The 142,217-nt window shown below is 46.0% G+C and overlaps 5 protein-coding genes across 7 annotated transcripts; 3 read left to right on the top strand and 2 right to left on the bottom strand.

The window, feature by feature from the left end:
- Nucleotides 1-15,944: 15,944 nt before the first annotated feature.
- Nucleotides 15,945-60,992, top strand: si:dkey-233k19.3 (dynein axonemal heavy chain 11). Of its 2 annotated transcripts, XM_062466728.1 has the most exons (81): nt 15,945-16,312; nt 16,406-16,549; nt 16,674-16,867; nt 16,980-17,169; nt 17,287-17,386; nt 17,498-17,709; nt 18,011-18,232; nt 18,372-18,539; nt 19,225-19,341; nt 19,439-19,689; nt 19,817-20,012; nt 20,121-20,225; nt 20,316-20,711; nt 20,880-21,212; nt 21,304-21,558; nt 21,660-21,829; nt 22,032-22,254; nt 22,428-22,544; nt 22,669-22,755; nt 22,840-22,998; nt 23,220-23,303; nt 23,446-23,604; nt 23,711-23,833; nt 23,935-24,057; nt 25,199-25,423; nt 25,511-25,602; nt 25,724-25,850; nt 25,934-26,086; nt 26,397-26,630; nt 27,483-27,614; nt 27,746-27,906; nt 28,062-28,218; nt 28,352-28,497; nt 28,666-28,782; nt 28,988-29,126; nt 29,213-29,305; nt 29,385-29,579; nt 29,684-29,761; nt 29,852-29,984; nt 30,145-30,272; nt 30,605-30,753; nt 31,114-31,264; nt 31,390-31,521; nt 31,614-31,787; nt 32,430-32,634; nt 32,812-32,977; nt 33,082-33,184; nt 33,302-33,541; nt 33,730-33,891; nt 34,048-34,241; nt 38,683-38,845; nt 39,563-39,686; nt 40,095-40,237; nt 40,845-41,006; nt 42,633-42,866; nt 43,193-43,339; nt 43,494-43,607; nt 43,740-43,883; nt 44,239-44,421; nt 44,671-44,772; nt 44,876-45,010; nt 47,424-47,597; nt 48,022-48,257; nt 48,710-48,832; nt 50,612-50,816; nt 50,981-51,145; nt 51,439-51,579; nt 51,930-52,100; nt 52,508-52,630; nt 52,927-53,120; nt 53,371-53,519; nt 53,690-53,817; nt 54,477-54,704; nt 56,134-56,325; nt 57,184-57,303; nt 58,092-58,334; nt 58,484-58,666; nt 58,819-58,934; nt 59,043-59,155; nt 60,035-60,175; nt 60,414-60,992. In XM_062466728.1, exons 1-81 carry the CDS (start codon nt 16,079-16,081, stop codon nt 60,659-60,661), a joined length of 13,392 nt encoding a protein of 4,463 aa, XP_062322712.1. In that variant the 5' UTR covers nt 15,945-16,078; the 3' UTR covers nt 60,662-60,992. The 2 variants fall into 2 exon arrangements, with proteins under 2 accessions (XP_062322712.1, XP_062322711.1); XM_062466727.1 differs by lacking the exons at nt 15,945-16,312; nt 16,406-16,549; nt 16,674-16,867; ... (59 more) ...; nt 48,022-48,257; nt 48,710-48,832 and adding an exon at nt 50,116-50,311.
- A 2,271-nt stretch (nt 60,993-63,263) lies between these two features.
- Nucleotides 63,264-85,369, bottom strand: LOC134024205 (rap guanine nucleotide exchange factor 5-like). 2 transcript variants are annotated; one of them, XM_062466723.1, is made up of 18 exons: nt 84,921-85,369; nt 78,903-79,042; nt 77,921-78,051; nt 71,633-71,711; nt 71,151-71,295; nt 70,939-71,036; nt 68,861-68,891; nt 68,585-68,663; nt 68,087-68,236; nt 67,381-67,478; nt 67,017-67,139; nt 66,516-66,694; nt 66,163-66,253; nt 65,965-66,015; nt 65,620-65,707; nt 65,428-65,492; nt 65,269-65,323; nt 63,264-64,883 (listed from the first exon to the last, which is right to left on the bottom strand). In XM_062466723.1, exons 1-18 carry the CDS (start codon nt 85,101-85,103, stop codon nt 64,765-64,767), a joined length of 1,905 nt encoding a protein of 634 aa, XP_062322707.1. In that variant the 5' UTR covers nt 85,104-85,369; the 3' UTR covers nt 63,264-64,764. The 2 variants fall into 2 exon arrangements, with proteins under 2 accessions (XP_062322707.1, XP_062322710.1); XM_062466726.1 differs by lacking the exons at nt 78,903-79,042; nt 84,921-85,369 and having other exon boundaries at nt 77,921-78,387.
- A 5,392-nt stretch (nt 85,370-90,761) lies between these two features.
- On the bottom strand, nt 90,762-95,201 carry si:ch211-254p10.2 (solute carrier family 40 member 1). Its single transcript, XM_062466263.1, has 9 exons — nt 95,073-95,201; nt 93,926-94,031; nt 93,678-93,745; nt 93,179-93,338; nt 92,929-93,044; nt 92,573-92,699; nt 92,057-92,311; nt 91,191-91,874; nt 90,762-91,021 (listed from the first exon to the last, which is right to left on the bottom strand). Exons 2-9 carry the CDS (start codon nt 94,026-94,028, stop codon nt 90,762-90,764), a joined length of 1,773 nt encoding a protein of 590 aa, XP_062322247.1. The 5' UTR covers nt 94,029-94,031; nt 95,073-95,201.
- A 10,382-nt stretch (nt 95,202-105,583) lies between these two features.
- slc6a19b (solute carrier family 6 member 19b) lies at nt 105,584-111,308 on the top strand. Its single transcript, XM_062466244.1, has 12 exons — nt 105,584-105,881; nt 107,786-107,926; nt 108,004-108,141; nt 108,237-108,418; nt 108,539-108,649; nt 108,815-108,927; nt 109,243-109,371; nt 109,483-109,639; nt 109,799-110,003; nt 110,099-110,258; nt 110,355-110,517; nt 110,693-111,308. Exons 1-12 carry the CDS (start codon nt 105,683-105,685, stop codon nt 110,912-110,914), a joined length of 1,920 nt encoding a protein of 639 aa, XP_062322228.1. The 5' UTR covers nt 105,584-105,682; the 3' UTR covers nt 110,915-111,308.
- Nucleotides 111,309-111,841: 533 nt separating this feature from the next.
- LOC134023804 (FH1/FH2 domain-containing protein 3-like) lies at nt 111,842-126,911 on the top strand. The gene is made up of 4 exons (XM_062466166.1): nt 111,842-112,374; nt 118,889-118,995; nt 126,593-126,657; nt 126,907-126,911. The coding sequence occupies exons 1-4, from the start codon at nt 112,210-112,212 to the stop codon at nt 126,909-126,911; spliced, it is 342 nt and encodes a 113-aa protein (XP_062322150.1). The 5' UTR covers nt 111,842-112,209.
- Nucleotides 126,912-142,217: the final 15,306 nt, after the last annotated feature.

Here is a 142,217-nt window from a genome sequence, read left to right as displayed (position 1 = left end):
TGCTGGAATTCTAAAGTTATTTTGACACCTTGCATTTACCGAATCCCCAAAAAACGACAACATGTGAGTTGAAAAAAAGGACAGTGCAGAGAAGCCCTCCTGAAAACAATAGTTATCCATTTTATCGGCAAAAGAATTTTGTCAAGCAGCTAAACAGGGTATTCTTCTCAGTCCCCTTCTTCACGGGCAACTATAGAAATTAGCCCTACGTTTCTCGGCTCTCACACATGGATACACACGCTTGCATGGACACAAGAAAAATTTCTTTTCTTCTGTCAGCATTCCTGGCCAACAATGGCTAGATTAGTGGACGTGAGGGCCCCCTCGGGGGCACGTATTGTGGCACAGAATACCCTGGGCAGGAACAGCTGGTAGAGGTTAATGGCTACTGAACCTCTCAGCCGGAGCTCTTTCTCTATTGTGTGTTCTGCTCATGGGAAGGAAGGAGGCCGCTGACAGCTTCTGGGGTGTGGGGGACCCTCGGAACAGCACTCGGGTCACCCTCAAATGGGGCGCAGGGCAGAGGGGTGGGGGAAAGAGACGGGGGTTGGTGTTGAGGGTGGTAGGTTGGTGGCAATGGGGAATTCTCTGTGGACCGGCGAACCAAAATCTGTGCAGTGAGACAGCGGACAGCAGAATTAGCATCGGTGCATATTCAGCAGATAACAATGTAGGCCAGACAAAGGGAGGGGGCACACTGTACGCTCGTGGAAGGGGTAGCGTGAGGGAAGGGGGGATAGAGGGAGGTAGGGGGGATGGGGGGAGGTTTGGGGGCCAGGGGAGAGGGGTAGCAGAGGACAGAAAGGGAATCATGAGTTAGTGGGAGGAACGCTGTGACATCACTCCTGAAATGTGATCTCATGCAATGGAAATATTGATTCAAAGTGTCGAACAACAACAAATACTCTGCTTGTAAAATGTTTTACAGAAATATTTCCATAAAAACGCAAGTTCTTTTACATAAATCTGTTTTTTTTATTCCGTTTTAAAACCCAGAATCAAGTTTGTCATATATGTTTGACATGCCTCTGAATGAACTGTAAAAATAAGAATAATATTTGGACTTATTAAAGGTGTGAAAATGTGGAGTAAACAGAATGTAGAATAATCAGCTCTGCAGTCTCTGTATAAAGAGCCTATTGGCCATTACCGACATGGTGAATAATCCTTCACAAAGTATTGTCAGAGCCTCACTTTCACACAAATGATGTCTCTCGCCCAGAATATCCCAGCGTCTTAATGATCCTGTTGCCTCATTTTAGCGATGGGGCCTGTTGTGATCCAGGACTGGGGTCATTCTAATGGGCCTCCTCTCCTGTAATGGCCCCCTGCATTAGTATTCAAAGCTGGTGACACACAGGAATACTCAGTCTTCAGATGTTGCTTCTTGGCTCTCCTTGTTTCAGCCACAAGGCCGGTTCCCCTGCTCGGCTCCCTCTCCGCGTGTGTGTGGCCCAGCCGGCTTCAGCTCACTCAGGCGTCGTAGGACCCCAGCAATGCCACCCAGAGGAGTCCCTTAGTCAGCGCTGCACCTCAGTCTTAATCCCCCCCCTCCCCCCCGGCCCCTTTCCCCCCACGCTAGCCGGCCACCCCCCGCTGGGAAGCGTGGAAAAGCCCCTCACCCTGATCCAGCACGCCGCTGGCCGCGCTCATTAGGCTGCTGATTATGATAGCGCTCCGGTGTGATGTTTAATCGAGTCTGACACCTGATTCGCCCTGTTGCAAATCCTGTCATGCAAATTGAGCCGTTTGTGTTGTTTGATATGGAGAGATGGGCTATGAAATGAAAGATCAGCCCAGGGATGAGGCGCTGGGGACATGTGCCCTCTGCTCCCGTCGCTGTGATTACAAAGATGAGAACACGCGTCTTCTTACGCACCAGTCTATCGTGTAGGGCCGGTGAAGATTAAATTAACATAGCGCTTTTCTCTCCGGTCGAGCCCCAGGAATCAGGAGAGAAGCCCATCTCTGAGTAAAGGTCTCATTTCCCCCCACAAACAAGGGCCAGGATAATAACACTCACTCCTCTGAAATCATACCAGCCTGTCACAAACAATGTAAATAATTCAAAAGGATAGATTGCTTTTTATCTGCTACATCGTGTGTCCTTACCCTTGCAGCTTTGGAGTCAATTTAGACTCCATCTTAGTCTTATCTTAAGTAAATAAAAATGTTTCTATTGAAAAACAAAGCCAACTTCATCCTCACGTATTTTTTCGAAACTACGCGTTTGGAAGTATGTATTTGGATGACATGGTGAAAAAAATTCCATCCAACATAAATGCTGCAATGTATTAAAATAACTGTTATAAAAAAAAAGAAAGCCAACCGGGTAAATCAATTGGCCGAGGGCTCAGGGCTGCAATTGGCCGAGGGCTCAGGGCTGTCCATTTTTCACTGCCCGGGGATGACACCTGTGTTGAGAATGACCACTTCTCATTTGTAACTTGTAGTGACAGTCAAGAGGAAGTCTCTCCTTTCGTCTTGTGTCCCCTCAGTTATCAATACCCCCTACTGTAAACATTTAATTTCCTCTCCCTGTCACCCCTTTCTTTGTTTAACACTTGCTGGTTAGCCCTTAATCTGAAACACAAACTCAGCCAGCCAGGCAGTCAGTCAGCTGCCTTGTTTTCCACATGCTATTCTCTTTCCTCTCCTTCTCTTGTGACAACATTTGCCTTCAGTGCCACGACACCCAACATTCAGGTATTTCTTCCTCTTAAATGTGATTGCCTTTGAAGCACATTTCCTGTTAAGTGACTCCTTATTTGTTTTTGTCAATCTGAACATTGTCAGCGCTGATGTTTATCTACTATGCTACAATGGATTACCTCAAACATGGTCAGATACTGACAGCTACATGGGACTTTTTATACCCTGCTATGCAAGGACATTTCCACACATCAAATTAAACGTGTTATGATTTCAGTCACTCTCCGGGCATAAGGCCAGGGCTATGTTCTGAGTTGTTACACCAGCAGGAACCTTTATATGAGTCAATCCCTGTCTCAGTGGAAATCTACCTGTTTTTACAAGTCATCCCTTCTCTGAAACACCTGTACTGAGCAACAGGCTCGTTGTTTTCCTCTTACCGGCATCGTAAAGCTTGAGAGACCTCTGAGACATCGTCAGCCGGCTTTGCTGAATCACTCACCCATCCTGGCGCCACTCGTCTGACTGAAGAGTTCCTGTCAGAAACATTAATGTCATGAGATTTGTTGGACCTGAGATACCAGATGCTAGTCGTTGCTACTAACATAACTTCAAGCTATTTTGCTAAAGGGCACACAATAGTTTATCTGAATGTGAAGTACCGTTCATCATTATATCATTACATGAATATACCATTTGATAAAACTGTTGTGTAGCACCATGGTACATCATATAATTGGAATAGGGATCATTTATATTCATCAGTGGAATAGGGATGATTTTTAATCTATCAAGATGATTATTTGGTTTAGTACAAAAAGTAAAGAACTTTAATTTGGTATTTTACACCAGGTTGTGTGATGTGCAACATTCTTCCAAAATGGTATTCTTTTTCAAGGCATTTGGATGACAAATTGACGTTGTCTGGCGAAAAATAGCACTGCGTGAGGGCAACAATTTCTCTTTTACAGACAGTACAAACATAATGTGACTGATTTTCATTCCAAGTTTCAGTCAGAATTCTTCAACCCATAATCCCTGGGACATCAAAGAGTGACTCACACCTTTCAGTTAAATATAAACGTTACTGTTTTCCTAAACTGCCCAGAATATTGTGAAGTTATTGATTACTTGTCATGTTTGGCGGTTCTTATTGATGGTGTGAGAATGTGAAAGTAGCTCGCGACCTGGATGTAAAGATCAGGATTTATTGCCCAGAATCTCTTGAACAATTTTATCAAAAGCCCATTCCACTGTAACATTTTTTTCTCCCATAAATCACAGAGGGGAGATCTATCAGTGGACAGTAGTGAGAGATAGATGAGCAGGGGGATGAAAGGGTCAGCAGAGATTTTTCACTGGCCCTTCCCGTCACTGCTGTGGACCCTACTTTTTCACCTTTATGAATTGGTCTTTTACCAACTGCCATGTGATTTTAATTTGTTTCACGTCTTCGAAGCAGGCCCTGAACATTTAGACTTTGCACGTAAGATAATGTATTGATTGTTAAAGCACTTGTGCATCGCTTACTGGTTCATTTTCAGGCAAACTTTTGAGAAAAATAAATATTGGAAAATACATCCACCCCTCTACTAACTCAATATCGAAGACATTCTTCGATAGCAGCTAAAGGGGTCCTCGTGATTGACATGCACCGCGTTGTGTATTCAAGGGGCTTACTGCTAATAAAGACGAGTTGGTAAAATAAATGGTGTTATCTTGGGTCTATCCACATCCTTGTCCTCAGGCACATGCTACAAAGATAAATGGTCGTCCGGAAGAACACATCTTACACACAGGTTCATTACTCTGAAAATAACTGTCAAATCATGGCCTTTACAGAAGGTAAGTCAGCTACTTGCATAAACACGTAGGATGCTGTATTTCTCCCTTGCAGGTTTTTTCTTTCTTCCTAAGGGAAATGCCAGGACTTGTCATCCCACATAAAGCCAGACACTAACACTACACAGAATGAGACAATATACTGCCTTGGTCGCATGTTTCAGTAATGTATGCATGTTGAAATTAAAGATGGAGACTCCACTGCTGTTTTCATTACTTTGTCAAATGAACTATGTAAAATAATCCTGATTTTGGGCACATGCACTGATATGTAGCCTCTCTCTTGAAACTCTCTCCCGAAACTGTATTGTTCTGACCATGAGACCAGCTTTATTTTCCTTACCTCTGATTGATTTATTTCTTTGTCATTACTCTCAGTGGTGTGTTGGTGTTCATACAGTCCAGCCACCCAATCCGGCTTGATTGAGGGCCTTCATTTCCTATGCGGCCATGTAAAGCAGAGGCTTGAAATAGCACAATGACCTTGGCGTTCCTCTCTGATTCATCTTTCCCCCGACATTTTCTCACAGATAGGATTTGGCACAGTTATACATCTGCTAGTAATACTTGGGATTACGTCCTGGAAAATATCTATTTTGTTTCACAGATTTCCACACTTTGAAATGCACAGCTTTCACATCATTATCTTAAAACAAACTTTGATTTTGTTTGGTTACAAAGATGTTGTCACAGGCCATTTTCACTTGTTTTAAATAATCGTAATGGTACCAATTTTCCTTGAGTGTATACACAAACAGACGCACACAATCACACACACACCCTTCCAAACACACATCCTCACCCGTCCCGTAAAACGGTTAAGTGTTAAAAAGGCTCCACAGAGTTGTCAGGTGACATTTTTGGCATACCTGCTACCTGAGCCCAAGGGCCTAGAAGCGGTGCAGCTAAGGGATGAGACGCCTGGTGTCGTCTATCTGCCTGATTTACTGTCCCACCATGTTTGAAGTGGGACAGGCGGAATTCACTCCACTCCCGTCCCCTGTGATCAGTCCTCCCAGATTACAGCCCAGGTGAGGCCTGTTGCTGAGCGCCATCAACCACAGGATACACTACTAGGAAGTGACTGTCTGAGAAACCCTGACTCTCTCTCCATCTTTCTCTCTGTGCCCCCAGCTTGACCTGTGTACGGGTAAACAAAGCATTAGACCACAAAGGTCATGTCTTTTGAGATCGACAGTCAGAGAGCATACAGAATTGCACGATGGATATAGGACCTTTTTTTAATGTAAACGATTCTGATGAGAATGTTGCAGTGGTTCTTTCAGTTGAAACTGCAGTGGGAGAGAAGCCTGAGGCCGTAGTGGAGTTTTAACCTGTGTGGACCCAGACAGCATGGCGAGGACCTGGCGTCAGAGATATTTGTCTCTCAGACCTGCTCACCAATGTGAGACACATGCCAAAACTCGCAGCCAAAACTGTAGCTCTGTGCAACATTAGGATTTTTTAAGATTCTGTCACTAGATCACATGCACAAAGCATCACTCGACATTGCAAGAGCACGGATGGATTTTTTTTTTTAAGTAGGAAAATCTATTTATTTACTTAAAATCTAGTGTACATTTAAAACAACGATTAGTGTTGCAAAGTATTTATGTTTGAAACCTGCCTCTATTAAAGTCACATCAAGTGTTGCATTTGATCACTGAGCATATTTTGCAGTGCTCAACACATCCAATCAAATCAATCAACAACAGACATTGGTTTCAGGACTGCCTGATAATGTACATTGGCATGGCTTGGTTGATTTCAGTCAATCATCCGTGGTCAAAGACTGTAATCTCCTCAGACTCACCCCTAAACAACCACAACAATCTCCCAAGATGTCCCCACAAAGGACATCAGCTAATGGCAAAGCCAAAAATGTTGTGGGCCTAGGCGAGGCCTGATTGCAGGAAGAGTTCTCATTTTTATTCCCAGCAGAGTTGGCATGCTGATTCAGTGCCATTAGAGTAGATGCTGAGAGGGGAGGCAGAACCTAATCAACGGTGTAAAAACCTAGATAGAAAACAGATATCAAACAAACTGATTGGAGAGGATTTGTAACTGAGCCGAGCTATCTTAGAACTGTGATCAGCAGCATGCACTGTGTCCTTCTGGACTGCACAATCAAGAATGAATGTTAGGATCATTAGTATTTTTGCTTCTGAATGTCTAGAGTTTTTGCAGGTAGGACGCCACTTCTTTGATGTGATAGCAGTCAGAGTTATTGAATTAATTGTATTCAGAGGACATCATTAATATGTTTTTTAATCTTTTTTTTTTTTTACCTATGGGAATGTGTAATATTGTATTTTTTACTACACAAGATACCCCCTAAAGATGTACTAATACAAATAACAAGGAGAGATGTTATCTGAGAACACAACATCAGTTGTGTCAGATGGAGGGTGTAGTAAGACAGAGTCAGAGTTGTTAGGAGATGACATTGCGAAAGATAGAGGTAAAAAATGTGGGTTACAATGGTAGTTGGATTAATAAAGAAACCACTGACTCTTGTAAAGAATTACAAGGCAAGGTTGGTGGATTTTAGATAATACCTAGAGACCATGTTTTCAGAGATATGACTCTAGACAGTTGCCGGAAAGTATTTTCACCACAAGTGAAATACCTTGTTGCTAAGTAACCTATATCAAAAGGTTTTACATATTCTGTTCTACATACCTGCTATTACGATAATTAAAGTCAGACTCCTCTGAAAGGAATAGAGACTGTGATGTTATTGGTTGCTAGGCCCCAACACAGACTCCAACTCTACATCTTGTACAAGTCTGTCTGAAATGAGAAAATGAAGAGAAAAACCAGTTGTGTTCTATGTGTGTAACTTTGTTAAATTTGTGGAAGTTTTTTCTTCCACACTGAATACTGTCCAGATGCACCAGAATTGGGATCTAAAACACGAACACAGGCTGGCAGGAGGACAACACCAAAGGGCACCAAAGGCACATTTCCTTTCTTCTTCTCTACTTTTTTTCATAGGGCAGTAAAGCAGATAACCGCTGTGAAATCAACAACACTACAGTGACTTGGCATTAACATGTGTCAGATAAGAGACTTTCAAGTGTCTTGTGAGAACTAAATAATTAGCTATTGCTGTTTTAGCATGTCAATGGCCACTTTAACTCTGAAAGCTCTCATTGTTTTGACTTGCGGCTCTGGCCCTATACCCTCCGTACTAGTTAAGTCTCCCATTGAAGAGGAAATCACAAGGCCAACATTTAAATTTAGGATAAGAGGCCCAGGGGCCTTTGTATGTCAAGGGGTAGAGGGACCTGTTTTGTTTCCCATCACTTTATTGTTATTTCAAATGATTACTTAAAGGGCAAACAGAGTAAGGCTGATAAGCACTCTCTGGTCATGAATAAGATCAAATGTCTGTCTATCTGTGCATGGGAGATCTTTACCCACCCAACATTCAGCTACTTATAATACCTCTAATATGTATCTAGTTTCAACGACACTCAAGCTAATGCTTAGCATGCTAACTAAATGATTAATGGATCCTTGATAGATTCCCTTGAAGGTACATTAGGTAAAATGTTTTCTCCCCTTTAAAGGGAGTCAGGTGGCTGAGCGGTTAGGGAATCGGGCTAGTAATCAGAAGGTTGCCGGTTCGATTCCCTGCCATACATAATTACATTGTGTTCTTGGGCAAGGCATTTCACCCTACTTTCCTCGGGGGAATGTCCCTGTACTTACTGTAAGTCGCTCTGGATAAGAGCGTCTGCTAAATGTAAATGTTAAACCAAATATGTAAGCTATTGACGTCCTCTGACTGTTGTTTAAGAACATGAACAGCTCAGTGTCAGTGGAATTTCAATTTTTTGGAGCGGACCAGTACTTTCCAGCCAATTATGTTCCAGCAATCCTTTCCCAGGCGAGTCAGGCCTTCCACCTTGGCTTATTTTGTGAGACGACTGTCAATCAAACTTGAGCCGGAGGAACGCGTGGAAGTTCCGACACAAATTGAGTGCGTTTTTTCTCATCATTCGAATTCATTTTATAACGTTACCTGGCTTTAATTACACAATGCGTTCAGAGACAGCCGTCTAAAGGGTGCCCTGAGAACTCCAAATGCCCGTCATGATAGCCAATCAAATCACACCGGCAGGGCAGCTTCAATGAACAGGTGGCCTGTTGATAACAAAGGAGGGTGGCCAGTGTGGTCCTGTGGAGAAGTATTAGGCTACAGTAAGTTGAACATAAGGCCCTCACAGCTCCAGCCGCTGTGACAGAAAGCTGTCAAATCTAGCATTCACTCTCAAGTAAAACACCCACATGGCTGACTGATCATATAACCTATAGTAGTGGAAAAAATACATGGTTCCATTTCGAAAATGATACCAGAATAGTGATAGCTTTATACTAAGGTCACGTGTTTTCTCCTTCCATAAAGCATATCAAATGCAATTACCTTAAGTCTCATTCTTTAGGCCGTCTCAACCACTGTAAGTGTGCATGAACTTACATTGAATTGACAAATCTTCACTTGGGGTGTTTGGAACTCCAGGGAGCCCCAAATTGAATTACATGCACAAAGGGGAGCCATCACTAATTAAAACCATGTGATTGATGACACTGACGCGTCATGCCAGGAGAGAATAAATCACTCGATCCACGTTGTAGCCTTGGTTGCTATCTTCACAACCTGTGTGCTGCAAACCCCGTTTGGGAATGATTGAACTACACAATGATAGAACAGTGGATCTGTGTTGGAGAGAGATCATCTGTGTTAAGACGACCATTACGAAGCTCTGGTCACACCTCCTGACTGTGTGTGGAGGTGACTTGTTGATTTTTTTCCTCATCAGTACAATATCTCACATTTCATACATCGTGTTCAATTCCCGTGAATCGAATGAGGTGATTTGAGACGTCAACACAAGCACTGAGACCAAATAAGATCTCACTTGAATTACATCATTAGAATGTGAATCTGTGGTCAGTGAATATAATTGTGACCTGGCTTATACATCCTTGCTCTTAATTATGTTAACCCTACAGGAACTCTGACCCATAAAAAAGGCTAGCTGTCAAGCCACCCGTCAAGGGACAGCACTTAGTGGGTAATCACTGTCTAATGGCTTTTGAACTGTGCCAATGCAACACACAAATGCGCTTGTGTACGCGCATGCACACACATACACACACGCTCACAAACACACACACACACACACACACACACACAAAGGCTTCTGATTCTTTGTACCTGCAACTCTCTGATCAAAGCTTTGTTTTGGTTCAGTGTCCTTTATCTAACCTCACCAAAGCATGCTGGGAAATCTCTAATTGGGAAGTGGAGACCTTAGTTGACAGAGAACAGTTAAAAGTGATTCACTATACCTAGTACATCAATAGATCCAATCTGATAGATAGTATCATCCGTAATTACAGTGCTACAACCTCTAGAACTTTTAGTTTTTGTATTATAACAATATGCGGAACCTGTGTGGGAGGTGAACTCATACAGAATCACAACTTTGAATTGTTGTGTTCAATTATTGAATAATTGAACTTTTCAGTTAAATTATTCAAAACACTGTAAATTATACAAATTCAGACCGTCAATGATTTTTGACATGAATTGGGTCTTTATATTTTATATTTGGCTTTGCATAACAACAAAAGACCTCTATTAAGTCACCTTTCTACCATATTTCCATGTAGAGCGGAAGTTGTTTGGACCGATTTCTGAGGTGAAAAGACCAATGCTCCTGCCCCACGCAGTGACCAGCCAGTAGGAGGTCCACTCCAACTCCCTCGCTCTCTCACTCTCTGGGTGGACTATTACACTGGATGTCTCTGGCCCAGAACAATTTCACACTCTTTAAGCTGTGTGCAAGTCTTATCCTGTCAGTGGGTTAGTTTTGTTCCATGGACCAATTAGTGGGTCCTACCTTAGCCTGCAGCTAAAAGGCGTCTAATGGCGGGGACATCCACCTGAGGGGTACGGAGAACTCCCCGCTGAGCTTTAATTTGAGAGAAGGAGGGTGGCGGCTTCTGAGGCTTTTACCATTACACAGGACTTCATTGTGGCTGCTGCCCGTTTGATCTTAAAATAGTTTACTTAATGATCTCACCGCGGGAGCAATTGGTCCTGCTCGATTAGTCTGCAAGGTCTAATGGACATGGGAAAAAATAGGGGGGGGGGGGGAGGGGGGGAAGGAAGGAGAAAAAAGGACAAGAGAGGGATGGCACAGTAAGCTAAAAAGCTCCTGCTTTGTAACCTTGGGGAGCCACAGGTTCAAGCATCATGCCGACAAGGAGACTGACATGTTGTGGCCAGCAAGATTCCATACTATGTTTTAAAATTCATAATTTGAAACTGACTGAGGATCTCAAATATGTTAAAATACTTAAATGTTTTACATTAAAGGAACAGTTATGGGCCATGTTTATAGGAGTATTTTGGTTGCTCTGGGTTGATCTCTCCCTCTTCCTGATCCTGGGTACGAACCCTAACCCTTACCCTAGGTACAGTCGTTAAAGGTTCCTGGTATGGGTTTGTCTACCTACAACTTGTGAGTCACTGTAAGGTGGGAGGGGGCAGGGGACGGTACACCGGAGCCCCCGTTATTAAAATAATTACATTTATGATCAGAATTTCCCCAGACGCTTCCCCATTTTATGGAATTGAATGAGCAGCAATTAAGTTTAATGGGGAAGTTTAGAACTCATTTTAGTTCGCAGGGGCAAATTGAATTAAGGCAGGCACATAATTGCAATAACACTGATGCCTACTTAATTTAAATCACTGGTAAAGAAAATCTGGATGATTTAATAACAAATTGAAACACTGTAATTTTACCTCTGCCTATGTTGTACTATCTGTCTTACCTGTGCTGTTTTCAGTAGAAAAGCACAAAGCTGTGTCTTTAGAACAACCTAGAGGACGTCAAGGGAGAGCATTACTATACCACACATTGGAACTTCGACATGCAGTGTGCTGGATAAGATATTACTGTGGAACGATTGAACATTTTGTGCAGATGAAGGCAAACATTTGTTGGAATTGAAAGAAAGAGAGAGAAACTCAGAGAGAGGAAGTGTGTGAGAGAGACAGATGGAGAGAGGGATGACCTATAGGGTGAGGCGTTTGGGGGCATGTTGTAAAAAGGAGTTGAGTTGGAAAGATTGTTTAGCTCAAACTAACCAATCAGGAGCCACAGAGCCAAACAGCCCAACTGCCCCCTCCTTTTCTAGTTGGACTCAGGTAAATTGGTGCAGTTTACGGTAATCCCTCTGGCAAAGAAAGAAAGAGAGGGTGGGGGAAAGAACGAACACAGATCACTATTATTAAATCTCAGAGAAAGGTTGTGAGTGCACATGCAGTTGGTTGGGACACGTTATGACAAACACATTAAACACTTTTTACATGCATCAGCTTTCAAGTAAAATTTCTGAATGAAATTTTGGGATATAGATAAAACCATGTGACATCACATTTGATACAAACAGCTGCCTGTTGACAGCTATTCAGAGTTATGAGGGACGGCTGAACTAGCTGTATTCCTTAAAAGCAGCAAATGCACTAAATACAATTGTATTTTATTTTAAACTTTATATTTTTAATGCTGTACATACAGTATACAATGTATTCATCAGGTAACAATGAATTGTCTTAGAACAATGTCTAAATTAATATTCCTTTTCAACATGTTTTTGAGAGTTTAGAGGGAGCATTCACATTCAAACTGCAATTGCAATTCTGCTTTTTTTTCGAGAGGAACTTGTTTCTTTTTACGTTTGTCAATAAAACGTACGCATGGTAAATAGTCGGCAGTCTACTGCTGAAAAATCCATTCACAAAACCGTCGTAAATCTTAAAGCAGAGGTTGGGGGGGGGGAGGTTTCACTACAATGGGATCCTTATATCTCAATGCAATTCTTAAGTTAAAACTCAGACTCCACTCTGCTTTGCATGAGAAAAAAGGATGAGCTCGTCAAGCTTCCATCGGGCTTTAAAAAGGCACTACTGGAGCACTGTAACACTGTTTGTGCTGGTGAGAGGGCAAACACCAGAGCGAGGGAAGAATACCTCTTCGTTTGCACTTTTGATTTTTATGTCACGAGTTTCAATACAACTTGGGCAAAGGTCAACCACTTTGCTTCGTATAGTGAGTGAGTAGGCCAGTGATTACGAACAACATTCAACTCACTCATAACAAAATACTCAAATAGGCTTTTATCTTGGAAACACTGCTGCTTTTATATTATGTTTATCAATGAAGTGGTTACCATGAAAGACTATCAGAATAATCTTGACAGATATTGGTGCAACACATTTGCTCCTTTTCATTTTATGAAAAAATTCAAAATACATAAATACACATCAACACATGAAATTCACTGCCTTCTCTACAGTTTACCGTGTTTTTATCCCACTGTTGGAAAAAAACAACATACATACTGTTTGTATAATATCAATCCGACTGTAGGGTCTTACATGCATTTTAAAATGTTTATTGACCCGTACCCTCGCCAGTCGTCCTACTGCCGGGCTCTGCCTCGGCCCATGAGGTGTGCATATTAAAACAGTTTTTTCTTCGTTTTTTTTATTTATTTTTTTTTACTGGAGCTCCACAACACCTGCGATCCCTACACCATTGAGCCCCCTTTGCACCGCAAGAACATAAATCACTGTTTGTGAGCGGAATATCTCATTGAGGGCCAGCATTCCACAGCTTGTGCCGGGATTAGAAAATCAAAAGGGCACACGCTCTGACAAATGTTACGCAAGGCCCCAAGGAAGCGGGAGTGTTGAGAGGCAGCCAAGGAGGCTCACTCAGCTCTGTCATTTATTACGGTGTGGGACTGACAGCAGCCCCAGGGACATCACCGCTACCATCCCCAAACCACCGGCTGCATGTGCCATCCAAACAAGTACAAATTATGGCCCAAACGCAGCGGAAGAGTCGCAGCTAATTGCAGGAAGCATTATCCGGTGTCTTCATTATCTTGTTGGTTTTGGAGATTAATGTTTTTTCTGTTTTTTTTCGAGAAAATTAGGCGATGATATACCTTTGGAGCAATTTTTCTTTTACACTTTAGCTTAGGATGAATTCTCATTTGTAGAGTAAATATATCTGAGATTTCACATCATGAGGAGGATGAGGTTATGAAGAGTAATTTTCTTTCCTGGCAGTAATTGAAAATGATCTCATGGGATACTATTCTGTGCATTTGGCTTTACTGTGTATAAATATAAATAGCTATGAAGTAGGAACAACAATACTGTATACTGTAGCTGTGGCAATCCAGCAATCATGGTAAAGCAAACGCATGCTTTTTCAAACACTTCTGGGGGTTTCCTGACATGTTAGTCAGAACATCGGAGGGATTCATTTGCATTTATGGAGTGAATAATTGCACAAGTACACTATATATGAGAAAATAAAGCAGCCAGCTCAGGTTAAGGCTGACTGACAGTGGCATTGTCTGCTAGGGTTTCACTTCATTTGGAGAAGCTCACTGTGACCCCAGGCATTATGACCACGGGGGCAGTGCCAGTCTCTCAGGATGCTGATTAAGTGGGATAAACCAGCCTCTCAGACACAAGTGGTCCGGCAGTCCTCAAGGGAGTCCCCACAGGTCTCCATGGTCTGCTCCCAGCCCCCTACCACACCCCTTAGTCTCTCCCTCTCTCTCACACACACACACACACAGACACATACATATGCACACACACTTATGCACACACACACACACACACACAGTCACTGTGCATGTTTGTCTCATATAGGCTAATCACTTAGGATTTTGAATGTACTACAAATACATTGATAAGTACAAGAGCCAAATAAGTAATGAGTGTGGTTTTAATAATTAATAATAATTTCATAATAATAATTGTTGAAACGTAGGCCTATAGGCTACAATATAAATTGTGATAAATATTTCTAAACAAAGCAGCCACCGAACACCAGACAGCGACAATACATTTGGTTGAAATATGAGTTAAAAGCCAAATAAAATACAGGAAATTACATAACAATTGTAAAGTAATAGGTGTCCTTAAATCTTTTGTGTTTCCACGCAGGAACACACAAAAAACAAGCCTTTCAAGATAAGCGCCTCGGAGGTTGTGCCGAGCTTACCGCGTCCCCCAGGACAACATATCCATCAACAGATGCCCTCGGGTGTGGGATAACAAATTTGTTCATTCTGGGGGCTTACATAACTCCGCGGGAGCCTCACAAGAGACCTACATGGGGTCGGAGTTGGAATTCTGATATGCTGTTCGAAATTCCAGTGGTCTCAACATGTTGTTTGTTTTCGCATGGAACATTGAGGTTCTTGCTAAACTATCCGACCTATGGTCATAATATTTTTGTAACCGATGCTTTTATTTGGTAAAGTAGTAAAACAGGAATTGAATATAAATGTATAATAGGCAGGACTATCTTTTAAAAATGTCCTTATATTGTTAGGTAAAAATACACATAGGGATTACGTGTATTTAGGTGATTAACCCTAGCCCATATATGGCACCACTAGGCCTAGAGGCTAGAATTTTTTTTTTTTAATGGGAAAATAGTAGACTTTATTTTCACGATGAACACACGTTTTAGGATACGATTTTGATACTCACCAACTTTATGTCTTAGCCAATGGAGTTGCCGATTTCATGTCCAGGTCCCAATTCAACCCTAGGGACGTCTTCTCGAGGCAAGCTTGATGCTAAGTCTTGTGATCTGGCTACAAAAGAGACAAGCCACTGCCCTCTGCAGGATGTCAGAGATAACCTTACCCGATGTTTATTTGTTTCTTGACAAGGCCAAAGCCAGTAGTCATTTCTGTGGTGTCTTCTTTTGAAAATTGTTGAAACGCTTCTATAAAAACAATCTTTAGGTCCTTTTTGTCTCCCTATGTGAAACTTTTCACAGCTAAACAGTGAGGGATAGTTGTGGGAAAATAGTCTCTGTGATCAAGTAAGAAGTAGTCTAATGGGTTCCCAATAACCAATCCTGTAGAGGGCATCCTTGTAGCGCACACAGCCCCCCCCCCCCCACCATTTAATTTCCCACTAACAGCACTGATTTTGATATCAGGCCTCCCTGTTCAGCCCTGATTAATTATCCTACTGTATCAGCAGGTCATGTATGCCATATGTGACATTTGGGCAATTGCCAAGAATCGGCGACGTTATGAGTGTAAACATGCATACGGAGTGGTTGGTCAAAATGGAATCGACTTTGTTTTGTCAAATTCGCTTTGGAATGCTCAAACTGACCACGCGACAGATAGTGCACCAAATCTTGAATCGGTCTGTGCAACCACACAAACAAAATATATCAGGACCATGTTCTTATAATGTAGTTAATTTACCTACACTTCTGTCTCCGAAGTTCAAGTTATATTTGAGCGTCGGATGGTTATCACCAAGGGAACGAAACGCAGTAACCGCCCACTAACATTTAGACACGAAGAAATCTTTTGAGCTTGTGCAGGGCAGTTTGGATATTTCTTAAAACACAAACGATTAATGTTACAAAATAATAACAGACGCTACGTTGATACTCAAAGTAACAGTCGGCAGTCGTGAAATAGCCTACCAAGATAGAATATGTCCAGAGAGGACATGTCCGACGAGGAAAATGAAACCTCTTTTTCTGAGGACGACAGAGTGAAGTTTGTGGGGGGTCAAGTTTGTCAAATATTACAAGTGAAACAGGAAATATGGGATAAATGTGTAGCAATTGAGAGAAACCAGAAAGTACTTGAAAGTTTTTTTGAAGTGCAAAATAATAATATAGTTTTTATAACAACATCGACTGGTGGTCTAATTGCTTCTAAGGAGGTAAGACTTGTAAATATTTCAATTTGCGTTATTATTTTTGAGTATTTAAATGTTCTTAAAAAACGCCTTAACATTTACAATTATTCTCTGTAGGTGTCCCCACCACCCAAAAATAATGCGTTCTACGTCCTCAAGAAGCAGCCTCTGCCAATTACTTCTGAAAACTGCAGGAAACAACTTATTTTTGGGCTGGTCTCTCAGTCACCTCTGCCACAGCTGTCAAACACGCTACAGCAGGTGATTTTTCCATTCATTGATTTTCTCAAACGGAAATACAATTTCATAGCCTACACAATATTAGAGCTTCATACCGAACATCACTTCAGCTGTGTATGAGCATTCTTTGCCGAATATTGTCTAGGTGTGTGTCCCACTTCTGTCAAATAAGAAGAACCATCATATGTGGCCTAATCTGATGTCTCAAGATATTAGTCGTCATGTTGAGCACATGAGGAACAAGACATCAGTGGTTCGGGGACACTTCCTGGGGAAAACTATCCTTCCCATTCCAACAGCGACAGCTGGGATAGAAGGTTCCCAGAGTAATGTCAAAATGTAAGAAACAACTTATTATAAACGCTTGCAACTACTGTTTTACAACACATGATGTCTCTATGGATGCAATCTTAACATAGTACCCTTTCTAAATCAACTTTTTTTAAATTAGGCCTGACAGCTTTGACAGGACAGTTGTCCATGCTATTGAGTCCATGGTCATCAGTTGGACACATCTGATCCAGAAGGTTCTGAAAGAGGATTCTTCAGAGCACCTTCTGCAGGGGTTGAACCCAGGCCCCAGTGCAGAGCTTAACTTCTGGATCACCAGGAATGCCAATATGCACAATATACATCAGCAGGTGTGTACTAGTACTGTACGTCGCATCATACAGCACTTCTCCCCCCAAAATATGAAGCCTATCTTTCTGAATAGAAGTTGTATTAAACCAGAATGTCTTCTGCCTCTTCAATCACAGCTTCAAAGTCCCATAGTCCAAAAGATGGTCAAGATTCTAGAAATGGCAGAGAGCAGCTATTACCCTTCAATCAAAACCCTGATTGGAGACGTGTTTGATGGTAAGAAACCTTCGAGTCAGACTCAAAGGTTTTTTAATGAACAAACGAAAGCTTTCCAGCCTGGCTACGAAAATAAAATGAATTGTTTATGTTTGAACGGAACACTACCAGCCTTGCAAGAAGCCTGGAGCGTTGAGCTGCACCTGCGTCCACTGAGTGTCCACCTGTTTCAACTGGAAAAGGAAGAGTTTCCTTGTGTCGAGACTCTCCTCCCGCCGCTCTTCCACCTGCTGTTCCTCCTCTGGACCCGCTGTCCGTCGTACAGCTACCCCACACGCATGGTGGTGCTGCAGCAGGAGCTGTGCAATCTACTCATCCGGCAAGTGAGTGAAACACCTGGGAAAGGCAGTCAAGTTTGCATATAGCCACTTAACAGACGGTTTTACCCAAAGCGACATACAAATACTGCATGTAGTAAGTGCAACAGAAAATCAAAGGCTGAAAGTGCACAGTTCTTACAATGTTACAGTGGTTAGTGCTAAGTAACTTTATATGACACAGGGAAACAACCTAGTAATAATCCTGTAATATTAAACAGCATATGGATGTATTACAGATTAATAATCAGCCTAGAAAGTCACAACAAAGGACAGCTGATGTTTTAATATGTCTAATCTCACCCAGGCCACAGATTATCTTGCACCTGAACAGTTGCTGAGAGAAGACACAGAGGAGGGTCTGGAGAAGGTACGGGCGGCGATGAAGGTCTTCAGATGTTTCCGGCACTGTTACCAGGCTCAGCGCGAGAAGCTGTGTTGCCAGGTCACTCATGCTCTCTGGGACTTCCCGTCTTCCATTGTTTTTGGACGCTTCGACCGTTTCTTGAACCGACTCCTTCAGTTAGAGGTGAAAGATCATACTTTGTGATTTCAGTCACCCCATTATCTAGGGGAAGATTCTTCAGTGCATAGATGTCATTGTGAGTCGCCTGATTCAAACCTTTGAAAACGGTTTGACCTTGAGTTAATGTGGTGTTTTTTCTCAGGACTTGTTTGAGGTTATTCTGGACTTCCAGAGGTTGGAGAAGCTTGAGTTTGGTGGCCTTAAAGGGAATGGGTTGAGTGACCAGGCCTCTCAGATGCACAGGGAGTTCCTGGAGCACTGCCAGGTGTTTAAGGACAGTGACTACAATCCACTTGATTACAATGCTCAGGTAATATTTAGCTGTCTTCCCAAGTAATGAAATTAAAAATTAAACAATGTAATTTGACAGAGAAATTGCGATATTAACCAATGGTTTCTATCCCAATTCTCTGATATGGTATGTTGTTTAAGTCTCTATTATTTCATATATGCATAGTATGTGACTCTCTTTAAACGAGTATTCGCTTTAGATAAGATACTAACAAGAAATATGGTTTCTAACTGTGCAGTAATCAGGATGCAGGGCTGTAAAAGCTGAACTGACAATGTGTTTAGGCAGGCAAAACCTAGCAACGTTTGTTACTAGCAAACATCCACCTTTCAGTTGTGTGTTACACATCTATGATGCACTGCACAGTATGCAGCAACACAGTGGCATTACGGAAGTCAGGTGGCTGAGCGGTGAGGGAGTCGGGCTAGTAATCTGAAGGTTGCCAGTTCGATTCCCAGCCGTGCCAAATGACGTTGTGTCCTTGGGCAAGGCACTTCACCCTACTTGCCTCGGGGGAATGTCCCTGTACTTACTGTAAGTCGCTCTGGATAAGAGCGTCTGCTAAATGACTAAATGTAAATTTTAGAAATTCAGAGAAATTCCTTGCCTGGAATGCACATAATGTAGAAATGTTTTTTTGTTACATAGGAATCATGGGAGTCAACCTATATTTTATTATCATAACAATTATTTTGATTGACAGGATTTTCAGAAGGACTATGAAGCCTTCAAAGAGAGGGTTGTGGACTTTGATCGCCGTCTCGCCTCCATTCTTTGTTTGGCCTTCAAAGATTGCTCAGGATTAGAATCAGCATTCAAGGTGACACCATACAAGTCAATGTCGTAATTATAATTGACAGTAACATCTACAATCATCCGGACTGACAGTTGCTGTTGTTTTCCCATGATAATTAAAGCTGCTGGCCGTTTTTGGAACCTTTTTGGGGAGAGGACTTGTCAAGCAGATCTTTAGTCCCAACTTCCAAGTTTTACTTCAGCTCTTTATGGACGAATTGGAAGAGTGCAAACACCTATACAACTCACAGTTACAAGGTCTGACCCCTGTGCCAAAAAACATGCCACGCATGTCGGGAGCCCTGAAGTGGGCAAAAATGCTCAGAGAGCGAATCCAAACCCCATGGGAAAGTTTCAGATTTGTGTTGGACATGTGAGTGCAGTGGTCCTTTTTCTGTTTTGCCAATTATACTTAATTTTCCATGATCATAAATAAAGACCTTATTATTTGGCACCTGGACACTATTTGGCATGACAAAACCACCATGTTTGTTCCATAGGCCAATGGAGGGTGCAGAGATGGAGCTGGTGTACCACATGTACATGGAGATGTCTACTCTTCTGGATCAGTTCGAGGATGACGTCTACAATGACTGGTGTCGTGGTTTGGAGCAGATCTGTCAGTTCAACTTGGAACAACCTCTCATCAATAGACATCCTACATCTGGCTTGATCTCAGTCAACTTCAATCCCAAGGTATTCAAATAACATGAAGGATACAGTAACATTTTTATTGAACTTGTTTTCCAAAAATACTATTATCTCCTCAAATTGACTTGTTCTTTACGTTTCTTTCCACTGTAGTTAGTTGCAGTCTTGAGAGATGTGAGGTACATTCTGGCTCTCGATCAGACCAACATCCCTGCTGCTGCTATGGCTGTGTATGAGAAAAGAGAAACGTTCATAAAGGTTAGGAACATCGAGCTTCTCAAATCATTCATTCTCAAATCACACTAAAAAAACCCCACCTCATGTTTATCAACTGGTTTTGTTTGGCAGTACATAGGCAGTCTACAGTTAATGGCCCAGTGGTACAACACGTTAAAGCAGACGGTTCTGGAAGTGGAGTTTCCTCTCATCAGAGCCGAGCTGGCGAACCTGGACCTGGAGCTAGGCCGGGCGGAGACGGTCCTCACCTGGCAGGACCCGGACAGCTGGAACTTCATCCAAGCCACCAAACATGTGGTTCAGAACCTGCAGTGGAGGGTCCAGAGGACCAAAGACAACTGCGACGCCATTCAGACCCTGATGAAAGGCTGGAGCAAGCAGGCTTTGTTCTGCAGGAAGGACAACAGGAGAGACGCGCTCCTACAGCTGGATGACAGGAGCGACCGCGTGAGCAAAAGATACAGCGCCACACAGAAGGATGGATGCACCATCCACAAACTGATACAGGTGAATACGTTTAAATGTCTACAGTACCACTGCGTGAGAGACATTTGTCTTCACCAATGAGTGGCTAGTCAGTTTTATGTTAATCAGTTTTAGTCTGGTGACAGGGGTCGCGACAAGACGACCCGTAACGATTCGTTCACAATTTGTCAAAACTTCTCACTCCCTTAGGAGAACATGTCCTACTTTTGCGCGGACCCCGCTTCGGAGTTGTGGCAGTCCTACCTGGAGTACGTGGACGAGATGCTGGTGGAGGGCTTCTTCTGCGCTATCAGACACTCCCTGGAGTTCTTTGTGGAGAACATGGGGGCGGGGCCACATCAGGTCCCTCTGCTGGAGGCCCGGATGGTTCTGGATGGTTCCGCGGTGTCCTTCCTGCCCTCCTTAGAGAGAGAGGCAGGGGACGGCCTCTATGAGCTGGTGGAGACCCTGGTCGGAGACGTTTTTAAGATGTCGAGCACGGTTAAGAGGGTGGCATCTTATCTGGAAATGGAGAGCTACCAGGTACCAAAAACGTGTTGTGAACGAGGCTTGTTTTGTTTGTTTGCCAATGCATCAATCTCACATTTTTGATGTATATTTTTTTCATTTACAGGATGACATGGATGACTTGTTGGATCTCTTAGACATGAGGCAGCACGTCATGGAACGAGTGGATGATGTCCTCAGAAAAGCCATGGAATACCAGAGAACATTTGACTGCTACACGCACTTGTGGCTGGATGACAGGGCTGAAATACTAAGACACTTCCTCATCTATGGACAGGTGCCAAACACTGATGAGGTGGATAGTTATGGGGAATATGCATTTCCAGAGACCCCACCAACGATTGAGAAGTTCAAAGAACAGGTAAAGTTCGATGTTGACATTTCAATGGCACGTAGTGTCAGATTCAAACTTCAGGTTTTTAACAGGGATTTCATGTTAAACTTTTGGCTTTGTTTTTTCAGATTGACTATTACGAAGACCTGTATGCACGAATCAGCAAGTTTGAGGACTTCAGAGTGTTCGGGGGATGGTTTAGAGTGGACATCAGGTCATTCAAGAGCAGTCTTTTGAACATGATTAAAAAGTGGAGCTGGCTGTTTAAGGAACATCTCATGACATATGTCACAGACAGGTAAACCTCTGGGAAAAGGTACTGGCTTTTACTTAGTACCTTCTATAACAAACAAGTATAAGGTGAAGCAAGAATAAGCTGCATGTACTTGACACAATACAATCAGTTTGTATCGAATGCTATACAGTATCCTTTACATATGCATATGTTGTACTGTATATAAACACACACACACTCACAGTATGCACTGTTTTGTTCCCAGTCTGAAAGAGCTGGAGGAGTTTGTCCAGGCCACCAGAGAGGGTTTGGGACAGCCTCTGATGAAAGGGGACCACCACGGCCTGGTGAAGGTGATGGGTCACCTGCTGGCTGTGAGAGACAGACAGGTGGCCACAGACAGGCTGTTTGAGCCTCTCAAGGACACCATCACCCTGCTGGAGGGATATGGAGAGGCCATGCCAGACCAGGTCTACTCACAGCTTGAGGTTAGGAGCTTGGAAACATGGCACTTTTTCCCTAGTTAGTCTATAGTTAATCTATAAAAAGCGTTTCAATTGGTAAACTTCTGTGGAAGTGTACTTCCTTTTGGCAATAATAGTCATCTAGCCACTCATTAACATGTGCTCCACATGCTCTTTAAAAACAACTGTTATTTCAGGAGCTGCCTGAGAAATGGAGTGGTGCCAAGAAGCTGGCTTTGTCAATCAGGCATGAAGTAGCGCCTCTGCAGAATGCAGAAGTGACCGTTATACGTCAATGGTGTTCGGCTTTCGAGGTGAGGGGGCAGTCTTCCTACTAATGAGATATTCCTCAGACTTATGCCCATGTATTCAGAATTGTAACCCGTTCTCTTCCGATTGTGAGGGATTAACCCATATTTTATGCATATCATTCCACAGACGAAGCAAAGCAAATTCAGGGAGAGGTTCAAAACAGAAGCACCTTTCAGTTACAATGCTGTGAACCCATATATCAGACTGGAAAAAGTAAGTGTTCCATCATAAAAAAAAAAACACTTCATATGTAGTTATGTGTGAGAGTACATGTGTCGACAGTGATTTGTTGTCCAGTCCCACAGAGAGATCCAAGCCCTGGAGAGAGAAGTGGCAGAGCTTCAGGAATCCACCAACCTGTTCGAAGTCACCATCCCTGACTACCGAGACCTCAGGACCTGTGGACGGGAGACCACTGTCCTCAAAGAGCTCTGGGACATTGTTGTGTACGTTCAGGTGAGTACATCAGCCCGGTACCTGGATACGGGCCATGGCATGTCCTCACAACTGAGGATGAAATATAAACAGTGCAGCCTGGCCTGTTATTAGCATTAGACAACTCCCTCAGAGCCTGTCCGTGACAGCATGAAACACCTCTGAGGCCCGGAAGCATCCGAATGTCCTCATTAAGCACCCTCAGCCCATTCGCTTCTGCCTGTGTGTCTTTATCTATGCAGGGCAGCGTGGAGGACTGGACAATGACCAAATGGAGGGAGATAAACATCGACCAGATGGATGCAGAATTGAGGAGGTTTGCCAAGGTGAGGTCAGCGACCACATCACCCCATCACTGTGGCCTCATATCAGCACACTGCCCTGCCCCCCGTATCAACCCGGACAGTGTTTGAAGCAGATGTCCAGATAGCTACAGTAATTGTGTTTGCCTACCTTCTGTCCGGGTAGGACATGAGGCAGCTGGACAAGGAGGCCCGCGTGTGGGATGTGTATTCGGGGTTGGACCTCTACGTGAAGAACCTGTTGACGTCTCTGAGAGCTGTGAATGAGCTCCAGAACCCGGCCATACGAGAGCGCCATTGGGCCCAGCTCATCCGAACCACCAAGGTGGTTGACTAAAGAAGCTGAACTTTCACAGTCGGTGTTAAGATACGATGTTAAAACGAGTTCAGTTGAAATGAGAATAACCCCCAAAGCATCTGTCCGCTCGTAGGTTGACTTCACAATGACCAGTGGAACTACTCTTGGTGACCTCTTGGCACTACAGCTTCATTTGTTTGAAGAGGAAGTTCGCAACATCGTGGACAAGGCAGTGAAAGAGATGGCTATCGAGAAGGTTAAAACTTATCAATTTTAATTCATTGCATCCAAAATAAGGTAAATGTATTTTACACTAAATGGTAAATATACTCTACATATTATTGTTTATTGTTGCAGGTTTTAACTGAGATCAGTCAGACATGGGCAAAGATGGAGTTTTCATACGAGAGTCACTATCGAACATCAGTCCCTCTACTGAAATGTGACGTAGAACTCATAGACACACTAGAGGACCATCAGGTGAATGATATCACAATAAAGTGTGCTGTTACGCTTTTAGACTGGAAACCCCAAAATTCAGAAGTGGAGATGTATTGCATCAAATTACTTAAGCAATCTAAGCAATTCCTTTAAAAAGGTATATCATTTATACAATACAGTAATTGATTTAATTCAATAGTCATTATATATTCACTTCAGAGCGAATTAGAATACTTAAATCGTTTGATGTTATCAGTTTCCACAAAAGTTTTGAGTAAACCCCTTATCGGGGTTTATAGTGAAGGTGTTCTTCAGTATCTTTAGTTTGCGGTGCGGATGTTGTGTTTTTAGTTGCTATGTCGTTACAGTGGTGGTGAGAATGCACAGGGGGGTGGTCTGCCTCCTACGAAGCTGGGAGAGTAGAGGTCCTTTTCATGCAGCCCTATTGAGTCCCTCCAGATTTATTACTGCTCTGGGAGAGGGGCCTTTGTTATCCCCAGAGGGTCTTTGTTAGCATGTACCACATGTGCAGGAGGTTACACACAGCAATTAGATATCCCCTCCCCCACCTCACTGTGTCCTTCTGTCTGTAAACAGACCAGCGCCCTCAACCACAATCTATCTAGGAAACTAGGCGTTTCCATAGCGATTCAGTACAATTAAATTCAATATCTAATTTATATTGCTCCATAGGGAAATGTATTGAGTAGTTAGTGTCAAACAGAACTGTAAAACGGGGTGTTTGTGTATAAACATTCTGGAATTTGTGAAATGTGTCACCAACTAAAAAGTTCAAAGTTAAGTTACAGGGTTTCCCTCAGAGAATTTGATAGTTAAGGTGGTAGGATTTGCTGTCAGACCTGGCGGGGGGGGGGGGGGGGTGGGGGTGGGGGTAGTTTGTGCGATAGACTAATGCGTTCTGTTGAGAAGGGAGACTGGCGTTGGTCACGGTTTGGAATGGAAGTGAGAAAACAGGACAGCGGCGGAAATCGCTATAAAAAAATAATATTAAAAACGACGTATTTAAGGCAGCAGGCGTGTGTTGCTTAGGCGGCCACCTTAACTGAAAAGTGCTGCGGGAAACCCTGAGTTATATAGTTGGACCTTAAGCTCTTTAAACTGATGTGTTACACATGACCCCTCATCCACAAATGTGTCCCAATGTCTGTGTCCCAATTAGGTGCAGCTCCAAGGCATCTCCCAGAGCAAGCATGTGGAGCACTTCCTGTCCCAGGTGTCGGGCCTTCAAGGCCAGCTGACGGTGGCGGACTCAGTGCTGCTGGTCTGGCTGGAGGTCCAGAGGACCTGGGCCCACCTGGAGAGCATCTTCATCGGCTCAGAGGACATCAGCCACCAGCTGCCTGACGATGCAAGAAGATTCCAGGCCATTGATCACGACTTCCAGGTATTCTGGTCGCCAACATTCAAATTTTTTATGGAATATTCCGAGAGTGTTGTGAATTGATTTCTTGCTTGGTGTTTATCCTTTTAGAAATTGATGTTTGACAGTGCCAAAACCAAAAATGTAATTGTGGCCACAAACAAACCGTACTTGTTTGAGAAGATAGAGGATCTTCAGAAAAGGTGACTGTTTACTGGATCTATAACCTAGATATTCTACATTTATATGAAAGGTACATGATACATGAACTGTATGAGACGGGATTTCTGCATGTTCTTCTTCTATGCTTCTTCTCTTTTGCAGATTGGCACTGTGTGAAAAAGCTCTCGCCGAATACTTGGAGACGAAACGCCTCGCCTTTCCACGCTTTTACTTTGTGTCTTCAGCCGACCTTCTGGACATCCTCTCCAAAGGAAGCCAGCCCAAACAGGTGCTGTAGGATCCTCACTGCCATCATAGACACCTGCCTCTCATTTTACCGTTCCATTCATTTTCTTTTGGCATTTCTCATAGGTCACGTGTCACCTCTCAAAACTGTTTGATAACATGGCAGACCTAAACTTCACCGGGGATGATGGAGTTGAGACTGACAACGTTGCAGTAGGAATGTACAGCAAGGAGAAGGAATACGTTACTTTTCCGACTCGCTGTAGCTGTGTCGGTCCGGTAAGATGAGATAAGTTGTAATAGCATTTACATTTACATTTAGTCATTTAGCAGACGCTCTTATCCAGAGCGACTTACAGTACATTACAGGGACATTCCCCCGAAGCAAGTAGGGTGAAGTGCCTTGCCCAAGGACACAACGTCATTTGGCACTGGCAACCTTCAGACTACTAGCCCGATTCCCTAACCGCTCAGCCACATGACTCCATCCAATAGCAAGGGATAGCATTAAACATGGTTGAACTTCAAAGTATGTTGCCAGTTAACAACGTGCGAGGGTGTAATAACGACATGGGGCGGTGTGTGTGAGGTGGAGGGCTGGCTGGCACGGCTGGAGACCACCATGAGGGAGTGCGTGAGGGCCCACCTGGCGGAGGCCGTGTCCGTGTACGAGGACCGGCCCAGGGAGCAGTGGGTTCTTTCCTACCCGGCCCAAGTGGCTCTGACCAGCTCCCAGGTCTGGTGGAGCAACGACATGGAGCTGGTGTTCCAGAGACTGGAGGAGGGCTTTGAGTCTGCACTCAAAGACTACAATAAGAAACAGGTGACATGGCAAACCAAACCCAAACAAAACACAAAACCATAACTGCCGTCAAACTCCAGATGTTGAAATTGCAGGGATCAATCATGTAAACTGGCACAAGGATTATGCGGTGCACAGACCCAGCTATTATCAACTGAGCTAGCTGAGGTATTACCACATAGAGGGATTATCCCATGCACCTGTAGTTGAGGTGTGGACAGCTGTCAGAGTGTGGACACCTGTTCCATTATCTCACCCTGGACCCTGGGACTCGTGCAGAGGGTGGGTGCTGACGTGCTGAGGGGCTGTGCTCACAGTTGGTGTATTATCAGGGTTGTCAGATTCATCAGCAGTACTTAAGGTTAGCATGTCCTTGGCTGCTGTTTGAATAATCTCCCTCGTTCCCTTCAACCTGCAGTACTGTACTGATTGGATCTCCTGTCATGCAGAGCTGGTGATAAATGCAAGCTATCCCTCCGTGTTTTAGCCAAAACAGGAGACTGAGATTACTTCTCATTTGCTCTACAGTTATAAGGATGCGGAAGACTGTCTTCATATACATTACGCACACAAACACACACGCGCACAAACACACACACATGCATCACACACACACACTTACTTCAAAAGCACTTTGATGAATGAGGTACATCTGTCTTTTTTGCTTGTAGACCGCAATACACGACCTTGCTTTATAAAAGCAGTGTTCGCTTCTACTGCAAAGAGACACACAAAGAACAGTAAAGCTTGCAGAAAAGTCAACATAATTAACTGTTTAATAAGTATTACAGATACATCATGTAATTGTATCAGGAAACATCAATATTACAGGTATGTTAATTCAGATTCACCTACCTTGTTCCCCTTGTCCAGATTGCGCAGCTCAACTCTCTGATTAGCATGCTGTTGGGGGATCTGAGCTCTGGAGACAGGCAGAATATCATGACCATATGCACCATCGACGTCCATGCCAGGGACGTAGTGGCCAAGCTCATCGCTCAGAAGGTTAATACAACTCGAAATGTCCAAGTCGATAATCTACGGAATGCCAACATCTATTGATGGATATGACTTTCAACTGGTGCCAGTGATGTGACTGGGCACTGGTATCATGTCCAACTGTCTTGTTTTGAAAGGTCACCAATGCGCTGGCCTTCCCATGGCTGTCCCAGCTCCGACACTGCTGGGACGAGACACAGAGGCAATGCTTCGCCAACATCTGTGACGCTCAGTTCCTCTACTCGTACGAGTATCTAGGCAACACGGCGCGCCTTGTCATCACCCCTCTCACAGACAGGTAGGCCGGGCCTAACCCTCTCCCATTCTACCCTGACCCCTCCCAGACCATCCCTCCATGTCCTCCATCCGGTTAATTGACCTCATTCAGTGGTGATGCAGGACCGATGGAACCGTCTATTGGTCGTTAGTTGTTGTTGTTCTGGGAATGTCCAGATGCTACATCACCCTGACCCAGTCGCTCCACCTGACCATGAGTGGTGCGCCAGCGGGCCCCGCCGGCACGGGGAAGACTGAGACCACCAAGGACCTGGGGAGGGCTCTGGGCGTCATGGTGTACGTCTTTAACTGCTCCGAACAGATGGACTACAAGGTTAGCATGTAGGGGAGCCACATGCAGCTGCTCTACTGTTAATATCCTCACGTCAGTGTTGGTGTAGGATTGTGGGTAATGTTGTCAAGTTGTGTTTTCACACTTCCTGTCTTGTGTGAATTTTTTTTCTCAGTCTATCGGCAATATCTATAAAGGCCTGGCCCAGGTGGGAGCTTGGGGCTGTTTTGATGAGTTCAACCGCATCGCGGTGGAGGTTCTGTCGGTTGTGGCTGTCCAAGTGAAAACCATACAGGACGCCATTCGCAACAAGAGGAAGAGGTGAGGAGATGGACAGGAGTTTGAAAATGTGTCATTTGTCATCACTTAAAAATACAGTATCTATGCATAGGTAGATATAAGTAATTTTGTTTAAATATTTTAAATAAAAAAATATTTACGTTTTTGGTGTATGCTAAGTTTTTCTTTGACCTCTTCATTCCATCTCAGGTTCATGTTCCTTGAGGAGGACATCATTTTAAAACCATCTGTGGGGATCTTCATAACCATGAACCCTGGCTATGCTGGCCGGACAGAGCTTCCTGAGAACCTCAAGGCTCTCTTCAGGTGAGCCCACTTGAAGAGAGCTTGAATGTGGGACACATTCATTACTCTTTAAACGTCCCATATGCAAATCTGTTCAGGTCTTAAAGAACTATCTAAAATACAAAATAATATATTATATTTGGAAATGTCTGTCTTGAATCTTTGTCAGAAGTTTTTTCTCTTTAAAAACAGTAAGTCTTGTTCATTCTCTGTGGCCTCTTTTTAGACCTTGTGCCATGGTGGTCCCTGATATTGAGCTCATCTGTGAGATCATGCTGGTGGCAGAGGGCTTCCTCAGCGCCAAGCTCCTGGCCAGGAAGTTCATCACCCTCTACACACTCTGCAGAGAACTTCTCTCCAAACAGGTCAGAAAAAAGATGCCAGATTAGGCTGTCTTAAATGTTGGAACCGGTGTTGATTTTCACGTCATTCTGAACCTGACATATCTTAGGACCACTATGATTGGGGTCTGCGTGCCGTGAAGTCCGTCCTGGTGGTTGCTGGTGCTCTGAAAAGAGGGGACAAGACCAGACCAGAGGATCAGGTGAGCAACTGAACCATTTCCTCACAAACTTAAAAGAACTTCCTGACCCTGGGAGGTTTTAACAGAAGCTCATTCCCAGGTGCTGATGCGAGCTCTGAGGGACTTCAACATGCCTAAGATCGTCACTGAGGACGTGGCCATCTTCATGGGGCTCCTGGGAGACTTGTTCCCAGGTCTGGTGGTGCAGAGGAAGAGGGACCCTGAGTTTGAACAGGCGGTCCGACAGACAACCCTGGAGCTGAGGCTGCAGCCAGAGGAGACCTTCATCCTAAAGGTTAGATGGAGCTCCACCATGAAGATCCAGGTGGATGGTTAGATATCAGCCAGGGATGAGGTCCACTCAATGTGATTCTAAGACTGTTTCGCTGGTCTTCTCAGGTTGTTCAACTGGAGGAGCTCATGGCTGTTCGTCATTCAGTCTTTGTGGTGGGAAACGCAGGGACTGGGAAGAGCCAGGTAACACAGAGGGAATGTTAACGACTCAACTCAACTGACGTGTGTCAAAGTCAATATCAAACTGATGCGGAGGGATTTGTGTTTGGATAGATCTTGAGGACGTTGAATAAAACCTATTCCAACCTGAAGAGGAAGCCAGTCTGGAATGATTTGAATCCAAAGGCAGTGGACACGGATGAGCTTTTTGGCTTCATCCATCCTGCAACCAGAGAGTGGAAGGATGGTAACCATTTTCAGTGGAATTAGACAACAGATTGAAAAATGACAAAACAAATGTGAAAAAAAACCAAGGTTTTGATTTATGTATGGCCACAATAGTAACTATGTCCCACAAGTACCAATTTTCTTCACTGACTCTGACTAAACATGTCATCCTGTATCAGGTCTGCTGTCATCGCTGATGAGAGAGCAGTCTAATGCCTCACACCTCGGGCCCAAGTGGATTGTTTTGGACGGGGACATTGATCCCATGTGGATTGAATCTCTCAACACGGTGATGGACGACAACAAGGTATTCTCTTTCACGGTCATCTAAACGTTGAACATGCTGCGCTGACACAGTGCAGAACATGCCAGAACAGATCCGTCTTGTTTTGATATGTCATCTCAGAATCTCTCCCTTTACCACCTCAGCAATAAAGTAAATAAAGTAATTAAAATAAACCAATAAAGACAAAGAAAATTACTCAGCCTCTTGCTATTCCATTTGTTATCTAGAAAACATGTTATCAGGTTTGAACAGTCTTTCCGTCAAAAAGTTTTGCTGATAGTCTTGACTGGTCTGGGGACATTCAGTCATTATTTCAGCGATCGTGTCATTTCACACGATTCCTTGTGTCGCAGGTCCTGACTCTAGCCAGTAATGAGCGCGTGCCTTTGACCCCGTCCATGAGGCTGGTGTTTGAGATCAGTCACCTGAGAACGGCCACGCCGGCCACCGTGTCCAGGGCAGGGATCCTCTACGTCAACCCCCAGGACCTGGGCTGGAACCCGTGAGTTTCACACAGCCTCCCAGAAATAGCACACTGTGTAGATATACATGTACTGTATAGTCAATACAAAATCATGATTTTCATTCCATCAGATTTTGATAAAAAAATCATAATTTACTTTTTTTTTTTTTTTTTTTTACAAATTCAAGGTTAAAACATATTTAACAGACCCATTTATCCAAAGCTTGATACAATACAGGTGGAATTTGAACCTAACTTCTTGATTTGCACTCAAATGCTCCACCACTAATCTACACCCTCCCCTAATAAAGAGTTATGTACAGTACTCTGATGTGACCACTATGAAATATGACCTCTGAAAGGCGCTGTCATGTTTGAGAGGCTCTGCCTTCTGTCCAGGTTTGTCACCAGCTGGATTGACTCGAGGGCTCGTCAGACAGAGAGAGCGCACCTCACCATTCTGTTTGACAAGTACGTTCCTCGCTGCGTCGAACAGATGAGGAGCACTTTCAAGACCATCACGCCCATCCCAGAGAACACGATGATCCAGGTTCCCAATCGCCCCCTTTCTATCTGACTCCACATACGCGCATACTTCAAAACACACAGATTGGGAAATGTGATGGGATTGAGAAAACAGATTGAACTGCTTTGTGTCTGTTCTGCCTCTGCTAGACTCTCTGTACGTTGCTGGATTGCCTTCTGACACCGGAGAACATTCCCTGTGACTCTCCTCGAGAGCTCTACGACACCTACTTCACCTTCGCTTGCATCTGGGCCTTTGGAGGGGCGCTGTATCAAGATCAGGTATGGTACTGTCAGACTGTTTTCACGCTGGGATATCGGTTGTGTTGATTGTGCCGGTGCAGAGATGTCAAGCAGACAAACTGTCTCCTCAGCTGTGTGACTACCGGGCCGAGTTCAGCCAGTGGTGGGTCAAGGAGATGAAGGCTGTGAAGCTGCCCGCCCAAGGGACAGTGTTTGACTACTTCCTGGACCCAGTGACCAGGCGCTTCCTGCCCTGGAGCCACAGGGTCCCGGTCTTCCAAACTGAGCCCCATACTCCGCTACAGGTGACAGCTCCCTTACCCATACACACATTTACTGTGTCTCATTAAAAAACAACGCTCCCCTACCTCACACACAGTTACTGTGTCTCACCCCAAAAAAGTGTCTCGTAAAAATTATAACAAAAACATGAAAACTTTTCAAACAAGCTCGAAAACACACATCGCAGGAAGCATCGTTTTCTTTCGAAAACAATTGCACGTCACAAACAATCCGGTCGTATTAAAAATTGGAGGGCTGCCTGAGTGAACATAATGAGAGAGGGCAAATCCACACATCAAGAAGGTCATTGCGGGGGTTCCAGGATTTAAGAAAGCCTTGCCACTGGGTCTGATTACTGTCTAGTGCACCACATACCAGAGTGTGTGGGGGTAAAGGCACAGGCTCTCTGGATCTCACCCACTCTCTTTTGTCTTCCCTTAGGTACTTGTCTACAGCTGCTACTGTTCCAAAGACTTCTTGCTGAGCCATAATTAGTGGGGTTTTGTTCCAAGCTAATGATGCTATTATGACAGACTAGTGGCGGTGAACAGAGGAAATATAAGAAATTAAACATTAGGAACAATTCACTGGGCACACACGTCTGTCAATAAATCACAAGCCATAATAACGGTTCGCGTTTCTCCCCGCTGTTTCCGTGGCGGCAGGCAGTCCTGGTCCACACCTCGGAGACGGTGTGTCTGCGGTTCTTTATGGACCTGTTGCTGGACAGGGGCCAACCCTTGATGTTGGTGGGGAACGCTGGAGTGGGGAAGAGCGCCCTGGTCAGAGACAAGCTGGACGGCCTGCCAGACACCTTCATGACCACCAAAGTGCCCTTCAACTATTACACCACTTCCCTCATGCTGCAGAGTGAGTGTGTGTGCGTGCAGTTAGTGTGTGTGTGTGTGTGGGCGGGTAGAGATAAGGTTTGTAATCCATGGCGAATCATATCATTCACTGACTTGATCTAAACAGTAGCACCATCTACTGGTAATACTTAGAGAGCATTAACTGTGTAGTTTGGTCAATCATATTTGATTTTCTCAGCGATCTTGGAGAGGCCGTTGGAGAAAAGGGCAGGCAGGAACTTTGCCCCTCCAGGAAACAGGAAGTTGATATACTTCCTGGATGACATGAACATGCCAGCTGTGGACAGTTACGGGACAGTGCAGCCTCACACACTTATACGCCAGCACCTGGACTACCAGCACTGGTGATGGCCATGACACACAACACACAGTACTGTAGACAGACAATAAATTAATCTGTTTTGACCTGTCATAATCTGGATGATTGGGTTACATCTCACACACTCAGGTATGACAGACAGAGGTTGTCCCTGAAGGAGATCCGAAACACTCAATATGTCGCCTGTATGAATCCAACAGCAGGAAGCTTCAACATCAATCCCAGACTACAGGTGCTCAACAGTTCCACTTCCCCCAGTTTAAAGTGTTTAAATCTGTGTTGTAAAATACCAGGACGGTCCCCATATTGCGAAATCATGCTGAAGCTCTCTCTAATCTCCTTCCCTCAGAGACATTTCTCTGTGTTCGCCGTGAACTTCCCATCTGCTGATGCCCTGGAGTCCATCTACAGCCAGGTTCTGAGTGGCCACCTGCAGCAGCAGCCCTTCAGCCCCGCGGTTCTGAAGAGCAGCCCGGCAGTGGTCAAGGCTGCCATCGCCCTCCACCGCAAGATGGCCCACAACTTCCTGCCCACGGCCATCAAGTTCCACTACATATTCAACCTCAGGGATCTGTCCAATGTCTTCCAGGTGGTTCAGATAGAGAGCTCTAGAAACAATGTATCTGCAGATATAGTATGTATGAGGGACAAAAGTCCACCCCCCCCCACCCCACCCTCAGTTGTTTAAAGAAAAACTGTCCCACCCTCATTTGAAAACAAACCTACGGCCTTGGTATGTACAGTACATTATATAAATATGGGTAACGTGTGTCCCAGGGCCTCCTATTCTCTGGAGCAGAGAACGTGAGACATGGTATGGACCTGGTTCTGCTCTGGCTCCACGAGTCCAGCAGGGTGTACTCCGACAGACTGGTGGAGCCCAAAGACCTGCAACTCTTCAACAAGCTCCAGCTGGACACCCTGCATGAGAACTTCGAGGTGCCGTAAAAACGCTTCATCCTCTTAAGCATGCACACGCCACACAGATACTCATCCTTCCCGCTCGCTCGCTGTGTGTTGCACCGTGCCATCAGCTTCTGACGGTCTGGTCCCTGTTTGAGCGACATCCCTGTGTGCTACCTGTGTGTTTTCCAGGAAGTGGAGGAGCAGGAAGTCTTGCGACAGCCTCTCGTGTTTTGCCACTTTGCCCTGGGGGCCGGAGAGACGTGCTACGCGGCCGTCAGAGACTGGGCCGTGCTCAGGAGCCTCCTCAACGAGGCGCTGGACAGCTACAACGAGCTCAACGCCGCTATGGACCTTGTGTTGTTTGAGGATGCCATGCAGCATGTGTGAGTAAAGGGTAAAGGGGGTCAAGGGATCCGTTATCGACCATTTAAACTCTTCAATGTTCCAGACCCCATTATCGGTCAAGACCGTTTCTTCCGTTGCTGCAGCAATGAAAGAAAAATGATCCAACTTTGATATTTAAATATAGAAACACTGTCAAACCCTATGCATAGTATATATGTCTTGTGCAGCCTCAAACTTGACATTTCTCTATTGTACGTGGTCGGACGGTCAATAATGGAACCCCCATGGCTAAGTGCCAGAATGAACTGCAACTATGCTGCAACTAAACGTTTTTGGTTTGTATTATATTGTATATTGTATTATATTTGTATTATATAAAAAAACTAGAGGGTACAATTTCTGGGGAAATTGTAGAGTGTGCTTGCTTGCGTCGGTTACACAGCGGTCCGTTTTTGAATGACATTTTTAAAACTGATATTTCTGTACATTTTATATAAAAATGCATACTTATTATTTATAAAGATTACATAGATTTAAAAGCATTTTTTTGCTGCTCATTTACAACTGAAAATACGAGTGAAGTGTAGAATGAAATAGATCTTCTCATTTCCCCTGCAAAAGGCATCCTCATCGTTGAATCAAAACGAATAAATTTGGCAGACCGGTGTAAAAATTGACCTAATCTCTATGACGTAAACGTCCTTTTAAGTTTTTCCCTTCTCGTGATATTTTCATGCATTTAGCCTACTCATTGCATTCATTCATGAATAAAGAACCCCCTTTGAAGATTATTCTACGACGTTACCGGCAGTAGAAGATTGAATCGCGATTCAAACAGTACCATCTTCTAACTGAAAATATGCCCCCAAAAACGTAAATAAGCTTGACATTTATTTAGTGGAAAATCGCTTTCATGAAAAGCTCACTGGTAGCGATCATTAAGTAACAACAGTAACAACGCAAAGTGCGCTATCCCTGTGTGGAGAAGCTGCCCCGGTAAATTGTACTACTACGGTACAGTAGACTACTGCTGTGTTCGTCTTGGTACTGTAGCGATTGCGTTGGTTGAATTGGATTTAACGTTCCGTTGTACGGTTTAGGCTGAAATTAATTATTTTCATGAACAGATTGACAAAGTTTAGGCTGTGGCAATGAAGTTAAGGTTAGCAGTTAGATAGACTTTTGATTTAAGTAAGGGGAGTGCCGAACATGTTCTGTCGCCGTTTGACTTCCTACAGCTGTGTAGATGTTTTTGTAGTGTCTCGCGTAGGCTACAGCGTTGCAGTGAGCAACACTGGTTTGAAACCACAGGTAATGATAATTTCACCCACAAATCGTTTACTTGTAATGTAATGTCATAATAAATCCTACAAAATGTATTTGTGAGGAATGTTTATTTTAAAGATTGAAAACAGATGCATCATAGACCACTGTAGTATGTGTTGCCCGGGCAACAGAGGCTAATGTCATGATGCTAATGCTTCAGTGAAATAGTAGACTACCGTTTCCAAAAGTAGATGTGGGCCTACTTCCTTAATAATATCAGCTAATATTGTACATTACATTTCATAATTGTGTTTCACATCACAAAGTAAAATGAGTAAATAGTTATCACCCTGGCCTCTTTGCTTGTGGCGTTCCTGCAGCTGCCTTGCAGTAAAGCTATAGTTAGCCTAGCTATCCCCCAAGTTAACAGATGTGAAACGAATGTTCTGCTACAGGTAGTCACGCGTGTTTTCGTGACGTTAGTGACGTAGTGACGTTAGTAACGTCAGTGACTGTGGCTAGCAAATTAGCCACCGTTAGCTTCACTTTTCACCACAAAAACGCAATTTCTACTTAAACCATGCAACGGAATGTAAATAAAAATACAACCAACGCAATCGCTACCAAGACGAACCTTTTGACACCGCCGTTGTGTATGTAGTCCAAATATTGACTGATCCTTAGGGGGGCGAAAATAAATAATATAACTAGAAACGGCTGTTCCTGCGAAACAGCAGTGAGAATGCTGAAAACCTGAATGGGGATAGCTGACCATGCAAAAAAAAGCTGAAAATAGTGAAAATTTAGTAGAAAGTTATAACCTGAAGCTTCAAAGCAACCGAAAGGTATTTTTGAAAGGGGCTGGAGTAGCATTCCAACAATGATTTGAAAGGATTTACCATTACTTTAAAAGGGAGAATAATTTGCACAAAAACCTTAATAGTATAAAAGTGAGAAATGAGAAAATACCCGCAAGCTGAAATGATTTTCAAAAATGTGTGAGTCACACAAAAGAGGCAGTGTGGAAGCTGAACTGCATCATCTTAACAAAGCTAAGAGCTAAAATAGCCTACAATGTGGGAGAAGCTGAAAGCTGAACTGTTAAACAGAAGAAGAAGTAGGCTAGCTAGTCGTAACAAATATATTATCGTTTTAACAGCTGAAATTATAGTTGGGATAGTAGCAGATGTAGCCTACCATTGAGTGCGTTTACTCGGCTTTCTTAGTTGGATTCAATGTGTTGATGGAATGAAACATACAGCAGTAGGGCCGATACAGGAAGACACGGCGACACTTTGTTGCAGAAGGATGATGGTGCAAGTTTTGTCCGTGGAGCATACGATTAATAAAAAAGAATCATGTAGACGTGTTTATTGAGTAATCGCATAACTAATTACACATGTAAACGGAGTAATCGTATTATTGGCATAAACCGACAATTGCTAGTAATCGTGTTTCTCATGGTCAAGTAAACGTACCAATCACCTGTGTGAGAGACTGAGTGGTGCGTGTCTGTCGTTACGGTGATGGTGCAGCTATGATTGCTAACGCGCTGAGGGCAGAGAATAAGAGAAATGTAGCTAGAATCCACACCTCAAACAAGATAACCTAGACGCAAAACTGTACGTCCAATCCAAAATATAAGGATATTTTCCGAGACCCAAGACTCTGCCGAAACCAGAGATATTCTTTATATGTCTGTGCAGTCAGAAATACGACTCTACCTGCAGTTTCAAAAACGTGTTCCTTTTGCTTTCCTGGTGCTTGTTTGTTTGGTTGCCACGGTGATGGCGCAGCTGTGATAGCTAACGAGCTAGGCAGAGAGAAAAACGAACATTTACCTAGCATCCACACCTCAAACAAGTTGACCTAGACGCAAAACTATACGTCCAATCCAAAATATAAGGATATTTTCCGAGACCCAAGACTCTGCCGAAACCAGAGATGTCCTTATATGTCTGTGCGGTCAGAAATACGACTCTATCGGCAGTTTCAAAATCTTGTTCCTTCTTGCTTTCTCTGACTGATTTTACTCACCTCTCCATTGAAGTTAGTGAGAGAATTTGAAAGGCTGCTCTCGCTTCAAGGCTCATAGCTGAAAATCTGTAAATGTGAGCTCTTTAGTAGTTACATTGGCTGAAAGAGGACAATGTTTCCTACATTTTAAGGTATAACTTGTTTCTGTAAGTTAAACTATATGAACGTTAGAGGAATTTGTTTGACACATTAGTTGAATATCAGAAAAAGAGCAGCAAGCAGAGTCTGCTTTCTGCTCATTCATAAAAATCAAGAAGGAGCAAACATTTTAATGTATTTCAAACTGTCATAATTCAAAATTGGCTGAACATTTGAAAAAGCTGAATCATTTGGGAATAGCTGAATGTCTTGTGAACATTTTAACCCTCGTGCTGCCTTCGGGTCACATGACCCAAAGGTTCATAACGAACCATCGTTGTGTTTACCCAATTTTACCCAATACAAAAACAAATTAAAATAATTTTCTTTTAAACTTTGCAATGTGGGGGGTCTGAGACAGCCCAACGGTTAAAAGAAAATGCTTCACTTTGTCTTTGTATGCGGTAAATCTGTCGCAATACGACAGTGGGTCACAATGACTGATGGGTCAGAATGACCCGAAGATAACACAAGGGTTAAAGGTTGAATGGTGTCTCTAGCTGAAAGTAAGCTGAAGTAGTTACGTTTGAAAGAGGAGGAAGCTTTTTAATGATTTGAAAGGATTTACCATTACTTTTAATGGGAGAATAATTTGCACAAAAACCTTAATGTCTTAAAAAGTATAAAAGTGAGAAATACCAAAAGTCATAGCCATCATCTCCTGAAGGAGCTGAACGTTTTGATACAAAAGTTGTAGGAATCGGTTAAAGTATGCAGAACGAGTTAAAGGCCAAAAAACGGCGGAAGAACTGAGAAGTTGAAAAGCAATAGTGAGAATGCTGAACAGCATTCTCACAATAATAATAAATAAATAAATATATATGTGAGAGAACAAAGGTTGTGCTCTCGCCGAAGGCTTGAGCACACCCAATAAGAAATAAATCTGGACGAGTGTCAAGAGATTGCCGGTCAGTAATGGATCTCTTTAAGCTAAGGGTCGGGAGGATTTAGTTAGTAGCAGCATATCCAGGATCAGTGGAGTGTAGCTCAAGTCCAGTGAGGTAGGACTAACCCTGGTTGTGCTGGTGGTGATGGCAGATGTCGGATCAGCCGTGTCCTGCAGTGTCCCCGCGGTCACGCGCTGCTTGTCGGGGTGGGGGGAAGCGGGAAGCAGAGCCTCACTCGCCTGGCTGCCTTCCTGTCCTCGGTGGACGTGTTCCAGATCACCCTGAGCAAGACCTACAGCATGCAGGACCTGAAGGTACAGCAAAGCCCTGCCTCCCTTAGAGAGAGAGAGAACCTGGCCGGGGCTTGGCTGGCTTGATTTGTTCCACAGGTCCTAATTGAGATCGTCTTTGACTATGGAAATCCCGAATGCATTATTGGTAATCGTGCGCATGATCATTTGTTCATCTGATTCAGATTACGTGTGAAATAGATTAACTATTCATATTGTGTTTTAGTGTAAATACATGTGTACATGTGTTACAGTAATAGGTAGATAACTTGCAGGTCCGTAATTTTAATAACAAGATTTACTAATTGGGTATTTTTGTAAATCCCCCATCCAATGTTGATCCTTTAGTTTGTGTCACTGGCTGCTCACTACCAAAAGAGTATAATTCAAAATGACTGTGATTAATTAATTAAGATCGAAGTTTCTTTTAGACAACATTTCCCAGATCAATATCTCTAATAGTCTCCTGCAGGATATTGATCTAATTTAGTGGTGTTCACCCTCTCCAGTGACTCATGAAGGAACAATTGTCAGGTGCTATTAAAGAGGCCGGGAAAATATTTCAATACCTCATTGATGAGGAAGGCCTTATCCATTTAATCATCTGCTTAAAGATCCCAGAGTTCTCAGTGAGTTTGCGCCATTCCATTGATCACACCTCAACTACTCCTGAATGGCCGCTGTGTTGAACCAATGGTGCTCTACACAGTGCATGTGCCACATCTGGGTGTCTGTGTGCAGGTGGATCTGGCTGGTCTGTACTTGAGGACAGGTGTGAAGAACCAGCCCACAGCTTTGCTCCTGACCGATGCCCAGATACCCGACGAACACTTCCTGGTTGTCATTAACGACCTGCTGGCTTCAGGTATCACATGAGGGGGACGCCATGAACACACACACAGACACACGTGGGCCCACACACACACAGACTGTTTGCTGTAGAATAACTACTGAGGTGTGAGACCCAATGGAGATTTTAAGGACCTTAATGAGTGTTGCCGTTGGGATGTTTTGATGCAGCAGCTCAGCTCTTGGGGGTTCACTGCTTGCCCCCTCTACCTCCCTCTTCCCCTCTCCACATCCTCTCATCCCTCCATCCCCCCATCCCCTCCATCCCTCCATCCCCCCATCCTCTCATCCCTCCATCCCCCATCCTCTAATCCCTCCATCCCCCCATCCTCTCATCCCCCCATCCCCTCCATCCCTCCCTTCTATCCTTCCATCCCCTCCATTCCTCCTTCCCCTCCTTCCCCCTCTCCCCATCCCTCTCCAGGAGAGATCCCGGAGCTCTTCAGTGAGGAGGAGATGGAGGGCATCGTTGCCGGGGTGAAGCCTGAGGTCCGGGGCCTGGGCCTGCAGGACAGCAGGGAGAACTGCTGGAGGTTCTTCATCAATCGTGTCCGGCTACAGCTCAAGGTCCAGCCTGTCAAAGAATTGACACAATTCGGCACTCTCTCCATTTTCTCAGTTTTAGACGTTTCAAATGTCGTTGCTGCATTGGAGAGACCGATCGACAGAGCCTGTTAACATGTGGCTTGTTGAGAACATGGTGGGTCTTGACAGGACCGGACAGACAGAGGAAGGAGAGGGGGTGGGGTGGAGGTCTGGAGGGAGAAGAGGTCTTGTGTCAGTGCACATGTGCCTGGTCCATCTGATGCGTGGGTTAGACCTTCTGGTGCAGTCTCCGTCTGCTAGGTCCAACAGTGGGCCTCCGCATGCCAGACACCCACCACGATGGCAGTGGCGAGTGGGTGAATAGAAGAGACCTGCCAGTTGCTTTTGGATGCATCTGCTCCATTACTGGTCTAAAACTGTGTGTTTGGGTTTGCACGCGTACGTTTGGCAGCGCTTCCCCACCCCCCTTCCTCGCACGTCTGTGTTTGTGTACGGGCACATATGTGTGTTGGGTGGGCGGGTGGGTGTCGCCAGCGCGGCCAGTCTGGCACGCTCGCCCTCCCCCCACCGTCTCCCAGAGCTGTGCGACGGCGTTGTGACTCTCTGCTTCCTGCTCCCTGCTCCGTAGGTGGTTCTGTGTCTGTCTCCAGCGGGCTGTGGGCTGAGGGTCCGGGCGCGTCGCTTCCCCGCCCTGGTCCACTGCACCACCGTGGACTGGTTCCACCTGTGGCCCGCGGAGGCCCTGCGCTCCGTCAGCCACAGGTTCCTCCAGGAGATTGAGGGCATCCAGGTGAGGGCTTCACAATCCGGTCTGGTTCTGAACCGTGTCATCTGACTTGTATTGCTTGGTACCAGTGGGCTTGTCTCACTAGTATTAATCAAATCCTTCACAACTGATGCGACCTGGCTCCCTCATCATCTCCTCTCTGGTATGAGATGGGGATTCATACAAGGAATATTTCCTGGATTGGAGTTATGTTATGGCCATGATAAAGAATATTCAAAAACATACCTACGCAATATACAAAAACAACAGTTGACACCGTCTTATGTTTGGGCATGTCCTTCCTAATGAGACTCCAAGAGAGGAAGACTTAGTTAGTTAGACTTTTAATGAACATCTTGTAATTACCACAGTGCAGCTGTATTACCTTCTCCATAGATCCCTCATCATTAGTTCTACTCTGAGGTGCTGATAAATCGCTGATCACATGCTCGGAGACTAGCTAACACTGCAGACTTATCGTTGTTGTCCCTTGCGGCAGTGGAACGATCACTACCCAGGATCATTTATGTTAATGAGAGTGGAGTGATTAATAAGCGTCATGACGACCCTCTCAGAAGGCACAGCTGTCACCTCCAGGAAGTGCCGTCACATGGTGCGGTGGCCGCGTGCCAGCAGAGCAAACTAGGACTTCCTCAATGCATGCGTGTGTGTTTATGTGTTGTGTGCGTGTGTTTGTTTAGGTGTGTGTTTGTCATATGTACACTTTGATTTACTGTCGGTCCAGAGTATGTTACATGTGTTGCATGGTGTATCCATAACAAGACATGATTGATTGCACTTTACCAGCTAACATAGATAGCACTAGCTTAAAATTACGTTTGGGTGTATTTATCAATAAAATATACTATATGGAAATGTGCCTTGTATCAGGGGTTGAAAACATTAAATCACTATTTGTGAAAAATTATGTCTAAAGCAATCAATACTCTACAAAAAGATTTTCCCAGATTGTTTATCTTATTAAAGTAGCGGGCTGCCAACAAATGAAATGGTCATCTATTTGAAGTTACAAATGCACAACCGACAAATAGCTGATGCTCAAGGCGAATCAATGAGAACTTTGCTCGCATCTGAACTCCACACGCACGCTTTGTCAAAAAGCATAATGTCAGGTCTTAATTAATAATGATTTTATTTCCTTGCTGGATTCTTGATCGTTAACAATGGTTTTTATGTGAGTTATGTTCATGTTTGATCCCTGTTTTCTATGCTCGTTTGTTTCTGCATTAATTGATCCTTTAACAGTATGATTAATAAGACGCCATGTCATCGAGCACCTTATGATAAATACTAAAGCAGCGTCGCGGCACGGCTCCGACAGACAACAGAGAAAGTTGGAGAGCATGAGGGATAGCGTGAACCATGGTTCTGCTTTCCAAGCTGCATGTCAGCGGCCTAAACACATTATTTTAACAGTGGTTTCAAAGCCTAATCATTCCTGCCAGCTGCACCTAAAATTTCAGATTGAGTAAGTCGAAGCTAGCCAAGTAAAATGGCAAAACTTGTAGATGAATTCAGAATTTATGAAGATAATATTTCAGGCTCCATCAGCTTGCGATGTTAAACTCCACTCAATCCAGAGCGCCCTGTGCCCCCCCCTCTTCCCCGCACCTCTGCTTATTTTTACAGCCCGCCGTCCAGGAATCCATCAGTCTTTTCATGGCCTACGTTCACACCAGTGTCAACCGGGCAAGTGACAAATACCGGCGCAATGATCAGAGGTACAATTACACCACCCCCAAGAGTTTTCTCCAGCAAATCACCCTGTACGCAAACCTGCTGGCCAAGAGTCGGACTCACCTCCAGAGCAAGATGAACCGGCTCGTCAGCGGCCTTCAGAAGCTGCAGACCACTGCCTCTCAGGTAGGGGGATCTGGCTTAATGTCGCAGGGTTAATATCGAGAACCAGCCGAGCTCAAGGCTGAGGCACGAGATTAGCAATGCCTTCAGTCATAGACTACTGCATACTGTACATGTGAAATGTCCTCTCAGCCCATCTCTGATGGAACGCTCATGAATCTTGGATGTAAATCACGTTTTTTATCGCTCCGCCACAGATAGCTATGACATGTAGTTCCCGTTAGGCGGTATACATATTTATACACAAATTCTCTGTTCATGTGGCGAATTGCATGCTGAACGCATGGACCGCATCATCTGTAGGACTGTGACCGTGTTCCTGACTTCAGGTTGAGGACCTGAAATCCAAACTGGCGTCTCAGGAAGCGGACCTCACCGCGAAGAACCACGACGCTGCGGCTTTGATCGCAAAGATAGGCCTTCAGACGGAGAGGGTCAGCTGCAAGAGAGAGGCCGCAGATGTGGAAGCACAGAAGGTGAGTCTCTGCACCAACCACAGCAGCATGGGTTACACAGATACGATACACGATACGATATGACGATATGATGATATTATTGCTGCCGACTGATTCCGTTGAGAGGATTGAGGCAGGATACTATGAGGATATGTCTGCTCTGTGTGGTATGCAGGTGGCGGTCATCCAGGCAGAGGTATCTCTGAAGCAGCAGGACTGTGAGACAGACCTGGCCAAGGCAGAGCCGGCTCTGGAAGCTGCAACAGCAGCCCTGGACACCCTCAACAAGGTCCTCTCTCCTGCTCCCCTTAGAACCCAGCCAGTCCTACCCCAGCCTGAGAGACTCACATAGCCTGCTCCCAGTCTGTAGAAACGGTCTTTTACTAAGGTCATTGGATTTGTTTACTGTTCCCGTCTCCAGGTGAACCTGACGGAGCTGAAGACGTTCCCCAACCCCCCTGCGGCGGTGATCAACGTGGCGGCGGCGGTGATGGTTCTGCTGGCGCCACGCGGCCGGGTGCCCAAGGAGCGGAGCTGGAAGGCTGCGAGGGCCTTCATGGGCAAGGTTAGCCTGTCAGCGTGTCAACCACGTCTGATTAATGCCATTCTCATCTGGGCGGGCCTTGACCCTGTGACCCCGCCTGGCTCGTCTCCATACACTGTTACGAGCTGGAGGGCTGTATGAATATGCTCGCTGACGAGGGGTGCGTTGCTGTGCGCTGTACGGAAGCCACAGATCCCCAGTCTATACAGCAGGAAACTATAAAAAATATGAAGAAAAAATATATAGATACATAAAATGTTTTTTAGCATGTTTAGGTGAATAAGTCTGAAACTAAAGCTAACTTTGTCATTGAATGTCAATATGTCTGACTTCCTAGCATCTTTATTGAGCCACTCTGTCTTCTTCCTGTCGCCAGGTGGATGACTTCCTGCTGGCGTTGGTGTCGTACGACAAGGAGCACATCCCCGAGTCCTGCCTCAGCGTGGCGAAGCAGGAGTACCTGAGGAACCCAGAGTTCCACCCCGACCTGGTCAGAACCAAGTCCACTGCCGCTGCTGGCCTCTGTGCCTGGGCCATAAACATCGTCAGATACTACGAGGTCTGACAGCACATTTATGGACTTTTTCGTTTGTTGTCATTCTGGACATAGATTGAGCTAAATGCGATGGTTATATTTTCGGCTGTTATTTGTCATTGTGCTCAAATTGTTTTATCAATTAAGTGTACTTATGTATTACTTAAATGTTTTGGAAGTGTGTGTGTAGTGCACAAACACTTTAGAATGCATGCATAATTCCCTGCATGCTGCGTGAGTATGTTTTAGTTGCTCAGTGTATTGTGTCTGCAGGTTTACTGTGACGTAGCACCCAAACGGCAAGCTTTGTCCCAAGCTAACACAGAGCTGGAGACTGCCACAGTAAAACTGCTGGCTGTGCAGAAGAAACTAGAAGTAAGTGTGAATGTGAACCGTGTTTGAAACGACAGCATTGGAAATGTCCTCCAAAGCGAGTCTCTGCAGTGTCTCCCTGTGTTGGTGTGGCGTTCGTCTGCAGGACTTGGATGAAAACCTCCAAAGCCTCACAGCACAGTTTGAGAAGGCCGCTGCTGAGAAGCTTCGCTGCCAGGAGGAAGTGACCCGCACCAACCAGACTATCGAGCTGGCCAACCGGCTGGTGAAGGGTCTAGAGGTATGGAGAGAGAGAGAGAGAGAGAGAGAGAGAGAGAGAGAGAGAGAGAGAGAGAGAGAGGGAGAGGGAGAGGGAGAGGGAGAGGGAGAGGGAGAGGGAGAGGGAGAGGGAGAGGGAGAGGGAGAGAGGAGAGAGAGAGAGAGAGAGAGAGAGAGAGAGAGAGAGAGAGAGGAGAGAGAGAGAGAGAAACTAGTACGTTACGAGCCCATACACATGTTGGGAGGTCCCTCTCCCTGATTACTTCTGTTTTCTCTCCATAAATTTGGAACAGAATTTGCCTTGAGAGAGAGAGAGAGAGAGAGAGAGAGAGAGAGAGAGAGAGAGAGAGAGAGAGAGAGAGAGAGAGAGAGAGAGAGAGAGAGAGAGAGACAAACTAGTACGTTACGAGCCCATACACATGTTGGGAGGTCCCTCTCCCTGATTACTTCTGTTTTCTCTCCATAAATTTGGAACAGAATTTGCCTTGAGAGAGAGAGAGAGAGAGAGAGAGAGAGAGAGAGAGAGAGAGAGAGAGAGAGAGAGAGAGAGAGAGAGAAAAGAGAGAGAGAGAGAGAGAGAAAGAGAGGGAGGGAGGGAGGGAGGGAGAAAGAGAGAGAGAGAGAAAGAGTGGGAGGGAGGGAGGGAGAGAGAGAGAGAGAGAGAGAGAGAGAGAGAGAGAGAGAGAGAGAGAGAGAGAGAGAGAGAGAGAGATGGAAATAAAGGAGAGTGAGTGATAGAGAAAAAGAGGGAGGAGAGATAACAAGAGAGACAGAAAGGGAGAAAACGAAATGGAGAGAGAGAGAGAGAGAGAGAGAGAGAGAGAGAGAGAGAGAGAGAGAGAGAGAGAGAGAGAGAGAGAGAGAGAGAGATGGAAATAAAGGAGAGTGAGTGATAGAGAAAAAGAGGGAGGAGAGATAACAAGAGAGACAGAAAGGGAGAAAACGAAATGGAGAAAGAGGGAGGGAGAGAGCCTTGGAGAGGGGAGGAGAAGGGGCGTTCAGAGTGGCGCCGACTTGGCGCCGGGTGACCGGTGGATTCTGAGGCGTGCGTGGAGAGGTGGTGTTGACCGAGCTGCATCACTAACCAGGCCAGAGATCTGTGATCCCCTCAAGGCCTGGCCCTGGCTGTGTGTGGTGTGAGTTGTGCTGGAGTGAGTGGAGCTTCTCCCTGCTCTGGCTAGGCAGTGTGTCGGAGATGTAGGAGGCAGGTACGGAAGTATGTTGGAACGGCAAGCGCGACTGTCTGTCTGGCGCACGTCCAGGTGGAGAATGGAAGAGAGATGGCATGATGGCCATGCACACAGAACACTCAAGCTGGGCAGCAGACTGGTCTGGGAAAGAGACTCTGTGAGCGTTCATGGTTGGGTGACTGTACTGTTCGGGTTCCACAGACAAAATAAGCACACTGAAATCCTTTTTTGTTCTCTGCCATTTTAATTGTATTCATCCTAATGGTCTGTCCAGTAGTTAAGCAAAATTGTGGGTGGATTAGAAAGATGTCTAATTGTTTATTTTGTCTTTTATCCCTTCAAATCTGGCGGAAGTGGAACTGTTTTTCTCTATGGTCTAAGATCTAAGTGGTTCTCTATGTTTTTTAATGCATGATTACATTAGAGTCATCGTTTTTCATTACCCATTTTATACATTTGACTTTCTTATTCTGAGAAATAAATGTGGCTTGCATGAGACAGCTTGGCTTTTAAACACATCAAGATGAATGTTTTGTCTTTATGGCATTGACCTGGAAGCAATAGTGTTTAGTCTAATAAATCAGACCGTCTATATTTAATCATTAACTTACCTCAAAGCCTCAACAGCTGTTGGAAATTAAAAACACTTCACCCCAGACTGAGTGATATTACAGGCAATCCATAATGCATTAGGGTAAAATTATAGTGATTTTTAACTGTCTGGGAATTTAGTATGCGGCAAATTCTGGTACCACAGCCTCTTGTAAAGAAATGCCAAACATGATTTATTGTTGTTTGGCTGTCATAGTCATACTAGTGAGGGCTTAAAAAGATGCCAAATTGATACTGAGTAAATATGCAGCCCAAACTTTCAAAGCTACTTTAGAGAAATTGGAGAGATGTATACTCAACTACTTCCCATGTTTATAGTTTGTGTAGTAGATGTGAGGAAGACTGTTCTCATACATCAGTCCTGATTAAAGGGCTAATCTATTTTGAGGCTAAGGAAATACACAGTCACTGTACGGGTGCTACACATGCCAAGAAGGGACTGTCCTTCCTTACACCCGGCCTGTGCAGTTTGACAGTTGTGGTGGAAATGTGTGTTTCCTAAAGGCTCATCCTTCACAACCAGCAGAGCATTCTTTGGGTTTTCCCAATACACAGTCTTAATGATGTGTTTACATTTCAGGTGAGGTACTGGTACTGCCGCTGACCCTCTGCTGTTGTGTGTGTGTCCCGCAGTCAGAGAAGGAGCGCTGGTCCCTGGCCGTGGTCCAGTACGAGGCGCAGCAGGAGACCCTCTGTGGAGACGTGCTCCTCACGGCGGCGTACGTCTCCTACGTGGGCTACTTCACCCTCTCTTACCGGCAGGAACTCCTCCGCGATGACTGGATCCCCTTCCTCCGCTCTCAGAAGGCAAGATTCCCCAGGGCTTACCCAGGGTCTACCTAGAGCTTACCCAGGGTCTATCCCGACACGACCCAGAGTCTTCCTAGGGTGGATCCAAGCCCCACCCAAGGCCTACCCAGGGACTATGCAGGGTCTACCCAGGGCCTCCCCAAGTTCTCCCCAGGGTCTCCCCAGGGCCTCCCCAGGGTCTATCCAGGGTCTCCCCAGGGCATTTCCAGGGGATGTAGACATGTACACCTGTTGATGAGTTTAGCTCCTCCTGCCATCCCTATATTAGATGGATACTGTGCAATGAACATAGAGACTGAACCCTTAACATGGATACTGGACCCTGACCATAGATTCTGTACACTGAACATTAAACATAAATCCTTTCCACTGAACATATATACTATACAGTGACATCCCTTCCCCCCTCTGTCTGTTCCAGACCCCCATCCCCCTGACAGAAGGCCTGGACCCCGTCCTCATGCTCACAGACGACGCCACCGTGGCTGCCTGGCACAACCAGGGCCTGCCGGGAGATAGGATGTCCACGGAGAACGCTGCCATCCTGACCACCAGCGAGCGCTGGCCACTCATGGTTGACCCCCAGCAGCAGGGCATCAAGTGGATCCGTAACCGGTGCGGGCCGGGCCTGAGGGTGGTGCAGCTGGGACAGAAGGGGTGAGAAACCCCCCCCCCCCCCCCCCCATTCTTCCTTTTTTCAAACCGATCATAGAACTGATGCTATGTAGGGGGAGACGTGGAGCGAATTAGGAAAACAGATGGTAACGTTTGTGTAATTCCTTTAGAAAGCTGTTGTTGAGCATGAATAATTAGCGGTAAGCATATGTTCCATGGATATGTTCCAGCAAAAACATCGGGGATATGGAATCACAGGAAATCACAAAATGTATTTGTCAGGGAGGTTCAGTTGTCAAAAGCCATTTGCTAATAGTTCGTCATGCTCAATCATCTTGTCTGAGGACTGTAAAGGAATAGTTATTATATGCTAAGAGAGTAATGTATAAGTTACAAAAGAGAGTTGGACTTGAGATGCCGACAGTCAGCTCAGTATAATATACTATGATATACATATTATGATCCAGTCCTTTAAATCTCTCTGTTGTTCCCAGCTACCTGGAGGTGATTGAATATGCCTTGGCGTGTGGTGAGACTGTTCTGATTGAGAACCTGAAGGAAAAGGTGGACCCAGTCCTGGAGCCTCTTCTTTGCAGAAACACCATCAGGAGAGGGAGGTTTGTACGCAGGAAACCCATTCAATGAAACTGAACAAAACGATCAACTTTTTGGTAGTCTGCGAGTCAACAAGGGTAGGGTTTGTATGTTGAGGTTTTGTATTCTTGCTATACCGTCCATACATACGGTGCTTACCACAAGCTGTTTTTGTCCGTGGTGTACTAATAACTGGTATTCTCTGTCAGAACATTCCGAATCGACCTGCGGTTTGCCGACTGTATCCCTTTTGATACACATGTCAATGTGGCCCCAGCATGTCTAAATGCTAGCCTGATGTAGGAGACAATGGGAGAGGATTTGCCTGATGGTTGGGTCTTGCTGAGCACCGGAGCTCCAGAGACACATGACTGAATGCTGTATGATTGCCTGCTCTTTAGATTATAGATGGATTTGTTGTGCATGTTGAGAACCCCAGAGGCAGACATATTGATTGGCCTCTCAAAGCCCCGGTGATAGATGTATATTTGTGTGCAGATATGCTTTATGTGTGTTGAATTTTGAGCAGTTGATCCTAAAGTCAAGGATTGTGGGCAGCGGCTATGGTTTTTAAGGACTTTGTCTATTTCTCACTAAAGAGGAAAACAACACAAAGTACTTGCTCTTAATCATTTAATCATTACTTTGTATCAAACTCCAGCAGGCTCAAGTGGTGATTATTATATATGTAAATGGTGCTTCTCTGTTTCATTATATTTACAATCAGAAAAGCACTTAATGAAACTGGCCTTATTATGGAGTCCCATAAAGGGATGTTTTATGGACGGATATCTAAAACAATCTAAAACACTGATCTGCACCTCCTCAGAGAATGTCCTGTTGAATCAGTCCAGCAACAATATTAATTTATCAGCAACACAGTTGTTCGTGATTATCTTTGATGAATTACTTCTAACATTCCCCTTGAAAAACACATTACTTTCAACAAATTCCATAAAGTGGTTACTAACAGCTGAACAATTGGAAAATTAAAATACCATACTGTAAATCGACAATGCTCTCAACCACATTGAACACTCCTTCCTTCGAATTCCTTCCTTGTTTTCTCTACCGGAGTGTGAATATTGAACATCTGAGGGGACGTTCTCTGAACTCCTCCTGGAGTCCTGTCTGTCGACCCGTGACACTTCATTGTGGTAAATCTGATTATAAGTTCATCCCTTGTACATGACCCACGCACATGCTTCTGCCTTTGATTAATACTGCCTGCTGCGGCCGCCATGATGGATCTGGTGAAGCTCCACAGCTGAAGTTCATTAATAATTGGAATGTTGTAGAGTGTGAAGTAATGAATACTAATTATTCCTTTCATGGCTGATGGAGGACTACCAGCCAATCCATCAGCAGGGACTTTAATTTGGTGGAGTAATGGTTCTATCAATAGTACATTAATTCCGGCTTGTGAAGATATAGAGTTGAACCAGACCCAGGCCATGAGGACCCTGTGCTGTGAAATTGGGGCCTTGCCTGACACCGGAGGGGTAATTAGAGAAAAATGAAAAGCCACCGGGTTTGTCAAACCACTGCTGATTTAATTGAAATGCAGGAGCAGAGAACTATTGGCCGCTGTGCAGATAATCTTTCAGATGTTATTCAAGATTTTTTTGTTCTCAGTTAACATTTAGAGCCAATGTTTTACCTCAAAGATGCAGTGTGCCAGGGCTTGGTAGATGTTGGTTGGTAGTACTACAGGACAACTAGGAAATGGAAATATTGGTTCTGTGTATACAGTAAGCATACAGTACCATGTTTTCTTTGTCCTTGTTTGTACTTGCATGCAGGTACATTCGGATTGGGGGTAAGGAGTGTGAATACAACAGCCATTTCCGGCTCCTCCTCCACACCAAGCTAGCCAATCCCCACTTCCCCCCGGAGCTGCAGGCTCAGATGACCCTCATCAACTTCACAGTGACCCCTGCAGGCCTGGAGGAGCAACTCTTGGGCCAGGTGGTCACCAGAGAGAGACCAGACCTGGAGAACCTGAAGGTAAACCTACAGCTTCACCATCTGGGACAATTTTTTGGGGGATCAAATACCCTCACACAAGGAATTATACAGGCTTTAATGGGAAGTGAGTCACCGTGCATAGCATGCAAGTCGTTTTGGATGTGAGCGGGAGTTTCTGTGACATGTTCTCCACGGGTCCCCAGCTTGAGCTGACCACGCAGCAGAACCTCTTCAAGATCCAGCTGAAGAGCCTGGAGGACGAGCTCCTGAGCCGTCTCTCCGCAGCGCAGGGCAACTTCCTGGGAGACCTCGCCCTGGTGGAGCAGCTGGAGGGCACCAAGGCTACAGCGGCCCACATCCACTACAAGGTGAGGCCAACGGCCGCAGGGGCCTTCCTGCAACGGCCCACCTTCTGAACCAGTGTCGCTCGAACGGAAAGCGGTAACAACAGGGTGAGTCCTCGGCTTGATTGTTGATTTCCATCAAGTGTTGGAGGGTCTCGTCAAGTAAAAGAAAAGAAAGAAGAGGAAGTAAAAAAAGCTTCATTTTATTGGATGAACTGCAAACGATGTGTACTTAAGGACACGTGTAATGCGAGGGGGGGGGCGATCTGGAGCGTGACTGAAAGGCTCATAGCTCACGGCGTTTGCGGCACGCACAGGTGGTGGAGGCCAGGGAGAACGAGACAAAGATCAACGAGGCTCGAGAGCTCTACCGCCCAGCGGCTGAGAGAGCGTCTCTCCTCTACTTCATCATCAACGACCTCCACAAGATCAACCCCATGTACCAGTTCTCCCTCAAGGTGAGCCATTTGACCAGCACCTGAGATTCGCTAAGATGTTCCCAGTTCACCTTTGTGCTTGAGTGTTAAGATGTATATGTTACATGACATATATATACAGTATATATGTTATGATGTAGCATGTTACATCTTATTGTTATATTATTACATTAATACTGTATATAGTATACGCAAACATCAGTAAGGTCAGTCTTTGTCAAATCTTTTGTCAATTTACTTTGGATATAAGGTTTAGAAGCCATTTTCTCCTCACGTATCTGTTTAGGCCTTAGGGTGCCACCTGTATCAGTACTATACCAAACCACTTTTACGGTTTCTTATGTGTTTCTTCCTCCCGGTGTCTGTTGTAGACATTCAACACCGTGTTCCACAAAGCCATGGGCCGGGCGGAGTGGAACGAGGAAGTGAGGGCAAGGGTTCTCTCCCTGACGGAGGCCATCACCTACTCAGTATTCCTGCACACCAGCCTGGGCCTGTTTGAGAGAGACAAGTTAACCTTCTTGTCACACACCGCCTTCCAGGTACGTGGCCCCGGGGGGCCGCCCCCAAGGTGGGCCCCCCTGTCATCCTCATCAATCAACGCATTTTTCTGCCCCCACATTAACTTCAATTAAAACCAGTCAGCGGGACCACACGCTCCTATTGATTAGCTCTCCCACCTGGCCTCCTGACTGCAATTCAGCCAGTTGTCTCTGACAGGGGGGTGTGTTTTGATGGCATTATGCAAGTATCTGTCAGGGCACCAACTGTTTTCATCTCAGTTCTAGCTATCCTCCAGGGGCTGTCCTTCATCTGGCCCTGCCACACCTGCTTCAGAGAGCTTGCTAACTCAATGTGTGTTCTCACTGTAACACAGTACCTTTATAAACAATGGTAAATGGAATTGTTGCTGACTGACTGTGATCCGGGTTGTTTTCCCGTTGGCCAGATTCTCCTAACGAGGGGTCAGGTTGATGGGCAGGAGCTGGACTTCCTGTTGCGTCTCCCCGTGGAGCCCAGCAGATCCAGCCCAGTGTCCTTTCTCTCCCCTCAGGCCTGGGGGGCTGTCAGGGTAAGTCTTATTCACTCAGCCATGACCGGAGCTCTGTGTGTGTGTCTGTGTGTGTGTGTGTCAGAGACAGAACAGATAACTACTTTCTCTGAGATGAGAGTGATGGTTTTCAACGACCTTGAAGGGGCTCCACAAGCTACTTATTCTCTCCGCGTGTGCCTGTTGATTTAGAGGCTATCGTAGCTCACAACACCGCATAAGTGACTAGTCAGTACCTTGTCGTTAGAGAGAGTGAAAGTGTGTGTGTGTGTTTGAGAGATAAATAGAGACATGAGGAGATCCGTTGACATTCTCAGACCATCTCGGCCCTGGAGGACTTCCGGGGGCTGGATCGAGACATCGAGGGCTCTGCCAAACGCTGGAGGAAGCTGGTGGAGTCTGAGTGTCCTGAGAGGGAGAGGTTTCCTCAGGAGTGGAAGAGCAAAAGCTCCCTGCAAAAACTCCTCATCCTGAGGGCTGTCCGACCCGACAGAATGACCTACGCCCTCAGGTCAGGGAAGGTTTACATTTTTAATTCAAAAGTAGTAAGTTCTTCATTTAACAAACGCTTTCATCCAAAGCGACATACAAATAGTGCATATACTGTGTCGTCAGTACGGCAGCTCAGGATTAGTAGCATTACTAAAACAGCAATTAACAGTGTCAGCCTACGGCGGTTACATCACCAGAGGATGGACGTTAGACAGAAATATCAAACACCCTGGGGAGCATTAACCGGTAAGCCTGTGCTACGTCGACAGGAACTTTGTGGAGGAGAGTTTGGGTGTTAGGTACGTGGAAACGGCTCGGATGGAGTTTGACAAGACGTTCGAGGAGAGCACCCCCTCCACCCCTGTATTCTTCATTCTGTCTCCTGGAGTCGACCCTCTGCATGCCGTGGAGAAACTAGGTACGGCCTCGCAGAAATCGCCCAAAAATAAACATACAAAAAAAACTAAGTATTCAAATAAGCTGAGGTACGATATGCAGTAATATACAATTTTTTTTTTGTATTTCTCTGGACATGCCAGTGGTACAGTATAGTGTACACAGTGTTCTCCAATGCCTTGGCTGTTTCAGGGTTGAGGCTGGACTTCTCCATCGACCAGGGAACTGTGCACAACGTGTCTCTGGGCCAGGGCCAGGAGGAGGTGGCCCACAGGGCCCTGGAGAAGGCCTCACAGCTGGGCCACTGGGTCATTCTGCAGGTAGGACACCTGCCGGGGTAGAAGAGAGCTGGTTGAGGGAAGCCAGGAGGGTTAAGCAGAGAAACAGCCCGTCATTGTTGTAGTCAAGCACCTGATTCGACAATTACCTCACCTCCTGAGCTGGGGAAACAAAGTCAATTTGGTTCAATCAAATCCATGATGAGGTAAATCAACTGTGTTAGTGAGAGGCTGGAAATGAAGCCTGTAGCTATTCCTGTATCACAGAGACATATGGTACGGTAGGTGCTTGGTTCTTTTATATATGCTCTATAGTGTTCTTTTTATGCAAAAGATTCCCTGATAAACACACATACGGTAAATACAAATGAAGATTCACAGGCACAATCAAGGTTTATTCCAGTACACAACTATCACAGCTGTTGAACAGTAGGTCTGTTGGTGTACTGTTCTCCAAACAGCAAACCAAACAGCAAACATAACCAAACACCTTGTTTGTGCATCGGTGGAGTTAGGGTTGTGATGGTAAGTTCCTGTGTTTAAAAAAAGCCTTTTTACAAGCCATTAGTTACCAAACAGTTTTTTTAATGTTGTTTTTATGTTTTTATAAAACAGTATTCTCCTGCATCACCATTGTGCTTGACTTTTAAAGGTCTGTTTCGATTCGTCAGAGGTCTAACCTGGTGTTTGTGTTTGGTCAGAACGTGCACCTGGTGGCTCGCTGGCTGCCCACTCTGGAGGCCCTGCTGGAGAGCACAGCGCTGGACTGTCACCCAGACTACCGGGTGTTCATGAGCGGAGAGCCGGCGCCCAGCCCCGAGCAGCACGTCATCCCCCGAGGCATCCTGGAGAACGCCATCAAGATCACCAACGAGCCGCCCACGGGCATGCACGCCAGCCTGTACGCTGCCCTGCATGGCTTCTCTCAGGTGAAGAGGAAGACGAGGGCCTGGTGGCTGGAAACCTGTGTTACGATTCCAATTTTTCTTTTTTACAAAATACAAATATTTTATTTTTACAATTTACAGTAAAAAAAATTGGGGGTATAATAATAATGTTTCTTAATTTTTTTATACCATTTTATTTGTACAGCCCATTTTACAAGCAGTGTCACAGAGGGCCTAATATTTTTATACGAGTGGGTTTTACAGCGGGTGCAAAATGCTGCTGCTAGACTATTGACCAGAACAAGAAAGTTTGATCACATAACATCTACTCTTGTCTCTTTACACTGGCTCCCTATCCAAGCCAGAGCTGACTTCAAAGTTCTACTACTAATCTACAAGTCTCTGCATTGATTGGCACCACTTTACCTCTCCGGTCTCCTTGCACCCTATTTCCCCTCAAGGACACTTAGATCTCAAGATGCCGGCTATCTGGTGGTTCCCAAAATTAAGAAAAAAACAGCTGGAGGTAGGGCGTTCTCATATAGAGCGCCTCTTCTCTGGAATAAACTACCCGTCTCAATTAGGGAGTCTGATACTGTTTCGACGTTTAAAATTAGGTTAAAAACGTTATTGTTTAGTCAATTCTACGACTGTTAAAGGTAAGTATGTTACTAGTTGGAGGCAACGGGGGACGGGTTGTTTCCATCCTTATTCTTTAAGTATAACTTATTTTAGAGTTCTCTTCCCCTGGAACAGATTTCATGTTCCAAATGAGGGGGGCTGTCGCTGTCTTGGTGTGTGGGGTTGCATCAAATTCCCCTTTTTTGCTCTGTTAAATTGCTGCACCAGTCCACACTTGACCGGTGGGGATCTCATTCTATTATGACTGTAACTGTTAGCTGCTCCTGGCATTCTCTAATCCCTGCTCTCCTCTCTCTGTCCCCCCCCACACACATCCCTTGTGGTGTGGGGGGTTTGAGTTGTCAGCACCTGCCTGGTCGTCGGTCAGCCAACGCTGGACCTGGTCGCGAGTCTCCCGGTCCTGTCCTACATCTATAAAGTTGAATAATGGATTTTGGTGTTTTAAAAACCCATCGACACTGTATGACTATGTTTAGCCTGTGTTCTGCTCCTCTCTCCCACCAACCGTCTCTGGAGGAGGGGACCCCTCTCTGAATTGCTCCTCCCAAGGTTTCTTCCATTTTTTTTTTCTCCTGTTGAGAGTTTTTTGGGAGTTTTTCCTTGTCTTCCTTGAGGGTTTAGGTTGGTTGAGGGGCAGTTCTATGGGCATATGTGAAGCCCTCTGTGACATGCTTGCGTGTAAAAAGGGCTATACAAATAAATTTGATTTGATTTGATTTTCACCTTCAGTGCAGGTTACTGTGCTTTAGCTGGTATGTTGCTAATTAACTCATGAAAACGATGTAACTAATGAAAGTATGAAGTGATTCAAGTTGGATCTCTCCTGCAGGACACTCTGGAAATGTGCTCCAGGGAGCAGGAGTTTAACGGCCTCTTCTTCTCCCTTTGCTACTTCCACGCCTGCGTCACGGAGAGGCGCAAGTTTGGGCCTCAGGGCTGGAACCGCAGCTACCCCTTCAACACCGGAGACCTTGCCATCTCTGTCAACGTGCTCTACAACTATCTGGAGGCCAACAACAAGGTAGGATTCTGCCCAGTTAGCAAAGTAGGACTGCTAGTTCTTTGCCCAGTTCCCAAACTAGGACTCTGCCCAGTTATCTCTGCCAAGCTACCAAAGTAGCAGTTATCTTCAAACCAAGAAGAAAAAGGTTCTTATTAAACATGTTGTGTTCTAGTCAACCTCTATTTGAGTTGTGTACAATGAAAAACAGTTGTAGAATTTGGAGATTCGGACGGCGATAACGAATTATCCTACACTTTCTCCCATTATCTAGAAGTCTTTTGTTCTGCCGATAAGCGTGACAAATGTTTGATCCTTATCATATTTTCAGATTTCCATGCGTACGGCCACCAACACCCAACCTATAATTTTACTTAATTTGAGAGAGACAAAGAATCCATTCTGATCCCGTTGCGCCCCTCAGAACTCCTAATGTGTTTCTTTTTTCACTCCTATTACTCTGGTCACAACCAATTATGTCTCCAGGGTATTCTACCCTCCAAAAACGAATGTCCTTCATTATGTTAACCAAACAGTAACCTGTATGTGCGTATACACTGAATTCATTAGGGGGGCAATGAAGCGTTCTCCTAAATGTAATTACACGCAGCTGATGTGACAGTTCACAACATTGCATAAGTGATCACTGCAATTAGAGATGATGAAGGAAGCAATTTGCGAAACAATACAGGTACAAATGATTGCGCACCTCTGTCTTTTGTCGTCTTTTCCCCCGCGTTCTTCTTCTTCCTCCTTCACACTGGTCGGATCGCGACCTCCTAACGTGCGCAATAATGATTACTTAGATATCAAATCAGCAACTACATCATGTGTAACTGGACCATAGCCTATGTTATATTTTGTGTGTTGTGACTCAAGGTTCCCTGGGAGGATCTGTGCTACCTGTTTGGGGAGATCATGTATGGAGGACACATCACAGACGACTGGGACCGAAGATTGTGTCGCACCTTCCTACAAGTGTACATGCATCCTAACATGGTGAGGGAAAGCTTGCAATAGGCCTGTGAGTTTGCACCTTCCTACAAGAGTACATGCATCCTAACATGGTGAGGGAAAGCTTGCAATAGGCCTGTGAGTTTTCTGTAATCACAGACAGTACTTTACTGTCATTGCACACATTTTGTTTTTGAAGCAAACAATCACATTGTTACTTTTATGTAGTTACGGTACAGTATGTATATACACTATATTCATTTTTTATACTGTTTAGTTTTTATTGACCGATAATATAAAGCTAAATGAGAAGCCTATTGTATTGCTGTGTACTATAGTGAAAGGGTGCCCTCTTGAGATGTCGGTACAAAACTACAGTTTATCTTCCTTTTCACTATCCACTTAGTAAGGTTTCCATTCTTAGAGAAGAAGAGAATTACCCAGTAAACAATCGCGCATACAGAGCTTGGTTCAAAAATGTATCCTTTTCCCAATGTGAGACTTCCACCTTGGCAGAAACTCCCTCACCTGCCTGGTCCAGCTCCTCTCTGACTCCCAGAGTCCCACTTGACCCGGCACTAGCAGCCATCGCTCACTGTGTTTCTCTTCCTGCACATCCACGTTTGCCCACCGCTGTCTCTGATATTAAGTAAAAGCTCGGTGCCATTCTGTACCAAACAAAGCTTTGTATAATGCACCTAAGCCATACTTTTGGTTGAGGGCATTCTAGAACTGACTGTATAGTGAGCAAAACACTTCAAAAATGATTGGTCTCTCATAAACTCCTTTTCAGACATGTTTGTTGAGAAGCTTGTGCCCTGTTCTTCCTGTAGTTTGAAGGCGAGCTGTTTCTAAGCCCTGGTTTCCTGGCTCCTCCGTACATGGACTACAACGGTTACCACAGTTACGTGGACGACAAGCTTCCGCCGGAGAACCCGACCCTGTACGGCCTGCACCCCAACACTGAGCTGGACTTCCTGACGGTCACCTCACACTGCCTCTTCAGGACGCTGCTGGAACTGCAGCCCCAGAACTGCTCTGTTGGAGAGGGGGCTGCGCAAAGCTCAGAGGAGAAGGTATCAGAGAGAGATTACAGACACAGTCTTGAATATCCACACAATGCCAGCCGAGCGCCCAACAGTAGAACAAATCTAACCTCGCCAACCATCACCATCTTAACAGCGTGACCATTCAAAACCGGTGATATCGCACTTCTGTTCTGCAGGTGAAGCAGGTGCTGGACGAGATGTTGGAGAAGCTTCCGGAGGAGTACAACATGGCCGACGTGATGGCTAAGACGCCCGAGCGAAGCCCCTACATCCTGGTGTGCTTCCAGGAGTGCGACCGCATGAACGTACTGCTGGAGGAAGTACGACGCTCTCTGAAGGAGCTGGACCTTGGGCTGAAGGTGAGAGAACCCAGCCAGGTCATTCGAGCACTTCAACTCCAAACGCTTATTTATTTATTTTTTACTCTTTTTTTGTCTCATATTAAACCTTTATCAGATGCACAAGTCTCTGAGGCATGTGTTGCATGATGGGAGTTGTGTTTTGTGTGCAGGGAGAGCTGACCATTTCCTCCAACATGGAGACTCTCCAGTCAGCCCTGTTCTACGACACGGTCCCGGAATCCTGGACCCGGCTAGCCTACCCCTCCACCAACACACTTGCACAATGGTAACTAACGGAGCCCATGAACTATGCTGTGGTAGTAAAACACTTCAACAGGGGAGCTTCCTGTGTTTCAGAGGAATGTTTACGGTGTGCTGTTCATGTTTGGTGCAGGTTCAGTGACGTCCTCTGTCGCTGTCGTGAGCTCGACTCTTGGAGCCAGGATCTGGTTCTGCCTGCTGTGGTCTGGCTGTCTGGGTTCTTCAACCCCCAGTCCTTCCTCACCGGTGAGCATACACACACACATATACACACACACACTTGCAGCTGTGTTGTGGCTTTGTTGAGGCTGTGTGGAGGCTGTGTTTGGACTTCGTAGAGGCTATGTGGAGGCCGTGTTTGGACTGTGTAGAGGCTATGTGGAGGCTGTGTTTGGACTTAGTAGAGGCTGTGTAGAGGCTGTGTTTGGACTGTGTAGAGGCTGTGTGGAGGCCGTGTTTGGACTTAGTAGAGGCTGTGTTTGGACTGTGTAGAGGCTATGTGGAGGCCGTGTTTGGACTGTGTAGAGGCTGTGTGGAGGCTGTGTTTGGACTTAGTAGAGGCTGTGTAGAGGCTGTGTTTGGACTGTGTAGAGGCTGTGTGGAGGCCGTGTTTGGACTTAGTAGAGGCTGTGTTTGGACTGTGTAGAGGCTGTGTGGAGGCCGTGTTTGGACTGTGTAGAGGCTGTGTGGAGGCTGTGTTTGGACTGTGTAGAGGCTGTGTGGAGGCTGTGTTTGGACTTAGTAGAGGCTGTGTAGAGGCTGTGTTTGGACTGTGTAGAGGCTGTGTGGAGGCCGTGTTTGGACTTAGTAGAGGCTGTGTTTGGACTGTGTAGAGGCTGTGTGGAGGCTGTGTTTGGACTTAGTAGAGGCTGTGTTTGGACTGTGTAGAGGCTGTGTGGAGGCTGTGTTTGGACTTAGTAGAGGCTGTGTAGAGGCTGTGTTTGGACTGTGTAGAGGCTGTGTAGAGGCTGTGTTTGGACTCTGTAGAGGCTGCGTGAAGGCTGTGTTTGGACTGTATAGAGGCTGTGTTGGGACTGTGTACAGGCAGTTTGGAGGCTGTGTGGAGGCTATGTTGGGACTGTTTAGAGGCTGTTTTCAAGCATTGACCTGGAAACATGTGTTCAGCTGTCATGCAGAGCATCGCTCGTAAAAACCAGTGGCCACTGGACAAGATGGCGCTGACCGTGGATGTCACCAAGAAGAGCAGGGAGGACTACGGGCACCCGCCCAGGGAAGGAGCCTATATCCATGGCCTCTACATGGAGGGTGAGGGCCTGGCTGGTCAAAACCTGACCGGCATCAATCCCTTTGCATCCTAATGTATTGATCTGTATGTCTGTGAAACCAGAGGAGATTTCTATTAAGTTTCTGCTCTATTAGGTAATGAAACCTTTACTAGTGTATTTAACACACAGCCTTATGACCTCCTCTCTCCCTCCCTCACCTCCCTCCCTCCTCTCTCCCTTCTTTCCTCTCCTTCCCCCTCCCCTCCTCTCCCCCCCAGGTGCCAGGTGGGACACCCAGGCGGGGGTGATCTCTGAGGCCGTGCTGAGGGAGCTGACCCCGGCCATGCCCGTGCTCTACGTCAGGGCAGTGCCCTCGGAGCAGCTGGAGCTGAGGAACACCTACGAGTGCCCTGTGTACCGCACCAAGCTCCGCGGACCCAGCTACGTGTGGACCCTCCACCTCAGGACCAAGCAGCCCCCTGCCAAGTGGGTCCTGGCTGGGGTGGCGCTGCTGTTGTCTGTGTGAGGGGGGCCGCAGTCAGCGAGCCCCCCTCCCGCCCTTCCTGGTCAGGAGGGTACTAGGGACTTAATCGGTCAAACGGCTGATGCTGATTGTGGTCTGTGTAATTTTTGTGTCAAATCACTTCTTTGTAATTCAGGGTGGATGTGTGACTGGTAGGGGCTGTTTGGCTGTAAAGATGTTTTTGAATAATTGTTGTTATATTTTGTATTACCAAATAATAGTGCAGTTTTGTGAAGATGGAAAAAAATCAGTGTTATCTGTTTGAAAAGTTTTATTCCCTATGGCGATGTAGGCTACTGCACGTTCCGGAGAATAAATTATGAACAAACTTCAATACGCGTGTGGCTATCAGAGTGTTGTGAGGGGAGGAAGGTACGCGTGTGGACAGAAACATGTGTATTTGTGCGTGTGTGTGAAACTGTGTCAAACCTTTCCCCTGAGACTATGCGTTTAGGGGAATGATTTGTGGAGCGCTTATGTCTCTATTTAGACCATGTAAGTCTAGATGCGGAGCATATTTTATTGGAAGGTCAAGATTAAAAAAGCTCTCGGGCTGCCCCCTCCTAACTGAATGATACACAATACCGTCTGGAGGGGTCCCAGCCTAGAATTCCCAGGAGATGATGTGCTTGGCTGCTATTGACTTTTAAATGAGGTGCATTTGACATTGACCTTTTGTATGCCTGCGGCAGAATGCTAACAGACTAGTGTAATTCATTCTGCCCCATGAGAGAGCCATTGAAAGGCTCCTACTGATAGCCTTCCATGAGAGGCACACCATTAGATGATCCAATCCTTTATCTCTGCGCTATGTTAGCCTCTGATTAACTTGATACGGACAGAATATAAAAACCACAGACCCGACGAGCCGATAGCAGCACAATCGGAGAGCCCTGATCCATAGTGCATAGAACTGTTGAGATGACCTCTGTGCTGTAGCAGATTCGTGTGATAACTGGGGGAGATGAGGGGGGGGGGGGAGGGGTTAAAAAAAGACCTGATTAACCAAATATGCTAAACCTGGATAGTGTGGCTGCATAGAAGAGTGTGCTCCCAAGGTGTGTCGCGTTGAAGAGTGATTGATGCTGTGGGAGCTTTGTGGTGTATGGCAAAGCAAGATGAAATATTACGAGGATATTACGAGGATATAATATTACTAGAGTCAAGGTTCTGATCATATCCGACCCAGAGGAACTCCTTTTTGAATCTACACTAAAGAGCCCAGCTCCACCAAGATTAAAAATGGTAAATCCAATAATTAGAATGAACGATTTAAATTGAAATTCTTGTTTTACGCTACTCAGTAGTAAATATATGCAAAATAGGAAAGTGTGTTTCGTAATCGAGTTTGTACACATTGTAGCTCGCATCATTTTAATTCTAGGTTGAAATTGGGTTTATTTTATGTTTTCAGCGATGGCCCTGATGCCTTGGGTCATGTTCAGCAAAGCTGTAATCTCAATTGATTGGGTAGTTGCCTGCAGATTTCATGGACTATGACGCCCTCTGGTGCTTCCAGGTAGTGTAGGAGAAAAACACCTCTCCAAACAACCTGCTAACCTGTGAATCGTCGAAACAAGTGAGATTTCTCGCGGCACCCCGTCTATTTTAGCTCCCGTATGTGATTGTGTTTGTGAGCTTTCTGTTTCAAATGGCCAAGTTTACCCCGAAGCGACAACCTGAAACAGGAGCATGCGAACGTGTTTCCAGTTTGGAGGTAATCACCACTGTTATCCTCATTTCCTTCGCGAGTGAGAACGAGCCCCCTTTCTCACCCACAAATAACCTCTGTGTTGTTGTTCTTAATCTCTTCCTGGAGCCAAAGTGGCCTCCACATTGTCAGGGCCCCTCAGCAGAGAGAGGGGTACTGACTCAGTGTATTGTGTCTTCCAGAGGGAGACGAGGACTCAGCCCTCCAGTGTGTCTTCCTTTGCCGGCTCTTCCTCTCATTATGCCGCCACGGCAGCCAGCCTGTCATTAGGTGACAGGGAAATGATACAGTGCTCCGAGTGTTTGGGAGGAAATGGCAGGGTGCAGGGCCAGGCACAGCAGGGGGTCAGGATGCTGATGGGCATGTTAAAGGCTAGGCAGGGCACCTGGTTAAATGTCCAAGAGAGCAGATGGAGACTCCACTGTTGGTTTGGAGATGAACGACTGAGATTGTAGTACTTCTGTGTGGAAATGTTGTAAGATTTGTTGTTTCATGCAATTGGCATGGCTTGAATTAATTGTGATAGAATGTCATGAACGTTTTCAGTTTTGTTGTTATGTAAATTTGATCAAACAAGCAATGTTAAACATCTGCAGTAAAACAGATGGCAAAGTTTCTGGATTGTACATTGTTTATATTTGGATAATATTAAGGTTTGCATATTTTGTGAGCACAATGAAATGAACAAACGCCATGCACTACTTATGCCACTGGGTGGCAGTTGAGATTTAATAATCCTGTACTGAAAGGTCTGAAGAAACATTAAGGTAATGATCAAGCATTGGACTCCAGATTGATTCAGAAAATAAATAAAATATAAACATTTGGTTAATCATAATGTATAAACTTTTCCCAAATTCATTAAAGGTGGAGCAGGCTGAGAAAAGCAAAGACTTACTTACTTGTATTGCTTTATTGCTAAACAAAGTCGAATTTCTGGCATAGTAGAGTCAAAAACAATCTGAGTTGTTTACAAAGAATGGTTTATTACATGCACATTTGGCTTGGTGGTCTATCCACGGCTTTGCCATGTCATGCAGACCTATGTAAACAGTGGCAGATAAAACAAACCTGAAACTGAAAAATAGGTCAGCCAACAGAACAAATAAATAAGTCTGGAATTAATAAATATTTCCAAGTCCAAGCAGCAAATGCACATTATATGCACAGTATGGGGAATCCACCGGATGGTTCTTCACCACACACACTTCCACAGATCTGGGCAACGGGATGGGAAAACTGGTGCTTCAAAAGGACAGCTAAAACATCATAGTCTTTCTCTTTGAAAACCTGACCCACGCACACACAGAGGTCAAAAAGGATTCTGGGAATTAGATGCAATGAGTACAGACCACTTCATCAAACTTGAGGGCGGCCATTTTAATTTGTAGTCTGACGGTGAGAGTCAATACTGGACAACAATTTCTACACTTTAACCACAATCGTGTTCTACATTAAATGTAGTAAAAAATGTTGTCCACAGTTCCAGTCCTGAACTTCATTTCTTTCTTTTTTTATGGGTGCTGCTATTGCTTTTGCTATATAATGACAAATACTGTCAACTGTCTCAGTTCAAGTCCTCCTGATTGTCCACAGCTAAAGGTAACATAGACTAACTCACCACGTCTAGCCGATCTAAAACAAAACATGTTTGGAATTATATTTGGCACTGACATTTGGGTGACTGATTACAATCAAGGAAAACATACTCTCACAAGCAAGAACCAACACAGGCACACACACAGGCACACCCACAGACACACACACAGGCACAGACACACATGCGCACAGTATCCTGTCATAAGGGAATTTATAAATCATTGCACTCATTTAGTTTAGGCGGTAGTTATGCTCCTGTTTATGCTAAAAATAATGCACACATTTGCATTTGACAAAAACATCCTCTTATACAGGTGATTAATATAAAAATGTACGATGCACTGTAACTTAAAACAACCTTCTCAGTGTCTGTTTATCTTCAGTTCATTTCAGAGCCTCTACGGTTACAGTAAACACACTGTTGTGTATGAATTTTTCAGATTCCCACAAGTGCGAACTTCTCACTTCATCTGTACAAGTGTAATGGTCATAATTGTAGCAGGTGAATTGCTGAATTATGAATGATTGAAGTCCTTTGGATATCTGTGGATGGATCTCCGCCATTGTCAGTTCTGCCATCTCACTCTCATATGAATTTACCTCTCGTCTACAAAGCATGTTGGCTTGACCGACTGCAGTTCTCTGACTCCCTCTAGTGTCTGCTTGGTGTCCTGCGGGTGCCCGGTTGATGTCCTTGGTTGCTGAGGAGAGATCTGGGTGGGAGGGTGGTGGTTGTTCCTTGGCAGTCTGACTGAGATGGAGGGTCTGGAGCAGGTGGGGTGGGGGGGACTTTTGTCTACGCTCGGGGCTCCAGCCTGTGGGACAGCTCGAACAGGGTCTGCTGATTGTCAATAACGTGAAGGTAGTCCACATAGTCCCTCACCTCTGGGCTGCTCTTCTGGGTAATACCGTTTCCTGGAATGACAGAGAGGGCATACGTCAGCAACTTTTTTTTTGCTCCAGGTAGTCAACATTTGTGAAAGGCGATCACCGTTATTGCACTGCGCTCACTACTTGTCAGTGAATGGTCACCATAGGGACCTTTCCACACCTAAAGTGTCTATGTGCCGTAACATATAATTACTACATTGATCTGGAAACTGTTATACAGCACAGTACAGTCTATAGACACACAACATCGACTGCACTATCACCAGTCTGACTCTTATCGAGTCCGACCAAGGCCATCAACACAGTAAAAGACCTCTGGGCCTCCCAAAGCACAAGAAATGTCTGACATGAAAGACAGAGCTTCAATATTGATGCTCCAGCTTCGTGATGAAGTCGGCTGTTTACCCACCCAATGGATCCTCCTGGCAAAGGCGAATGAGTCGCACTGTGTCTGCTATCATGTGCTGTGTGAGGGAGACAAGAGGAACCCACAGGAAACTGTGTTAAGGGCTTCACGGTGAAACAAGAAGAAACAAAGATGTTGCTCGGTCGTTTTCATGGCGCTCACCAGCTTCTCAAAGTTGACCAGGTTGTCGTGAAATGTTTTGTTGCCCTCGTGTATAAACGTTATATCTAGAGAAATAGAAGAGAACAATGTTTGTGTGTCGGGGGGGAGAAAAAACACCTTATCTCAGCGTTCTGGGGATTCGTTAGACGCGATGACAGGGAGTGATGCAAGCCGGGTTTATCTTCAGCGTACCTTTCAGTAGCAGCGGAAGAAATGGGATCTTGGGCGCCTTCATCTTCTTAAACGCTTCCCTGTAGGACTTGTGGTTGAGAGAGGGATCCTGTGAAGACATGTTGAGGCTGAGGGAGATTCGAGTCTTCGGGGAGAGACGTGTGAACTACAGATCACTTTACAAACACAGCAACATCTTTTGTCTGGGTCCCCCGATGCCAGTGCTAACCACGATCCTCACGCTTGCTGCTTTTATTAGCTTGCCCGTGATAACATGTTTAGAATGGCCCGATGATGTAATGGTCCGGGGCTACGGTATGCGATGCTTCATTAATGTTCAAGTGCAATCAGAGAAGGGAAACCTACTGTCAACGTCTCCAGCTCTGAAAACAGTTTCTTGAATTTTCCCGGAACTTTCTGATAGAGAAAAAAATAGAAAGGTTTGACAGTTAATGAGGAACCTGGAGGATTTTAAACCACAGGGCTTCACACACACAAAAACACACACCTTGATCCTTGATTAATTCTTCCAGATGAAACAAATCATAAGAAGCCAGTCCTCACCTCCCATGTTTGACTGAGACGGCTAACCGCTGCAGCGTTCAGGCCCATGATGATGGCAAAGAAACAGTTGAGGTTCCTTTGTGCCTTGCAACTAGCGGATGGGAAACACAGAATGACCCATTCATTCAGTAAACAGCAGTATCCCACACTGTACCACCAATCACTGTTTAATCAAAATGTTATGTCATAGATTCACCACAGGAGGGGGCAAGCACGCCAAACACTACCAAACCGCTTGGAGACCATTGCAAATGGTTGACCAACCACTAAGTTGACAGTAAGGCTATCAAAGATAACGGTTTACAATGAGGCGTGAAGACGTAATGGTCCAGGACATAAAAGAGGGTTCTCACTGGGCGGCAATCTTGATGAACTTCTTAATGAGCTGGACACGTTTGCAGAGTGTTGGACAAAGGAGCACTTCAGTTATCACCCATAGCTGAACCTCGTCGCAGCGCCGCAATAGCAACTCCAGCGCCGTCGTGTGGCCACGGCTGGCATGGCGGCTGAATGTGAAGTACACCAACTCTTGCTGGAAGCCAAACAAGAAGAGGAGTCAGGTGGCTGAGCGGTTAGGGAATCGGGCTAGTAATCTGAAGGTTGCCAGTTCGATTCCCGGCTGTGGGGGGAATGCTGCCTTGGGGGGAATGTCCCTGTACTTACTGTAAGTTGCTCAGGATAAGAGCGTCTGCTAAATGTAAGACATATCTGTTGGTTTCAGACAGTATACACTATGCTCCTATAGTACAGAACCATTTCAATGACATTCCCTCTCTTTTTCTCTGACACAGAAGGGCAGAGATGTACTCACATCCCATAATAGCAAACATCAGGTGTTGCCTGGCAGAACTGACCTCGTGTATGGCGCTGAAGACGCTCCAGTCGAAGTTGGTGAGAGCCACGGTCACATCCCACGTGTTCATGCTCAACACGCGAGCCGAACGCTGCTGCAGTTCGGCATTATCTGTGAAGGGGTTCTGAAACAACACGCCAGTCACTGAGATGATGCGTGTACGCGCGGCTGGACACATCATTTATTTCGACAAGTCTGTGATCTGCTACAAAAGTCCTGTTTGTTTCAAATGTATTTGCCAATGGTGACAAGTAGAGGTACATTGGAATGATTGGTCCTGCTCCTTTGGACAGTTCTAGCAGTCTAACCCATGTCCTACTGGCTGTTACACGGCAGGATGTGATGGGTGTAGTTGGTATTCCTACCATGATTTCACTCAGGTCCTTTCTGCACACGTGCAGCCTCCCCACAGCGGTCAGCGAATCAGAGTAGACCCTGTCCTGGGGCTGGAGGAGGAGCTTCCCTGCAGAGGAGGAATGTCACACACAGCGCCACACCGTTAGAAATGTGTCTCCCAGCATGTTTACCTGCTATGTGCTGCAGATGAAACGCTGCCTTGTGTGTCACACTGCACTGATACAGTCGCTCACCAAGATGGCCAAAAACAGAATTTTACACCGTCTGTACTTAAGTCTCTATTTGTGCATTGCTTTGGTGAAAAGCTTCTGCTAAATGAATAAAATAGCAAAGGAAGTCAACATAAAGGATCTGTGTCTGCTCTGTGGCTGTTCTGTCATCATATAATGTAGAATTTCACTTACGGTATTTATGCTTCAAAATATATAGCGTTAGGTCATTGGTGGGGTGTTTGGGTCACCCAGAATTTACATTTAGTCATTTAGCAGACGCTCTTATCCAGAGCAACTTACAGTAAGTACAGGGACATTCTCCCCGAGGCAAGTAGGGTGAAGTGCCTTGCCCAAGGACACAACGTCATTTGGCACAGCTGGGAAACGAACTGGCAACCCTCTGATTAATAGCCCGATTCCCTAACCGCTCAGCCATCTGACCCCTAATGGAGGTTCTAAAGCAGTGCTGTAGTTTGCGACTGAGTGAGGTGGCAGGGTGTACCTCCAGGGTAGGTGACTGCCACCAGGACCAGGTCTCCCAGAGGAACATCCAGCCTCTCAGCCAGGCTCTTCAGCAGCTCCCTGGCCACCACCCCAGCAGCGGTCCTCACACTCAGGTACGAGTCCATGGTCACGTACACATGGCACAGCACTGGCCAGGGAGAGAGAGAGAGACACACTGTAGCACTGACGCGTGCCGTGGAGGACGGGTGCGGTTGAAAGTATCTCAGAGGGAGAGGAAAGAGGGAAACATCGAAGAATGGGCGAGATGTCCTGTTGAAACGACGGAGGTGAGTTATGTGAGGTGTTGGGGCGTTCATTGTTCCGAATCATTTCATTCTTCCCTCAAGGATTCCGATAGTTCCTGCAGCTGTAACCGATAGCGCATGGAATGTCGCGCGCAGTACGTCACCGCGCTCAAACTCGGGGGTGGGGGTGGGGGGGGAACAAAAGCGAGCTGGGTGGAAGGCGTGAAGAAAGACGTGGTCTGACGACTCACCTTCCTTGGTCTCCTTTTGTGTCCCTCTCGTCTGTGCTCCGTTTTCTCGAAGGCTCAGCTGGTGGGAAAGTGGCTTGGTCTGCGTGGAAGAAAGCACACACATTCACATGAGCTGAGAGCATTCTCTCATTTTCTCCAGGACTCTGAAGTGAGAACCAACTATACCAGGAAATGCGAGGACAATAGTCCTGTTGTCCTAACGACATACACCACTAAAAACCAGGAGGCTTAACGTGTTTAAATGTGTTCCAGTTCATTTAGGCGTGTTGCTCTTACCTTTCTGTGTAGTGAATATTCATCCACTGTGCTGTAGAGAAAAATGAAAACAAAAACGATAATTACCCACCAGCTATAAGGGCTGAACAACACATGCTGTGGATTGAATGTGTTTGTTAGATACACCCCCAAGGACAGTCCTCCTGGGCTACATAAGGAAACACACTGCTCTGCAAGGCAAACAACAACACCGTCCACATGACGTATAGGTCAAGGAGGACGCGAAACAAATAAAACATGCTCTCTTCCCCATAAGTCTTCTCCGGGATGAAAACCGCTGTGTCAAGCAGAGTTTAGAGTGATGCGCAGATATGAGACGTGCCCGCGGTGTCTCCTCGGCTAATCACCCTGCTCTCATCAGCCAGGGCTGTTCTGGGTGATGGATGGAGTAAGTGCATTACCGTCCCACTGATCCCACTGATCTCCACATCACAATAGGCCCTCTGGCACTCAGCCTAACCTGAGGGTTCCCCTCCCCGGGCCAGAGGACCGGTCACTCACTAACGAAAAACCGGAGTTTCCGCCACCACCTTGACATGGTCTGATCTGTTTTTCTCCCCTGACAAACGCAGGGCACGACCGGGTGGCTTCTGTGAGCACAGGGCTGGATGGCTGGAGGGAGGACGAGAGGGAGAGAGGAAGGAAGAAAGAGGAGGGATTGGCGGAAAAAAAGAGATGAGAAGGGACGTGTCTGACGGGGGGATTCTGTGTCCCTGTTGGTGCCACCACAAGGTTTCAAAGACCTCACGCAGCCTCTGTAGTTCTATTCTCCCATCCTAGTCCTCTCGGGCCACATGTCCGATCGCCGGGAATCGACGGAGTTGGATGGGAGCAAGAGGGCTCCGAGGGGTTAATGACTCCTGAACGTCCTCTCAGTAAAGAGGATCCATTTAGCCCGGCCTGACAGCAGTCTCCCCCCCCCCCTTCCCCCCCCCCCCCACCCCCCTGGCACACGCACACACAAACTCCCCCCCCCCATCCTCCTAGCGCTCTGCCCTGGCCTGCCCGGGTCTGGCTGGGGAGAGGAGGTCGTAAATAGCGCGGCTGTCCGTTTGCTGACACCCACGCGGCCTGCCACAGCTGAGGGGAGTGGGTGTCGTGGAAGTGTCGGCCACGGGGGTCTTAAAATGAATAAAGCGTCCCCAGACAATGACGCCGCTGTCGGGTGGAATTATCTGCTCGGCTCCTTAATGGGCATCGGGTCAGGGGACCCCCTGGGTGCATGCCCTGATTGGACAGTGGTGAGAGGAAGGGGAGGGGAGACAGGGGAGAGGCGGCGTGTCTTTGAGACGATTTGACAGAAGGTGGCGGGTTGTTTACACTTGCGGGATCAAAGTTCAAGGCAGGGCTTATCTTTATTAAGCCTTTATTCAACTAGAAAGCACTGTTGACACGTTGTATCTCATCTATCATCACAGGGGATGACTGGCTCAGAGGGGGGCAGAACAACAACTCCCAGCATGCAGCTCGGCATTTACAAAACCCCATCTGTGTGGGTGGTCACAATTTCAATGGTTTCTTGGTAAACAGGGAAGGGATTTTTCATGCCATTGACAAGAAAGGAGCGACTTTTCTCCTGCAGGACATCTTGTCACGTATCTCCCACTCCTGAAACACTTCGTATCCCCCAGACTCCCGACGCAGTGACAAGGGAACTTAGTGACAATGACCTTTACGTTCTACACAACACACCCCAACACAACCCAGCACATAGCCATCACTCTTCATATGTGAATGGATCCATTGACATAACAGAGCTCCTAAAAACAGCCCGTCTGCAGTACTGTATGTTTCCATCAGCAGCTGTCTTAGGGAGCAGGGGTCAGACAAGGCTGTCTTCTTTGTGCTCATACTGAAGGGCCATCTAATCAACATTCATCAGTGACTTCTGAGCCGCTGTATATTTAATCAGTGTTTTGATTCAAAAGTCACATTTCCTGTTTACAACATGGTAGCTTCTGAGAGACACTTCTGAGACATAAACAGTCCATATATTATTCATGTACCACATAAAACATTCTACGTCGCGTTCCCGATTACATAGATAGAGTCAATCTAGACATCAGGACCTTACTTACTGTCTGCGATGGAGGCGGAGGAGTTTCTGGAGATCTCTCAGATCCTTCTCCAGGCTTGGGTACTCATATAGGTCATCCAGCACGTAGCGATACAGGCTCTGAAAATCACACGTCAGCCCTCATTTAGAATCCCTCGCTCGCCCCAATCACGCCATCGCAACGGCGTCTATCGAGGTCATTTCCTGCCCCCCCCCCCACACACACACACACACCTTCATGAAGAGCTTGACATGCTCGTCCTCTCGCAGGAAGTCCCTGTAGAGCGTGGTCCACTGTGACACCAGGTGCAAGACTCTGCGCTTCCTGGCCAGAGCCTCCTTCCCGTCCTCCTTGCTCCGGTATCTCTTACAACAATAGGTGGAGCGCAGGAGTTAAGGAGCCAACCGATAGGGCGGGTGTCTGTTTGTGGACCAGCCTCAGACTGCATGCTGTGGAGACAGCTCAAGGGTGTTTGTCTGAGGAAGGATGTGGCGTAAAGGGTGTTTGGATTCAAACTAGGTTCCAAACGTATTTGTGTTTCGAAAACTAGAGATTTGTAAGACGTGGTACTGTTTTAGGGTTGGCAGGGTGGTTATTGTGACGTCATCCATGCTGTGAAACTGCCCTTGTGTTATTAGGATCTCTGTAGACATGCTGTAGGTTATGTGTGCTGGGGGTAGTGGTGTGGGTCTGTGTGGGGTACATGGAAGGATATTGTCCCAGTAGAGCCTGACACAGGTCAGTAGTTGACATAAACACCAGGTAGGTCAACAGGAAGTCATCCAACAGGCTTCCTGAAAAACAAGACACTGATCATCATAGCAGTCCAAAAGGATAGCAACACTTTCATCCTTGACAGTAATACTGTAATATAAAACACTTGTGAAATAGTATCATCTACAGAAAGACTGTTCCAAAAGTCCTTGACCTTGGTTCTGTGTTTCAATCCCAGAAAATGTTATCAGTGATTTTCACCTTCCCTGGGTCAATGATATCCTTCTTCTTTTCATACATTAATCTGAGCCCTCCCACAGTATGCTAGCATTAGCAGCTACCCCATCCATCACCCCTCCTACACATTCATACACACTGTAGCTGGTACCAGACAGGACACATAGCACCGCCTCTTTATGGTCCTACATGACTCTGGAGAGCACCGATGCTAATTAATTTATTTTGACCTTGAAAAACACGATGGATGTTTTTTAATCTCTAGAATGTGAACGGATGTCCTAATGTCATCAGTAAATGTTCTCCGTCAAGACTGCTGCTGGCACCAACCTGGCAACCATGTGAACAGTGAAGAATAAGAATAGCTCCTGTTGTTATAAAGTAAACTGCAGGGTCTACCGTACCAAGTTTTAATGAAGGATATGAGCTCTGAGACACCACGCTTGCAGCTTTCCAGTAAATCAATATGCAAAGTGTGTATGCCTCCAAAAATGTCCTCAATGCAAAGTGATTTTTAATTAGATGAGGGAGACAGGCTTCACCCAGTAAAATATATTAGGCTCATCAATTACCGAGATGTCCTGCTTACACGACAGAAAAAACAACTCCAAAACAGACATTTCATCACTGTTGAGCCCAGAGGGAGGGTGTGCTGGGACAGTACCTAGATGACATTCTTCTATACCTTGATTCTTCTTTACACCCATATGTAGAGGCAGCTTGTCTGTCACCAACCAGTATCACCAGGCATTCAGGCCACAGTAAAGAAACAGCAGAAACTTCAGGTCAAATATATTGATTGAAATCCCCGAGATGAGAACTGTGAGGGTTCTTGCTCTACAGAGGACTGTCACTGACCACTGGAGCATTAAAGGAATGAGAGACGGTCAGTTGGGGGCCGAGTGACCTTTTGAGCCCCGGCCCTGACCCCCGGGTCAGCTCATCATCATCCTGGGTCTCTCAGGTAATGATTCTCATGGTACCAATGATGATCGTTCTCCTTTAATATCCTCCCTGGGCACTTCACCTTCACTGTGGTCTTCTGTACGGCCATCTGCAACCTCTGTGATAGATTCTCGAATGCTCTCCTTTGCCAGGTGCATCGGCGGAGATAAGCCAATAACACTGTCAACATGCCGTTTGGCTCACACCTATCAAATTATCTTTTATAAGCTCAGTGGCGGTCCGATGTTTGCCTAGCATGGTATTAATGTGTTTATCATCATGGCTGGTCAGTATGACCTTGCATGGAACATTTCCAAGGGTACAGGAAATCTCATCCTTGATATGTTTTGATTCTATTATCTCTTTCATATTGCTTTGAAGCTGATCTAATAAAGTAAACTGTCAATGTGTAAATTCAATTTCTTTAGCTTTGGCTGTTTGACGCTGTGAAGGCAAGCCTCGGGCTATGAACATCCCAGTTCCAGTAAAGGAACATGAAACCTTTTTGGGGAAGATTTGTCCGCTACTTTTTGTCAATGACATTACTGTAAGAAGTTAGGAGTTCATATAACCTTTCTTTACTCGTCAGCGCTCGTTGGATGATGATTGCTCATAATATTGCTCAGAAGACATTTGTACATGAGTGCTTTGGGCGAGTTGACGTTCTCTGTGGTGCGTTCCAGTGCTCCTCTTACTATATGCAAGTCATGGACAGAGAGAGTGAGGAAGTGTGCGAGAGAGAGGAAGTGATGTAAAGGGGGAGAGTGATAGAGAGAAAAAGAAAAAAGAAAGATGAAGATAGTGAGGTAGAGGTGGAGAAAGGGGAGAGTACTAAAGAGAAAGAGAGAGAAGGGGAGGGAAAGAGAGAGGGAGATAAATAAAGATAGAGAGAGAGAGAGAGAGAGGACATGATGGAGAGACGGAAAGCAATAAAGAGAGAGAGAAGAGAGAGAGAGAGAGAGAGAGAGAGAGAGAGAGAGAGAGAGAGAGAGAGAGAGAGAGAGAGAGAGAGAGAGAGAGAGAGAGAGAGAGAGAGAGAGAGAGAGAAGAAGTGATGGAGAGACAGAGAGCAATAAAGAGAGAGAGAGAGTGAAAAGGAGATGCCTGGCCAAAGCTCTACAAATCCTATTAGGGACAACCTCTTCCCCAGCTCTCTGGAAGCGTGTCTCACATCCAGTATTGTAAATTTCCCCCTTTAATTTCACACTTACTTCCCAAGGCTTTGTATGCGTTCTGCTTCGCCGACCTCCCTCTCATCATTATGTTAATCCACAGTGTGCAGCTGTAGACACATCACTGGCTGCCTCATAGACACCAACACACACTCACACATTCAACACACACTACTGTACAGTACACACTAGCAAAGCACAAAACCCATTAACACATGAACAAGAACTTTAAGAAATGCACCTAAGAACACGGGCATGCACACATACACGCAACCAATGCACACCCACACACACACACACACACACACACACACACACCCTTACACTCATACACACACTCCATAAACAGCATTAAGAGGATATTCTTGTGCCACGTTTTAATAATGTCTGGTGTCTGTTCTATCCAGATAACCCTGACCCAAACCAGCCTTAGGATGGACCAGGAACACACACTCCTTAAGCTGCAAGCTACCAAGTAAAAAAAAAAAAACTCAATGAATATTTCATCATCACAAAGTCCTAGAGGATTTGTAGATTTATTTTTCCAGTACACCACGAAAAACTCATCAACACCACCACACACTCAATCCAAAACTGCAAAATAAAATTGCACCATGTTTTTTTGAGCTTCAGCTCAAATCAAAACACCAAATACAAATGAAATGGAAATAAAAAATATTCAACTTCTCTGGAGTACCATTAACAGTTTCCTCCGAGCAGCTGTGCTGAGTTAGCCTGAATGGTCTGTTGGGTGTTTGAGGAGACTAAAAGTCCTGTATATGTACACGCTGAGCTGTGTAGTGTTCTATGATCCCTTCCTGCCCTGCCTAACAAAGACCCTCCCCTGCCCTCAAGCTTCCGTACACTTATACAGCCCTGTGTCTGAGAGTACAGTCTGTGGCTGAGCTTCTATTATAATGAGTCTCATTAACGAGCGAGACTCTGCTTTCTAAGTCTCTTTGTCGTGGGTCGTCCGCACCCCCACCACCCCCCCCCCCCCTCCCCCCGCCTGCAGCTCCTGACCCCCTGCGGTTACCGGAGAGACTAGACTGGGAGGATGAGCTGACGACAGCATTCATATCTTTATTTGAATATAAAAGGTAATTTTCTTACTCTCCTCAACAGTTGAAAGTATTTGAAATACCTAAATAATACATCTAAAATGATTTCCTTGGGCATGTAATAGAATTGAGTAGTACTCCTATTTTTATTGTGTCTCACAAAGCATGTCTTATGCTGTTTCATACTTCAAACCAAATTTACTTCACCACTACAAGGAGTCCAGAATGGGATTAATTGATCCTGTCCATTAATTGATTGGGCTAGGCATCAACTCATCAGTCAAACTAACCCCTCTTGCATTTCAATCAGCAATCTTCCAATTGATTGGCCTAGAAACCAAACAAGTACTTCTCTTTTGTATGCTGCGGTCCAGTAAATTACATAAAAATATACATCAGCAAAACACATGATGTAATGTCCTGTAAAGTATTACATCATCTTCTACCAACATGGAAACACCAGCTCTTTGAACAACTGCTTATAAAACACAACAAAAACATTTAGCACCAAAAAACTATTTGGCTCAGAACTCAAGTGAAAATCCAATCTTCTTTTGCTGTTAAAATCCCCCCTCACCCCCCCCCCCCAAACCCCCGAAGCATATTTTCCTCTAGGAGTGTGTGTGGTGCTGTGCGTAGTGGGGTAGTGCTCTAGTTTAGATGTGCACAGTGTGCTCTGCCTGGGAGTGCATCCCAGCAGAGGAGGGATCGATCGCGTCATGCAGGACCAGTCTGGACGCAAAAGCACACGATTCATAACGCCCAGCTCCCAGAGAGCCTCCGTACAGAGGAAGACAGAGACTTTGTGGAATGCATACAGAGAGATGGTCTGTACTGTATACTGTAAGCTGAGTGGAGCTCTTACACTCCCTTCTATAAACACCAGCCTGTGGTGTGTTTTTGAAAGTGCCTTCTGGCAGAAATGTCTCCTGCATTCTTTATGTGGTGGCTATAGGGAAACAAAATCCACACAGCTTGCATGGATGTACCGTAGACGATAGAAGAGTATTCATTGATATACAATGAAGCTTAGAGGGATATATTATGCATAAAGTATGTGGAAATGGATGGTATGTGGACTAAGATCCATATCTTGGACGTCTGCATTGTGGAGGGTTTCACTCACACCGTAAGCAGGTTACAACAAGTTCAGTATACCACTAGGAGGTTTGTTATGGAGATCTTTAAGCCTAACCTCCCAGGTTACTGTCACACTTAGAATTGAGAGAGGTGCAGTTTCAACACTTCGGGATGAACCACAGAGAGACAGGGAGTGGTAGAGGAAGAGGGAGGGAGAGAGGGAGGGCAATAAAGATGGAGTGAGAGAGAGAGAGAGAGAGAGAGAGAGAGAGAGAGAGAGAGAGAGAGAGAGAGAGAGAGAGAGAGAGAGAGAGAGAGAGAGAGGGAGAAACAGTGAGAGAGACAGCCAGGGAGAGAGAGTGATTCAGTTTGGCTCCAGAGTATCTTTGAGTACAGTCAATGCCTCATTGAGACAAAGCTGATTTCCCATCCAAAGCTCCAGCTCCCTGACCCCTGAACATCACTCACTCACCTCTCAGGTTGGCCTATAGCCTGGCCTGGTCTGGTCTGGCCAGGCCTGGCCTGGCCTGGCCTGGCCCTGCCCTTCCCTGCTACTGTTGTTCCCAGTGGAGGCCTCTGATTCACTGTTTGAATGTTGAGCTAATCCGGAATGATCTATCAAACAGACACTGAGCACCCCTCTGGGAAATAAGTGTGATATTTACGGCATTGGCTATCCCATCAATCAACCAATCAAAAGAATGAAACTGAGAAACTCGTATTTATTGACAGCCTCATTGCTTAAAATTAATTAATCAATTGTGTTTTGCGATATGTTATTTTATTACCAGATGATGGCTGCATACGCATGTGAATTAAATTTCTCTCCAATGAAATATTGAAATGGTCACGTTTCATGTAGGGATTTTCTGATGTGTAAACAGGACATCTGTTGGGATCAAATCTTTACCTCTAGAGATGGTGTTTGGTTCCGCTCACAGTCCCCCCCCGTCCCCCCGCCCCTCTCAGAAGGAGCAGTGATCTCTGGTCTGGGGGTGGGGAGAGGGGGGAGCAGGCAGCATGATGGGAGATCATCTGTGACCACTTCTATCCATCTTACCCCAGGAGAATTATCTCTCTCTCCTCACTCTTTCCTCGCTCGCTTTCTTTCTCTGGTGTCTCTCTCTCTGTCACCACCCTTCCTCCCTCTCTCTGTGTCTTTGTCACCCTCTCCACCCCACCACCTTTCCCCAATATCTTTCTCTTTCGCACAGTAGCACAGATCCTCATCTATCCATCTTCAGTAAGAGACACCCTCCGCTCTGCCTTGGCAACAGTGGGCTAATGTATTCATCCACCTCCAGGGTGGAGAGGAAATGTGTTGATGTGTCGTGGCAGCGATGGAACTGAGGAAGTGGTCACAGGTGATCTCTCCCCCCCCCCTCCCCCACTCCGCCCCCAACACAGGAACAAGGTCTGTCACTCTCATCTGGTAAACGAGCAGGATAGAGCTACCAGGGGTCTCCAGGGACGACTGCAAGTCATTAGCCCCGTCCCCCTGTCCTCGGGGAACCACTGCACTGTACAATTTACTCTGACTGGGAGAGAAGGGCGGGGGGGTGGAGGCAACAAGACAACACACACGTACACAGACACTCACACGCTGATTAATGAGGATGTATCGCTGCACCTCCTCCACATCAACAAACAAACACAGCCCTGCTCCCAGAGTCCTCTGTCTCTCTCTCACTCTATCTTACTCTGACTTCCTGACACAGCTGACAAACCATGCAGCCAAACACAAAACAGCCCGTTCAAAGGTTCTGCTATGATGCATGTGACAGGCGTACTGACCCGTCTCCTTGCGCTGTGTGCTGCTGTGGTCTCGGTCCCGGTCCTGGTCCCGGTCCTGGTCCTGGTCCAGCCTCAGCTCACTCAGCAGGTGTTCCAGAATCTTCTCAGGGGTCCCAGACACCACCACGTACCTGTCGGACACAGCAGAGTCACTGGACGAGTCCTCCTCCATGGAGGACAGCGAGCGGCTGCTGCTCCACTCCTCCCCCTCCTCCGTCCCCTCCTCGTCGATGTAGCGGAAGTACGGGACGTCGAAAGTGGGCACCGGAGCCACCTCGGCGCGGCCGGGGCCGGGGCCGTCGCTGCAGCTGTCCTCGGAGGCGTCCTCGTCCTCCTCGTCTTCCTCCTGCTGCACCAGGGCGGCGTGCGGCAGCCGGCCCTCGTCGCCGCGCAGGTCCAGGGGCTGCGCCCGAGCGCCCATCCCAGCGCCGTCCCAGCGCCCCCCTCGCTCGCGCCCCGAACTGTCGCCGCGGTTAGTGCTGCATCCCCCTCCCTCCCCGCCCCTCCCCTCTAGCACCCAGCCATCCGTCCACCTGCAGCTGCCGTAGCCCAGGGTCCACTACAGCATATCCTGGTAGCAGACCCAGACTCCTGTGTCCCCCAGCCCCAGAAAGTGCTCCCCAAACCTGGGCTGAGAAGGTGGAAATCTCCCCTCTGTGTGCAGCCAAGCTGCGGTGCTCCGGCTTACAGTTCGGTCACACACACACACGCTCTCTCTCACGATCCATGTAGGTGCGAGAGGATCTGTGTTCTGACGCTGCCACGCGTGTGTGCACGGGAGAAACAGAAGTGGAGAATGACGAGAGATAGCGAGAGAGAGAGAGAGAGAGAGAGAGAGAGAGAGAGAGAGAGAGAGAGAGAGAGAGAGAGAGAGAGAGAGAGAGAGAGAGAGAGAGAGAGAGAGAGAGAGAGAGAGAGAGAGAGAGAGAGAGAGAGAGAGAGAGAGAGAGAGAGGGAGGGGAAGTGGAGAGAGAGAGCTTACCTCCTGTCCCTTTCCACTGTTCTCCCTCCTCCCCTCGCTGTTGCAGAGGGGGCTGGCCTCTCTGACGACACTCTCTGAAGAACCAGCACATCCTGGCCACTCTCCCTCAGACTCACGCGGGCAGCCTCGTCACTCTGGGGCTGGAGAGGGAGGGAGAGAGGGAGGGAGGGAGGGAGGGAGAGAGGGATGTGTGTTATCACCAAGGAGATTCCCTGTCTTTTCCACCACGCACACAAATCACCATTGATTTCCATCACAATGGCTTGTCAAATCCAAACCCACCGCTCCAAAGACCATTTCCATACATCATTATTCCGTTTTTTATTTATCAGGAGACGCCATTCCCAAATTAGCATAAAAAAGCTAATACATATTTTAATTAAGGATTGTACTTTAGAGAGTATTAATTAATCTGTGCTGTCTGACGATGATTTATGTATTTTCAAACGGAAACTTTTGGTTGGCTTGCCTTGATCTCAGAGTGCTGATATAGCAATAAAAAGCCCTGATTTGTAATGACTTGGTGTTGGATTCCCATGAGTAGGTTTTCTGCTTTTGTTAATGGCACCTCTGGGTACTGTTTTTGGGACAATTTCCTAACAAAAGGATAGGCATTGGTGGTGTACAACCACACACACACACACACGCACACACACAAACACACACTCACATAAAGTCACACTGTGCTGCAGCCATGTCGCTAAATCACTAGAGTGTTATCAATCTTTCCCAGGCCTCCGGCAGAAGGGAAAAACACTAAACTGGTCATCTCCCTCCCTCCTTTTTTCTTTCTCTTTCTCTAGCTCCCTCACTCTGTCCCTCTCACTTTCTCCCTCCCTCCCTCTCTGCCCCCCTTTCTCCCACCCTCTCTCTCTCTTTACCTCTCTCACGTCCTGCCTCCCTCCCTCTGCCTCACTCCCTTCCTCTCTTTCCTCTCCCCTTTTTCTCTCTCCGGGAGCCAAAGTGCTGCATGCCTCATGCCTCTCCTAACCATTGCTGCACCAGATCATGGGTCAATGACAGCAATTAAAGGCAACATCAGTCCAAACAATTACCACCACAACAACATCACCACGTAATAGCTACTCCCTCTTGACAATGCACACACATAGGTTTGAATGTATTTTAGATAGTGGAACACTGGAATCATTATGGAGTAGACACTCATATCCTAGCTATTGAGCTGAAGGGCAATGAAGATAAATATTCTGTACTCTTTCCCCACACAATCTCAGCTCACAGACAGGCATGCAGGCAGGCAGGCAGAAAAATAGACAGACAGACAGACAGACACATAGAGACACAGACCGACAGGATTGCAGAATGATGCCATGCATTCCAAAGTGGGATAATTCACTGTAGGTCTACTGAGGCTATACCTGCGGATATCTATCTCTGGTCCAGTCCATTATGACCTGGTATGGATTCCAAGGAATATCAATATGGTGTCAGTTGAGAGTACAGTAGAGTTTGCATAATATCCCAATTAGTAGTAAACAGAGCAATTGAAATTCAGTTAACCAGTCAATACTGTATGTCTGCATGCAGTTGGTTTCATGTTGAACCTCTATTGGTCCTGAAGTGACTAAGAGAACATATAATCCTATATGTTATTGGAGGCAATGATGCAATGCTTGACATGCATGTAGGCTCTGGTGCTGAGTGTCTTTTAATGAAAAGTGCAGCGCGCACACACACACACACACACACACACACAAACAGGTCCTGCCCCAGCCCTCCCTTCAGCCGTAAGCACTCTACAGCCATCAGTCAACTCTGGCTTCTGTGCATGCAATTAGGCAAGCAGACAGGCTGCAAGTAGCTCCAGTTTTCTGGTCTAATTGCCTGCTGCACTGAGGCACCCAGGGACCTTCACCACAGCAGGGCTCCTGGCTCACTTCACAACGGATCTGTGATCCGCAACGCACGCTCACACACACGAGTATTGCACACACACAAGCACAGACACGCGCCCATGCCCAGAAACACGCGCGATCACAAAACACACCCGTGCGCACTTCCTTCCACGGGGCGAAATTGCATGCGCAATCGCGCACACGTATAAGCACGCATACGCAAGCCATGCACACACACACACACACACACACACACACAGGAAATGATGGAAACTGCCCATCGCGCAGCAGACCGCTCCTCCAGTACAGACATTACACAATCACACAGGCCGATCAGGAGCAAGGGATAGCTCAGTGCCCACAGAGAGAACACCATTACTGGGTCCGTGCCTCAGACAGTTGCTCCCAGACTACAGAGACTCAGAACGGGAGACTGGAAGTCTGGATATGCCTTTTCAAATACAACCAAGTATGAAATGCATCATGACGTTACAGTCATCTACATATTCATGATACTACACACACACACACACAGGAATGCACGTAGGCACACATGCCAACATGCACACACACACACACACACAAAGACACACGCAATGTTTTCTCCTGTCACACAATCTCTGACTCCAGGTCAGGGGAGTGGAGGAAGGTAAAGAACAGGATCGTTTCCCAGAATCAGACAACTGCATTTGTCAGCATCCTGTTAGACACACACACACACACACCCATAAACCTAGAGAACAATCGTTTCGCTAGTGACGACGCTAAAGTGAAAGTTCGCGAGGTGAAAGTGTGTTGACGCTCTGCTCAGATTCTTTGCGGTTGTGGTAGCAACCCCGGCACTGCTGAGAACCAGCCAATGGCTCCTTTCAAGACAACCCTGTTCTGTTATTTGTCCATGTGTCCTACAATCAACAGAGCCGATGTCACGAAGCATGAGCACACCTTCCTAGACTGTCTCTCTACCTCTGGGCTGGTCCGACCCAGGCCAGGCCTCTCCCCACAATGAGTTATTGATCCTGCCTGGACAGCTGCTGGTAGGAGGTTGGAGTTCTCAGTGGTCATTCGAGCCCAGCTAAAACACCTCCTCCTGAAGAGGGGGCTCTAATGAGAGAGGATGTCGGAGATGTTGTGTTTTTGTTCCAGGCTGGGGGTGACCTCCCCACAACGGTGGAGAAAACCACCGTTCATCAGCCTCCAGCTCGCCCCTCATCCAGCCAGACAAAACGCTTGACCCTGTGGGCTCTGCTGTCCCCGCTGCCTTCCAGAGGCTCCACGTGGGCTTACGAGATGGCGGTGGTCTGCATGTTTGTGTGTGAAACAGCTCAAACATGTGAGGTATGGAACACTTAGAGGGGTCTGGAAGATATCAGCTTTCAAAGGCACAGAGAGGAGGAGCAGAAGCAGGTCTGGGTCAGCACCCTCTCTCAGAGAGAGAGAGGGAGAGAGAGAGAGAGAGAGAGAGAGAGAGAGAGAGAGAGAGAGAGAGAGAGAGAGAGAGAGAGAGAGAGAGAGAGAGAGAGAGAGAGAGATAGTGAGTGGGAGAGAGGGAGAGAGGGAGTGAGAGTGAGAGAGAGAGAGAGAGAGAGAGAGAGAGAGAGAGAGAGAGAGAGAGAGAGAGAGAGAGAGAGAGATAGTGAGTGGGAGAGAGGGAGAGTGAGAGTGAGAGAGAGAGAGAGAGAGAGAGAGAGAGAGAGAGAGAGAGAGAGAGAGAGAGAGAGAGAGAGAGAGAGAGAGAGAGAGGGGTATGGAGGGGTGGAGAGGAAGGGAGAAAGAAGGAGGCAGCCTGGAACAGTGGGGTGAAGAACAACAGAAGCGCAGAAGAAGAGGCCTCGTGACGCAGAAGGGGCTCCGTTGTTATCCCGAGCACACACACCTAGCATATACACACACATACATTCATCTACCATATACACACACATTCATCTAGCATATATATACACACACACAGACACACACACTCATCTAGCATACACACACACACACACAAGCACTTCCAACTTCCAAGTAAGTACATCCCGCAACTCTAGTCTGCAGTGACGTCACAGAAACGGAGACGTCTCCGTGTTGCTGAGTCTGCTAGCTCTTAACCAGAACAGTTAGCAGATTGATAACGCGTGAGAACGCCCCCGACTGCTACTGGACACGAGCCGAACAAACCGCCGCTACCTCTATCTAACACGAGGAAACAGAGAGCCAGGGGATGTTTATCCGCCAGCAGTGATAACACGCCCTACCTTCTAGAACAACACTGCCTTCTCAGAAAGCAACGCCATATATCATGCTGTGTGCATCACTTGAGCAAGCAGGTCTCAGAACCGTAAACCGTTCAGTTTGATCCAGAAATGCGACTCGGAAGAAAATGGAAAGGCTTTGACCTGCAGGAGCTGTCAGAGATACATGGACACCAGCACCAGGATGACCAATACATAGATACAAACCTATTGAAAATGTATAGAATATTTGTGCATGGAATAACTGTAACTGTTATAGTAGGATGGAAACTACTTTGCAATTCTACAACAATGCCAAATGTAATCTTACAAAGGAATACTTTATAGCTGTTTCTCTTCTCTTCACATTGAGTAGACTTTTCCAGTATGCAGAACCTTCCGAGAAAGCGTATCATATCAAGCCCACTGTTATGCTAGGAGTCAAAACATGGCTTGAGATAACAAGGGCTGTGTAATCCAGCCATACATCTTGGGCCATAGTTGCTCTGACTTCCTTCCTATAGACTCCAGCACCAAACATCAGTACTAGCTGATGTGCTGAGCTGCCATGAGTTTCCAGGGAATGAATGACTTTCCAGGTTCTTGTTTTTGTGTGTAACTCAATGCCTTTGGCTTGTGGGAGGTTCTCTTATCTTGGAGTTGGAGAACGTAGCGAGGGAAAATTCTTGCATTCACACTGAATAAAGGAACCAGTTGTCTAGGACATGTTTTTCAGTTGTTGACAAGGACAGTAACAAAGGCATCAAAGTTCAAAACATAAAACTGCAGCAAATCAGCATTGTACCCATACAAAACTATGTATGGAATGATAATAATAATATGTGACATTCACTAAAAGAGCTCCCTCCATTATTTCTGATGTAAGATATTATCAGGCCTAATGTTGTGGTGGTCAGCAGTAAAGTTCAGTAAAGTTCAGAGCTGCTTCAGTGTTCAGTGGAAAGGTCAGAGACCTAAAGTACTGTAACCAACCCTAGAACCACACAATGTCCTGGCATGAAGGAGAGGGTTCAGGGTCTGGGTTGTGCCTGTGGTAATTGCGTCAGTTCTTCCTGTCATTGTTGATGTACCGTTGAACACAGTCACACAGCTGTCAGGAAGGGAAAACCAAGCCCACAATGAGGTCAGAGAGCCAATCAGAACACCGTTCAACAGCTATTGGCGGGCTTGTTTCAAGAAACAAAATCATTACCTTTCCATTAATGCTAATAAAGCAGTAATTGTAAGTTAATAGTATTGGACTTTTATCAATGACAGGTTAAGGTTGTACAAAGCTTACCTTGATTAAAACCTGATCAGACTGGTCTAAACCAGAAGAATCCCAATGAAAATGAGTCACTTGTTTCTTGGTGCTGCCCAACAGCCTCCCAAACATTGAACAATTATCTTTGTGCTCTGCCCAGTATTACCAGTACCACACTGTCAGACAGTGACAGTACAACCAAGTTAGTCAAGTCTACATGTTCAGATCATTGCCATCCCATGCTGGGGTTTCCACTGTACACAGAATACAATCGACCGAATTAATCTTCAGCCGTGACCGTGGCATCAAACTGCAAGCCGACGATTCCAGACAACAAATTAGCCTGAGTTTGATGAATGGGAGGTTCCAGGGGAAAGAGTGCTGAAAGGTACCATGAATCAACACACAGATGCAGAATCATACGCCCCATGGTTCCTGAAGCTGTACATATACCCTCAGGGACTGTAAATGTGTTGTGACTGAATGAAAGGGAGAAGCAGCCAACGGTGTTAAACGCAGATACCTGACAGAAGGTCTTGACATATCCATAGAGAGTACTGGCTAAAGAGCGGTTTGAACAGCATCCTGAAGGACGTTTACACATGTTACACTGTTACCTTTGAATCCCATACGACACAAGCATTGCTGCTTCGCTCTGAGAACGTGTGGAGTATCTCTCTCTTACCTGGAGTGTCCTTTCAGGGGTCTTGCTATTGTGACCCTGGAGGAAGCGACAGCCGTCCTTGGCCAGTCTCTGGACCACCTCAAGCCGGGACAGCTCCTCCTTGTCACGGGGGGCACACCCGCCCCCCCCCTGCAGCTCCGGGGACACGGAGAACACGTACCTCAGGCCGCAGTCCCACGACATGGCCACAAATACCTCACCAGCTCAGCCCCCCCAAAAACGACAGACTCTCCGCTCTCTCCTCTCCCAGAGCACTGGGAAGGTGTGCGAAAAAGGCGGGCGGCGCTGGTGTGTGCGTGCGTGCGAGCGAGCGAGTGCAGGTGAGTTACGGCCTCCTCTTAGCGAGCTGAAGCGAGATGCTGCAGAAGCACACCTCCGTGTGGCTGTGTGGCTGTGGTCGGGACGCACGGACGAAAGGCAGAGCACGCTCCAGGTCGTCGCTCCCAGGTTGCGCCGGAGAGAGAGAGTGAGAGCCTTCTTCCCCCTGTGTCCCCTTCCCTTTCACTGTGGGGGGGGGGGGGTGCAGGGGGGTGGGGTGGAGGAGGCTGGATGGGAGGCTGGGAACGCGGACAGGAGCAGGAAACATCTGGCAGGCCCCGCCAGTCCTGCTGAGGAAGTTTCACAATCTCCTGAGCAGGAGAGAGCCGGTTCAGGCTGGTTGGAGTGGGTCTGGGCACCGCATACACACACGCACTCGTTGGGAGGTCAAGCAGCCCGGAGGGGGCCAGCGGGAAGGGTGGAGGTCGGGGGGGAGGGGGGGGAGATTTTGGACAGGCCTGGGAATCCCGTGAGAGAACACACAGAGACAAACTGTGAGGTGAGGGGAACGCGCAGGGCTCTGGTCCTGGGGCCCCGCTGTGCGTAGCTTGCTTCCTGTCCTCTCTCTCCGCTGCACTCTTCAGTCCGTTCTGTACTTTCTCTTACCTTACAGGTGCGGTGGAATGTCTGTTGGAACTCCCGGTTCAGAGCGGAGACAGTGATGTCATTCACGACAATGATGTTATGTGCTAACGTCGTTAAAATGAAAAGGTTGAGGAAGTCTTAGATGTGTTCTGGGTCGCCGGCCCCCTCGCCGCCATCATCATTGCGTCTGTATTCTAAACCAATGAACATATAATTCTTCCCTGTGCACTGGAGACATGCCATATGGAATATGTATGGTAAGATAATCACATTTAAAACAATCTTATTTCTCCAGCAACGTTTCCTCTCTAATGCATTCTGTGCAATTTGATGGGAATTGTCTTGTTGCTCCCGATGGGCAGGCCGGCGCCTTGCATGGTAGCTCGCTGCCGTCGGTATGTGTGATTGAGAGTATGAATGGGTGAATGAGAGGCAAACATTGTAAAGCGCTTTGAGTACCGTTAAGGTAGAAAAGCGCTATATAAATGCAGTCCATTTACCATTTGTGCCCTTTGTGACCTCTTTCATAACGCCACAAGCTCAAATCCGATTCCCTCAGAAGGCTGGTAATGGTGTTGGGTATTTAATGCTAAAGTTCATGACTGCTCTATAAAAAATTCAGTGCAGGTTCACCTAATCATTGAAAGCAGCGTATTCCTTCTCTCAAGCGACTTGCAAAACAAATGCTCAATGACGAATACTGAACGCAAACATGCCCTACCTCTCCACTCATATTTGTTGACGGTCAACGTATGGAAGTAATGGATTGCTTTATTGAGCTGTAGATGTTTTCACAACACTTGTGTTGTGTTTTTGTCTCACGCAACATTAATTCTGTATGTTCAATGTTTCAGCAAAACATCTCGATATCAATCAGCATCATGTATAATGGTCAATTACAATCCCCAAGAGAATGAACTAACCTTTTCACAGAGCTGCCATAAGCCTGTTTTCAAACCGTGTAAAATCAACAGTGGCTCAACCCAACCCAAAATCTTATTAAACAATTTTCTTTCTGCCTCTGGAAAATGGTATCCATTAAATGGCATTGATGTCATTAACAGGCCCTGGATTCTTGGATGCAGACTTCATGTCAGACATTAGCTGCTTCATGAGGCTTGTCTAGAACCCAAGTAAACCCATGCAGACTGACATTCACATAATGTCTATGTAAGACCCGACTACAGCCGGACCATTAGTTCTTAGCATGAACACTTTCTCCATCACTCTCATATCTCGTTTCACCCTGTCAGCAAAGTGCTGCTTGACTGGGTCTTTGGGAAGCCCTTCACCAAAACAGCTGATGCAGACAGAAGCCAAATGAGAAACGTCATCTTCTCTGGGTCCGGGCATGGTTCTGCCCGCCCCTCGTCCTTGTGAGGCTGAGTGCGGTCTGAGCACGCTCTTTTGTTCCTCTGGACGGAGCCACGGCGCTGGCAGGTGCTCTCCCATCGAGTATGTGTCTCCGCTAAGCCCATAACAGGACATTTCATTACACTGTAGGTACATCAATCTGTCAGCTCGTTCTTGGTGGAGTCAAAACAATGCTTGTCCACGGGAGCCTGAGTTTACGAGACTCGGCTGTGAGATTTGCCTGTAAGTCTGTGCTGAGTCTTTACCCTGTGCCTCTCCTATGAGCCTCGAGAGTGAGTCTCTGGTATGACTCTCTCCGAATCCCGCCCATGAGTCTCTCCCGTGAGTCTCTCCTATGAGTCTTTACTGAGACTTTGCTATGAGTATGTACCGTGAGTCTTTACAATGAGTCCCATGAATATCTGGAGTGAGTCTCTAGAGGTGTGAGTCTCTCCCATGAGTCTCTACCGTGAGTCTCTCCTATGAGTCTTTACTGAGACTTTGCTATGAGTATGTACCGTGAGTCTTTACAATGAGTCCCATGAATATCTGGAGTGAGTCTCTGGTGGTGTGAGTCTCTCCCATCAGTCTCTACCGTGAGTTTCCTCCATGCGTCCATGCTGATCCCAGCCCCTGATGTGGGCCATCCTTCATCAGCCAGCAGCCTCAGATCCCCATCTCCTCCACGCCGCCAACACAGAAGTGGCCCATGCATCAAATCCGTGAAGTCGGGGTGACAGGCCAATCTGCTGTCGCTGGAGCCAGGATAGTGAACCCACAGGGAGGAGAGGTGGGCTCTGGCACCTGTCCGGACTCCATATCCCAGAGGCCTTTGAAAACCACTTTCTTTGACCAAGGTCGACTTAGTGTCCTGAATCAGCTATTGTTCGCAGTAATGGGTCGTGCTAAATTGTATTAGAGAGCTTCTCACAGAGCAAAAGCACCACCTTCAAGGTTTCAGTTTACCTAATATCATTACAAAATGCTATGCGGTGGTGAAACGTGAAGGGGAAGTCAACACATGGCGTTACTGCTGCCATGACGATGTCTGTGAAGTTACCGATTCCAAGCAAACAAAAGTGCTTCTCTTGCTTCCTACTGTTTCCCAGTGAGTGGTTTCCACTGTGGTACAAATAGCTGGCCCGCACTGTGCTCATGTGTTAACATTGACCCACTTTCAAAGGCAGAGGAAGTCACAGAGAGAGTGCCTAAAGTCAGGATCTCTGCCTTGCAACTGTTTCTTAATTAAGCACTGTAGCTGGCTCTCCTTCAGATAACTTGGGTTTTCGGGTGAAAATATATATTTTTTTTTAAGATTGTAATTCACATGATGCATTTATATTTAAACATGGACTTGTTCCTATAGTAAGTTACAACACCAAAGGGACTGCTCACCAGCTTGTAGCGTTCCAAAACTGAACTAGACATCTCAGAGTGACATTGACCCCTGCTGTCCACAACATTCATTACAGCTGAAAATACCAAGATTGCCAATTTCTAAATCCAATCTCAAATCCCACTCCATACCTGTCTCCTGCCTGCCTGCCTGCCTGCCTCCCTCCCTCCCTCCCTCCCTCCCTCCCTCCCTCCCTCCCTCCCTCCCTCCCTCCCTCTCTCCCTCCCTCCCTCCCTCTCTCTCCCCATTATTTCTCTTCCTCTACCCCCCCCCCCCAATTTGCTTTAAGCACCGAGCAGCAAGGAGGAAGCAGGAGGTGGCACCAGCCTGTGATTAATCAGGGCCCAACATCACCTGTGTGCCTATTTCTGAACATCCAGTATTCTCTTCAGCAGCGGGAGTGCAGACTCAGGACTCTCCAGGAGCACGTCAGCAGAATCTGGGATGTCTCTTTAGGAGCCAGGGAAACGTTCAGTGTTAAATATGCAAGGTTCACCAGGGACAGGTATGATCAAGCCACAAGGCAGTCAGTGTCTCTGGGACTCGATCCAACTGGAACATTTACTTAAGAAGGTTGAAACGGCGACTTTATTTGTAGAATGATAAGTTGTGACTAGGTGCAGTCAGACCAAACTGGGGTTGATGGGGCGTTTGTGTGGAGATTTCCTTGCACACCTTGTAGCTGACTAGGATGTTATTATCCTTATTTGGGTATAAATGAGAACAGCAAATGTAACGAAGGCAATGTATTAGCGACACAAAAAATGTACATAAAACAATTCAAATACGTCCCGATGCATATTTATTGTTTGATCATAAATAACAGTCTGAAACAAATACGAGTCCACAGTGAACAAGACTTTAAGTCAAAGGTACATCACAGGAAAATATGCTAGAAAAACAAATATATTGTAATGTGTTTCTGGTTGAATGACAACGATGTCAACTGAACATGAAGTAGATAATGCATACATACGGTAGCTGAGAGCAAAGTCCAGGTCAGTTTTCCAACACAGTTGTCTTGTAATGAGGTAAGGTCATGGTCATTTCATGTAGAACTTTAACAAACACACAATAGATTATTCTACTAAGTTTATTATAATACAAAACTGTCTGGATTAATTTGTATATAGACCTATAAGCATGGAAAACAATCACTGGTTTCAAACATGTCACAAAAGGAAAGAGTATCAATCTGGTAGCTATAAATGCGTGAAACTGCATCAACACCACTCTGTTTCTATGTGAAGGAAAAGCAGTGTCACAATTTAGAATCTATGTTCAGTTATCTAAGTACACAAGCAATTATTATTATTTGGATTAAAATATGTGTCGAGAAATGATCGGATGTCATCGCATGGCCGTTTTGGGTCATCTTGATGGTTTGTTGTGAACCAGAGGACTAAACCGCCACATCGATTGCTTTTGTGTTCAAATGCGTCTCTATAGTAATTGGATTTGAAAGCTTGGCACATGTTTGCCTGATTCATCCACAGAGAAACAGACCAGGAGAAGACCTACCTATCCTTCCTCTGTTGTCCATCAAGGGGGAGGTTCACTTTCTCTTGTTCTGCATCTAACAATCTGACACCACGTTCCCTTTAATCTCCTGTATGGACATCCTGGATTATTCCCAAGTGGACGGATCAGTAACATGTATGCCACTTGTTAAAAGTACTATAAATATCGTATCTGTTATGGTTGTTTTTACCTACAGGTAACATTACTTTTCACTAGTACTTTACAGTATGAAGGTTAGAAAAAATCCATGTGTCCTCCCATCCCCAAATGTGCGTGTGGTGGGGACTCCCGCAGTGTTCCGGAGGAGGTGTCCTGTAGAATCTGACGGTCACAGTCACGTGGTCACGTGGTGGGGCCCGCACTGCACTGGCCACATCGTCGGACACACAGGAGGGGAACAGGGTGGCTCTTACTCTAGTTCACCTGAGTTTCGGTGTGCTGACACGGGGAGGCCACGTGCCACTCGGAGAGTCAAGCCTGCAGGGTGGGAGGCAGACTTGCTGTGTTGTGCTGAAATGAATGACTGGATGGGGAGTGCGGTTTTTATTGCGTTGTTGCTCAGCAATGAGACTGCCAAGGGAACCGGGGAGACATTCATTTCACAGGTGCAGAGTGGTGTCCGCGCGCGGGGGGGCGGGGGGGGGGGGGGAGGCCGACGTAAGGCCTCCTTACGTGTCGCGGCTCTGTTTTCTCTTGGCTTTGCGCGCGTACAGGAAGTACATGACGTGTCCGGTGGTGATGAACAAGACGGAGATGAGGACCAGGATGCCGAAGTGCTGCGGCTGCGGGGCCGAGATCACCATGATGAAGTGGAGGAGGTCCATGAGGTAGTTCATGGAGCTCTGCACCCCGTTCACCACACCCCTCTCCGACACACAGATGTTTTCCTGCAGGAGCTGGGTTACGGTCAGGTCGAAGGACCACAGACCTGGAACACACACACGGCACACATGAAACCAAACTCATCGGACACACAGAAACCCAGTGCTACCACAGAACACACAGGGTGAAAGGCTGCTTCAATCTCCAAACCGCATCTGTCTCATGTCTATTCACTCGCCAAACCCCCCCCCCCCCCACCCCCCCCCCCTTCTCACCGATGCGAGCCGTGATGACACCCAGGAAGAGCAGGATGATGGAGACGTAGGAGTCCGGCGCCGTTCCCGAGGGCATGTTCTCGAACAGCACCGTGTTGTTGGTCCAGTGGATGGACGAGCGATCGGGCAGGAGCGGCATGTTGCTGCTCCTCCGCAGGGGGTAGGCCCGCTCGGGGCTCGGGCCCGACATGCCCCCGGCCTCCGAGGACGAGTTGGAGTCGGCGAGGGGCACGAGCAGGCTGAGGTCCATGGGGCTCCCGGGGGCGAAGACGGAGAAAACGCAGAGCAGCAGGCAGCCCAGGTGGAGGCAGCTGGAGATGATGCCGGTGTTCACCAGACCGTACGCCTTCCTCAGCTTGGTGAACATCACCGTCCCCATGAGGCCCGTGATGGCCGAGACCCCCATCAGCACACTCAGCAGTGACCCGCTGATGCCCTGGGTGTAGGCGTAGCCGGTGGTGATGCAGTCGAAGCCCAGCACGGTGGTGTAGAGGAAGGCCAGGCCCATGCCGGCCAGGAAGACGGGCTGGCGGTAGTAGGCCCTCCAGCCTTCCTTGCAGGTGCTCAGGAGGCAGCGGATCCTCCGGACGCACAGAGGCAGGTCGGGGATCTTCTTCAGGTGGAAGCTCATGCTGCAGTTGTCCTGGCTCGTCACGACCGGGGCCTCTCTCTCTTCGGCCTCAACTGACGTGGGTCGAAAAAGGCAAACCATTCACTCCCGTCGTTGTTCTCGCGCTTAATACCGTATGGATATCGTCCCATGTTCTGCAATACTATGACCTGCGTTTGTGGTGCACGTCTCGCTTCAAAACCCCCCCCAAAATATATCTTTCACACGAGGATGTGCCATTTGGGTCTGTGCCTACCTTGTGACTTCCTTCCCCTGTTCCTGTGCTGGCAGGCTTCGTTCTCCTCCTCCACGGGCGGTTTGACGGACAGCTCAGGGACGATGCGGTACACGCGCGACAGGAAGATGAACTCCACTATGAGGGAAACCAGGTTCCAGCCCAGGATGAAGCCGCAGCCAACCACGTTCGAGGCCAGGGTCATGACCTGTCCCACTGCCAGGGGTGCCAGGATGTTGGTCACCTGATCAATGCGACGCATGGTTGCGTTCATCCCTTCATCAGAATCAGAAAATGCCGGAGGTTGATTTGGTTGTGGTGGTGACCACATGCAGTGACCATTCATCCACGATCAAAACACTTCATTATAAACTTTTTATTTAACGACCACATCACAATTTGCAAAACAACGCAGAAACCAGACAGAAGCTTTGCAGTTACCTTTCTTTTTTACAGAAAAAACTGAAACAAAACAACGCCAAACACTACAGAAACCAGACAAAGGGTTGACAGTTGCAGATTGTGTGGGACTCTCACCAGCAAGATGACCGCGGTTATAGCCAGTGATAACCACTATCCAGTCCCTCTGAATGGCGATGGTCAGCGCCGTGCTCGCAAGGTTAGCCACATCTGCCAGGACGATCACCACCGTATAACAAACCACCTTGTGTAAGTTTTGTGATGCAACATGTTACTATACGTGACAGCACAGAGCGCTAGGAGGCTTGGCAGCAGCAACAGACAAGGCATGGGGACCCGATGCAGGGGAAACAATAGCAGGAGTCACGGCACGGGAGACTCTCCGGTCGTATCGAATCAAGGCGGGGAAACATAGTGGAGGTGATCAACATGTAGTGAGATCGCTACGGTTGCTAAGGGTGAAAGGTACTCACAGTCAACCATCCATCCCAAATCTGCTCAATCCATTCTTTATATGAGAACACCAACATGAGCACAATGCTACAGACCGTCACTGAAATGTTCTGAATGAACAGTGACGCGTGAGCCACTAAAAACAGAAAGGGGGAGAAAAGACAGTTCAAGCTTCCACAACCGAACGGTCAGCTGACTGGGTTCAGAAAGGTAGATGGAAGTCGACAACGTCAAATCCCTCATATGGAGATGAACTTGGTCAAGCTCTACCTTTGTTTCTGGGGTTGCGATCAACCCAGTCTCCAATCAGAGCCCCGAGGAGAAGCACTGACCCGGCCACCACCAGGCCGAAAATCGCGGTCAACAGCAGATTCCGACCATAAAGCTCGATCAGGAACACAGAGATGGCAAAGTGCCACATGCGGTCACCCTGTCAAACAGACAAATCTATCTTAGCAGAACCACATTAGAAGTTTACACTTTATTTTGAGAGTCCACTGTAGATCATCTGTAGATGCTCATACCATTAATAAATTATTAACAGAATGCCAAAACAAACAGCTCTGCTGATATTCAACAACTGGTTAGGGTTAGATTTATTTATTGATCTTCTTCAGATTGACTTTGCAAATATAGGGCTTCTGAACCAAAGCTAACTTTCCAACCAAAGATAAACTTGGGTGAATTCCTTACTTTAGCTTTTAGAAAAGACTTACAGTGTCACTGCATTCTGTCATCTACAGTGGTGTTCAGTAAAAAGGCTTCTTACCCACATTGACAGTGCTCCGCTTACATAGATCAGGAACTTAGGACCCCTGAGGTAGATGAGAGCTGTAGCTGTAAAACGAGGCAGAGACAGAGACTGCCTTGAAAACACTGCACATCTTCCATCGAGTACTGGGCAAGACTTCTTCTGAGGAATAAGTATTGTATTCAGTTCCTAACTTCTACAGAAATTCCAAAGCACTTCTGCTGTCTTATCTTGGTGTGGAGTGTGTTCAGCGGATCCCAGCTCACCTGGTTTAGTCCTGGCCTTCCTGGTCCTGGCCTCCCTACTGTCGTCAGACTCAAACTCCACCACCACCCCTCCACACTGGGGAGCGTCTGCTCGCAGGGACATGGCCTGTGGAAGGTCAAAGGTCACTGGCTAGGTCAGGTTGCTTGGCAACCACCAGTCTTTTTGGTCTTACCTTCCAAACAACAACAGGTAGTAAGGAGCCACATTTGAAATGTAGACAGTTCTCACAGTAGTGGTTCACTTTTGCCAACAGATTTCTTCCATTAGACAACATAGTTTTCCCTCACAAACACATTCATAACTGTATATTAAAGATGATGGATGCAGCTAAATAGGAGAAGTATCGTCTCTCGTTCTGAATCTTCACCTTGTGGCCTCTGGTATTTATCGGGGAACTATTGACCTGCAACTGGCTCTGTCCTCATGTACATACCAGGAGGCCATTCTGGAAAATAACGTCACCAAACAGAGGGCTTTGTAGCTTAAAGAGTTTACTCTGCCATTGTCTCAAAGGCAGACTTTTGAGATAACTTGAGATAAGTAAAAACAGACTTCTCTTGCCATGATAAAGGCAGCTTCTGTGTTGTTATCATTAGGGTATAGTTGGTTTTTAAATAGTTCATTCTGGTATTCTAAAGAGCATCTTCTTTAATGCACCCCCATATACCCCCCAGTTATATTACAGTAATGGGAGGTCTAGAGTTGGTCTTTCAACAACCTGCACCTTCAGCACCACAAATGCTCGACGGCCATTTTGAATTTCTGTTTCAAGACTAAACACAATTTTACAATACATGGTATGCTTTCATCAATAACTGTATTTTACTGTGGAACATTTACAGCCGAAAGTGTTTATCAACATTTCTTACAAATAAACTAACGAGGCCTACATTTAAAATGGCTTCCACTTCTCACTAGGCCTGACTATCTGCACACACACTCTTCACAATCTCAAAGGATAAAACAAGACACTTTCACACCACTGTAGGGCCCACATTTCAAACAAACATCACTTTAAATCCAAAGAAGAATTGTTTGTCTGTAAAAGATAATACTTTCTGATTGTCAAGAAGCCTCAGTCTAAAATCTAGCATCTAAAGGATTCCTATCATAGCTGCTCAAGCCAGGCCAAACAACTCACTTCACCTTTGTTCTGATGTTACAGGGATTCCTCACTGATGATCCTTGACGATGTGTCTTTTGCCATGTATCCTACATTGGGATGCTACTCTTTCCTGAGAGCTGGAGTTCAAGCTGTAGTACTCTGAAAGGCTTGATAACATCAGTGTGTGTAAAAGTGCACCATTGTATGAAAGTGCCAGAAAAGCAGAACAGGCCGAGGGACAACAAAGGGAGCCAGCATATTCCAGAGCACGTGACAGAGAGAGGACAATATCACCGTCCACCCACCCTACAAAAAAGGACAACTGTGTTACTCGTATGACTCAAACACACACATGCGCAGAAACATACATTTGCATACTTCTATCTCTCTCTCTTCTTTTTCTCTGTCACACTCTCTCTTTCTTTCTCTGTCTCTCTCTGTCTCTCTCTCTCTTTTCTTACTGTGCGCATAGTGGGAAGCACTTGATTCCATTTATGTAGATTTCCTTTTTTCAAACAACAGAAAGGCAAACAACATGATGTCATGATCATGGTTACATAAATATGTAATATTTTTGTGATGATTTGAAATGGTCCCAAACACAGTTTAAGCTTTACTTTATACAAATGTTTTACTATAGCAGTTATGTCATGTACAGTGTGCTTTATCAGTTAATGCTGAATGACATCTAATGATTATTAGGGAAAGGGAAAACAGATTGCACTGAGTTTGTTTTTAATCTAAAGCAACAGTTGTGAAAAGCAGTAGCTATATCTTTAATTGTACAAATATTGACACCACATGCACAATCTAAAATGAGACATCTGTTTTTGTAACAGTCTCTGGATGTCTGTTATGTGGAACAAGCTGTTCTACTAGACATCATTCTACACTGATTATGTTGCCAATGATTCAGCATCTGTCACAAATCAGTGATTCATATCACCAGTGATTTATATGCCAAGTGCTTCATATTGCCAGTGGTTCAGATGCCCAGTGGTTGATATTGCCAGTAGTTCACGCAAAACCAGACGTTAGATTTGGACACGTTTTGAGACTGTCACTTTAAAAGGCTGTGATTAAATGCCAATCAAACAACGTTATAACAAATCCATGCCGTCTATCTGCTGTTTGAGCTTTCTGTCAAAAGATAACTATTGTTCTCCCAAGGAATACTTCAATCAACATTTCTCAGATCGGATTTGCTGTAGCAAACATGGACCCTGGGGCCTACAGTGTAATCAGTGTAGAACATGCATAAAGAACGACCCTTTCGAAAATGAGACCTTTATGTGTCTTCATGTCTACAGTAAATGCCACAGTAGCTTGGCACCCTCAATCTATACATCCGAGACGTATCATTCATCCTGGTTATGGGTTCGGGTCACGTCTCTCCGCCAGTCGCTTCCTCTGCAGCCCTGCGAGTCTGTCGAGGGCGACGAGGGGCATGGACACGCAGGGGAGGGAGGACAGAAGGACGCAGAGAGCAAACACCCAGCCTGGATAGGCCCGCACATCAGCCAGGGGAAAGTCCACCTGCAGAGAGAAAAGGCCCGGGAGAGGAGCAAGGAACCAGTCAACCAGGGACATTCTGCTTCCCTCGAGTTCCGCGTGCCTACGGTGTCGATCTCCCTTCGTACACAACCAGAGTCAGGTGGTCAGGTGGCTGAGCGGTGAGGGAATCGGGCTAGTAATCCGAAGGTTGCCAGTTCGATTCCCGGTCATGCCAACTGACGTTGTGTCCTTGGGCAAGGCACTTCACCCTGCTTGCCTCGGGGGAATGTCCCTGTACTTACTGTAAGTCGCTCTGGATAAGAGCGTCTGCTAAATGACTAAATGTAAGTAGTATCTAAACTACAATTAAGGAAATAAAATTTAAAAACATTCCAGCTCTCAGTGGTTCTGTCAGAGGCGTTGTTAGACTTAAAACTCTACTGGGGAACAGGCTCCTATTCATATCCCTTTTTTTTTCATGCTTGCTGCGCACAATCATGGGCTGAAATCCTGGGGGGGGACAGGGGGGACACGACCCCCCCATCCTGGGAAAATATGATTTGTCCCCCACAATAAATCACTGTAAACATAACTATGTAATTTCAATAACATTGATAATATGCAATGAAAGCGCTTTGCTGATTATGGACACAATGGCGCTTTTTTAAGTTTAAAAAGATTGCGAACCCCGCCCTTGGTCCCACAATGGTTTGATCCACAGCCCCAGCCCTCAGCAGTGATGCAGGTGCGTGTGTGAAAATCGGACAGTATCTGTTTGTGTCTGATGGTGGCTGAAGTCAAGTAAGTAGTTGTAAAAAAAAGGATTGGTTTGACAATTTATTTCTACAAATCAATACAATAAAACATTCATAACTGTCACCATTTTCCCTGCATTGGTCACTATGTTAGGTAGCTAGCTAAGTAACATCACCAGCTGTTTGAATTAGAGTCAGTGACTGAGAGAAGCTAGCAAGAGTGACATTTCCCCTCCCCCAGCCCCCCCTCAAAATTAATTAATGAATTAATTGCTTTTCACCTGACATCTTTGAAAGGCAGCAATGATTAATGCATCCATGGCCAGGATATAATGATAAAGTATGACATGATTTTAAAAGTGACCTATAACATCGACTATGCAAAACACTTAAATGTATTTAGTGCTAATAAAATTATTAAGCCTATTTTGAAAGAAATATGTTTATAATGTGACAATATGTCAGTCATCGTGTGATAACGATAATATGACTAGGCCTAGACTCAGGGGCGATTCTAGGATCAGACCTTTAGGGGTGCTCAGCCCCCAATAACAATGTGACATGAATACAGTGCCTTGCAAAAGTGCAAAAACCCCTTGCTAATAACAGGCATGCAAACAAGTCAAGGGTGAAAAAAGTGAGAAGGATACGGCGAACCCCCGACCCTCTAGGGGGGTCCGGGGGCATGCTCCCCCGTAAGAAAATGTATCAAATTTTAAAGTTAAACGCATGAATCTGGTGCACTTCGAGAGCAAAATTAAGAGGCTAGATCTATGTAGAATCTGTGCTCTTGTAAACAATGTCATGTTCTTTTAACCATAAAGACATTTTTTGTATAGCATTGGTTCCAGAGCCAGTTGTAAAGTTGGGAAGCACGGGTAAAATGCAGTGTTGGCCACGGCCACGAATGTAGGTTATTGTGACAAAAGACCGAAATGACAGCCCTGTAGCAATCAGAGCTGCCAACTCTCACGGTTTCGCCTGTGACACATGCATTTCAAACATTTCTCACGCTCTCACGCCACACATTGTATATCTCACGCTGAAAAGGCAACGGCAAACAAGTAGCCAAGCTAACGTTGTAAACAGTAACGGACGAGGCGCAAGTTAACGGAGTGAAGCATCATTGACGCGCAAACAGCCGTGTAAACTCGCTTGGGGGGGGGGGGGGGTTGAAGCTCGCGATAGCTAGCCCCGGGGGGGGGGGTGGGGGGGGGTGGGGGGGGGTTGCTACCAAATCTCACGCCAAGGTTTTTGGAAAAGTTGGCAGCCCTGGTAGCAATGCAGTAACTTAGTTAGTTGTGTTCCTTATCTGACAAGGTGACTTGAGTGTCTACCATCTGAAGTGCACGTAGCTAACGTGGAATTAATCCAGTTAATCGCATCATAGCGATTTCACTATGTTGGCAGGGTTCACACACACTAAGCTAGATGCATTTGCATAGCTAGCAAACAAACCGATGGAGCAAACATTAGCTAGCACCTATTCCATTTGGCGTCGTCAAAAGATGGAAACTTTGCTGTCGTCAATTTAATCCAAGATCAGCACGGATATTGTAGTTCTTCGAAATCCATTTGCCATGGTTAGCGATACTGAACAGAACTATAATATATTCTACCATTGTCATAATTATCTTAAATAGTCTCGTTGCAAAAGCTAAATCGTCTCTAGGGACTTTGAAGCACATGTGTGCCGATCTGGAGTAAACTGGCGATAGCAAAGATGGCAAATACCACACAAACGGAATTGGGGCTCGCTAGCTCTTCAAATTCAGCAATTCTGACTCCCAGCAGCCAGCAATATATTGGCTGGCTTCCCAGAGTCAGATGGCTGAGCGGTGAGGGAGTCGGGATAGTAATCTGAAGGTTGCCAGTTCGATTCCCAGCCGTGCCAAATGACGTGTCCTTGGGCAAGGCACTTCACCCTACTTGCTTCGGGGGGAATGTCCCTGTACTTACTGTAAGTCGCTCTGGATAAGAACGTCTGCTAAATGACTAAATGTTAATGTAATGTAAATTTAATAAAACCAAACCATAAATTATATGAGTTTTTCTCGATTGGTTACACACATTTTCTGAATGCATACCTCATACTCGCAGAACTCTACACACAAATCAAAAAAACACACACACAATGGGCAAAACCCCTCACTTCTCCTGCTAAATTAAACTTAACATTAAAAACAATGTTATTTAATCTCAAAATGGTATTTTGTTTTCAAATGACAAACACAAACCATCATATGAATAGACATTTATAAGAACCATTTGAACACTGATGTGCTCAATGTAAAACACTATGATGAATGGAAAACACTTCTTCTTCATTCATCATAGTGAGTTAGGCCTTTTTTTGTTCAGTGTTACACTTACTACAGACAGTACAGACATAAGTGTGTTGTAAAAAAATTTTATACTCAGAACACAGAAATACACGGTAACAAATATATTTTACGTATTTTTCCCAGAAAAACAATGTACACAGTGTACATCCCAACCAACACAAAGTTGCAGCCTCCCTCATTGTTAGACCATGGTTGACTACATGGTCAACCAAAGCGGCTCGGATCACATCAGAGATTATGGTCCTTGGCCTTCCTCATCCTCGTCCTCCCCGTCCTCCTCCTCTTACTCTCACTCCTCTGCCTCTGTTTCCAATGTTGGCATCCATTGCTCAAAAAAAGAAGAGGTCACCTGTTGCCCTTTTATGCTAAAGCTCTGATTGCTAATTGTAAAACTTTGTGACAGGTGTTTGTCCATGCGATGAGTCAGTGTGCGTATTTGAATGGCAGTGTGTTCCTTGTGAAAACAAAAGATTTTCTTCATGAAAATTGTGCCAAATGCAGAGAATTGTGTGTAGTGTTTTGAAAAAAGTTTATTTTAGAACTGCAATTTGAATGTAAAGCAGGAATTGTGCTTGTAGTTTAGCAGAATTGGTTCATGGGGTTGGTGCATGAGTTACATGTTGTGGTCATTGTGTCTCAAGTACCAGTATTTGTGTGTAAACAATTGAGAAAAACTGTAAAATGACAAAAGTTTGCGTTGTGTAAAGGGTGAACTCATACAGCTGTCAATCCTTGTCAATGCAATCCGTTTCACCTTTCCTAACTGACTGTCTAGCTACCTGTTAGATCGAAGCCTATTCTAGAAGAATGGTAATAAATGATAGAAGCCCATCTCCTACTGTAAATAACCTGCACATTGTGTGCGCCAGCATGGTCGAAAAATTGCAGAAAAAAGAAAGACGGACATCAGCGCATTTCAGGACACCAAAACGCAAAGAAAGAACCCTAGTGGCCTAATCTCAAAGACTAGTTGATAAAATGTTCATAAAAAATTTCTAGGACCATGTTCATGATTTCAGTTTCCTGTTCAGGAGACAGAAGACGTTCCTGACCACCTTGTGTTGGTAATCTTTCAGTTCTTTCAAATTTGTTGAGTCTCTTGTTTGGCAACATGACAGGTTCTCTTCTTTAGACTTGTAAAATAGGGACATAATTGGACAATGCCATGGATACCCCCACTCTCTACTTAAACTGGTGACTGAACCAAGATTAGTTTGAGGCAATGTTATTGTTGTTGTGATTAATTGTGTAGTATTGGGTACTGGTAGTTAGGAGGATGGCAAACACCTTATTTATTTTCTAGGAGACAGACTGAGTTAGTTAGGGTTGAAAGGGAAAGTGCCAGGGAGAGACTTCAGATGACAGTGTCACAGCCATCGCAGGACCAGGGGTCAACCTTTTTGCCAGCAGCACCAGTATAGGAGACAGTGGCACAGCACTGTCTAGTCACCTCAGTGGTGGCACAGAACCATATCAGCCACACCCACAATTTATAGAACCGAAGACTCTTGCCAACAAAGTGTTGACGTTTCAAGAGAAATGGTTTCGCGAGTTTTTATGATGGTTCAATTGAGATTATTTTAGATGAGACTGCACCATGCCCATTGTAATAACATAAACTGCACACCTGCATTCATACTTGACTGATAAGAAACACTACTATAACTACATTTGAACAAGTTGAGACAACCCTTCAATTACTAACTATAAATTATCCAGGAGTATTAATTATGGTTCCTCAATATACATTTAACATATTACAATGTAGGCTGTGTTACAGCAGTCATTTTGGTGTCCCCCTCAGAAATTGCTCTTGAGAAAATGTCATATAATTGTCCCCCCCAAAGTTGATAGCAGATTTTTGCCACTGCGGACAATGCACTACTAGGCTATAGAAACTCCCCTGGCTTACCCAACTATACAACAGTTCAGGGACGCAAGTTTGATATCAGCTTTGGCAGGGACATCAATAGTTATTGCGTGTGATAATGCAGCCTTAATGCGTGCACGCAAATCTTTTTGCTATCATTTGAGCGCAAATAACAAATTTTGAGCTTCATAATCGTAATATTGGTTTTATGTTTTAGTCAAAATACGATGATCTGTACGCCTATCATTTAGAAACTTTCTTTCTTTACTGGGGCACGTGCCCCAGTAAAAAGGGTCTAACGACGCCTCTGGGTTCTGTGTTCCTGAATGTGTTATCTTCACCAGTATTGGACTTCCTAGGAATATCCTTCATACCTTTAGCCCTTCAGAACAGAGCCTTACAAAAAATAGTTTATCATCAAATTCATATCAAAACTGTCGTAATACTCAAATGACTTCCCAGAAGGATGCAGGGCCAAAGGTTTCGATTTGAAGTGTGAGGGTGCGTCATTTTTTTATTGAGTGACTTGTAATTGTTTATATTTTCTTGCCTTGTGTGCCTCGTCTTAATACAGATTTGGGGATTTATAATTTCTTAAACAATTATGAATGTGTCATGTTCCTTTAGTAAATCATTTAACATTTCAATAAAAAACAAAACAAATTATGGCGCTGTGCTGGAATCTACACTATCTTTATATGGGTTACTAGATTGGTCCAAGTTGCAGAATACAATGCAGGTACTCATGAAATTGTAGTTTTATTGTCCTTCAGAGACATCTGTGATCTAAATACCATTTATATACTTGCTGACTCAAAATGTGTATCTTAAATATTGTAGTGGTACTTAATTTAATCTGCATGAAATCGACATCATATCAAAAGAAGGAGACACAGGATGATAAAAAATTGATTTGAGTGGATAAGGCCAGAGTGATAAGAGAATGATCGACTGATAATACTTTTACATAGTATTGCAAAACACAATTTGAAACGTAAATGGTATCTGAAGAAAGAGTAGGATAGATATCTAAATGGATAGAAAGAAACAGAGAGGGGGATTGCTCTGATTGCTAATTGTAAAACTTTGTGACAGGTGTTTGTCCATGCGATGAGTCAGTGTGCGTATTTGAATGGCAGTGTGTTCCTTGTGAAAACAAAAGATTTTCTTCATGAAAATTGTGCCAAATGCAGAGAATTGTGTGTAGTGTTTTGAAAAAAGTTTATTTTAGAACTGCAATTTGAATGTAAAGCAGGAATTGTGCTTGTAGTTTAGCAGAATTGGTTCATGGGGTTGGTGCATGAGTTACATGTTGTGGTCATTGTGTCTCAAGTACCAGTATTTGTGTGTAAACAATTGAGAAAAACTGTAAAATGACAAAAGTTTGCGTTGTGTAAAGGGTGAACTCATACAGCTGTCAATCCTTGTCAATGCAATCCGTTTCACCTTTCCTAACTGACTGTCTAGCTACCTGTTAGATCGAAGCCTATTCTAGAAGAATGGTAATAAATGATAGAAGCCCATCTCCTACTGTAAATAACCTGCACATTGTGTGCGCCAGCATGGTCGAAAAATTGCAGAAAAAAGAAAGACGGACATCAGCGCATTTCAGGACACCAAAACGCAAAGAAAGAACCCTAGTGGCCTAATCTCAAAGACTAGTTGATAAAATGTTCATAAAAAATTTCTAGGACCATGTTCATGATTTCAGTTTCCTGTTCAGGAGACAGAAGACGTTCCTGACCACCTTGTGTTGGTAATCTTTCAGTTCTTTCAAATTTGTTGAGTCTCTTGTTTGGCAACATGACAGGTTCTCTTCTTTAGACTTGTAAAATAGGGACATAATTGGACAATGCCATGGATACCCCCACTCTCTACTTAAACTGGTGACTGAACCAAGATTAGTTTGAGGCAATGTTATTGTTGTTGTGATTAATTGTGTAGTATTGGGTACTGGTAGTTAGGAGGATGGCAAACACCTTATTTATTTTCTAGGAGACAGACTGAGTTAGTTAGGGTTGAAAGGGAAAGTGCCAGGGAGAGACTTCAGATGACAGTGTCACAGCCATCGCAGGACCAGGGGTCAACCTTTTTGCCAGCAGCACCAGTATAGGAGACAGTGGCACAGCACTGTCTAGTCACCTCAGTGGTGGCACAGAACCATATCAGCCACACCCACAATTTATAGAACCGAAGACTCTTGCCAACAAAGTGTTGACGTTTCAAGAGAAATGGTTTCGCGAGTTTTTATGATGGTTCAATTGAGATTATTTTAGATGAGACTGCACCATGCCCATTGTAATAACATAAACTGCACACCTGCATTCATACTTGACTGATAAGAAACACTACTATAACTACATTTGAACAAGTTGAGACAACCCTTCAATTACTAACTATAAATTATCCAGGAGTATTAATTATGGTTCCTCAATATACATTTAACATATTACAATGTAGGCTGTGTTACAGCAGTCATTTTGGTGTCCCCCTCAGAAATTGCTCTTGAGAAAATGTCATATAATTGTCCCCCCCAAAGTTGATAGCAGATTTTTGCCACTGCGGACAATGCACTACTAGGCTATAGAAACTCCCCTGGCTTACCCAACTATACAACAGTTCAGGGACGCAAGTTTGATATCAGCTTTGGCAGGGACATCAATAGTTATTGCGTGTGATAATGCAGCCTTAATGCGTGCACGCAAATCTTTTTGCTATCATTTGAGCGCAAATAACAAATTTTGAGCTTCATAATCGTAATATTGGTTTTATGTTTTAGTCAAAATACGATGATCTGTACGCCTATCATTTAGAAACTTTCTTTCTTTACTGGGGCACGTGCCCCAGTAAAAAGGGTCTAACGACGCCTCTGGGTTCTGTGTTCCTGAATGTGTTATCTTCACCAGTATTGGACTTCCTAGGAATATCCTTCATACCTTTAGCCCTTCAGAACAGAGCCTTACAAAAAATAGTTTATCATCAAATTCATATCAAAACTGTCGTAATACTCAAATGACTTCCCAGAAGGATGCAGGGCCAAAGGTTTCGATTTGAAGTGTGAGGGTGCGTCATTTTTTTATTGAGTGACTTGTAATTGTTTATATTTTCTTGCCTTGTGTGCCTCGTCTTAATACAGATTTGGGGATTTATAATTTCTTAAACAATTATGAATGTGTCATGTTCCTTTAGTAAATCATTTAACATTTCAATAAAAAACAAAACAAATTATGGCGCTGTGCTGGAATCTACACTATCTTTATATGGGTTACTAGATTGGTCCAAGTTGCAGAATACAATGCAGGTACTCATGAAATTGTAGTTTTATTGTCCTTCAGAGACATCTGTGATCTAAATACCATTTATATACTTGCTGACTCAAAATGTGTATCTTAAATATTGTAGTGGTACTTAATTTAATCTGCATGAAATCGACATCATATCAAAAGAAGGAGACACAGGATGATAAAAAATTGATTTGAGTGGATAAGGCCAGAGTGATAAGAGAATGATCGACTGATAATACTTTTACATAGTATTGCAAAACACAATTTGAAACGTAAATGGTATCTGAAGAAAGAGTAGGATAGATATCTAAATGGATAGAAAGAAACAGAGAGGGGGATGAACGGAAGGATGAAAAACTGTACTGGGCTGTGCGTTCACACAACATCAAAGCTGCACTGACTTGAACTTGAAAAATTACATAATTCAACTCCACTGGCTCCTGAAATCGGAGTTGAGTTGAATGCCAACAACGTCCTATAGAATGAAGCTGGGTTTTGTAAACATTTAATTACACTGTGTAAAGAGTAGGAGGAGAGCAGTACAATTTGGAATGGCATTGAATGTTGGACCCTACCATTGTTAAAAAGTGGTATTTACAAAAGTTGTAAACCTCGTTATCAGCGTTCATGTAGGGTGGCTTCCTTGTATATGAGAGTCTACGAGCATGACATTAATTATTGTCAGAACTGTTTGGGTTGTGTCACGCTTGGGAAGACTTCTGCACGCCTCTCCAGCTGATAGGACACAAGCTCACACCTCCGACCCGGTCAATCTATCACAGGGCTCCACCAGAGGGGCTATCTGCTCTGTTGTTGACAGCCACTTTTTCATTGAGTCTCAGTGCACTTCACACCCGTCCTGCCTTACCGTGTTCCACTGTGACACGTCGTGTCCGAGGGACCATGAAGCTACAGCTTCCCAACCCGGGTCTGGAAGACAGGATCCTGTCCCACGAAGCACTGGAGAAACTGGAGCATGAGGAGGCTGGAGACCGCCCCAAATGGGACAACAAGGCCCAGTACATGCTCACCTGTGTGGGCTTCTGCGTGGGGCTGGGGAACGTGTGGAGGTTCCCGTACCTGTGCCAGAGCCATGGAGGAGGTAGGAGAGATGGAGGCTGGTTGGGTCGGATGTTTCCCATTAGATATCCGAGACAACTTTTGTTTTTGGGATTTGCGTTTACACTGTTATAAATTGAGTCTTCAGATGGATGTATTTTCATTATAGGCCACATTTCTATGGTTTCCAGTAGTATTTGGTATATTTGGAGCTATTAATTTAAATGAAATATATAATTCAACATGTGCATTACATTACTTTAAATGTATTTCTGATGCGTAACAATTATAAATGTGGTAATATGGAAATAATAATAATGGCAATAGGGAGTCAGGTGGCTGAGCGGTTAGGGAAGCAGGCTAGTAATCAGAAGGTTGCCAGTTCGATTCCCGGCCGTGAAAAATGACGTTGTGTCCTTGGGCAAGGCACTTCACCCTACTTTCCTTGGGGAGAATGTCCCTGTACTTACTGTAAGTCGCTCTGGATAAGAGAGTCTGCTAAATGTGAATGTAATATTTAACCTCCTACTGTGCTGTCTACAGGTAGCAAGTTTTACAATGCTCCTGGTGAACATGCGTTCCCTCATATGGAGCACAATGTTAACATCTTTATTCATCTAAATACTTTTGTAGAGCTAAAACAATGATTCTATTTCAAATGAGTGATATCAGAGGAAAATGCCAATGTTTGGAGACAGATAAAGATACAGATTACAGATAATTAAATGGATGGTCATGGAAGTCATGTCCATATAATAAATATTAACACCACAGTAAGCCTAGTTGTCTAGTTAATATGTCTCCAGTTTAGCGAAGATGTTTTTCCAACAAATTCTCCATCACTGCTGATAGGAAGATAACTCAGAACTTCAAGGAAATGTTGTAATGACCTCGGATGATGAACAGTTACAAGATAGGCCATTATCACCTTTTGTACGTGGCTTTAGATGTTAATGGCTGATTAACTGCCATTTCGATTGATGCATAGAAAGATAAATTCGTAACTTACGTACCAGACAGTGAGTCAGTAACACTGAAAAATATTTGTTAGAGGAATTAACTTGCACTTTGGAATCATCTCCAATATGACTTGTAATAAAGCTTGAACAGTAAGCTTGACCGTCTTATTCAGCATTCAGCATCAACAGACCTCTGAGCACTCTCATCCTGATTATTCATGGTCTAACAATGCTTTCAATGTGCACTCAAATTCAATGTGATTAAGATCAAGAGGCTACTATTTGTCAGAGAATTAGTTTTGTTTATTTAAAAAATCATCAATACTGTAAAAGAAGCAGATGAAGAAGTAGTAAAAGAAGTAGATAAAGAAGAAACAAAAGAAGCAGAAAAATAATTAGATGAAGAAGAAAAAGAAGAAGCAAATGCAGCAAAAGCAGATGAAGAAGAAGGAGAAGGAGATGCAGAAGAAGTAGCAGAAGAAGGAGCAGGAGCAGAAGAAGAAGAAAGAAGAAGAAGAAGAAGAAGAAAAAGCAGAAGCAGCAAATGAAGCAGATGAAGAAGTAGGAGAAGAAGAAGCAGAAGCAAATGATGAAGAAGAAGACAAAGGAGATGCAGACGAAGGAACATAAGAAGAAGAAGCAGAAGAAGAAGGAGCAGAAGAAGAAGAAAATGAAGTTGAAGCAGATGAAGTAGATTAGCAGTTGTAGTGTGAGGAGAGGAGACTGACCTATACTTTGAATCACAGCCACCCCAGTCTTGGGTTCAATATCAAGTCCATACAGTATGTATGCAAAACCTGTGTTAGTCTGCATTGGGATAACTAAATGGAGTCATGTTCTCATGTTGCCAGCTTGTCTCCCTGCATGTAAATAGCTGTATGAGAGGTTTAATGAGATGCATTTCAGGGACACAGAAGCTAATCATTATACAGGTTAATATACTCATGTTTCATGGCTTCGGTTAAATGAATGACTCCTCTTTTCTCAGGAGCCTTCATGATTCCTTTCCTCATCCTCCTGGTTCTTGAAGGAATCCCGCTTCTCCATTTAGAGTTTGCCATTGGTCAGCGTTTGAGGAAAGGCAGTTTGGGGGTGTGGTCAACCATCCACCCTTGTTTGGCAGGAGTGGGTAAGCAACGTTCCCCACAGTGCTGAACGCATGGCATCATCACGACACTTGAGGCTAGTGACGCTGTTCCTCCACAGGGATTGCTTCCATGTGTGTGTCTCTGATGATCAGCCTCTACTACAACACCATCATCGCTTGGGTCATGTGGTACTTCTATAACTCCTTCCAGAACCCTCTTCCTTGGAGCCAGTGCCCAATAAACAGCAACATGACAGGTAGAGTGCAAGGCTTTCCCATTCAGGACCATGATATGTTATGATGTCTGAAAAGCATGGCATCATATTTACCATGAGTGCCACTGTCTCCCCAGGCCTGGTGGAGGAGTGTGTGAGGAGCTCCTCTGTGGATTACTTCTGGTACAGGGAGACTCTGAACACGTCCCCCAATATAGTGGAGGATGGTGGGCTTCAGTGGTGGATGGTCATATGCTTGGTGGGAGCCTGGTCTGTCCTCTACATCTGCATCATCCGTGGCATTGAGACCACGGGAAAGGTGACATTCTCAAACCGATTAGATCTCTAAACTCTGACAAAAAATAAATAATATTGAAAAAGAAATAATACACTAATAATACAATGATTATAATTTGATTTCCCGCCATGTCTGTGGCAGGCTGTGTACGTGACCTCCACACTTCCCTATGTAGTGCTGACCATTTTCTTGATCCGAGGACTGACCCTGAAAGGTTCTCTAAGTGGAGTGAAGTTCCTTTTCACGCCTGACGTAAGTTCTCTCTTAGATTTTTTTTAAAGAAAATTCCTGACATCAGCAATTACATTTTAATACTGTCACGTGTTCCCCTTTAAGAATACTGTATACTACAGATAGATATCAAAATCTAAAATGGATAAAACAAGCAACATGATAACTCATGTTGTGCCCTGCCAGTTGGCAGAACTAGCCAATCCATCCACCTGGTTAGATGCAGGGGCCCAAGTCTTCTACTCCTTCTCCTTGGCGTTCGGGGGCCTCATCTCCTTCTCCAGCTACAACTCAGTCCAGTGAGTCCCTCTTGCATTACCAAACTACTGACATCGGATGTAGACCAACAAACGGAATAAAGAATCAGTCAGGGAGTCAGGTGGCTGAGCGGTTAGGGAGTCGGGCTAGTAATCTGAAGGTTACCGGTTCGATTCCCGGCTCTGCCAAATGACGTTGTGTCCTTGGGCAAGGCACTTCACCCTACTTGCCTCGGGGGAATGTCCCTGTACTTACTGTAAGTCGCTCTGGATAAGAGCTTCTGCTAAATGACTAAATGTAAATGTAAGAATCGAGGGTCGTGAAAGAGATTGATCTTGTGTCTGTGTTGTCCCCAGCAACAACTGTGAACAGGATGCCGTTATCATCTCTATCATCAACGGCCTTACTTCGGTCTACGCCGCGACAGTCATCTACACCATCATTGGCTTCAGAGCCACAGAGAGATTTGACAACTGTATAGCCGGGTACGCTTTTATGGATCTCCAATGACATTTGGCTCTCACGTAACGTCCTATTTCAGTCATAAGTACACATGGTAGATAGTGAACGTATTTGGCACAATATCTTCTCTCTAGAAATATCCTTGGGCTGCTGAATGCGTTTGATCTCCCTGAAGGAAGCATCACCGAGAGCAACTATGCTGAGGCCATCCAGAATCTTAATGGGACAGACCCAGATGTCCTTCAAGGGTTAAACTTAAAGACGTGTGACCTGAACACTTTCCTCAGCGAGGTTTTGTATTTTCTACAAATTCCACAAATGATCTCATATCCATTATTATTATTGGAATCATTGTTGGAAAACACACTTGATTTGGTTGCACTGTACCTGACCTTGAATGACCAATTGTTTTGTACAGTACATGTCATGATGACACATCTGTTGATATAGGGAGTGGAAGGAACTGGTCTGGCCTTCATCGTGTTCACAGAGGCTATCACCAAGATGCCCGTCTCTCAACTCTGGTCAATCCTGTTCTTCATCATGCTCTTCTGCCTGGGCCTCTCGTCCATGTTCGGCAACATCGAAGGAGTTCTGGTTCCCCTGCAGGATCTCAAGGTGTTCCCCAAAAGTTGGCCCAAAGAGGCTGTCACTGGCGAGTCCCCACCTCCCTACTCACAAGTCAAGATATTGAGGTTTGTTTGTTCTTGAGGATGAAGTCTCCTTATTGTTCATTTTGTTCTGTAACAGGGGTGACGTGTGTTGTCTGCTGCCTGGTGGGCCTGATTTTCGTTCAGGGGTCAGGGAACTACTGGCTGTCCCTCTTTGATGGGTATGGTGGTTCCATTCCTCTGCTGGTTGTTGCATTCTGTGAGATGATGGCGGTTGTGTACGTATACGGTATTGACAGGTGAGCATGACAAGATACAATAGCATCACTAGGAGAATATGTGTCACGGTGTGGAGACTCTACATGTACTTACTTGTTCCCCAAACTCCCTTCAAGGTTCAACGATGACATCGAGTTCATGATTGGTCACAAACCCAACCTCTTCTGGCAGATAACATGGAGGGTGGTTAGTCCTCTCATAATGTTCGTCATCTTCATCTTCTACTTCGTCACGAAAGTCAGTGAGAAGCTCCTCTACAAAACTTGGGATCCTGAATCGGTAATATTTATCTCCTACATATGCAAAGGAGGAGAGGAAATCAAAATTTGAAATGTTTCAAAAGCTAGAAGTCACATTTCCCGTTGTGGCACCAACACTGTATCTCACAAGAAATGTCATGACAGTACAACTGTATTAGGAATAAATTACTGAACAACTAAGGCTGTCTTTTCAGGAGAACTTCCCCACACTGGACGAGAAGCTATACCCAGTCTGGGTCAATGTGATCATCTTCATTCTGGCAGGAATCCCCAGTCTTGCGGTGCCTGCAATCGCTATTTACCACTGTCTACGGAGGAAGAAGAGTGGAAGACCTCAGTCAGAGGATCCATACACTATCTCCAAACAAATTCATATGAATGAAGAGCCTGAAATGGATAGCAAATCCTTCACCTGATCACTTTAATGACTTCTGTGTTGGACCTCTCATCCAATGGCTGACGTTCCCTCGCTAACATAACATACAACATACAACAACTTTCCAGTCAATTATTGTATATTTTCTCATTGCTCCGTGTTTGATAACGTGTTCAAGGCATGATCAAGGGTAGACTAAAGATAAATTAAACTGTAAACAATTCATCGAGTAAACTAGAGAAAGACTCTTCTCTTGTCAACCTCTTGCCTTCTTACTCCTCTGGCATTCAAGAAATTAGGTAACAGGATGTACAGCAACATATTTGGAAGATACTATTTGTTTTTAAATCATTAATGTTACAGTATGATATACATGTAAATGTTCTTAGTTTTATCAATGAATAAACTGCCCCTCTAACATAGGCTAATTCTAATCTCCAGTGTTTGTATTTGTCAAGAACAAATAACGGACCAATGAACACTTGGCAATATATAATGATATAATTTAGCTTGTTATACTGCACAGCCTACTAGCCTACTTTTGATAAGAACTCATGCTCATTTGGTTTAGGAAACCCATGCAAAAATATGGTAGCACTCAATGTTATAGTTTAGCCATCACTGAGCAAAAAGACTATGTCGATCAAATCTACATACATTTTTAATCTTCATAATCTTTCCATCTGGGCTTTTATTCAAACCGTGTTGCGGCTTGGGTGTTTTCTGAGTTCAGTCTTCACAAACTAGAGATCATCAAATGGGCACTCTTATTTAACATAAACTATGTCAAGTCATGGAGTGCAGAATATTTCTTGCGAAAACTCGAACTTGTGCTTTTCACATCAAGCCACAGGAGGCCGCCAATACGGTTATGTTTTGAGTGCGCCCCCTTGACTGTACGCTCCCGCTGGCAGAGTTTGCGCTAGAGGAGGGAGTCCCATGCTCTCTACTCTACAGACGTCAAGTCCAGCAGTCCCGTCCGCAGTCTGCCTCAGCACCTTGCCTGCCCGCAATGCCCTTCGACACTGCCGCTCCGCTCATCTCAAGAGAACATCAGAAACTCGGCAAGAGAGGATAGAGACAATAGGCTACATTAGAACGAGCAGTATTGGAATAACTATAACGCTTTTCCAGTGTATTTAAACCTCTGCGGCTTTATGAAGCGAATGGAAAGAGTCCAAGGATAACAAGAGAAGCAGGGCTCGCTACTGCAGAGACAACCTGCCGGTGGATCGCTGTCCCCCGGCTGTCGCGGGGCTGCGCGTCATATCAAAGGGTTTCGAGGAGCAGCCACTTTTAGACCGACTTCTAATAACCGTCTTGCATGGATGCATCATGGCTACGTTACTATGCAGGGTGCAGTTCTTAGATGATACTGATCCATTCAACAGCACCAATTTTCCAGAGCCAACAAGACCTCCTCAATACACTTTCAGAGAGGATATCCCGCTCATAAATCAGATTGCTGGAGTCCACAGGCTTCTCAAAGCCCCACACAAGGTATGTAGGCTCACCAACTGTCTCTTGATATTGGCAACTCTTTCGCTAGTTGATATAGACTTTCTTGCAATATGATCATATAAAGTGTAGTGCTATCCCAATTAATGCTTTGTTTGAAGTTTGAATTGTCAAGGAACATCTGATATTTACTTTGTCCAAAAATAATTGATCCCAGATGATGTGCCATGTATCGTGATTGTGACAGCTACCATGATGAACTTCTAGAGCATCATCCTCATGACAGATAATGGGATTGTGCCACATTGATGAACCCCATACCCATGTTCAAAATGTAAACAAACGATAAATACAGGGCCAGTTTTAGTACTGGCGTTAGTGAGGTATTCAGGAATGCTCAACAGCTGAGGGAATGGGACAGTCAGGCAGCTCCGGCCACAGAGGGCTGAACCTACCCAAGCAAAGGAAAAAAGGCAGCTGCTCCTATGAACTGTGACTACAACAGTAGAACTGTTTAATCCCTTGAGAGGTTGACAAGGGGTTGGTTCCTGGTCTCAAAGCTTTTCTGCTCCAAATGATGCAAAACATACTATTACTTAATGTGCACTATTGTTCCAAACAGATCTGGTATTGTTTAGTGTGGTTTGGTGTACAAACAAACAAACAAACAAACAAACAAACAAACAAACAAACAAACAATGTGTGCAAACAAGCCACAACATTAATCTCTGGGATAAGTTTGATTGTTGTCATCTGGTGGATTTCTGGTGGAAGTTCTTTCCTACAAGGAATTTTCTTGACTTCAATTATGGACTTTCTACCTTCTCTTCATCTGGTCACTGCTATTCCATCATGCAAACGAAGCATTTGCTGTAACTTGAAAATCCCAGTAACTCTTCCAGTGCCAATTTTCCTTTGTGACTGATGGCCATTATAGCTCTTAAACTTACATTAACAGCTGTATCAAGTTCAGTGTTTAGAATCAATGCCCTTTTATTTGAAATAGCGGGCAATGTCACTTACGTTCATCATCCACAATTTCCAAATATTCAAACTCTAAAATCGGCTACTGTTTGACATATGATTGCCATTTCACATCTTGCCTCTCCCCTCTCTTCCTCCGCTCTTTTATGCTTTTCCCAAACCCTCCACTTTCACTGTGGACTTTTCTGCACCTCAGCATTCCTGTGTTTGGCCACTCATGCCTCATGCCTGTCTCCATTTATCTCCAGCCATTTGAGGAGGCCATACACCCATAGGCCTTTATTGTTTTGACTGTAATAGTTGGCCTACACCCATACCATTGAATGACCCGTTCCAAGAACATCAAAGGAAGTACGCTTTTCTGTTCAATACCCTGTGGTAAAAATGTTTAAGCTTTCCTTTACATATCCCAACAATGACAAATGATGTCGACCAGATCCCCGTCCTGTAAGCGCGGAGGCGTCGGACAAATCCCAACGTTCCCAACCCCTCGATCACGTGCATCTAAACACATTTTCCGACGGCCTCGCCTCCAAACCAGGACGTCTAAGCAGAGTGAAGGGCCCGTTTAGTCGTTGCTTCGTTCGGTTAAGAAAGTCACGCAGGTCCTAATGGGCCGTTCACTGGTCCTCTTCCTTCATCCTGTCAGATCAATGGCGTCTCCGAGCTCTTGGAGTGGAGCTTGGGTAGATAAGTCACGGAAGCCTCAGCATACTGTGGATCACCGCAAGCCTGGCTCTCCTTCTCCTCTAGCTCTGTCCAGCAGGATGGGAACAGGGTGGCAGGCCCTGCTTCAGCCAAAGAGAAAGAGAGAGAGAGAGAGAGGAGAGAGAGAGAGAGAGGAGAGAGAGGGAGAGAAAAAGAGAGAGAGAGGGAGAGCAAGAGAGAGGGAGGCTGACACACTCCATTGGTTCTCCAGCCAAGCTGGGTATAGCTGTAGGCCCATGGGACAACAAACTAGAGGTGCCAGTGAGGCCTGGGAGTGCCAGTCACAGGATCAGCAGTACCCTGACAGTGAACTAACGTCACATGTGCGGTTAGCATTAGCTTGAGCGAGCAGCTGCTGTGATTGTCTCTTTAACAGGTTATTAGGTAGGTTTTTAAGAATGTTTTCAGGAAAACCTTGAGATATAAATGATTAAGGTACCAGGACACACTGAGTTCCTGTCTTCCAGTGCAGCCTCCCCTCTACATCTGTAGGGGGGTGAGGATGTGCTGGTCAGTTTGGTATAAATAGCACCGTGCTAACATATGGTGCCCTGGGAACCAGCACAGCTAGCATGTGCTGTCCTAGCGCTGTTGCTGTCAATTACAGGCTACAGCCCCCAGAGGGTAGGTGGATGATGGAGGGGAGAGATGCAGGTGGAGGGTAGAGGTGGAGGTGCAATTAGAGGTGGAGTGTGAGGGAGGGAGGAAAGTTGGGGGGGATGTAGAGGTGAAGGGAAACTAGAGGCAGAGAGAGAGTTTGAGAGGTGGTGTAAAGGTTGAGGGGATGGTAGAGGGGAGGGGGAGGGCGAGAGCTTAGGGGGTTTGGGAATGGTGTCGATGAGAACCTGGTCTAACTCACTGTTGAAATTGACAGGTTACTCCATTGAGACCCCTCCAATGAAACCCAACTCCAAACACTTGCAGATTTACACATTATTTTGCTATTTCAGCTTTGCCTCTTCAACATCCAACTTCCAACTGAAGCCATATAAAAGTGAGCAATGTAAAAGCTCAGAAAGAATTCAGCATCTTCTCTGTACCTTGATACTTAAATGTTGTTACTGTAAATGGAAAGTGCCAGAAATGGCCTGACTCAGGTGTTCATCTAACAGCTCTGTCATGAATAATTCATAGTAGCTTCTGGAAGACTAAGCATGCTGTGAATAGGCAACACAGCTCACAGCTCAGCACAGTTCACCTGAAATGTGCTGCCCCACTGGAACCTTTCACAAAAGTGCAGAATAGCAGCTATTGCCATTGATTTTCAATTTTTCATTCTTATTTTCTATGCTCTCTACACCACCTTTCTCCAGTTTGGGTCAATTACCTCAAAAGTATTTTCAAAGCCAGAAATCCTTCCATCAGACTTGATGAGACTGACTGTGCAGAGCTTCGGCAAGGACAGATGTGGGGAGAAAAAGTTGGAGTATGGACAGTCGTTTTGACAGTTCATCTTTTTTTTGGAAGCTTGTTTTCCTGTAAATTATTCCACAGAAATTACAGAGGGCCAGAATGAGAAGTTATGCTAAATGCTGTAAAATATAGGTTCTTTCAGTGACTGTTGCTGCTCTCTGGCTGTGTTTTACACATTGTTATGTAGAGTTGAGGTTTTTGCAGGTCTCTGTATTTTTTGAGCCTCGTTTACACAGCTCTATTCAGGAGAACTCTCTCCTTACAAACTCTTTCCTTGCATGCTTGACAGAAGCTAAAGATTACTGTGGTCTCTCTCTTACGTTCACTAGTGTGTTTTAATGAGCTAATTCTACGTTCTTGAGACAGAGACCACAGATCACATAAACAATTCGCAATAGACAGAAACAAAAGCAAGGAACTGTTACAGGCTGTGCTACTTGTCTGTTGTTAGGATACAGTCGTTTTAAGAGGTTTTGTCTGCAACATCCTAAAGGAGCTCACATCCTTTAGAGCAAAAATATTCCAGGGTTTTCAATTTCCTTCCGTCAATAAATAGCTCGTATTATACACATCACGAGACACATCATTTAAAAAAAAATTGATACTAACCTACAGAAAGAGAGGTATTTTTCCACTATCAACCCATGAAGAAGCAGCAAGAAATTGAGGGTGAGATTGTGTTTTGAATTGGGAAATTGTATGGTGTTTATTTTAGGCTGCGTCTGCCTCACTGCCTCTCTGGCCAGTGGACCACAATGTGGTTGAAGGGAGAGGCCAGACCTCAGTGTGTGAATGCTAGTTACTTCTTTGGACCTGGGACCATAAGGCCAGGGTTCAAGACCTATGTGGAAGACAACACACCAACTGTCACTGTTAATCTGGCAGCGCCGGGCCGGGATTATAGGCCATTTATGACCTGGACACTGGCCAGTAATCCAGCTTCATTATATAATGAGAATGGCAGGAACAACTCATGGTTTTATGGGATGTGTTTGTTGGGTCTACCATAGCTGGACTGCTTGATGGAGACTGGCTGTGGTCTAGAATCAGAACCTTATGTGAAGACATGAAGTTCTTGGATTCAAAGTGAACTCATAAGATAGTTCCAGCTACATCATCACCCCCAGTATCCCCCAGTGTCAATATCAGTTTCTGATCGAGAAAGTACTAGGTTGGAGTTCCACATCAGTGTAGATGCATTTATTTTGTATTCATTGTACATACTCTGGAATAAAAACGTTTTATGAAAGAAAATTGAGTACTTTGATAGGCTCCTAGGTTGGAGTAAAACCTTCTGGTCTTCTCCTTCATGCTTAGTTTCACGTCACACCCATTCCATACTACCGCTTTTCTCTGACTGACCCGTTCATGGGACCTATATATAGTGGGACCAACTTGGGCCACTATGTCTGGATATCCTGTCAGCTGGGAATCTCTCTCGTAATCTGGTGAAACACTCTCTCTCTCTCTCTCTCTCTCTCTCTCTCTCTCTCTCTCTCTCTCTCTCTCTCTCTCTCTCTCTCTCTCTCTCTCTCTCTCTCTCTCTCTCTCTCTCTCTCTTCAGCCATCTTAAAAGCCATCTTGAGCCATCTTAAATAAGACCTGTCACAGGACTTGAAGCTGTCCATGTGCCCTGGGGGGGAGCTCTTCACTTTGTCCGTGCGCCCCTGATCACATCGGCCTTGTGGGCTGGGATGTCTCAGGTGTGCTTGGGGAATACGGATGTAAAACCCTTTGGGTCTGCGGGACTATCATATTTCCAATAAGCTTTTGTTTTACAACGCAGAGGAAAGAGACAAGACAGTTCCAAGAGAGAGAGAGAGAGCGAACGATCGAGAGCTCTCCCAGTCATCCCAGCAACCACATGTTTTGTTTCAGTCCTCCAACATGACACAGGCCTCAGACGGCGTATTAGATCCAAAGACAAACGTTGTTGCCGAACAGATCAAAGCTGTCGGACCCCTAATGTCTTTCCCAGTTAGCAACTTCCCTTTCCACTCCACTTTTAATGAAGTTACTGTCATTTGTGGGAGGACATCAAACCACATCACAGTAGGCACAAATCAAAGTTCTAATTTCAAAAACAGTCCTGTGTTTTTTTATGTTTTTATAAAAGAAATGACATGTTTTGTTGTTCTTCAACAACTATCCGCCCTTGATGCCATATCCTTTGGTGTTTATTTGAGGAAAAACAGACAAACAATCGTCTCCCATTACCATGTATTGTCTATCAGGGCATCCCACTGAAACCCCGGGTCAATGATAGGAAGCGGCACCTTAATTTGTTCTCCTGGGGTTTATTAGTTCTGTGCAGCAGTGTGAGGCCCCCCTGCGTGGAGATGAAAGAGCGTGGTCATGAGTTTGCGCAGCCACCCCCTTGTTTGTTTTCCTCTCCTCTCCTCCAGCCGGTGGGAGCTCCTGTCCTGTGGAGCAGACCCTGATGAGCTCACAGCGTAAACAAGCTAATCTGCCCCCGTCTTAGGTCAGCCACACAGGACAGTCAACCGCCGACTGACAGCCTCGCTTGGGGCCTCTGAGGAAATGCTGTCGAATCGGCGGTAGCTTTACTGTACCTTTTACAGGTACAGGGATTTAAATGATGGTGAAATCCCCCCCTTGCTTTGTCAGATTTTGGTTGGTTACCATGAGAGAGATACTGGAATGGTTTCCAGGGCTCAAGCTGCTGACCTCTACTTCCACCCCCCCCCCCCCCCCCCTTGTCATGGCTTGGTGCTGACAGAGTAAAAAGTTAAATAAAGTTTCTCTCAGACACTGGAGGTTAGAGTAACAACCAAAAAACACCTTTAGGCTATCTGTCATCCTTAAGGGACAGGTGGAGAACACACATAATATTTCTCATGGAACAAGGACATTCAGGTATTTCCGCTGATGTAATAGATAATAGAGTTAGTGGCGGTGTAATCAGAGAGGCAGGGAGACGTCGCTCAATTACATAATTATACCGTAATTCTGTAAAAAGAAGCCATGGATATCTCCAGCCAGTTTGGACTGAATTCAGGCATTCCTGGGAATGTTTAGAGGGAAATGGTTACGGTTTTGGTGAGCAAGGTGGGGCTAAGAAACGCCAGTATGTCTTAAATGACGATAAATGTATTTGACTAACTAATGATTAATTATGGGAGTGTGAAGGACAGAGTCTACAAGGTTGTTCCAGGCTTGATGGAGCCCCAGCCCCGCTCAGCTTCGGCCTTGTCCCAGGCTAGAGAAAGTTCTGGTCTCAAGGTTGGACTGTCAGCAGCAAATGTACCATATCCATCTGTCTGCTGATTGGCTGGGAACCATCCGCATCAACACAAACAACAATGACAACAATAAACGGATTATATTGCACTGCCAATTTGCCTGTGGGAAAAGCTGGAGGGAAGCGACAGTTTAATTGCACTGAATTATTCATCTAGTGATCTTTCTTTCTCTCTTTCCTTCCTCTCAGCTCGATGACTGTGCCCTTCAGCTGTCCCACAATGGAAGCTACCTGGACTTGGAGTCCACTCTGGCGGAGCAGCGCGATGAGTTGGAGGGCTTTCAGGAGGAAGGAGGGTGAGATAAAAGCTCTTTCTCCCTTTGTCCACCTCTCAGTTTCTCATTCTACTGGAGAACCGTAGACGTGAAGCTGTCAAAGCGCCGTGAGTAGAAATGTAGGGGACAGTTTTGCTGTGTTTTTTTCTCTCCTCCATTGTACCGAGGTATACAGAGAATCCAATCATAAAACTAGGTAGGTTATTCATTTTCTACACTTCAAAAGATGTAACTGGGAATTAGGCCAGAGTCGTTCTTATTGAAAACACAAGAGCCACTGGCACAACTTCGCAGGTGTAGGCTTCACAAGCCAAGCCACGGTGGTCAGAGAGAACATTTTCTTGTTCTGGCGGTTGAAAAAGCTGTATTGAACTATAAATAAAACCGTATTTTGAACCATTTATTATTCCAGAGCAACTTGAAATATGTTTTACAGTGCAATCATACCAGTCAGATTAGACATGCACCCTCTCCGAGGCTCCAAGGTATCCCCCTGCTGTAACAGGGGTCGATACAATGTGATCATTGTTTTGAGAGAGCGGAGAGAGAGAAAAAGAAAGGTATTTCAATCCCTTTGCCTTGGGGAAATGTATTAATTTCCTGCCCCCTATTTTCCCCTGCCTAATTTGATTCTATTACAGTGATCAGGATCACAATGATACCCATTCTGGTTCACGGTTGAATGACAGTAATAATCCCTTTTCCTGGCCTCCGCCGTCCCAGCTGATTGAGCTGTCCCACGGACGCCCCCAAGTTGGCTCTCCCTCTCAGCAGGCCCAGGGGAAGGGAGGGCCGGAGGGTGGCAGAGAAGGGGCAGGGCTGGGCGTGGAGCAGAGATCCCCAGCTTTACCTTGGCCGCTGCACGCCACTCCCCATGAAACCATGTCAATCCAGCTGCAAGGGATTCCAACGCTGAAACCAAGCTAGTCGTTTCAGTCCAGTCGATATGGTGCCGCTCTCTGCCATGCATTTGGTCTCCAGTTCTCACACGTCTTATCGACTCACGTGTCACATATCACCAGAGGATCGACAGACGCTGATACAGAAAATGGAATTTGTCATTCTCAGGGATATCCCAGACTGGCGAGATACATTTATCTATACATGGTGCTTGACATGCTTGCCAGCATTATCAAAGTGCCAAAGCCATTGTGGCCTTGTTTGTTTTTTTTCACCTCTTAAATGTCACCAAGTTTCCACGGTGGCTTTCCACCCTCGTTTCTTAAAATACCTGGTCGTGCCAGCAGAGCGAGAGAGTGATGTCATCTGAACTACTTAAGAACAGCCAGGGAGGCTCATGGGTAATCACCTTCATCAGGATTGAATGTCCCCCAGTGATCTCAATAAAGACGCCCTCTCTACAATCCTCTAACTATTTGTTAAGAGCAGCAGAGTTGGCCTCAAATCATTTCTCCTCCTCCATTTAGATGCTATTTGTACTGAACAGTTTTGCAGTATTGCTCGATGACAATGGTTGGCTTCGAAAATCAGAAGGCCCAGAGATGTGAAACTTCCATGTCTTGTTTGTTTCCAGTGCAGTCTTTCCATGATGGTGGCCGTTTATTGGGTCCATATGCTTTTACATGCTTTGCCCCGCCATGTTGATATGACATCCGTGTTCCGCCTTCTTCCGCTGATGTCAAACCAGAGGCTGGCATGGGAGTTCCTGGTCGGCTGGACCACAAAAATCTATGGATTTATTTGTCTAACTCGGAATTCATATGCTGTTCGCCTGGTGTTTCCATTGGACGAAGAGAGTGGTCTCATTTCCCAGTTCCATCAAAAATCATTGGGGAGCTTATGGAAGTCTAGTGAGGTCGAAGTGGTCCACTTCTCTCCTCAAAGAAACAGGCTGCCAGGGTGGGCAGTGCCAACTGGCACATCCGATGCTGGATGTGTGTCATTAAACCCATACAGTGAGTCTGAGGAGTCGGGTTGGGGGTGGAGGGGGCTAGGAGGCTAGGCATTATTTGTAATAGCAGGCTAATTCCGCCCGCTGGTTTTTTATGAGATGGATGTGCCCAAGTTCACAACCCCCACTGTTCACTGTTGTTATTTTTATGATTATTGAGCTAATAAAAGGCATGATGAGGTATTTCACCTTAACTTGTTCCATTTTGTTTTATTTTCTTTCTACCATTGCAGCACAAGATCTTTCAATACCAGCAATTCTCCACTGCAGGATCTTTAGTCTTTACTCAGAGAGGAATCTGTGTTCTGCCCGGTTCCTCTCTGCTTTACAACTTCCAGCTGCTCTCAAAGTAATATAAGTTCGGAACAGTACATTTCCAAACAGATTTACTATCTAAAAAAATACAAATTTTGCCTGATGTATAAACCCAGCTGATGTTCTACAGAACTAGAAGTTCATCTGAAAACAGTCTGGTTTCCTGATGGCTGCAGCTGGTCATTGATCAATGAGTTCACATGATATATTTTGATGTTAAAATACATGGATACTAATGCCAGGTTACATTCCGGAGGCGCCTGTGTCATACCGAGTGTCTTTACAATCAGATTAAAGTATGATCCTCCCACAGGCCATTTCAGAGAGCTGAGATATCCATGTCAAGGGAGCTTAAAGGCCATAATCACTTCCACACCATGTTATGAAGCTCCACTCGGTGAGATTGTGAGTCAGAATCTCCCATCGCAGTCTCTGCTGTAATCCTAGTGGATGATTCCAAATGTCCATGGCTCTGCCACATGGACAGCACATTTCTCCCAGACAGCCTAGCCCTTATGCCACTTATCGCTTTTCTATCGTCACGTTCTGTATTTGGATTTCCGATCTTTCTCTGATCGACCTTTCAGCGATATTTAAAAGACCAGGCAGACCTTAGTTCCGTGGGTTGCTGGTACTGCTTTAGAGGTGCATTATGGGGGATGTAGTGAGGATCAGATGGCCTGACTGGGATCTGTGCTCAGAGAGACACTCGGATCCACTGAATATTTGGATGGATTACTTGGATAGGAGAGTGAGGGTCTGCCTTAACCTTCCAGGGGAAGGGCTCAGTGAGGCAGGCAAGGGGAGGTATGGAACACACGTGTGGAATCCCAGGAACATTTAGTTGTTGGGGCTGGTGTTGTTCTTTCATAGACATGTGACAGTGATTGACAGATGATTAGTAAATGTGTAAATCCTCAAGGACTTATTCACTGGTGAGGCTTCAAAAGATAACATAAGGTGCTGTTATTGACTGCATAATTGCTTCAGCATGTGACACGTGTTAGCTGAAATACAGAATAGGTGAAGTTCACCCCTTTTTTTTGCATTCCAATTTTTTAAGACACACACTGTTCATAAAGACTCTGAAACATTGCTCGGTTCTGAATATAACCGTGTTGTATTTATTGTGTGTTTATAGTGTTTTTGACAGCCAGTTAGCTTGGAGTTCTCAGAGTTCTAGAATCCAACTGTTCTGTTGCTGTGAGACCTCAAAAGCTCCCCGCCTCCCATCGCATCCCACCAGCTCTCTGAGGATGGATCCATTTCATTATTTTGATTTTTTTCTGACCTACTTGGACATAGAAACTCACAGCTTTAAGGATCCTGTTGAGGAAGAAAAAAAAAAAGTCCGTTTGAAATTCACCAGTGGAATTGTCAAACATTTAAAAGTAAATGAAAAAGTAGAATAGCGAGGAGGAGAATAAAAATGAAACGTCCCCCAGGCATTTCTGGAGCAGTAGTGATATGGCTTTGACGTGTTATTACGTTACAGTGCATATGCTACATGTGTGTGCGTGATTGTGTGTGAGCATGTGAGAATGTATGTGTGAGCCGGCCTATGGTTAGCCAAACACCCACTGCCGAGGGCATAACTTCAGGACGTGAACCCTGTGAATAATCTTGGCCTAATCCCTCGGTGTCCTCTCCCCTTGGCAACTCTGGCCGCCGTATTTGACCTGTGGGCCGGAGCAGAGTGAAATACAGGAGCTCCGAGCCCCCAAACTGCAGGGCTAGCCCAGAACTGCTGAGTCAGCGGTCCTGCATGGGGTCCTCTTGTCTGCCTTTAATTGGTCTTCGAGGGCGGAGTGCTGGTTTGACTGTTCTCCAAGTCTGCGTGCTGCAGAGGTTGAGGCGCCCCCCGCCTGCTCTCCCCTTGCCCCCTTGCTGTGGGCACACACTCTGTGGGATGCTTTATAAACAGGACCAGTAATGCTCAGGCAAATAAAGCCAGAGAGAGCCCAGATCTGGAACATTTCCACCAACGCAGGGCCTGCTCTACTCGAATCTGCTCTGCTTTGGTGTACTATACTCAGCTCTACTCTACTCTGCTCTACTCTGGTGTACTATACTCAGCTCTACTATGCTCTGCTCTGGTGTACTATACCCAGCTCTACTCTACTCTCCTCTGCTCTGGTGTACTATACTTAGCTCTACTCTACTCAGCTCTACTCTGCTCTGCTCTGGTGTACTATACTCAGCTCTACTCTGCTCTACTCTGCTCTGCTCTGGTGTACTATACTCATCTCTACTCTACTCTGCTCTACTCTGCTATGCTCTGGTATACTATACTCAACTCTACTCTGCTCTACTCTGCTCTGCTCTGGTGTACTATACTCAACTCTACTCTGCTCTACTCTGCTCTGCTCTGGTGTACTATAGTCAGCTCTACTCTGCTCTGCTCTGGTGTACTATACTCATTTCTACTCTGCTCTGCTCTGGTGTACTATACTCAGCTCTGCTCTGCTCTGGTGTACTATACTCAGCTCTACTCTGCTCTGCTCTGGTGCACTATACTCAGCTATACTCTACTCTGCTCTGCTCTGGTGTACTATACTCAGCTCTACTCTACTCTACTCTGCTCTGCCCTGGTGTACTATACTCAGCTCTACTCTACTCTGTTCTGCTCTGGTGTACTATACTCAGCTCTCCTCTACTCTGCTATACTCTGCTCTGGTGTACTATACTCAACTCTACTCTACTCTGCTCTACTCTGCTCTGCTCTGGTGTACTATACTCAGCTCTACTCTAATCTACTCTGCTCTACTCTACTATGCTCTACTCTCCTCTCCTCTACTCAGCTCTACTCTACTCTACTCTAATCTGCTCTGTTTTACTTTGCTCTACTCTGCTCTGTTCTACTATATTCTGCTCTGCTCTAAACTATTATTGTAATTGCAGAAGGATTTGTGTGGAGAATGAGGGAAGTAGCAGGATGAAGAGAGGGGTTTTAGGAGTGAGGAGGTGGTCGGAGGCTCCGCCCCTCATGAGATACTAAGGTCACTGTCGAGAACGATACAATAAGCTGAATCCCAGCAGTGCGCTCTCCAGTTATCTGACATGAGAATGACATGGAGCTTCCTCTGATAGAGACAAAGCTACCTTTTAGATGTGAGCAGTCTCACGGCTAGATGACATCTTTCTTTCTCGTTATACACGATCCCCATGCGCTGTTGCCTGAGGGAGAGGGTGGTGGTAAAACACAAGCTCGAAACTCCTGCCCCCAAGTTGGAGAATGAATAGAACACGTATAATGTTACGGATTTATGTAACAGCAACAGTTTTTCCCCTAATTGCTGTAAATGCAGACGAGGCAGGTTAGCTCCTGCATGGTTTTCCGGTGTTCATAGATTCTGTGGTGCGTGCATAAATAACATCAACCAAAGTCTGACTTGAGCCTGCTGCTCCACAACACAAACCAGAATCTGATTTCAGCATGAAGAGATAAACATTCTGTTGCATAGAATGCATGTTTGTTTTAATTGGTAATCTAACTCACTTGCCATCTGCATAAGAACTCTGGGGCTGACCATGTCCTTTGGCATGGATGTTCAGGAAAAGGATCTCTCTATCCGTGCAATCCAAGCAAACTGGTAATGTTTCTGTCAATATTAAACAGCATACCTGTTGACTCTGCAGTGCTTGCATGTCTCTCATATTCCATCTGTCTAATTTGATAATGAGCGTGTTGGCCTGTGTAGGCTCAGGTCATGGTTAGGAGAGGGGATACGGTTGCAGAGAGAGAGAGAGAGAGAGAGAGAGAGAGAGAGAGAGAGAGAGAGAGAGAGAGAGAGAGAGAGAGAGAGAGAGAGAGAGAGAGAGAGAGAGAGAGAGAGAGAGAGAGAGAGAGAGAGAGAGAGAGAGAGAGAGAGAGAGAGAGAGAGAGAGAGAGAGAGAGAGAGAGAGAGAAATCAAAAGTTCACTACAAAATGGCTCTGGTTACCCATCCACCTCAACAGCATCATGGAGGATTAGGTTCCCCTCTGCTATCTCCACAGCGGGGGCCGTGTTGACAGATGTTGCTTCTGTGTCGCCTCATCTCTGCCTGTTCCTGAATATTAGATTTGATAAACAGAGAGCTTAGGCAGCCCTGTCTGCTATGTGACCTGAGCTGCTGAGAGCGTGTCTGACACGGCCTCCAAGAGAGCTGCCTGTCTGGCTGTCTGACTGCCTGTCTGCCTCTCTATCTGTCTGTCTGCCTATCTATTCTGTATGGCTGGCTGACTGCCTGTCCGCCTCTCTATCTGTCCGTCTGTCTGCCTGTTTGTGTCTGTCTGTCTGTTTGTCTGTCTGTTTGTCTGCCTCTCTATCTGTCCGTCTGCCCATCTCTGTCTGTCTGTCTGTCTGCCTGTTTGTGTCTGTATGTTGGTCTGTCTGTTACGTTACGTAGCCATGCCGTGTGTGTGTGTGTGTGTGTGTGTGTAAGTGTGAGGTCCTGGTCCTGTGGCTGTTTGTTGATTGAGGGCCCACAGGGCTGATCTGTGCACGCTTCCCAACCCGGCCCGCTGGCTGCCTGTCAGATCCACTGCTGTTTCACTGTCTCTAATGGTGACACTCCAGTCCTGGCTCGGAGCCACTCTCCAGCATCGCACACCCATTGTGCCGGCCAGACAAAAGCCTGTTTGTCCCGGGGGCTGAATTGGGGCGGGGGGTGGTGGGGGGTAGCAAAAGGGGGGTATTGGGCAACCCTACCTGCTGTGCCTAGCAGGCCTGTGCTGTATTTAGTCTGTTGACATGATGAATGCACAGCGCTGGGTCTTATCTGCGGTTCTCTGGTGTCTGGTGTTGTGTCTGCTGGCTCTGCCTGCACACTTCCTCTGGGCTGGAGGAATGCTGGTCTCCACCCTCAGGATGGGGGTCCGGCCTCCTCTCTCCACAGATTTGGTGCCATCATCCTGTCAGAGATGGTCCCGTCGTGTTATGTTATCTTTGTTTTGGATTTTCAGTGGGGCACTGGGTGTTGTTGACGAGGGTATTATGGGGTGTTGACATGTCTCCATGGACACAGGGGCCGGAGTCGACCTCTGTGTTGCTCCACGCCCTTGCAGTCACCTCTCGGGACGAGCGACGCCCCCGTCTGTTCTCTTCACTTTTGTTTCCCACAACGCTTTGTCAAACAGAAGTGACAGGGAGATGGGGTCATTAGAACGTCTTTTTAGAAGAAATCCTCAGGGAAAACGATCTTTCACGCTTTCTCACAGTTGCTTTGTTGCGAGGCTTATCTGTCTCACCTGCCGTCATAGTCTGATGAAGGTTCACTCGTGCTTTTGGCTGTTGTCATATCTCGGCATCAGGCCTTAGACACAGGCTTCCTGACTCTGCTACTCTTTCTAAACCAGCCACTGTTTGACCCTGACTTTCTCCTCTCCCCTTGTGTTTGTTTCTCCTCAGGAGAGGCAAGAAGCACAGCATCATCCTGCGAACACAGCTGTCTGTCAGAGTTCACGCTTGCATCGGTAAGTTACTTTAAAGTTTGTACATTTAGGACTTTTTAAGGGTTCAACACGTCACATAAACAAACCAACAAAGAATCTCATTTCATGCAGCAACTTCCTGTCTAAACGAGTCCCAAACAAGCTAACCGTTGGTTGTACAACGTGTCATTCTCGTAACATAGGTACTCAAAATCAACTTCTCAGGAGTGCAACTCGGTGTTTCTCTGTTTTGTGCATTCTGGTGTGCCTGTTCTGCCCTGTGTGCTGCAGGCTAGCAGCGAGCACTGCATGCTGGGATGCATAGATAGTGGCAGAGGGTAGTGAAACACTCATGGACTCCTCTTCATCCTCTTCCTCCCCTTCATCCCGTCCTTCTTCACCTCCTTCTAAGGCTTCTCTCCTCCTCCTTCCTCTCCAGCTTCCCCTCCTCCTCTTCCTCTTCTTCCTTCACCTCCTCCGAAGGCTTCTCTTCTCCTCCTTCACCTCCTCCTAATCCTTGTCGTATCCTCCTCGTTCTCCTCTTTCCTTCTCCCTCGTTCTCCTCTTCTTCCTCTCTTCCTCTCCCTCTTCTACCTCCTCCTTCTGCCCTTCTTCATCCTGCTGCTGCTGAGGCAGAAATAACCCTGCCCAACCTGGAAAAGCTATCAGGCCCCGAGCTGTCGGATTTTAATTTGTCCTTTTCTAAAATGTGTTATTGAAGATTACCACATTGGGTGACAGACTTCGGCTGTGTGACATCACTGTTGTTGGAGGATGATCTCTTGGACTGGCCAGTCCCTACATTGTGTTATATGCGTAATGGAAAGGTTTGGAAACTCCACTGGATTTTTCTTCTTTTTCTGCTCTGGAAAACACTTTCAGCTATTGGCAAGACATGAGAAACAAGAGAGAAAGGGCTCCTCTGCTGAACCTGTGGAGGCCTTGTTGGCACTTGTTGATTTCAATGAGGATTTATGTCACTGAACTCTATCTCTTTCAAATTTGTCTTTGACTTTGTAATTCAATATGGGATAATATATTATTATGATTACAGTTTATCCTCGAGCTTAACAGAATGCTAACATATCTGCATGTTGTAAAACAAAACCTGTTGTCCTGAAAGATGGCTTCAAGCTGGGGTATTTTATTGTCTGTAATTTTCAAGAAGAGAGAGTGAAAAGTCCCCATCTCACTGAGATACTTTTAATGTTTTCTTCCTTCCTTCCTTCCTTTTTTCCTTTCTTCCTGAATTATTTTCTTCCTTCCTTCCTTTCTTCCTTTCTTTCTTTCTTTCTTTCTTTCTTCATTACCTCTTGCTTTTCAATCCTCCCATCTCTCTCTAAAAAGGCAAAATGCCACAGACCCGACCTGGTGAAGCAGTGTACATGGTTCTCTTACAATCAACAGCTACCCCTATTAGCTTGTTTGTTTATATCAACGCTACCCTTAGTCTGAACAAGGAAGTAGAGTCAAAGGACAAAGTCACGGACTGCTCTTCCACTCTACTCTATTCTGGCCCTTTCTCTTGTAGCAGGGTAGCGGAGGGGGAGGAGGGGACAGATTGCGCGCCTGGCTCTAAGTGGATGATGACCCACCTCTCTCTAAGTTGACAACCACCTGTTGTCCCTCACAAAGTGGCTGTCGGTGACAGTCGGCATTGGCTGATTCAACTGCTCCAGGTTGAGGTGTTCCCCGTTACTGAACCATGTCCAGACGCTTGAGCCTAATTCCTCCTGACTGAAGGGCTTACCCCATATCCCCCATGTGTAGAATTACTGCATGTGTGACTGAAGTCAGCTGGAGGCTGAGCTGGTCTCCTTACAGTCCCCCTCCCCCCCTACTCATTCAAGACGAATGCTATCTTGCTCGCCAGTCCCAGCCCGGGCGTCGCCTCGAACACCTCATCCGTCCGTCGCTACCTCCACCCTCGCTGCTCTCTGGTGACACCAACCCTGCTCCTGCCCAGAGTCCCCCTTTTCATTGTCAAGGTTTGCTGCTGTTGTCAGGGCTTTGGAGACAGACTGGGGTCCATGGTTTGTTTTCCCTCTAATGAGTTATGTAAGGAGACAAGGCTTCCCCTGTTCTGCCTCCCCCCCACTACCCCCCCCCCTCCACCCCCACCCCCACCTCACCCTGGGACAAGCCTCAGGAAAAGATGTACGGAGAAGCTCGACGCGACGACGATGAGTTGAACACTCCTGTCCACAAGGCCTCTGGGGAGCCCAGAAGTCACGACCCTCCTGGTGCGACAGGCCCAGAAGGAGCTTGCGCCGGTGGGGGGAGATAGGAGGATGGAGCTGAGTAGATGGATCCGCCTGGAGGGGAATTAGGGCGATGGAAGTTGTGACCATTAACGTCCTGAAGATGGGCTGTGCCGCGGCTGACGATCGGTCACCTCCCTACACTCAACCCCCCCCCCCCCCCCCCCACACACACACACACACCTCCCCACGTTCACCTTTCAACTCATCCTCATCTCCTTCTAAATGAGCCATGCAAACAGAAATCTGGGGCTTAGTGTGTGTTCAGGCGAGCCTGAGCTGTTTATATACATTTTGTTTATGCCAGTGTCCCCTCCTAAACAAGACTGATGTGTTGGTTAAAGCCCTGTGCGTAATCTCTGTCATTTAGCCCTGTTTAGTGGGAAAGCCCGTTGGTATATTTCAGGAAGATTTAGATGAGTGGTAATGTACACAACTTTGCTTATGGTTTCTTTACCGCGGGGGAAAAACACCAATCTTCATCAGATGGCAAATTTTCAGAGCTGAGAGGTCATGTCTGAGTGTGTGTGTGTGTGTGTGTGTGTAGTATGCGTGTGTGTGTCTTGTAAACCACAGGGTTTTTGACAAGACCTAATCCAGGCTTGGTAATCATAGTCATTAGCACACACAAACACATGGCCCTGCAGAGCCAGGGGAACCTATGCAGCAGAGCCTTGGGACTAAGGAAAAGTGTTATCCCAATGAGCTAATGCTTTATTAAACTGTTCTTTACTGATCCAACTCTGACACAGCGATTCGTTCTAATCAGGGAGTTGGGCCGCCTGGGTTCTCTGGGCCCTTAAACGTCCTAACAAGTCTGTTCTGGCTATTAGTCTGTGAGTGCTGTCTGCTCAGAGTGTGGTCCCAGTCTACTGACCCGGTTTGTCACTGTTCTCCACAGCTACAAATGGACTTCTAATGACTTTTACAACCGGCCATATCACCTAGGAATGAAGGGATGGCTTACTCGAACCGTGCCAGTGTCCCCAAACACGGCCAGACTCTAAACAAACGGGTTGTAGCTCCATGCTGAGTCTATCAACCCAATCTGCAGTCTTACTGTACTTTGCCCTGGTCCTCGGCGCCTCTTTTAATGTATTTGTTTAGGTTCTTTATAATTGTATGGTATGCCTGTTTAATACTGAAAGTGACCATTGTGTTGGTTTGGTCTCTGTTTAACCAACTTGGCTTGTTTGACCAACAAAATCGAATGCCATTGTCTAAATAAACTTTGGTCTGAAAGTATCCTCTTCATCCCCCGTTGAGTACCAATAATGAACACAGACAGGGCAAACAAACGTTGGCAGGCTGTTTTTGTTTTCAGTTAGAGATGTGTCATATGTTAGGAAAAGCTCAACTCGCTAGCTCTGGATGAAGGCTATGATTTACAGCTATATTCTGTGAACCCCATCCCCACAGACTGTTAGGTTGTGCTGCTGGTTAGGGATATTTCCAGTCCCTTTGTACTGTACTGTAGCTTGTCTAGCACTGTTTCGGGACTGTAACCTCCACAACAGTGGAGAGAGCTCTGTGGTGGTGATTACTCCCAAAATGCAGCAGCAGCCCAGGCTAAAGCCTACTGCAGCATGTGTTGGAGAAGCCTTGTCTATCAACACAGTAATCCCAGTTGAAGAATAGCAGATTTAATTATAGGTGACAGGTTTGTGGAGGATTTTGTCTCTTTTGACGGTAATGAGCTGTTACTGAATGGATAGAGATCAGGTCACGACTCCATTGAACCTGATGCGATACTGTGTGTTGCATCTCTTTTTTTGAGCATGTACACAGAACAATTGTTGCGTGTGCACGCCATGCTCTTGAGGGCCTTATGACTCTGTGTGAAAATGGGTTGCTTTTTGGTCTTCAGGTTGTGTTTCTAAAATGGGACAGTGTGCTGTAAATCTTCAATAATGATTTCTTCTGTCTCCTTGCTCTGTAAACAACACTTAAGAGTTAAAATTAGAGCAGCTTTGGTCTTCTGACTTCTGGCAAACCGTGTTCACACGCAGGCCAAAGGAAACGTGTGAGTGTGTGCGTGGTGTGTTTATGTGTGTGTGTATGCAGGGTGGAAGTGGGAGGGGGGGCAGGAAATGGAAATGGCCACCATTACTCTTTTAGAAAGGATTAGCTGTAGACTTGTTACCTGCGTACTGTGTGTGTGTACACGTAAGAGTGTGTATGTGTGTGTGTGTGTGTGTGCATTTACATGCGCTTGTCTACGTGTGGGGTTGTCAGAGCAATAACTTAAGACAGCAAGATCATCACCTGCAGTTACCTCTGAGTTCCCAGGAAGAGTATTTTCCATTCGCTCAGCCAGCTCTGCTCTGACTCATCAGGGCCCCCGTCAGCGCACATGCAGAACATCTCTGATGCTCTGAAGGATCCCAGAGAGACTGTGCTGTCAAAATGGTCGGCCGGCACCAAACCCGAGGTGACCCAGGGTGGTGCCACAAAGTCTGCCTACCTCACCCAGTGATCACGGACTGAGGGGACTGAGGGAACCCACCGCAACATCCCAAATCCTTTCACTGTCAGCTTCTTGACGTTAATTGGACGTTCATGCAATCCTCATGAGGTAAACACAGCCCCCTCCTCCCCGTTCGAACTCCCTCCCAGGATCAGTCCTCGCTACAGTACCACGTAGCAGGCAGACCCCCAGGGTCACCACGCGGCTGTGTACTCACATACCAGCCATCACATCAACTATCAGAGCCTGTCCCAGTGTCAACAGAGAGTGAGGCCTTCTGAGGGGTAATTAAAAAACATGCCTGTAATGGGGAGCCCGCGGGACGGGGGGAGGAGTGTGGGGGAGGTGTGGGGTGGTGGGGGTAGGACAGGGGGAGGAGTGTGGGGGAGGTGTGAGGGGGTGGGGGTAGGACAGGGGGAGGAGTGTGGGGGAGGTGTGGGGGGGTGGGGGTAGGACAGGGGGAGGAGTGTGGGGGAGGTGTGGGGGGGTGGGGGTAGGACAGGGGGAGGAGTGTGGGGGAGGTGTGGGGGGTGGGGGTAGGACAGGGGGAGGAGTGTGGGGGAGGTGTGGGGGGTGGGGGTAGGACAGGGGGAGGAGTGTGGGGGAGGTGTGGGGGGGTGGGGGTAGGACAGGGGGAGGAGTGTGGGGGAGGTGTGGGGGGGTGGGAGTAGGACAGGGGGAGGAGTGTGGGGGAGGGGTGGGGGGGTGGGGGTAGGACAGGGGGAGGAGTGTGGGGGAGGGGTGGGGGGGTGGGGGTAGGACAGGGGGAGGAGTGTGGGGGAGGTGTGGGGGGGTGGGGTTAGGACAGGGCGGGGGGCCAAGGATCAAATGGCCCAGTCTCTCATCTCCCTGGCTCCGTTCAAAAGAGCCAAAAAGAGCCCAAAATGGGATCATGGAGTTAGAGTCACACCGGGAGTCCAAGCTAAACAACAGTGTTCCAGAGAGGAGAAACATGAGGCAAGCGCTCCAGGAGGATGAGGAGGAGAGGAGGAGGAGGAGAGAGAGAGAGGAGGAGGAGGAGAGGAGGAGGAGGAGGAGGAGGAGAAGGAGGAGGAGGAGGAGGAGGAGGAGGAGAGGGAGAGGAGGAGGAGAGGAGGAGAAGGAGGAGAGGGAGAGGGAGAGGGAGAGGAGAGGTGGGGAGGGAGGGACAAGAGAGGAGGAGAGGAGGATGAGAGGGAGAGGAGAGGTGGGGAGGGAGAAGAGAGGAGGAGGAGAGAGAGAGGAGGAGGGGGGAGGGAGGGAGAAGAGAGGAGGAGGGGAGGAGGAGGAGAGGAAGAGGAGGGGGGGGGAGAAGAGAGAAGGAGGGGGGTATTAGGAGGGGGAAGAGAGGTGGATGAGGAGGAAGGGTGGAGGAGGGGGAGATAAAGAGGAAGGGAGCAGGAGGGGGAGCAGAGGGGTAGAGGAGGAGGGGAGGAGAAGGAGGGAGGGCAGGAGGCCTGCAGTACTCATCAGAGCTGATAGAAGAGTGGTGTGTGGATCAGATCACTGGATGGACTGATGCGATCACTGTACTCTCTCTGCTGTTACCGTGGTGTTCTCTCCCGCTCTCTCTTTTTCGCTCTCTCCCTCACTCTCTCTTAGTGTCTCTCTCTCTCTCTCCCCCGCTCGCCGTCCCTCTCTCGTACTCTCTCCCCCGTCGACAGACAGACACTCACGTACAATCCCATGCACATGTACATAGCACTGGGCAAACACATACTATTTATTAAGAAGAAGCCATCTGGTTCCCATTGCGCGCCCCCTCCATGCTCCTCAACGCTCCTCCTTGGCCGCCTACAGGAGGAGAGCTGTCTACATGTTCATCCAGGGAGGTATTTTTAACTCCACACACAGGAGAGTAGGCGCAGGGGGGGGGGGGGGGGAGGGTAGCAGAGTGGGGGGTGGGTGTGGGGGAGAGAAACCTGACCCCTTCTGTTTCACTGTTTACTGGTCATTCTCAGCATTGCAGACTGCTGCAGAGGGGAGGGAGGGGACAGAGCTGACCTGGAGGACTGGACGTCCTTCACGGTGCTCTGCTCTGGGAGGGCGGTCGGGGTGGGGGTCGAGGGGTGGTGACGGTAGGGGGGTGACCCCATGCGGCGGCGGTGGAGCGGGTGGTGTTGTCCTGTCCTGTCCCAGACACTGTCTTACAGGTGGCTCCTTTACGAAACTGATAGGAGTTCCTGCTGACTGTGTACCCTTGTACTGCTGGAGCTCTCACACTGTTCTGAGCCTCTTCTAACAAGGGAGGTTATAAATATGCTGCCTATATGCGCCTCGGTATGACATCTGGGTCGTTGGGATCTTGACCACAAGGATATGGGCATTCTTTTGAGTGGATGTCACTAGTTTTATAATTAACCAGGCCTCATTAGCATTTCAGCACAACAATACAATGCTCTCAGCATAAGAAAACCAGGAGAAATACAACTTCTGCGATGCTTTTTTAGGCAGACCCAGTGGTGTTGGACTACACATAGAGCCCACTCTCTGGACAGGTGTGGGCCGTCAACAGACAGATATTTTAAACAGCCTGCAAGGAAACTGTACCTGATAGCATCTTAGCTACAGTAGGCCTTTTCTGTTTGTTTTCTCTCCGACCCAGCATTTATTTAACGTCTGCTCGGGTTTGTTTATTGTGTGTTCACAAATGGGGAGGTGCTGTCATAGCTCTGGGGCTCAGACATTGTCGGCTCCAGCCCGGAATTGTTTTTATGTAGTCAGCTGAAGTTGAGCAGAGACCTCTAAAACGCAATTGCGCGTGATTGAATCGAGAAATTGGATTGTCAACGAACAAATTCCCACGGAATGTACGCAGGATTTTCCTTAGGGCTGTACTTTATTGACTAGAGTTGCCATCGTTTTTCTGGTAAGTTTCACCTGCTGGAAGTCCAAGAAAACAAAGTTTGAGAGTTGCATAGACTCATCCGCACGTGCTAGCTGAGCACGATGGCGGGGGAATCTGTTTGAGTGTGTGGGCTCTTTAGACCTGGTTGTGTCTGAGGTTGGCGTGCGGTTGGGTTGCGGTCAGGGTCCAGGAGAGACAGAGTGCCACTAAAGGCCAGTAAAGTCCGCAGGTCCTTCGCTACAGTACCCCACTGGCCTTGATCCAAGTCCCAGCGTGGCTCGGAATTCCAGCTTGGTCCTTCCTGTCATCTCATGCTGCTTCCCTTTATATTCCTCGCCTTTGATGTCCACTCTCCACCCCCCCCCCCACCCCTCCACCCCCCTCACTCTCCAACCATAAACATGTCTCATTCTCTCTCTCTCTGTCGTTCGGTCTTGAAGATGGACACGTGAATCGAACATATGACGTTTTATCCTTTTTTACAATGTCCTTTCCATGCCGCTCACCACATACAGTTAGGTCCATGAATATTTGGACATTGACACAATTTTCATCATTTTGGCTCTGTATACCACCACAATGGATTTGAAATGAAACAATCAAGATGTGCTTTAATTTCAGGGTATTTACATCCAAATCAGGTGAACGGTGTAGGAATTACAACACATTTTATATGTGGCCCCCCCCTTTTTAAGGGACCAAAAATAATTGGACAAACTAACATAATCATAAATCTAATTGTCACTTTTAATACTTGGTTGCAAATCCTTTGCAGTCAATGACAGCCTGAAGTCTGGAACCCATAGACATCACCAGACGCTGGGTTTCGTCCCTGGTGATGCTCTGCCAGGCCTCTACTGCAACTGTCTTCAGTTCCTGCTTGTTCTTGGGGCATTTTCCCTTCAGTTTTGTCTTTAGCAAGTGAAATGCATGCTCAATTGGATTTAGGTCAGGTGATTGACTTGGCCATTGCAGAACATTCCACTTCTTTGCCTTAAAAAACTCTTTGGTTGCTTTCGCAGTATGCTTCGGGTCATTGTCCATCTGCACTGTGAAGCGCCGTCCTATGAGTTCTGAAGCATTTGGCTGAATCTGAGCAGATAATATTGCCATAAACACTTCAGAATTCATCCTACTGCTTTTGTCAGCAGTCACATCATCGATAAATACAAGGGAACCAGTTCCATTGGCAGCCATACATGCCCACGCCATAACACTACCTCCACCATGCTTCACTGATGAGGTGGTATGCTTTGGATCATGAGCAGTTCCTTCCCTTCTCCATACTCTTCTCTTCCCATCATTCTGGTACAAGTTGATCTTGGTCTCATCTGTCCATAGGATGTTGTTCCAGAACTGTACAGGCTCTTTTAGATGTTTTTTGGCAAACTCTAATCTGGTCTTCCTGTTTTTGAGACTCACCAATGGTTTACATCTTGTGGTGAACCCTCTGTATTTACTCTGGTGAAGTCTTCTCTTAATTTTTGACTTTGACACAGATACGCCTACCTCCTGGAGAGTGTTCTTGATCTGGCCAACTGTTGTGAAGGGGTTTTTCTTCACCAGGGAAATAATTCTTCTGTCATCCACCACAGTTGTTTTCCGTGGTCTTCCGGGTCTTTTGGTGTTGCTGAGCTCACCAGTGCGTTCTTTATTTTTAAGAATGTACCAAACAGTTGATTGAGCCACACCTAATGACAGCTCTTTGGACTTCATATTGAGAGTTGACAGCAACAGATTCCAAACACAAATACCATACTTGAAATGAACTCTAGACCTTTTATCTGCTCCTTGTCAATGAAATAACGAACTCCCATGAGGGAATAACATACACCTGGCCATGGAACAGCTGAGCAGCCAATTGTCCAATTACTTTTGGTCTCTTAAAAAGGGGGGGGCCACATATAAAATGTATTGTAATTCCTACACCGTTCACCTGATTTGGATGTAAATACACTGAAATTAAAGCTGAAAGTCTGCACTTAAAGCACATCTTGATTGTTTCATTTCAAATCCATTGTGGTGGTATACAGAGACAAAATGATGAAAATTGTGTCAATGTCCAAATATTTATGGACCTAACTGTAATGCTTCAGACAGTGAGTGACTGCTCTGTTGAAGTAACTTGGACAACTCCTACAAAAAAAAAAAACAACCACCTGGATGGAAGATGTCGGTTCCTGCATAACCCTTGTCCTGAACACCCGCCTTGTCTCTCTGGCAGTGGGAGGACAGGACAGTGGATGAGAACATCTCATCTGGATGATGTCACCGTGGAGAAAGGGTGTTGCTGCGTTATCGGCAGAGTAACAAAGTCCCCTGTTGTACTGCGCCGCCTCCCCTCTCAGTCCTCTCACCACGACACCTGTGTCCGAAGGTGACGTGTACCCGTGAGAAGTTGTATTTTTATTCTTTATCTCCCATGAATGACAAAGACCTCAGTTTTCTCCACACAGCAACCCAGGAATGAGACAGGTTTTGGCAAACACTTCCGAAATAGAAGGGAGGGGAGGGAGGGGGGGGGGTTACTGTTGCCAATGGTTTTGTTAATTATTTTCAACCCCCCTCAACGGTGACTTAATGACCCATAAAGGCTGACATGACACGAGAGCTCTGGAGTGGTGCTTGACTTGTTTTGGTGCTCCGAAAGGATCCGCTGTAAACATTAGCCAGGCCTTGAGGTGTCTGCTGCTCTCTATCAGTCTGGCGTGTGAGGAAGGCCAAGACCGAGCGAAGGGACGCTATTTCTAGGAGCTGATGTAATGCCGTTGTGGGCCAGGAACAGGTTTAGTGATATTTATACTGTGGGGCCTTAATAAAACTTCATATCCTCTTCAGTGTGGACTACACCACTCCCTGTCAGTCTGCCCACACACTATTTAGCTCTGCTCAAGACACCGGAGAGAGGGGACTTAGCTGTGGCCCCGGACGCCCAAACACCAGATCAAGTACGAGATGTAAAGACAATATTTCGCAGCACAAATCTGAGACTCGAAAGCAAATATTTGAGAAATATCAGGCTACTGAAGCCAACCGCACAGGAGGCTGCAGGGGAGACTGCGGTAGGGGAACCTCACAGGGCCCAATACAAACCTGGGATTTACTACAATCTGACAGTGTCAGCTCGTTGTTGTTCTCCGCTGGCTCCTCAGCTACTGAAGCCCGGGCTAAAATAACTCCATTCCGATCATTGTTGGGGATTCAAGTATCCCTGCGATGTAAAGACTTGAGCTGGCAGGGAGAGCCTCTTCTGTCGGGCAACCCCTCGGTTATGAGGGGGTCCGCTCTGAGGAGGCCAAGCCGGGGGAGATTGGGGGCACCTTTGTTGCTCGTCTCAAAAGGAGAAGAAAAGGATCGCAGATCGAAAAGTGGAAGAGGGGGCCCCCCTGTTCGCCTCTGGAGAACGCGGGCCGCGGAGCCTTAATCCGCTGGGTTTCTGTGGTGGGAGGACTCCTTCAGGGCAGGAGGAGCGGCGAGAGGAGCCCAGGGTGTCATGGGGGGGGGGGAGCGAGAGGCCATTCACAGCTCCAGCCCTCGAAACACTCGACACGTTTGTGTCTGTGATCTAGCGCCGGGCTAGCCCTCAAAGCGAGGTGCATTAGTAGTTAAGAGTCCCCATGAGCTCTTGATAGAAAATACATTGACCATCTGGCGTGGCCATGAATTCAGACTTCAACACTTTTTTGGACACTCGGACCAGATTGAAAACAAGATGGATTTGATTGACTCAGTGTGATTCATTAAGGCTGAAAAGAAGTCTTCTAACTGTATGCGTACTGTGCGTGTCTTGCATCTAAACCGTAATGCGTTGTGACTCCTCTGGTCAAAGCTGTGGAAACACTGTCATCTTTTCTTAAGTCTGAGCTTTAAAGACTCGCGAAACAACTTAAGAGGCAAAGACGTGATGAAGTAACCAATGAGGTTTCAGAAAGCCTTTGTGGGGGAAAGGGGGCATGACTGCATCTTTGTAGTGGCTTTCGCTGAATAAAGCAAATTCTCATCTTTCAGCCAACGTGTCAGACATTGTTCGAGGTCCATTCAGATCCATACAATTGTCTTAGGCTGTGGTGTAGTTGTGGTCACTCACGGACCGCTCACGACACAAAACACAGAGAGGATTTCGCTTAAAGCTCTTGTTTATAAGATAAAAGATTGTGTTCAAGCCTTTAATCTCTGTGTTTGGAAATGGGAAAATGTGTTTGAATTTCACCGAGTGTCTGGACCTCAGAAGTAGCTTGTGTTGACAGAAACAGACACTTTGCCCTACTTGCCCTCCCATTGGGCCCCCTAAGTCACGTAACCCTGCTGATGATTCAACAGCTTCAGTCCCACAGAATGTCTGATCTTCTTTTTATTGCAGTAAGAGAAGACAGAGAGAGAGGAGAGACACAGAGAGAGAGAGAGAGAGAGAGAGAGAGAGAGAGAGAGAGAGAGAGAGAGAGAGAGAGAGAGAGAGAGAGAGAGAGAGAGAGAGACAGCCAGGGAGAAAGGGGGGTGCATAAGTGTATTGCACTGGAAGCGATCTATAGTACTTACAGTACCCATCAATAACACATTTAGGAACATTCTTTAGTTGGCACTTTTGTAAATCCTGTACCTCATGAACGCAATCATTCATCTTTTGGATCCGAGTCGATGTACAGTAGCGGATGGCTATAAATAAATAGCACTGTGATAATAGCCATTAGAATGTCAGCCGATGACTTTTTCTGCTGTGTCATCCTGAACCGCCTGTGAGCCGCAGACTTCCACCCTACGCTCCTCTCCTACATGGCCAAGCCTGAAGCCCCTTGCTGGGACAGGTCGCTGGGTCGAAGGCCTGTAGTCATGGAGGAACAGGCTCTGGTTTCTGCTGCTCTGGCCACTCCAGTCCTCGATGTCTGTGTTTACGTAAGCCATGTGGTGACACACACACATGGTGGGACACACACACACAAACACACGCTCACACACACACACACACACACACACACACACACACACACACACACACATGCCCAAACACACACACATATATGAGCAGAAGCAGGCATGCATGCTCCTTGATCTCTCCGTAATTGTATGGTTTGTTGATGCTTTGGTGTGTACTATGGGCACAGACAATGTTTACGTGATCAAAGTTGCATACAATTCACACCCATGTAAACAGCTTTATTTGCTCAATGTACGTAATTAGGAGAGTTTTGTGGTAAGTGGTGTGTATGTGCTATCCCAAATATATGTTTGTGACAATGCAATTAGGAGGTAAAGAGTCCTAAACAGAGAACAGTTGTTGATTATCGACAATTCCCTGTCTAGTCTATATTTATGCCTGTGAACTCTGTGACCACGGCAGTGGTTTAGCAAGGGTCACGGCTACAGTCTATATCCGTCTAATCTCCTCTTTTCTTGATCCATCCATCGCCACTGAAACAACCGTTAGTTGCGAACCGCAACGTGTTCTGGACACTGAATTCTGTTTGTTGGCTCACAGTATGACGTGTCACAAACTCGCCCTTCACTCTTGTGGATTGTGCCCCCGGCGTTACCATAACAAAGTCATCCTCCAACCCCGAATGAAAAATCCTTTGTCATCTCTAACACTGTCTCTGGAAATGTCAAAGCCAGCGGTGCTCTGAGTGCAGTCTCCCTGCTTAATGTCTAATCTGTCACTGTCGGAGCGGGAGGAGTCTCCTACAAAGACGAGTGGAAGGAAGAGACGGAGGCAGTGTGTGAGAGAAAGACCCAGAGAGGGTCGGGATGAGGGAGAAAAGACAGAGAGATGAATAGAGAAAAAAAGAGACGAGAGAGCGAGGGAGAGATATGAAGAGAGAAAAGAGAGGATAGCGGAGAGAGATGGAGGTGGGAGAGAGAGAGAGAGAGAGAGAGAGAGAGAGAGAGAGGGAGGTGGGAGAGAGAGAGAGAGAGAGAGAGAGAGAGAGAGAGAGAGAGAGAGAGAGAGAGAGAGAGAGAGAGAGAGAGAGAGGGAGGTGGGAGAGAGAGAGAGAGAGAGAGGGAGGTGGGAGAGAGAGAGAGAGAGAGGAGAGAGAGAGAGAGAGGAGAGAGAGAGAGAGAGGAGAGAGAGAGAGAGAGAGAGAGAGAGAGAGAGAGAGGTGGGAGGCGAGGTGACCTTCTGCCTCTCTGTGTCAGCTGCCGCAGGAGCGATTCTGGACACACTAAAATAGCTCCAGAGAGAGAGGCTACTGCACGTACCGCCAGGCCATCTGAGCCTGCCTGTCTCAGCCTTCAGAGGAAGTCCCCATGTCCCCCTGCCCATCCTGGCTTCCACAAAGTCAATCATGCCTCTCCCCACGCGGCATAGTCACGTCAGTCATGAGCAAGAAACTGCTCTTGTCTTTTGAGTCGTGACGTATCCATGGCATTCGATGCCGTACTCTTGTTTGAGACAGACGTTGTTTGAACCCTCCGACTGTCTCTCCTGTAGATGCTCCGGAAGCATCTGTATGCCAGGAAATGAGGCAGAAAGGAGGCTGAGCCTGTTGCGGCAGAGCTGCGAGGCTCCGTTACATGATCGACATGCCTATTGTTCCAGCAACACAGCCAGGCCACCAGGAGATCTCTGACAGCCTCAGAGCCTGGGTCAACTGGGGTTAACCCTGGGCCACCTGGATGGAGAGCCCCACACCGACATACACACACACAGGCACACACCCCTACCCTGTTTAAGGGTCACCGGGGTCCTACACACACATGCACACACAAGCATGCGCCGGCGTGCACATACTCACACAGGCATGCACACACAGGCACAATCAAAGGCAGGCACGGACACAGACATGCACGGACACAAGCACACGCAAGCTGTGCTGTAGACGCACACGCAGACACGCACACACACATACACACAGAGACTGTTCTGCTTTGATGCGCTGTAAGTGTTAAAGGATGAAAGGTTCTGGGTGAACAGAGGCTAATGTGGCCTTCCTTGGGAGCTGGCTGCACCCCTTTCTGTCGAGTGCACCCCCCCCCCGAGAGATGTCGTGACCTGTGGGGTCACGAGGCGGGGGCGGACTGAGTGACTTGAGGACCACCATCCTGTCAACATGAAGGTGATTTATGGAGAAGAGACACAATCCCGCCTCCTGTAAGTGACCGCAAAGCCTGCTGACTCACTCACTCTCTCTCTCTTTCTTTCTTTCTTTCTTTATCCACTTCTCCCTCTCTTCCTGTGAGTCTCTCCGCCGTCCTTGGCCCGAGCCGGCCTAAGAAAGGCGGCTGCCACCTCATCAGAAGTGAAACCTGTCATCGACAGCTCGCACCTAGGTTGAAGAGAGGGGCGTCGGAGGATTCGGCCTGGGGTGGAAGTTGTAGAGGAAGTGTTTGAGGGAGAGAGAGCTTCCTTTCAAAGCATTGTTTCAGACATAAGTACCTGTTCCCCTCTTGGGAAACCTGTTAGGTAATGCTGGTGTTAGTCCAAAGGTGAAAATCTCCAGCCGTGTTTATTTATTTAAATTTCTTTTGTGAACATTTTCATTTTTCATTGGCTTGCTGCCTTAGGAGGTTGTAAACTGGAATAGAATTTCACATATTTCCTTCTGTGGAAAGTTCCAGAGAATAAGAAATACACCTTTCCTTCGCGGGCCTGTAACATTTCCCATTTGTTGGGAGTTTTATAGCTTAATTCTGTATTAATCTGAGGCCCCTCGTACTGCTCTAAACCCGCTGTTCCTGCCCCCCACCTCTGATTCTGGAAGGATGGGTTTAGAAAGAGAGGGAAAGACAGGGTGGAATGTCCCCCTGCTAAGACTTCATGTGGCGTATGAATGCTCACACTGCCAGTTTCCCCTCCTCCCCAGACTCTGCAGGTCCTCACGCAGGGACAAGCCTTTCCTGGAAATCTCAATTTACCCTTGAATAGGAGTAAAGGGACAATATATCACAGACCTGGATGTGTGCTTGCAACTGGAGCTGGTTGGGACTGGGGGGCTATTAGTGAAGAGTTATAGGAACACGAGGGCGACTGTAACAGCACAAACACTTGATTTATGTTTCCTTGGCGTTTGTTGACATCCATATTCTTTTTTTTGCAGTCTGCGTTTCACTGAAT

This window comes from Osmerus eperlanus, chromosome 7, assembly GCF_963692335.1.
Source record: "Osmerus eperlanus chromosome 7, fOsmEpe2.1, whole genome shotgun sequence".
NCBI classification, from domain to species: Eukaryota; Metazoa; Chordata; class Actinopteri; order Osmeriformes; family Osmeridae; genus Osmerus; species Osmerus eperlanus.
This window is presented reverse-complemented; position numbering and strand designations above follow the sequence as displayed.

Coding starts and splice junctions, on each gene's coding strand:
- si:dkey-233k19.3 (XM_062466728.1), top strand. CDS start 16,079: ATGTCCAGAGAGGACATGTCCGACGAGGAAAATGAAACCTCTTTTTCT. Junction 42,867..43,192: donor TGCAGACCACTGCCTCTCAG/GTAGGGGGATCT, acceptor TCCTGACTTCAG/GTTGAGGACCTGAAATCCAA. Junction 52,631..52,926: donor AGGCCTGGGGGGCTGTCAGG/GTAAGTCTTATT, acceptor TGACATTCTCAG/ACCATCTCGGCCCTGGAGGA.
- LOC134024205 (XM_062466723.1), bottom strand. CDS start 85,103: ATGTCGTGGGACTGCGGCCTGAGGTACGTGTTCTCCGTGTCCCCGGAG. Junction 78,052..78,902: donor ACAGTGGAAAGGGACAGGAG/GTAAGCTCTCTC, acceptor TGTGTCCGACAG/GTACGTGGTGGTGTCTGGGA. Junction 71,296..71,632: donor TGTCAGGCTCTACTGGGACA/ATATCCTTCCAT, acceptor CCTGCGCTCCAC/CTATTGTTGTAAGAGATACC.
- si:ch211-254p10.2 (XM_062466263.1), bottom strand. CDS start 94,028: ATGTCCCTGCGAGCAGACGCTCCCCAGTGTGGAGGGGTGGTGGTGGAG. Junction 93,746..93,925: donor GAAGGCCAGGACTAAACCAG/GTGAGCTGGGAT, acceptor CTCGTTTTACAG/CTACAGCTCTCATCTACCTC. Junction 93,339..93,677: donor GCGGAGCACTGTCAATGTGG/GTAAGAAGCCTT, acceptor TCTGTTTGACAG/GGTGACCGCATGTGGCACTT.
- slc6a19b (XM_062466244.1), top strand. CDS start 105,683: ATGAAGCTACAGCTTCCCAACCCGGGTCTGGAAGACAGGATCCTGTCC. Junction 108,650..108,814: donor AGTTCCTTTTCACGCCTGAC/GTAAGTTCTCTC, acceptor GTGCCCTGCCAG/TTGGCAGAACTAGCCAATCC. Junction 108,928..109,242: donor TCCAGCTACAACTCAGTCCA/GTGAGTCCCTCT, acceptor TGTTGTCCCCAG/CAACAACTGTGAACAGGATG.
- LOC134023804 (XM_062466166.1), top strand. CDS start 112,210: ATGGCTACGTTACTATGCAGGGTGCAGTTCTTAGATGATACTGATCCA. Junction 112,375..118,888: donor TTCTCAAAGCCCCACACAAG/GTATGTAGGCTC, acceptor CCTTCCTCTCAG/CTCGATGACTGTGCCCTTCA. Junction 118,996..126,592: donor GGCTTTCAGGAGGAAGGAGG/GTGAGATAAAAG, acceptor GTTTCTCCTCAG/GAGAGGCAAGAAGCACAGCA.